The sequence below is a fragment of the Beta vulgaris genome, chromosome 9 (genome assembly GCF_026745355.1).
Source record: "Beta vulgaris subsp. vulgaris cultivar EL10 chromosome 9, EL10.2, whole genome shotgun sequence".
In the NCBI taxonomy this organism is placed as follows: domain Eukaryota; kingdom Viridiplantae; phylum Streptophyta; class Magnoliopsida; order Caryophyllales; family Amaranthaceae; genus Beta; species Beta vulgaris.
The window spans coordinates 53185817-53291556 of NC_079210.1; the positions used below are offsets into that span (position 1 = coordinate 53185817).

Below are 105740 nucleotides of genomic sequence, written 5' to 3' on the forward strand. Positions count from 1 at the left end.
TGAGATATATCTTTTAGGAAACAAATATTTGATTGATGTATTGCCTTCTAATTAGAATCCTTAGTTTCCTAAACTCATTATACTACATATTGATCATCAAGGAATGGAAAACACGACATACAAATTTAACCTAGCAACTCTTGATAATATTTGGACTCGAAAATTTGAGTCTTAGAGCCTGTTCTTCCCAACTTATTTTCAGTTCAGTTCAGTTCAATTCAGTTCAGTTCAGATCAGTTCAGTTCAGTTCGGCTCTTGACAATACTTTTACTCTCTCATATCAGATATCACTATTCATTTCAGTTCAATTCAGTTCAGTTCAATTCAATTCAATTCAGCTGTTTTATGCCGAAGAGATCGAACATGCCCTTAGTCCAAACCAAACAATTTTCAGTATAGTTCAGTCTAATAAATTTGGACTGAATTGAATTGGACTCTAAACTTTTAGCAGTCCACTTACACCCCTAGTTAGATTATATACAATGTCATGAATTCATGATATGCAATAGTCTTTTTCATTTATTTTGTTCATATCATTATGTTCTCGACTTCTAGAAGTGTGTGTTCTCTTATATATGATGAAATATATGTTCTTTTGCAAGTGAAAATGAGAAATATTCATTTATATAATATTTATACTTCCTCCGTTCTGTACTGAATGAAACATTGGGTGAAATGATACTATTCATTGATCAATTTTGGCTCCAATTTATCGTCATTATATATATAAAAAAAAAAAAACATAGTCAAGTTGGATCTTGTTATATTCGTCTCAATGCATACTATCAAATTACAACTTTTTTTAATATTATTTTACGTTAGATTGCGTGAAAAAACAAACGTTTCATCTATATTATTATCTAAAGCAAAATCATAAATCCTAAGTGGCAAGCTCATATTCACAAAGCAAATGTAGAGCGCACAACCAAATCAAAGTTATCACATAGGGTGTCCACGTGTACAATTCTGCACGGGTCATATATGGAAACCAATCAATTACTTCACTCAAGCATTTAACATTGAAAGAATCAAATTAATTTAAAAAAATCGGTTATGTTAATAATATAGAAATCAATCAATTACTTCAATCAAACATTTAGCATGACAAATCGTCGTTTATGTTAGTAAAATAGATATCAATCAATTACATCAATCAAACATTTAACATTTAAATGATCCAATTCAATTACCAAGATCGGTTACTCCCAAAAAATCATTGCCTAATTTAAATCAATGTAACAATTTTTTATGTCCCATGATTTCTTACCAATTGACAACAAATTTTGTAACAATTTTGCCGTGTTCCTTAATAAAAATCAAATGTTGCCGTATTTGTATAGATGATTTGTTGTAATCGACCTAACGAAAAAATTCCTTAAGTATCTTTTGCATGTCCATGATTTCCGCTAAATATGTATTGAAGCTCACTGCGTACGTTTTGGCATGGAATTGTTATAAATAGGGTCAATTGAAATCCATTAATCATAGTAAAACCTGATTTTCCTAGCATTGCTGCACCACCACCAGGCACAACAAAATTCAAATGCTCGACCATGGTGGCATACAGAGAAGCAACAATAGCAACAATCCAACTGCAGCAACTATACATTGGAAGTGAACCACAATGGAAGAGGATAGAGGAAATTCAGAAGTAGCAGTAGCAATGCAACTGTAGATAGCCCAAGAGGAAGAGAAAAGAGAAAATCCACGAGAACCACATCAGTGGCATCATAGACTGAGCGATGATAGAAAGAGGAAGTAAAGACATTAGTTCAATCTAATAAATTTGGACTGGATTGGATTGGACTCTGAACTTTTATTAGTCCACTTACATCCTTAGTTAGATTATATATAATGTCATGAATTCATGATATGCAATAGTCTTTTTCACTTATTTTGTTTTTTTTTTGAAAGAGAAATTTCATTAATTGAAGGCCAAACGATATCTACAATAGGTATTAAAGTAAAACAAGATACAATTAAACAAGACTAAATCAAATTCGTCTTCGAATAAACTACAATGAACCAGATTGAACAATACAGCACAACCCTCTTGTATTTGCTGAATCAAGCAGCTATTGATGAGGAAGTCTATCATTCTGATATAATTGGGGAAGAACATTCTTGATCGAGTCAGGTTGACCACATTCGAGATTCCAATACCTTCATGTTGAGTCTCGAACTTCAACCAATGAGAATAATTTCTCATACCTAAAAACAAAAAAACCATACTCACAACTCCCATAGGGGAGAAGGAGATTTCCAAAACAGAAACTAAAAACCCCATAACAAGGTTTGAGAAACTCTCATAAAGAGAGACTAATTTATTGAACAAAACAAGAAAATGAATTAAAAACAGGAAATAAAGGGGAAAAGGGGCTTACCATGGATGAAAACATCCATGGCAGCCCCTAATTGATGAAGAAAGGGTAGGGGAGGCTAGGGTTTGAGAGAGAGAGAAAAAGAGGGGAGGCTAGGGTTTTTAAAATTCACTTATTTTGTTCATATCATTATGTTTTCAACTTCTAGAAGTGTGTGTTCTCTTATATATATATGATGAAATATATGTTCTTTTGTAAGTGAAAATGAGAAATATTTATTTATATAATATTTATATTTCTTTCGTTTTGTTTTAAATGAAACATTGGGTGAAATGACACTATTCATTGATCAAATTTGACTCCAATTTATCGCTATTATTATATTAAGAAATACATAGTCAAGTGAGATCTTGTTAGATTCGTCTTAATGCATACTATCAAATTATAACTTCTTATATATTTTTTACGTGTGCATAACTAAAGATATTAATGATTAAAGAAGCACGTTAGATTACGTGAAAAAGCAAACATTTCATTTAAAATAGAACGGAGAAAGTATAATTTTTTCCTTGAACTTGACATGCTTTTGGAGAATTGTTTTATAGTTTTTGATTCATCACCCTGTGTCACGCATCACACATTAAAATGATGATATAACACTTTAAGTGAATTAAATTAATAGGGTATAAATGGTAGGTTATCTAATATGAGGTCATTAATGTGAGGAAAGGGGCTAGGCTATGTATGTGTAGAAAACTAGTGATTTGACCCGGGCGTTGCTCCGGTGTTACTTTTTTTTATTCTTCACAATTGATATGTATTTTTAACATTTTTGTAAAAATTAATTTTAAAAAGAATCTAACATTTAATTTACTTTATGTTTGCAATGAATAAATAACATTATGTGGATTTATGAAGCACTAAAAAAAGTTGGTTGAGATGGTAAGGACAATCTTCTCTTTGCAAGAGGTCACATGTTCAAATCTAGTAAAAGCAATATTTATTTTGTAACGTTATGTAACCATCTACATGGCACATAAGATGACGTGGCGAAGCTATGTGGCGCATATATAGTGAATAGTGCCACATGTCACCGTTCCTTTGATAGGTACGCCTTTTAATATATAGTATAGATATCATTATGTCTTGAATTTTTGAGGGATGAAGATATATCTTGAATGTGGCCAAGAAGTTGTGCATGATACAAGCCATTTTGAAACTAAACCTTTTTCTGATATAAGAGAAATTTCGTGTAAGAATGTCATCAATGTCCTGGGGAGTTTTTTTGCTCATGATTAATTTCTACATCAGAGAATACTGACTTTTTTCTCCATGGTTGTTGGGCTCTTTTACTATGGTAATGAATCTTGAAAGCGAATCATATATAATATTAAAGCAAGAAAAAATTATCCAACGTGGCAAGACCTCAACCTTCCTCTGTTCTCCTTCACTCTCAACTTTTCAACCTAATGCTTGCTTATGCCACGTGGCATTGCTCTTCTACTAATCACCCTTCACAGTGTGCATTTATATTCTTGCTTATTCGAGAAATTATGTCCTTTCAGTTTTTACCTTTTTTGGTAAACAATCAACTATGAAAAATGTTGGTGATCCAAATTTTAAAAATAGCCAATTAATTCCTCCGATTGTGTAAGAATCAAGGAAATAATATCAATTACAATAGCTAAAGGAATCAATCAACCATCTATCAATTAAGGAAACAAATCAAGTATTATCTTAGCGGTCATTGTTATTATTTTCACAAAAACCAGTTATGTAATTATTTTCAAGCTAAATACCAATTTAGAGGAGAGAGAAAATACAATGAAAAAGATGAATGAGGAAGACATGAACAGAGAAAGCCACGGGCATAAGCATGGCAGCGAAAGCGGTGGTGGTAGTGGCCGCAAGTAGATTTCCAAATTTCGTGGCAGAGTAAAAAAAAAAAGCACCATATCTCAACCGGCATTTCATAACCTCAAGGATGAAAATTCACTTACAACACAATACAAATAGAAGAGGAAGACCGGAGAGCTAAAAATCGCCGGCAATACTGCACCAGCTCACGGCGGCGCAACGCACGCAATACATGCAGATATACAGCCGTGGCAGAACAAAATCACGAGCAGCACCAGCATTAGGAAGCGCATCACCACAAAAAGAATTATGATCTGAGGGGGTGAAAGAAAAAGTGGTGGGTTTGCAGTTGCAGATGAAGAACAGAGATGATGGTGGAAGAACGAAAGGATGCACACAAGATGTTTGATGGAATGTGGAGGAGAGTTAAAGGAGGAAATAGAAGAAGGTGAAATGCCTCTTGACTACTAGAATAAAAATACTGAATGTTGTTTGCTGGAATCGTGGAAGGAGAAAGAATGAAGATTCGGTTTGCATCATTTTTATTCTAATTCAATTTGAGTTTATAATTTGGTCTATACAATTAGAGTTAACTTCATTAAACTCCAATTTAAATTGTGTGTTGTGGATTAAAATTGATATTTTCATATATATATTGGATTTGGGTATTTATTATGTGTTCGTCAATGTGAAATTTATTTGGATATTAATCTGAACTTCCTTGGTCGATTTTCCTTTTTTGTTATTCTTTTTAACATACTAGATTTCTAACGTAATAACATGCTTTGTAGGAAACCAATTTAGTTTATCATAATTTTTATGCTATTTGTTTTACGCAAAATAATGATAAAAACAATCCTTAGAGTTTCATCTATATGAACTTCTATAGTGAGTAACCAAAATTACAACTAATATGAACTTCTTATAGTCATATTCCTTAACTCTATAGGTACTAAGTAATAGCATTACCATATACAACAATTCAACAAATATGTACACAAAATCCTACCATTTCTTTGCGAAAGCAGAGTGAAAATTCAGCTTACATTCTGATATTAAAAAAACAAAAACTAGAGAGTTAAGGACCTTATAAAATTTCTGCATCAAAAGTTCCAAAACAAAACCTCATAAGGTCTGACAAACTTAATAATGTCTAATAATTTAAATAAGTTCATTTGAGTTTGAATACAGTTTAATAAGGACTATTAAGGTTAAATAAGTTCAGATAACTTAAGATAAATTCAGATAAGCAAATATAAGGTAGAAAAGAATAGAGCTCCTCTTTTTATTAGCGGAGGAAAACTAAGTTATTAATTACCCTTAAAATAATATTCTTAAATCACAATCAGGAGAGGAAGATGATTTTACCAATACAAGATACTCAAAAGTCAAAACATGAAATTTTCAAATATAAAACAAAAGATTAGCTAATTTCAAGCCAATGGGTACATTGGTACAACAACTTTAAGTTTTTCATCACTCCTGTCAAACTTATATAATATTATCAATTTAAAAATTACCTAATTTCAAGTCAATGGATATATTGGTCTAATAAGTTTTTTAATATTATTCACTTTTGAAAATGAGTACAAGACCATGAACATGAGATGCTAGCCCTTTCATGAAAAGTTGAAAATGTAATAATAATTGTAATGCAAGTTTATTTTATCACCAAACAAGAAATAAAAAGATGACTTTGTTGAAAAAAAAATATAACACACCATGATCATGATTAGAGATTACATATAACAAAAATAATAACAACTCAAATACTCAATCTTTAGTCCCAAAGTGGTATAGGTAGGCTAATATGATTAGAGATTACATATAACAAAAGCAATAACAACTCAATTACTCAATCTTTAGTCCCAAAGTGGTATAGGTAGGCTAATATGAATTATCATAAAAAAAAAATCATATCCATGATCAATATATAATACTAAAAGTTTTCTTGAAAAAAAATAAAGTTAATGTGAGAGAAGTAAGATAAGAGTTCATCTATGTGTTCAAGAAATTGAATTAGGTTAAAAAAAAAAGTGAAAACCAACCTATAAACGTCAGTTTACTTCAACTTATTTTGAAATAACTATGATAATATAAGTTTGGAAAAATTTAGATAAGATTAAATAAATTTAGATAAAATAATTAAGTTTTTTCACACAACTTAAGGCAGAATTAAGAAAATATCAGACAAGATAAGTTGTTTAAAGATAAAAATGGATATTCTTCTCACTACTATAAAAAGTTAAGGTCATCCTTCACGCTATGCGGGGATTGATTAAGTGAGCAAGGGGTTGCTAACCCTCTGATTTTATTGAAATTTTATTGGTCAAGAATACATTAAAATATTGATTTTATGACAATTTTCTCTCCAATTTATTGGATATATATTAATATTTTATTCTATTATTGTGACTAAGAGAGTTGGCAACTTTAGGCTTAGGGACTAGGGTCACTCAAATATTTTCCCACACTCTTACATTCAAATGTAACAAAAGATATAAGTACATATATTTATGAACTTATGCTTGACACTAATATCATTTTTAAAGAAAATTCACACTTTTGAATTTGGCCCATTCTATAAAAGTGGTAAAATAAAAGAGTGGGAGAGAGAGTGTGAAAACATGGCCATGTGCTTAAATTATAAAACAAAGTTTTCTTTAATTTTTATAATAGTTTGCGAATAAGAGAAATTTTGCAAGTATTATGAAATATCCCAAAAAGAAATATGTTGCGTGTATTAAGAAACTAAGAATAATTCTTTTTCTTCAATAGAATCCAATATTAATATAATTGTTTATAAATTTTACATCCTAAACGCAAATCATATACGAAGTGAGTGAATCATGAAGTAGTTGATATTACAGGAAATCAGTAATTATTTCTTATATGCATGATGAAATATAGTGTTCCTTGCTAAAATAGATGTTACTCACTTATTCTTTAAAGTTAAGCAGCGCCACGATTTACTTATGTAATTAATATTGTATAATACTCATTTCATTAGATGAAATGGGGAATAATGTAAGATAAAATATATCACCAAAATTGTGGTCATTTTAGGAAACAATAGGAAATACGGTATTTAGTCTAAAAGTAAAATATAAATGAGTAACCTATTTTATCTTATAATTTTATATAAAAGTAATGTTACAATTTTTAAACCATAAATCGTGTGGACGATATTAGACTCGAAAGAGAGATATCTAATATGCACCGCGACAGTAATTGAGAAGGTGAATCAATAGAATGAGTTGATTGTCAAGCTTATATGTAAAAAAAAAGGTTATAATGATGGCTTGACCCCCACTGGTTACTGAGATGATTGACCCCCCACTGGTTACTGGAATGAAAACTAAGTTCGTGCAAATTTTCTTCCTGTTGAGGCGGTTGAGATCCTTAATCTTTACCATCTCAACCCTTAGATGATGGCTTTGTGTAAGGCTACACCAAAATTAGTATATTCTATTAAATCAAGCCATCACTTTATTAATTTTTTTTAAGAACTCCCATATAGAAGTTGTTGGCGGTTCTATTGTATCGGAAGTGTGGAAGAAAATTTGGAATTCCAATGTTCCTCCTAAAGTGTTGTTGGCTTTACTTATGATGATGTAATTGCTTCTGACTATGTTAGACTTCCTCTGTTCTTTTTCTACTGCATCAATGGGTTTTTCACGCTTGCCAGTGCATATTTTTTACTATTAATAATATCTTTATTTACTATTTAGTAAAATTATACAAATTTGATATTTTAAAAGTATATATCAAGACGAATCTAACAATACCCCACATGACTATATTTATCTTTACGTAAAAGTAACAATATATAATGAAAGGGTATGATAGTGAATGAATAGTGTAAAAATCTCATTATTATATTAGACTACGAATGGATGAAGTAGCTTCTTAATACATTTTATTTTGCTTTAAAAAGAAGTCTTCCAAAACATGTGAATATCATGTATCTGTTAAACAACTTTATAATTAATATAAATGTGTGTTTCTCTTAAACATAAAGTTTTTGATCAAGTAGACGTATAGAATCGTTTATACGTTTTCAATGTAACTGATATATAAACATTTGTATTGTAATAAAATTCCCGTGCATTATGCACGGGTCCAAAACCTAATGTCCAAAAAAATCTGAATCTTAGCTTGAACTTTGATCCAAAAGAGACAAATAGTTTATTTTACCATGCACGCCCTAAATTACTTTGCCTTAATTATATATAAACAAAAGCTAACGTGTGAAATCTTTGTTATGCACATGTACTGATATACATATGAATTGTCCAACATTATAGAAGAGGAGAGAAAATAACCACAGTATAAGTTTAAATTGTTTATTGCCTTATTGTCAATTGGTTTTGGGATGACTTTCTTTGCGCTTATAAGCGGTCCTCTCTGATTCTAGAGATATGGGTTTGCCACGTCTTGTCCCTCGGTAAGCATTGAACCTTGCTGAGCTAGTGTAGCTCAGTATCTTCCCTGGACTACGAGAAAGATTGCAAAGAAGACAAGACGGCAATGGTTGTCGAGGTATAAAATGAAAAAAAGAAAGTCCGATCCTAAGGCCGAACTCATGAGAGCTTATCAGCTTGGGGTAGGCGGAACCACTTGTGTGATGCAGGCCGAGACCTACTCGTTTTCGGATTTTTATACTAAGGCGTGAAAAGACTCAAGACGGAGGAGTGGTGACCTCCTATAAGCTTGAGACCCCTTCACATGCTCCTATACTTGACGTGGCTCCATACTGCATCAAAATTCCACCAAGAATAGATATTGTTTAATTTTATTTGTTTTTCCTTCCTTTGGAGCTTTTCTCCTCTCTTAAATAAAAAAATTTAGTGATCCCCTCTTATTTATAGGTAGTTCAGGTCCATTTTCATATTACCTAATTTTTTCTTATATGTAATTTATTATTATATCTTAATCCATTCAAAAAAAAAAACAAATATTGCGTTTTAAAATAGAGAAAGTATTTTCTAAAGTTTAGCACAGATACTCTAGTAAAATTCATTTCATATCATAGTTATTAAGATTTGTACATCACAAATTAAACCTAGCTAATGGAGTTGGCTACTGGCTTCCTTGTTTGTCCATGCATCAATCATCATCCCATTAAAGCCCACATAGTATAATGACAATCGAATTGATTATCTTGCACTTCTAGATACATTGCTTAGGTTATTGTTTACCTTATTTTTGTAACAAAACTATATACTCCTATATGATGAATGTTCACAAGAGTATATTCCTACATATATGAAGACAAAGATATCAATAGTTCAGAGTCTCACAGAATCTAGCTATCAAATCCATGCTGATATTCCTACATATATATAGTCATATAGATATGAATCTAAAAGTTGTATCACTTGTATGAGACCTAGAGGTCATTCTTGATTCATATATAAGCGTAATGTGTGGTCTATTTTCTTTGACTGAGTGGGTGGGGACTGAGGTGTTGTCTCTAAATAAGTGGGTTTACGTGGACTCCAAAACAAAGGTACACACTTTTTTTTAATGATACAAGCCACAAGGAGAGGCTTTTGTGTTTATTTACGTTACTATTATGATATCTTTCTTTTGAGTTTACTTTTTACACTTTTACTTTCAAAGTTATCATGGTTATATTCTCAAATTACAAAATCTCACACTTTCATAATCATATGGAAGTTTAATGGTTGGAGTTCCCACCTTCCAACTTTATGATCGGGAGTTCAATTCTCATCAATTCCATATTTGGAGTGATTGTGTGGATTTATGCTTCTGAGTATAAATCCCCACTTTCCAGTCTCTGGAAGTTTTCTTATGGGTTGGGGATTCCCTTCTTACCTCCTAACTCATGAGGGATGAGCTTGCTTGAGCCAGTAAATTACAGAATAAAAAAACAAACAAAATCTCACACTTTAAATACGAATGATCCTTTAATATCAATGTCTAAAGCAAAATGCTTCTATTTTTTTTTCTTGGCAACAAACATAGCAAAAGAAGTGCAATTCATAGTACTAGCAATAAAATCATATATATACTTACATGAGAAATGAATATGAATTTTACATGCATGCTATAACTCTTATGAATAAGTCATGTAACTCTAATGAAAAAGTTATGTAACTCCAAAAAAAAAAAGAATATTAGAAACAAAAAATTCAAAAAAAAAAAAAAATTTTTTTGGGCTCAAAATTTTTTAGGAGGGTATAACTCTAATGAACATGTGTTGTACTCTAATCCAATCGTGTGGTTGAGATTCATTCTCATTTCTCATGTAAGGAGCATTTTCATGTGATCCTGCCCATATATATATATATATATATATATATATATATACATATATATATATACATATATATATATACACACATATATATATATACACACACATATATATATATATATACACACACACACACATATATATATATATACACACACATATATATATATATACATACATATATATATATATACATATATATATATATATATATATTTGGAAATTTTTAATAAATAAAAGTTAGCAATATTATTGATAAGATCCAATATTGTGAAGCGATCAAATCACCAGGTTTGCCATTAAAAAAGAAAAGACAAAACCTCAAGGGGCTCGACGACCACCTGAGCCGCCTTGGCATGGTGGTCGTCGAGCCCCCCTCCATCTTTTTTCCCTTTCTCTTGCTCATTTGCTTCCGTCATAGTGTGTTAGTTTTTTTTTCTGGTTGTAACAGAAGCTTCACGTGGGACATAGAGGCGGAGAGGATCTTTCACCACCGTCGCTTTGCCGCCGTCAGATTGCACTGCGAGCGCAACCGCTGGCAGGTCTGTTCGCTTCTTTCCGTTTCGTTTTTCTTCCCCCTCCCCTGGTTTGTGTCGGCTCTCTCCCATATCCCCTGGTTTGTCGGGTCTGCCTTTTCATTCAAAAATGTTTTCTTTTACTTTAGCTTTCCCTCGTAAGGTGGTCTCGGGGTGTTAGCATTTGACCCTTGAGGTTTCTCCCTCCTCCCCCTAGGGTTGTAGTACTCCCTCCATCCCAAATTAGTTGCTACATTTGCTTTTTCACAGTTTACGAAATGCAACTTCAAACACCAATATCTTGAGTTACATATATGAAACAATTATAAAAATTATATATTTGAAAAATACAAATTGGGACGAATCAAACAAGATCCAATATGACATGTTTTTTCTTATGTATATGGAGTAAAATATAGTCAAAGTTATGCCGTGAATAGTGCATACAGTCAAAATATAGCAACTAATTTGGGACGGAGGGAGTAATTGTTTTAGGTGTTTACCCCCTTACTTTGTCAGTCTAGTTGCATCCCCCTTTGTTCTTGCTGTGAATCGAGTCGTCCCCTCCCCTCCCCTCCCCCCTATGGTGTTTCTTAGCTTTAGGTTTTTCCCTTTCCCTTCCCCTTACCCTTCCCCGGCTACGTGTGTTTAACCTAGTTCCCATTCCCCTTCCCGGTTTAATACGTGTTCAATGTCCTGCCTTAGTGCATCTCCCCCATCCCCATACCCCTCCCCTGTTTAGTGTCTAAGTGTGTATCCCCTTCCCCTTCCCCCACTCGTGTCAACCTTGGTTGGCCATTTCTGTAAGTTGGGTTGTTAAGTGCTCAGTTGTGTTAGTACGAGTTACTTCATCTGCTTGATAAATTTGTTATTTGATGGAGGTAATCCTTGTCTTCAAGATGTTGGGCCTAACCTGTGTGGTTGATTAGGGTTTTTGTTTTATGGAATTGAATGTGGATATGGATGTGTGTAGCAAACGGTTCATGACTGGAGTTTGGTTTCTCCGATTTTGGTAATCAGAAGATTGTTCGAGATCTAACAATGGTTAGATCTCAATCTAGCTTGGTAACGATCTTATCCATCATTACCTTGAAAAAACGATATATGAAGGCGGCTCCCTAATTTGTCAATTGAGTTTATAGTACGTCAACTAAGTTGAGCTTCTCCTTTGAAAAGTAGGGGCCTGAAATACCCACTTAAGAGGGTATTGAGTCACTAAGAGAGGTGACTCTTCCAAGAATCCCGATCCAAGAATCCTATGTGATAGAAGGTCACGGGGATTGGTTATGTTGCGAGTTCTAACTCTCGCTTGTTCTTTGTTCCTCCGATTGTGAAACCAATCCACTCCTCCCCCAACTTCCATCTTTATTAAGGCGTTTGTCATCTACCAACAGCAGCACTACAACACAGTTGTCTAACAACACAACTCTCAAATATATCGAGCAGTTTTATTCTTGTTTATGTTTTAGTTATTTATTGTACAAGTGTGGAGAATAGTTGTGTTAACCTAAGTAGGTTAACCTGGCATTCAATATATATAGTGTTTTATATATACAAGCCTATGACTCGTTACAGACTATTCTATCCTTTTACATATAATGTTATCTAATATTTATGTTATTGTACTGTTTATGTAAGAGCGAGTAAAGCTCAGTTTAGCTTTTGTCTTTCGTATGTATTAGCATTAGGCTGTATTTCCATTTTTTAATTAATGGAAAACTTCCTTGTTGTCAAAAAAAGAAAAAGAAAAGACTAGACACATAAGGTACAACTGATAATTAAGAAACATATAAATTGATCATAAATTCATAATCTCTCATATTTGGTAAAATGTCTTTAAAATCTTTATCATTATACTCTATATTGACACTTGCTTTGAGTTATAACCAGTTAACCACCACCCTCTAATGGTTAGAATGGCAATCAGTCAAATGAAAAGCAACAAAAGTGTTTAAATATACTTAGAGCTAGGTAGAAAGTTAAATAACTGTACAAAATCTTTAACAATAAAATAGTTACATAAAATGCTGAAAAAGTAAATAGTCTAACGTACAAAAAATGTCTGGCAACCCATCTAAAAGCAAACGAGCTCCTTACATTATATTGTTGTTGGACGAAAACTGTGAGTGTTGCCTCTAAAATTACGCATAAAACAAAGGCATAAAGCGCTAGAAAGGAAATGAGTGAAAAACAAATTGGACAGTTTGGCGTATGCATGATCTTTCCCATGCATGGTTCGTATTCTCTTCTTCACGGAGAATTTATATATGTAATGTTTAATTTGTTAATCATCAAATTAGCATATTCCATAACACAATTAATAAGCAATAGGATGAGTAACCTCTAAGATCTATTAAAGTACTTTGATTATCTTTCTCCTCTTCATAATGTGTGAATCGTTACCTATAAACTTGATCTATGTGATCTAATACTCTTTTTATTCCTGTCATATGTGAGTTGTCATTTCGACCTAAACAAAACAATATACTCGTCAAACGAGTCTAAACTACACTCATTAGTTTGAAAAGAATATGAATAAGTTATAAGTCCAAAATAGGTTATTTTCTACAGCTAATCTGTTAAACTATGCCTTAAATTATTTATCTGGCGTTAAGATTAACCTAGCACGAGTACCATATAAATCCTATTATTAACCGTTGCGTCCTAATAATCACTTTGTAATATGTATCCTCTCCTAAACCTAATAAAAGCGTTTCTCCTCTGCCTGTAAACGTAGCTAACACATTGTTGGTGAACCACGTTAATTCTTGTGTCGATTGTTCATTGTTATCTATTTCGTTAATTGCATCTGTCACAACATAATCGACAATAGAAATAAGTACTTTCCAAAATCGTTTGTTTATTTCCTGTCCCGTCCTCTCCAATCCAAAATAACTTAAATATGAATATTTTTCATAGGGTCTCACTAATTGCAAATAAACTCTTCATTTTGTTAAAAAATATAAAAGACACAAGTGAGTAGTGAATATAGGAAATTTTTTGATTATTGAGCAGAGGTGATGAGCTTTGCACAAAGGGGACCAAGTACCTTAAAGTTTTAGATCGGTCCCCCATTATTTGATGTCCTTTAATAATTCTCCACGTTTGTCTCACCTCTTTATAACTTTCATACTTTCACAATAATCTGCCCAAATGATTTCTGCTGATGCTACTGCTACTGCTGAAATGCTTTAATCCTAGGCCGGTATACGATTTAGATCCGATGAGTGCCATGCTAGCCAGCCAGACACACAAGTGACACAACCAAGGTGATTGTGATTGTGCGATTCCCTACTAGATTGTGTAGTGATTTGGCTCAGCCTAGCACAATGCCATCTTTAATACTATTTCACCCGTTTCTGAACAAGTGTTACGTTGAGTAAATCGGTAGCATTAATCAACTAATTTTAACTCTATTTTATGCTATTATATAAAGAATAACATATTCAAATAAGATATCAATCTCTACATTCAAAATATATATATTTTTTACTTGTGCGCAGTTAAGTATGTCGATGATCAAAGAAGAGTTGCGTTACATGAAAAATAAACGTAACACTTATATAAGAACAAATACAATATAATGTAATTGGTTGGGCCTTCTGTCCCTTTATTTATACTTGTTTATCTTGAACGCAATGTCTCGATTAGTGAGTCATTTGACCATAAATTCTTGTTTTGATATATATAAGAAAAGCAATTATCATGTGTGACGCCAATGTGTACTAATGTACATTTCCAAATTATAGTTAAACATATACTAATATAATATTAAAAATTGCTGTTTAAAATTTGCATTAAAAGCTTTGAAGAAACATTAGAACTGATAAAAAGGCAAGGATTACACTCTAACATGATCACCAATAAGCTGATCAGTATTCAGTACGCTCCCAAGAGCAAGATATGATTTGGTCTAGGTTTGAGGACAACTTGTTCAAGCAAACCATTTTTTAATTACGTAACTTCTCTAAGTAAAGGAAAACCTAATTAAGCGTTTTAGGGGAAAAGAAAAAACAACGGATGTATTACACTATATAATTACAAAAATTATTAAGAGACAATTTAATTTTAATATAAAAGTAGACCTAGTTACTAAATGAATTAAACTATATAGTGACCGAAAGAAATTAACCTAGTCACTATTAGGTTAATTTTGTTTTAAATATTGAACTTATCATTGCCTAATTTTAATTTACGACGATCTCCTACAAGACAAACTCATATAATTAACATATAAATATAAATATGTAATACTATAATGTTTGGGATCGAATTACGAAGAAAATAATGCTTGCATTTACCATATTTAAAGCTACAACATAAGTCCTTTGCTTCATCCGATTGTGATAAAATCACGGAACTCTTTTTGGACAATTCTACAACTCATCAAATAGACAAATTGAAGGTTTGAAGAGCTTTTATAAAATAATGCATTAAAGCCTACTTTATCCTGATTTCGTTCTTTAATTTACGTTATCGTAAGATCTATATAATAATACACCTTATCAAGTGGTTCAATAATGTAAAATTTTCCAGCAATTGTCATAATAGATTTAGCAATATATAAAGAGATCAAGCTGAAAAGAATCCTTGAGCTTTCTGGACTTTCTATCCAATCAGAGAAGGCAATTATATTAATGTCCCTCACTTACTAAAAAATTGATTGATGCTTAAAAGAGATGTCCATTAAAGGATAGCCACGTGACCTGTTGCTAAATATGATGAACAGGTAAATACTAATTGGATTTGCTTTAATAAGAGTAATAGTTATCTTTATGTGACACTGAGCGTATCAAATCCCAGGACTCAACCCTGAACAGGCGGTGGAAACTATCAAGTTGGAGTACGGTAGGAGTAGAGGAAATTTCCGGTGGAGCGGTGAAATGCGTAGAGGTCGTAAAGAACACCAACGGTAAAAGCAATCTGATGAGCCGATATTGACATTGAGATTTTAAGTTTCATGGAAGATGACAAGTTATGGCTTTTGGTTTAAATTTTTTCTATATTAGACAATTAATTTTGATTTTACTTTATGTTGGGCCTCTGGGTGAGTGGCCCCGTGCAAGGACAGTACAGAGGAAATTCATCTTACCACATATTTCCAAAAGGGGGCCATATAATCACTTTTCCTAATACATTCATAGACCCATTCTTATTGAGAGCTTGTCTTGGCAACCAACCGTTTGAGTCTCTTAGGGGACTCAAACGGGGGTAATTTGGTCATTTTAAGCCTTGGAAATTTCACGCGCGTGTTGTTTGGTACCAATGCTAGGTTAGATTGGTACCATTGTCCGAAAATTTTGATACCAAAGTAAGGTTGCTTGGTACCAATCCTGATAACAATGTGATACCAATACCAGGCTATAATGGTACCATTGTGTAACTTTTTGAGTGTTTGAGTCTTTTTTGGACTCAAACAGTTGGTTACCAAGCCTTTCTCTTCTTATTGATTCCAAATGAAGCCGTGAAAAGTGTAGAATTGGAAGGGGAAATACAAAATAGGCGTTGATTCTAATACTTTCTGATATCATGTCTCTCATCAAATAGTAAAGACATCTAATAAAGGACAGGAATTATATCAGTAAAAATTTACGATTATAAAGTATATAGTGCATATGTTTAAAAACGGTGAAAGTATCAATTACGTATCCTTAAAAAAGAAAAGTAACACAGAAACTTGGATTGCGACTAGCTATAAGGACTACTCACATTACTTTATTAGTGCTATGAGGCTAAAAAGTCTTAGTAATCAAAACTTTAGTTTGTTGCTTTCTTTTCAATGTTATCAGCATCACTATGTGACATTGATAACTAATAATAAGCCTCTAATTAGGATGATGATGCACCATGCATGTGGCATCTTATTTAATTACAATAAAAAAGATTTGAAACAATACCATACACAAAGATTAATTATGACCTAGATTAACGTAGAATTTTGTGAAAATGGCCTTTTTTGGAACTTGTGATGATGAATGATGATAATGATGCGGGTAATAAAGACGACAAATATTGCGAAAAATAAGGTAAAAGGGCGAAAGGACTTTGCATTAATTTTATTGAAATTGTTACATGATGTTATTCATGAGAAGTTAACTATGCTTTCTGTGAAGTTGGCATAGCCAAAGATACTCCACTTGGTAAATCCTTCCATTGCTGGGTCACTGTTTTCAACTGGCTGTAAAACTGGACGCCAGCTTTTCCTGATAAAATATGACAGTTTCACAAGTTATTACTATAACTGATTAACTTCTATAAATAATAGTAGTGCGCATTTGATTGAGGATCACTTATAACAAATTGGGTTTGAATACCATAACTATCTGTCTATGCCTCATTGCTTTCATGTTTTGTTTTCTAAATATCAAAGAGTCTTTCTTTGGTTAAGTTAATGGTATTGTTAAGGGAAATATGGAAAGAACACTGTACTAGATTTAGACATTGGCCTATAAAATTAGAACAACTTGGAAAACAGAAACGTGGCCGGTTGTTCAGGGACGGCGGGAGAACTAACCAGACACTCATATGAATGAAATATATGCCTATAACAGGGTCCAGGGATTTCATTTTTTGTGGGGGAGGGGGGAAGATCGAGAAGACAGGTAAATTAGAAAAGATGAAAAGTAAGTAACAACAAGAGTAAGATGTTGAAATTTACCATAGAAATTGAGATCACCAGCAAAAGATGCCTTGCTACCGGTAAATGAGAAGAACGGAAGAGGTACAGGAATTGGAACATTAATGCCGACCTGATTTACAGAAAATTCAGAAAATTCACTGATCAAATTTGTATTGTTATAAATGGTTCCTAAACCTACTGATTTCGATAATGAGATGGATTTGTGCAAGAGGTTTAGTTTAATTACCTGTCCAGCCTCAATTTCAGTTTGGAACTTCCTTGCAGCAGCTCCCGATGAGGTAAAAATGGATGCTCCATTCCCGTATCTGTGGTAGAGAGATTATCATGGTCGTTAGACCAAAAAAAGACTACATATCAAACAGAGTTTTTTGAGGATATAAGAAGCACGCACTTATTTTTATTAACGATGCTTATGGCTTCTTCTAAACTGTCAGCCTGATCAGAAATAACAATGAAAGAAAGAGTTAGCAATAGCTACAAGGTATAACAGCCACGGCTTCAACAGAAATGCTAGAGAAGTAGTTACTTAACCTGCATACAAAGTAATACTGGTCCAAAAATTTCCTCCTGTTCATATAAAGTAGAAAGGTTATGCCAATACATAGAATCTATTATGCTGCTCTAAAAGAGAAGAACAAAACCTAATCTACAGTAGATGAGATCCTAAGTACTGATAAATAATACCTTGTAACACTCCATGTCAGGTGTGACATCAGAGAGGATAGTAGGACCTATGAAGTTCCCATTTTCATATCCCGGAACCTGTTCGCATGGAACCAGGCAGGAGAAAATAAATAAATTAACAGCACAAAGACGTTGCGAAATATAGCCAATGAGCTACTATGGTCTATGGCAAATAAAATTACACTAACAGAACTTTTTTCATCCTATATTCCTATCCAGTATTAACGACTCAACATCTCCACAATGGTCCACATTATCACTTGGAACTCTAGGTCGAGAACATGAAAAAGAAAAATACGGGTAGGAATATGGTGCATCACTAAGTTTACGAAGAATTTTGATAAAGTACGATACCCATTTTTCATGCATGAAACAGCATAAATCCCCTCTTAATTTCTTAATTTTGTGTTCTTAATTTCTTATTGCCCAGAACCTCCTTTATATCGTTTTTCATTTAACCACTCCTCAATTATATTTCTTCTAGATATCTACCATCTTAGCCCACTTTTCCAATAGATAGCATGTTATAATGGCGATGTGTCCCTTCTCACAAAAAAATTACACAAAGACTAACAAAAGGCATTTTCTTCGTCATTTTAATTAAATAGAATAAGTCAAAATATGGTGGTAGATTCATTTGAACAGATGGATGTAATTTAAGGGGTGGATGTAAACCTGCAAATAAAAGGTAGTTAATGAAAAAAAAGCCATACACAAAGAGACAATTAGGGGGAAAGAAGTTGGAAAAGCCTTTCTTCTGCACTGTATTGGGGGCAAGAAGAGGAAGAGGGTAGAGACTGATCATGACTTACAACTACTTAATTGTGAAGCTTGATAGTGAATATATATATTGATAGCAGCCTATTAGACTAAAGAAACAGAAGATATACCACAATGTTTCTTCCATCAAGTACTAGTCTCGCTCCAGATTCAACCCCACTTTGAATCAAGTTGCATATTCGTTCCTTTGCCTGCCAATATCAAGATAACCCCAAATTAAGAATATTCTTAAATTATGCAAACAAAATGCAGATGCAACAAATGATTTCTTGTGGGGGATCGAAATCGTTAGCTGCTACAATATTATCATGAAAGGTCCTTGAAACAGAATCTGCTGAACGAATAAGAACTGAAAAATCACACCACAAAACCAGATAACCTACATTTGCGGCTAAGCTCACAACATGATGCAGCTAAAGACAGTAGGATCAGTACCTGCTTGCTTATGACTGGACCAAGGTCAGCATCAGGTGCTGTTCCAGCATTCACTTTCAGTGCTTTAGCAAGCTCAACCAACTTGTTTTCCCTTACAAATATCAAATAAGATTTGGTTATATGACCGCTCTCATTATTAAATGAAAAAAAAATCTGTTTTGACAAAATATTTCTACCGACTTCATGATATTTCTGTTACAAGCATGCGGCAGTTCTTGAAAGTCAACTCCTGAGGACTGCTCAGAAGATTACATTGCTAGGAGGTGTTCTAACTTCTAATAACAACCTATGCACTTCCAAATTAGATTTGGTAAACAGATATAAAATCATGGTACTAAAAACACCATAATGCAGTAAACGAGTCCTAGTCTATGGTAGAAGTTTGTGGTCTACCCCCCCCCCCCATGCAGAGGTATGCCATTGCACGGGACCTTCAAACCTAAGAAATTCAGGCAAAAGTCCCAGCAGATCCAGACCTAAAACACATGCAAAGAAACAAGGCAAGGAGCAGGAAGGATTCACAGCTTGCAAATACCAAATGGGACAAGATATACAAATTAAGCAACTGAGTTAGTGCAAAAGGAATCAATTCACGTGCTCTTTAATCCAGACATAGCCTCAGTACCAAATCTTTACTATGAATAAGATGACTGCGAAAAAACATTGCATATTTCAAAGAAAACATTAAATACCATGTCTTCAAGTCTCCAACAAAAACCACAGTGCTTAGTGCCATGCACCTCTGACCCGCAGCACCAAAACCAGCAGCAATAAGTGCATTTGCAGCAGCATCAATATTTGCATCAGGCAAGACAATGGCATGGTTCTTGGCACCCATGTTAGACTGGTCAAAAGAGAAGCAGAAGCCAGTCAGCTAATAATAACACAATTAGACAGATAATTCGATTCCCAAATGGACCATGCCACTTGCAATACCTGAACACGCTTTCCTTTAGCTGATGCTCTTCCATATATGTGCATGCCAGCCTTCAGTTCAATAGGATAAGAAAGACCCATCAAAATAAGCACTCAATTAGATTTACAAAATAACAATTGAATTTAAAAATAACCAGTATTTGAGGAAAAAAATAGATAGATATTTTCTGCTGGATATCTTGAAAAAAGAATTAACATGCAAGTAGATTGAAGAATCAAGAACTACCAACAGACCCTCATCCCCTTACTCCCCCACCCCAAATAAAAAGAAAAAGAAAAAAAGGGAACAAAAACACAAACAAACACTAGGGCTTATTTTCTTGTATTTTGGTTATATTTCTGTTTCTAATTCCTTTTTCAGACCTTTTTGCTGATTTCTGGTTGTTAGTCCTAGTACAATGAACAACAAGGCTCACAAGGATTTCAAGGTAACAAGTTACAGATTCACAATTAACTATCAAGAACATATGAATTACGATACCATGATAACTAGGTTTTTCCATCTCGTGATTCTACCTCATTAGTTCAAAAAACTCATAACACCAAGAACAAACAATTATGTGCTATGAACTGATATTTTAGGATAAGGGTAATTTAGGTATTATCTTAATGAGTAGCTTAGGGAATAAGCTAGGTAGTTATTCTAAGGAAATTACTCTATATATAGGGTTAATTAGAGAGAAGAAGGTATGTTGAAAAGAGATGAGAATTTGGGTGAGCTTTTAAGAGTTCAATTGGGAGAGAATCAAGCCTCTCGAAAGCTTGAATATCTTTACATTTTGTTATATTCAGTTATTAATCAATTCAAGTTCATTTTCTTCCCTTAATTTCTTCATTTTAGCACTATAATCTGTCCAAGCTAAGTTGATTCTTAGCATTATGACTGGTATGTCTTAATATAAATTAATTGATGATGCAAAAATCCAAAATAAACTTACATTATTAGAACCAACAAAAGATACAGCACGGATATCGTCATCATCACATATACCGTTGACAGTATCCTGTATCATTAGCACATACAGTTGTATTAAACATGATGCGATGTGAGGCAAATTAATTAGCAAAGAAAAATCGGTTCCTATCCCCTCCCCAATAAATATGCAACTCAAACCACATGAAAACAGCAAATCCTGCAAGATTTTAACCTTTGCATATTATGGGGAGAGACAGAAAACAAATTGGCAAAAGTCCCAACAGAAAAAGACATACATTAGTCCCATGAACAATGTTTAAGACACCATCAGGTAAACCTGCTTCCATAGCCAACTCAGCAAGCATAACAGAAGCACCTATCCAGGGAAAAGGAAAAAAAAAGACCAGAATCAAGCTTCAATATTTTTGCATACTCAAGCTACAGGAATCCTAAAACATTTGAAGTATAAACATCAATACAAGAAGCATAAATTGAGGGTAAAACATATGGGAAGAAAACAACGTGCACCTATGGCTACAAAATCTCACATTCTGAGTAAGCACTAGTCATTTCAACACCCGACATCACAAAATGACATGTAAGTAGTATCAGATTCCTAGACCGTATAATCGTATATAGATACTTGGCTGTGAACCTGTTCTAAAAGAAAATAACAAAAAGAAAAGAAGCTTAATGTATAAATGTCAAATACTACTAAATGCCTAATAGTCAGAATACCATAAGGGAACACTATACTAAAACACAAGCTAATGCGGCTATATATATAAAGCCTACTTCTTTACGTCCAGTCAATGAGATTTTTTTTCAAAGTATCTTGATACACTCAATTATGTGAATCAAAAAAAATTCACAAGCCATCTCAGAGCCACAAATGAATACATGATATTCAAGCGAGATACATAAATAGCCCAAGGAACAAAATATCACCTGGATCTTTCTCTGATGGCTTTAAAATAAAGGTATTGCCGCAGGTGACTGCAACTGGAAACATCTGAGATCATATGCATCATATCGTCAGCATCTGGAATAACAATCCCCCCCCCCACCCCCCTTCCCAAAATGCATTTAAGCAGTCGATATATATTTCTTCAATATAATACAGGCAAGCCAACTTATGCAAACAAGGAACTTCAAAAATAAATCGAAATTGCAAACTAAGACAACACAAGTAACGTTGGGAGTGCCAAATCAAACATATATTTGGCATTTGTTCTTATGCTACTGAATCTTGTAATATTGCTCAAATGATTATACAAGGATATCCACAGCACTCTACTCATGAGATGCTTAAAGCTGGATTATCCACCAACCCAAAAGGTCAGAGCCAACACTAATCTTGTACCCATTTTATCACAATTTATAGTCTCATTCAAATTTTTACCCTCTTCGAGATGAATCTTTCCATTCATTTCTATCATTACATGTCACTGGAAATAATACTAAAATGTGCTTTTATATAATAAATCTAGTTCTAGTGCTTTTGACTCCTATATCAATACATATTACTCAATATTGATGGTCAAGTTTGATCTTCACTACCAAACTGAAACTATAACAACCAAGTCTGTTAAACATACTGGCAAAAGTCATATGTCAAGGCTCATGCAAAGAAAATAAGCTTTGCAACATATCAAATAGGTGAATGAGATGGTGGATACATGCAACTCTGTAAAATACAGAGTATTAGAGCATATTTATTTAACCAAATGATGATTATTCATTACAAGGGTTATCCACTACAAGGTACACAACCACTACATAAAAAGGTTGGTGCTTCATGGACAAATTCATTAAACAATACATGGCATGTTTTATTATATTAATGAATAATACAATATAATTCTCCAGATTGTAGAGATATCCTTCAATAACAATTAAATGAGAATGGATCTTGTAAGGCTACATGTGAAAAGAAATATTATCTTTCATTTAAGAGCTCTACTTCCCAGTTCCCACTGAGAACAACAACTATCATCAAATAGTACATCAAATGACAAATAATGCTGGGTACTAGAATTCTATTCCTTACCCACAAAGGAATCATCGCAGGAAAGTTAAAGGGGCAGATGCCAGCACAAACACCAAGAGGCTCTCTAATGCTGTAAGTATCGATACCATTTGATACATTGGAGACAAATTCTCCCATTTGGAGAGTCCCCATGCCACACACATGTTCCACTACCTCTAAAGAAAATTTTCAAGAATCAAACATTAGATTACCAATAACAGCTTATATCAATGCTGTAATACAGTGGTTATTAAGTCACAAACCTAATCCACGAAAAACATCACCCTGTGCATCTTTGAGTGTCTTTCCTTGTTCGGTGGTTATATTCAGGGCGAGCTTATCCTGAAATGTAGAGTACGTCAACAATGACAATAAATCCATGAAAAAAGAGAAGGGATGTAAATCACTTGTCTTCACCATGTCTCTCCTAATAAGTTCTTGAAGCTTAAACATTATACGCTGACGAGTTGTAACAGGTGTGTTTCTCCATGATGGAAAAGCTTGTTTTGCTGCAGATACTGCAGCTTTGAACTCCTCTTTCGTTGTTAATGGAACTTGAGAAACAACTTCTTGTGTGGCCTGACCAAAAGATGAACCATGAAAGAGTATGAGACATAGTAGTCACAAAATTAGCTGTATATTTGAGCAACAATCAATTTCTAAACAAGTACTGCTTAGAAAAATGAAAAACATGAAAAAGCAGAGCTACTCTCAAATTAAGAAAAAGAAGCTAAAGCGATTACCGGATTCAGAACATCAATTGATTCAGCTGCTTGTGATTCAATGAATTTGCCTCCTATCAGCAGAGGAACCCTCTGACACAATTATCAGGATACAATGATTCAGCAGCGCAAAAGTTCTGATATAAAAAATCATAACTCAGAGCAGAAAACAAACAGTAGTCCCTCGCCCCCGCTTAATGTCTGATACAGTATTGTGTAATTATTTCAGAACTACTACACAAACAGTCATCTTTCATCAATCCTCTCCATCAATTCCTCATCCTCTCCTTTCTTTTAGCTTCCCATTATGCCAAATAATGCAGCTCACGGAAACATGGAGCAAAAAATAGCAGTTGAAAATTTTCCTTGCAAATACTAAAGTTTTTTTTCTGTGTCCGGAAAGGGGGGGGGGGGGGGGAGAGAAGATTCCAGTAACAAGAACATTGACAAATGACAAGTACAAAAGGTCAAATTGATATCCTTATCCCCTGGAAGTTGTTTCCTTAATGAAACGTCTTTAATAGGCCTTACAAGCCTCCATAGACGGATACTCCTTACACATATAACTATATAAGCCTAGGTTGATTCCATTACACGAGCAATTGACAATGCTAAACAGTCTAAAAGGCTTATGAGGTGGTGGTGCGCCCTAAAATAACAGCAGAAAATCCTATCACGGTTTGGAACGGGAAAATATTAGCAAAAATGTCTCAACAGGTACAATTTGACCAAGAGTAAAATCTCACCCAAGAATTTCTCCTTGTAGGGAAATTACTTTATCCTTTCTATAGAATACTGGCCTATATTCATCCACGAAACTTGTGATAGAGATTAACTATCTCCTTATTAATAACTATCCCGTTCTCTTTGATAGAGCGCCTAAGTATCTTCCAAGCTATAGAAATATTCTCAAACTCTTCTTTGCTACCTCTAAACTCTAGTTAAAAGATAAAATCTCAGATAAAAACCAAATTATCAACTTCAATACGTCAAAATGGTCCATTAACATACTTATTACTTTAATTCTTGATGTGGAACAACATAACCTTTCGCTTTTCTTAACGAATTACCAAGTCTTTGGCTTCAATCAACCAAAACATTCCACATATACTACTACAGTATCAACTATCAAGAACAATCATTCAATTTCCCAGCAATTGAAGAAAACAACAACAACAAAATTCTGATCGGAATTTTAGTTCCACTTTCACAGATTATATCCATTAACGAAACAGTAACTCAACTAAATCTCTCCAAAAATTTCAATTAAATCAACAAAAACGCATATAACAAAACTTAAAAACAGTATCATAGAAATTACCGAAGATTTGCGATGCTGACTAGATGGCTCAGTTGCAGTTGAATATTTGAGAGCATATAATTGAGGTCGCAACAATTTCAAATTTCTCGCTAACAATTAACAACAATGAACAAAATCAACATCAAATTGATTCACAAAACATCAAAACATTCGATCAAATGTCAAATTCAATCAAACCAAAAGCTCAAATATCCAGAAAATTGATAATCAGTTGATAAGATTATTACCTCGTTGAAGCGAGAATTGAAGCATCTTGACTGTAAGAAGAGAGAGAGAGAGTAGAAAGGGGAAGATTGAAGAGAGACTACTTGATTAGAATAGAAACCGAAAGTTTTTCATCAAATTTGTATGATTTTATCGAAGTACTAGTTTTTTGTTTTAAGCTTACTACTATTATAAAAACCAAATTTGGAAGAAGATCGTGCGGTGAAGAAGCGTCGAAATGTAATCAGATGGTACAGATTCAAACATTTGAGATTGGAGATCAGCAATTATTTTCTTCTTAAAAATTGAAGAGATTCCTATCTGATCGGGATGATGACGGTACATCCACCTCGGATTGGAACACCGATAAATTATACACGATGATTTTCTTTTTATATTATTACCTCGTGCTAATGAGAGCATCCCGAACTAGATACTTACCTCGTGCTAATGAGAGCATCCCGAACGAGATACTTCTCGTTTTATTTGCTCACTTTTTTTTATAAATTATGCTACCTAAGATGGAAATAAATTGTAAATTTATGGATAAATTATGCATCAATTGCTATAATAAATGATCAATTAATATATATTTTTTTCATTTTTATTTTTTAACTTCTTATATGTCGCCCTTAAGATTGCATATAGCTTTTTCCTTTTTGTTATTTACAAAATTTACACATTTTGCTCATTTAAACAAAAAAATGTAACAATTATGACAAATGTGTAAAAATTGCGAGCACATAATTCTAAGTAGATTTTTTATATCAAATTTTACGTATAACCCTCTATAATTTGTTAATTCTCAACAATTGGATACTTAATCTTTCTTCATTTGATAATTTACAGATTTTTAGAATGTGAAAAGTGATCAAATGCAAAACATTCAACCACCAAATGTATATGGCATGGCCTTTTGATCATGTAAGTAAGCTGAAGAGTACTAAATATTGTTTTTTATGATAAGTTTGAACATATACTTATATTGAAAAGTGTTGTTTGGTTGACATTTTTTTTTTTTTGGGAAAACGTGGTTGACATTCTATTTAATGATAGTCTAACTTCCTAACAAGTTAGAATTAAAAAAGTTGTTTGGTTGACATAAATATAGTGGAACTTTATGGAAGTTCTCTACTTACCACAAATTAAGGAAAGTTAATAAGTACTCAACCAATGAACCAAATAATACTATTTGATTACATATATGTAGAAAGTGCATAAACAAGGGAATTGTAGCTTCCTAAGAGCACCAAATAACACCAAGTAATACTCTCGTATAACCGTTGCATCACGTGACAATACAACTCTCTCATATTTCTAGCAAAAAATGAGAATTTTGGAAATTAATAAATAAATAAATATATATATATATATATATATATATATATATATATATATATATATATATATATATATATATATATATATAAAGTTATTAGAATATTTTAATGGATTGAAAAGGATTGTAGTACATAAAGTTTTCCATGTTTGTAAAGGATATTTTATTACTTCACAACATCCTTCTTTTCCTTTTCCTTATTCTTTAATCTTTACTGTTGCAGTGCTGCTAACTTAGAGCTGGTAACAGTAAAAAAATCATTTCCTCCACGATCATCACTTTCTCACTCTAGCCAACTCCTTTTGTTGAAGGTGATTGAAGCTCACTTCGTAGAGGTGAAGAACACGAAAACTAAGGCTTCGTTTATCAAGGACGTAAAACATTTTCATCTATTTTCAATTTTACATTGTTTGATTTGCAAATGTGTGTAAAACCATTTTTATAGGAGTAAACTTGTTCTCTCAATGATAAAAACCATTTTCTCTATAAAATGAAGGAAAATTGTTTCCTTTTCCTTAGGTCTTTTGTACATTTCTCTCACTACTTACTCACTTTCCCCTTTTATTTTCCTTTCTTTTCATCATTTTTCTCACATAGAACCGAACAACGGAAAACTAATTTTGGAATTGTGTTTTCTATTGTAACTTGTTTTCCATGAAAATCATTTTACACCGAAAATGTTTTACACCCCGCTAAACGGAGCTTAAAGGTTAATTAAATTCAGAAAAGTTACCTTTCCACTTCTCTTGCATCGGCAATTTGGTATAAGTATAAGAACTGGCAGCATGGAAAATTGGAAATTAAGGTGCAACGAGGTTGTACATATGATGCAGCAAAAGTTAGGAAAGGGGCGTATCTGATAAACAAGCCACACTTGTTGTTTATTAGCATATACTGGTATGCAGAGCCTTATGAAGAGATACATATCGATGTAAACACTGACGCGCAGAATAATTCAGAAGCCTTGCTGCAAGGTCTCCAAGGTCAAGACAAGTATTCTTTCCGTCGCTTGAACATCTTAAGCTGACTGAAATGCCAAAGTTGAAGGGATGGTGGAAATTGTCATCACATTCAGATTTAGAGACGCATAATGCATATTCATTCCCTCAACTTTCTTTTCTAGAGATTTCGGATGTCCTGAGCTGACAACCTTTCCCCAATGTGTGAAAGTGAAACTGAAAATACTGACGTTGCGCAGTTTCAATGAAGCATTGGGACCAATAATAAATGATTCATCTTCCTCCACATCGACGTCAACAGATAGAAGAGGAAGGTTGAGGGAAGTGAGGATAGACAATGTTGGACATTTTAATTCTATGCCTATGTCAATGTGTATGGACTCCTTCCACCACCTTTCTAAGGTGACAATAATAACTGATGGGGAAAATAGAGTGGTTAACAACAGCGGCGGTGTTCCGAAGTGGTTGTTTGTGCTTGATTAGTCTCGTGAGAGGCATAATTTTCGGGTGTTTACCAAAAAAATTTACAAGAACTTGAAGAAGCGTTTAGAGGCAATCTAATGGCTCACTTTTCTCAAGTACATTAAATTAGGATTTTGTTATACAACTGTAAAGTTGTAAACCCAATATCTCATCACTAGAGGAATTGAGAAGCCTTATTCCAAATTCCCAAATATGTAATGTATGTTCGGCTGTGCAACACACAATAATAACTAAATAATTGTTTCGAACAACCTAAAAAATAATTGTTTGGAAATATTAAATAGGAAAAATATACCTGATCCTCAAAAATACGCAAATTTGAAGGTCGTCCATGCTTTGTCATACGAGTCCACTAAGGTTCTTCAGAATCAGTTTAGCATACTGTAATAACTAGATCACAGTTCACAGCATCATCCTCGACTAATAGACATTTTTTTTGATAATTCCTCGACTAGTAGACATTGTAAGAGGATTCCCATCACAAGCCAAAACTTAAGTTGAAAAAGAGGAGGGCACTCATTGAAGATTTCAGAATAGTACTTAATTTATACTAATGTTTCAGGGAGAAAATAGAAGTGTTGTACATTCAAAGATGTTAGGGTTCAGCCTCAATGACGCAACAAAATTTATCAATTGGCACGAAGCATTAATCAAAGCTTGCTGCTTGCATTATGAATAACTTGACAACATTCAAATACCCTCTATTCTTAAGTCAGACATTAGACCCTCTTCACTTGAAAACATTTGCTCTAGAGTTGGAGAAGCTAGCATAGGTACATTTGCTTCGTCACCTATTGGGAATTCGTTCCACTGTTGTCTTACTGTTTTAATTTTAGTATAGAAATCAGCTCCAGTTTGTCCTGCAAATATATATTACAAAAATGAGACCAAATCTGGCTTATACAATTACAAACTAACATATACTATATACTAACATGTAGAGGGGGTAAAGCAGTCCTGAACTAGGATGCGCAAAAGCACACTAGTAACCAGTGAATACAGCGTTAGTACATATTCAAAAAAATTGCCTTTTTAGAATATGCTACTGAGAAAACACAAACATTACTGACCATACGACTACGATCTGACTTCATTTAATCCAGTTAGAATATGCTATTGAGCAAACACAAACAATACTGAAGATAAGAGCTGATAATTCAGATTGATGGGTCAAGTTTGTTTTCTAGTCAATTAATAATTATGTAAAACTTGATATAAAATCAAATTATGCTAAATGGATCATATCCGGTTGTTTGGGTTTGGTTTAGCTCGATTCGGGTTCAGAGGTTGCAAGTTCTTCTGCCAATAGAGGAAAAGGAACGGTTTTGTAGAGATAACTTATTACCTGCAAAAGGACCTCCTAGGTCACAAGATGAGATGAAGGGCATAGGAACTGAAACAGGAACGTTGATGCCAACCTGAGAAAAAAAAAAAAGTATAAGTAAAACATAATATAGGGTGTATTACGTCCGGACATGCTAAAAAAAAGTGCCATATTAATTGGGAGTAGAATGAGTTCTTATAATTTACATAGAAAGTTCTGCAATACCTGTCCAGCTTCAATTAGTGTTTGGAACTTCTTAGCAGAAACCCCAGATGTGGTATATATAGATGCTCCATTACAGTGTCTGCTTACGGATATGAAATAAGCCAAACTTCATAGCAAAAAATGCAGTAGCACAGTAGCAGCTTATTACCTGCATTCATTGATAATGGTAATAGCCTCTTCTAGACTCTTAGCCTGTTAGAAGGGAAATAAAAGAAATATTGAAGCCAGCAAGTCTCACAGAAGAGGCAGCAGTCTAATAGGATCAAAAAAATGTAACCGAGTGACAGGGCTACACCTGCATGCACAGAAGAACTGGCCCATAGATCTTCTCCTGCACAGTATCAAAAACAATTCGAACTGTTTTAACCTTTAGCTGTCCAAACCTCAGTTATACATCATTAAAACACCAGGGCACCAGAAAGTACCCTGAAGCATTCCATGTCAACTGTGACATCGCATACAATAGTTGGCCCGATAAAATTACCCTGTTGATTTTCAGACACCTAAAAAAACCATCTAGTCAAGAAATTCATCCAACAAAAAAGGGCTAGCGCAATAGATAAATAAAATGAGATGACCCATCAAGATGTAAAAGGATAATTTCATAAGTACGAAAACAACTAGGCATCAAGCATAATGTAGCCAGATAAACCCTGACAATTACCCCGTCATACACAAAGAAATTCAGGTCGAAGTGAGCTCGGCTAAAAGTTTTATGCATTTGGATCTTTGTCGCATTGCAATTAGTGGAAAATCAGTCAGGCAGAAACACAGAGGATGGGGCACATAGACAGGTGATATTTCTAGCCAGATCAAATCATTACAGATGACATGAGCAAGGAAGTAAAAAACAAAGCTTGTATCAGTAGCATCTGGATTCTGTGTTGCACAGTATTTCCAACACAAGTCATACCCTCCTGGAGTCATGGTAAACTATAAGAAAATTCTGCTCCAAGCTTTGAAACACAAATGTGAGCTCACAAATCCAGCAAATAGAACGACAAACTGACGTATGGAAACTCCAATGTCAGTAAACACATGAGGAAGTACAGGTGGCTATATTGTGCACGCACAGGTTGTTCCAATGTATCAACATCCTTTCTCTTCCTCGTCAATCTTAATGACTGGTACATATTCATCACTTAATTATTATGGCTTTTATAAATTTAATTGTAAGTTCTAACCAACTATAGCAATAAACTAATAATATTCACAAAACATAAGGCTTAAAAGTAAAAACAATGTAGTGTTTACGAGAAAAAAACAAGGATACTAAACAGAAGATTTTGAACAATAAGATAAGCAATATCAAATATGAAAGTGATAAACTGATAATACATATGCTGGTATAATATGGAGGTTGAATAGTTACAAGTTTTTGAAGAGTGATATCGCTTTCAACTTTATACTTTTACTCTTCCTGCCCACAAAATCTAATCATTTTGTTGAATTTTCTGAGTCAATAATAATACAATTACATAGTAAATACCAGGATATTTCTGCCATCAAGAATGAGTCGGGCACCCCTTTCAATCGCACTTTGTACCAATTTGCATATGTTGTCCTTTTCCTGAAACATGGAAAATAGTTTTGACATCATTTAACTTTGCACCAAAAGAGGCGAAAACTGCTTACTGAAAACAAGAAAATTTTCCTATGTCTGCAAGGATTACAGCATGCCAGGTTTTTATAGAGCCCAGTATTTACAATGAGAATTATCTGTTTACTGATCGTATATTCACATGTCCTTTTCACTCATGAGACAGTTCCTTCACAAAAAAGCTGCAACAAAAAGATAGCTAAGCTTGCCTGCAAGGAAGGAGTAACAGGGTCATGGTTAACCTAGTGTCCTTTCAATAAATGAAATCTTCCAAAGATAATCATCAAAAACTCCTCAGACAAACACTAAACAACCAAACAAGTCAACTAATCATGAACCCTGCAATTTGTCAACTTATCCATCTCAACTATTACTCTTTTCTTTCATCTATTACTCTCCCAGTTCCTCTTTTCTTTCATCCCCCCCCCCCCCCAAAAAAAAAAAAAAAAAAAAAAAAAAAAAAAAAAAACTTGGTGTGCAAAGAATAGAAATAGAACTCTCAACTATACCAGTGAACTAATAAACGTACAGGGATGGTTGGTTATGACTATTAATGCTGATAGAGAATAGATTTAGGATAATATATAAGGCTCTCACAATCTAGCAGATACAATCCCAGTGTAATATATAAGGCTCTCATCTAACACTACTAAACTAAAGACATCTTTGCTTGAATTGCCAAGCAATTTAGACTGCATGAGGGGGATTCAAGTTTTTGTGGTAATAAAAGAACATAAAGAGGAAGGGGAGATCTCTTTTGAATGCGATGAATAAGAATGATCAAGAGGTGTAAACGCCAAAAGGACACAAATGATAACTAACTGGAACCCAATTGCAATTATACAGCGCATTAGTTCCAACAACCCCATTCTTATGCGTCTTGATTTCCATGACATGGACAATCAGCTATCTATGTGCTCTGAAAAATTACAGATATCTTTAAAAAGAAACGACTCAACGTTTAGAAGCAATTCTTTTGACACAGATTAACATGACAGGAGTCAAGACTGTTAAATAATATAGTAACTAGTAAGTAAACCATAAATTATTAAATATGAAATTTGCGAAAAAAACACCTCATATATACTCTTTGTGAGGCACAAAACTACCTTATAATTCTTTTTAGGCAAAAGGGTACCAGTGGTAGGATTTTGGTGGATAGACTATGTTTTCCAAAGTTGACCCACATGTATCTTGCACGTGATCATTACTTTTTGTTCTTTTCCCATCTCCTATGTTCCTTTTTCCTCCTCCTGCAATCTCAATGTGTAGTCGCCATGAGATATCGACATATCGTACTCTGTTAGGAATCTTAACTGTCATTTCTTTTTACACTCGTTCTCTTTCTTTCAAAGCTGTATATATCAATCTCAAGGCTGCTTTATTTCTTTATTTTGAAACTCCTTCAAAATTCAAATTCCAGCATACCCTTTTTCCAACAATTACATACCAGTCACAATCCTTCAACATCAACATTTAACTCTAGTTCATCCACTTTTCCTGCAAATGCAGATCAATTTTTCTTTCAATCTTTCCCATTTACTTTTTTCTTTTCTATATATATTTCAGTCTTGCTGCATTGGTGTTTGTTTTGGTAAATGAGATGTTGGAACTTTTGTTTAAGAATTAAGAATCAAATGTAAGGTACTCTTGCTATATATTTGCTGACCCAGATTACATGATTTATCGATTTTGTGTTGGTCTTTCTGAGTAGCAATTGTTTTGTTAATTGCAAACTTGTCCCTCTCAAAAAAGATCATTCCATGAAAGTAGTACTGTATCCTTTCCCACCACTACCAATAGAAGCTCCCCTATAGCAATTGTAGCAGCTCTGGTACCTCTATTAATTTTGCACCACGGAAAAAATTGTGGAGAAGGTTGATTTTTTTATTAGAAATTGGGTTCTGTTTTTCAATTTAGCTAGAAGATTAATTTAGCGATTCATTTAGGTAGTACAATTGAGTTCAATTATATGAATAAAGAACTTTATCCAGCTAAAGTTTTCTTTCTCAGAAGCAAAACAGAGTGGAGGAATCAAAATTCACCAATAAATTTGTTCTTCATCTTATCCATATGATTTCAGGGCGAATAGAGGAGGGATATGGAGCAACAAGGGGTCAAGCAAAGATCAGGTGGTCAACATTGGAGAATATAGTTTTGTGCCTCATTTATTTATTAAGTAGTTTCTCACGAAAAGTGTATTTTATAAGGTAGTTTCTCGCAAATTTTCCTTATTTAATATAGTATGGTGACTATGGTCTGTACAATTATGCCAAAACAGGTAAAAAATTTCCAAGGATGGTTTATCATCCGGTATATACTTGCTTTAAAATTGTTAAAACGGAACAGATGGAATTCACTAGGCCATAAACAACCAGAAGTAATACCAACTCAAAAGGTTAACAGTACAGGATAACCAAGTAACCAACTCCACATTGAGAAAGTAATAATGGTTAGAGAGACATAAAGCAAAGTATCCCCAATTAATCTAGAACTATTCCCTATCTTGCTCATAGAAAAGGTATCTTTACGAGTCATTACCTGTTTAGTCATCACTGGACCGATATCTGTATCTGGTTCAGTTCCAGCATTTACATTAAGCACCTTTGCCCGTTCTACCAATTTGCTTTCCCTAAAATTTTAAAGAGAGAATTTTAATTACAAAATTCTATGAAGAAATACTTAAGAAGAACAACTAGACCAATCCTGTCCTTCTCAATTTTCACATTCTTAATGTTTAATTAGAAACGACAAAGCTGGACCCCATAAATTTGAAGCAAGTCATCTTATAAGCTGAAGCTTCACATGAACATCAGTAATTAATGGTCAATATTTAAGCTGTCAACTAACATGCTTGAGCAATAAGCTGATAAGCCTATAGCAGATTATGCACCATGCTTTACAGAAACTAGCATGCAAACAAGGACCAGGAAAAGTATGGGGGGAAACCCAAGCACAAAAAAATAATCGAATATTGTACTATACCATGGCTTTGATTCTCCAACAAATATAACTGTATTAAGTGCAAAGCACCTTTCTCCTTCAGATCTAAAAGCCACATAAACAAGGGAGTTTATGGTAGCATCTATATTTGCATCAGGCATGACAATCATATGACTTCTCCCTTCTGTATAGGACTAAAAAAAAAAAACGAGAAATCAGTCTTATATTTGTACAATTCCTAAGCAAGTTACATTTTCACATTGCTCATTAGTTCACTAACCTGAACACGCTTCCCTTTAACCGATGCTCTCGAGTGTACATGCATGCCATACTTTAACAAAATTAATGTTTAGCCAAAAGAAGAAAAGAACTGTTACAATATGAAAGCAGAAACCACATGCACATATGTACAAACAACAATCAGAATACCCGAAAAGTAATAGATGCTATTTCAAACTTTACCTTCTGCTTCACTTCATTATTATAGATTTTCCTTCCTTTTTACTTCTATATTCTACGCCCCTTGTTTTCTCCTTCCACATAGCACATAAAAAATTGATTCTTCTCTCCCATCTTCTCCGAATATAGGGAGTCTGTATATGCATGGATAAAACTTTCTTTCTTTTCCCTAGAGATCCAGATTTTTTAAAAGAGGGGAGTCACCAAGACACCAACTCACCACTCACCCGATTCCCTACCCCAGGCAGATATCTAACAGCCATTGGTGAAATGGACCAATAAACTCTAAAAGCCAAATCATATTAATATTAAATCACACATCTCTACTAGCAAACATTTCACTGCAGTGTTAAATACCATAGAAATTATAACCAGAGCCATCAAACTGAATGTAAGAGAAAAGAGAGCGGAATTTGAAGTTAGCAGTTAGCTTCCAAAGTTACACTCTAATAAGAGTTATATGTAACAAGACCAAGAAAAATAAACTTACTGCTTTGGAAGCAGCAACTGTTACAGCTCTAACATCATCATCATCACAAATAGCACTCACAATTTCCTGGCACAAATTGCAGTACAGATTAATAAAACAAGGACATCGTGGCATAGTTTGCAACTGAAAACAGACGCTAGACGCCATGAACTAAAATCTGAAGTGCTGAACATAATATCACAGAAGTTCCACAACTGAATATTCGAAGTTATCATCCACTTATAACCTGTATTCCAGAAATAAGTTCCCGGAAAAAGTGATGGAAGTTTTAAATGACTAAAATAAGAGCAAATAAATAACAGCAAGAAAGATAACAAAATGATTAGAGGGATCCAGAAATTACATCAGTGCCATGGACTATATTCAGGACACCATTAGGCAAACCAGCTTCTGAAGCTAACTCCGCAAGGATCATAGACACGCCTGAATGAACATTAGCATCAAGTTCAAGCATAGATCCATTTTAAAAGACACATAGCAGTGCAGGTTAAGGAGATTACAAACAAAACTAAAAAAACATTATCAATTATTAGCCTACTGCAAAGAAAACAACAGCTACCTGGATCCTTCATTGAAGATTTCAAAATGAAAGTGTTACCACACATAACTGCCACGGGAAACATCTGTACAAATAATACAACGCGATAAAAATGTGCTCAGGAGCCTTCCACCTTCCAGGAAAAGGAAAAGATCATAATTCTGTAAACAAACCTTTTTACTAGTGAAGACATTTAAAAGCCTAATAAAGGACTAGGCAAAAGGTAATAAAACATTTTGAAGCATAAACTCTATTCTATAAGGTAAGAGGAAGAGGACACCAAACCCAACCCCCATAAAATCTCTATTCTACAATCTAAGAGGAGAAGGACACCAAGCCCCCATAATATAATAATAATATCTCAACTTTACTAAAAAAATAATTTAAAAAAAAAACACAAAACTACAAACAAACTAACTACTTTACATGAATATATAACTTTCAAAATCAACATTATCAACTTTATTATTATTTTTTAAAATCCCTAATTTAATGGCACAACTTCTTTTCCATGATCAACTGTTACACAACTTTACAGTTTTTAATTTAAAATAACTACAATACACCTTAAATCAATTATTGGTTCTTCCTCTTCTCCCCTCCATAATCTTCTCTCTCTTCTCCTCCAATAATCATTACCTATTGTATCTTTATGCAGAATTTTATATCTTTCGCACGCATTGCGTGCATATAAGGCTAGTAACATACAATGTAAACTTTTGAGGATAAATTGGGAGCTCCCCCCTCCCAACTACAAAGTTGAGGGTTGGATCCTTATCACCCCCTACGCCAACTTTAGGGGGAAATTGTTGCCGTTACTACTCCTGGGTACAATCTCCATTTTCTAGGCTAAATGGCTTGGATAGAGAGTTCTCGCGAATTAGGATTCGCATCTCTCTTTTTACCTTACCAAGGTTGTGCCTTCTCTAGGCAGTAAATTTATTATGCCAAAATATGTAAGTATATATATGCATACATATAGTGTATTTTCAACAAGAGCACATGAAAGGTGATTCATGCCACCTCAAAAGTTACATCAGGTCATCCAAAGTGGTATACAAGACACTGTACTTTTATATAAGTAAATAATGTGATGATCAAAACATCAACAATTCACAGGATATGCTCAAAATCCGGGTTTAAAAATAACACGGAGGAATGAATATTTAAAGATACAAGAAAGAATGATGATGAAACCAGTCATCCATACCCATAAAGCAATTATGGCAGGAAAGTTGGCAAGGCAAATTCCAGCACAAACACCAAGAGGCTCTCTAATGCTATAAACATCTAGCCCATTGCATTCATTTGAAACAAATTTACCCATTTGTGGAGTTGCCATTCCACAAGCATACTCCAAAGCCTCTGCAGTAGAGAACAATAGAATTTTGAGAGCATGATCATGACATATGTGAGGGTCTAACAATCTTTTCAAGACATTAAAATGTCAAATTTAATAAATAAATATAAAAAAAAAAAAAACTTGAAAAGGACACCTACCAAGGCCATAATACACATCACTATAGGCAGCCTTGAGTGTCTTGCCCCCTTCAGATGTGATAGCAGCAGCAAGTTTATCCTGGGAAAACATACATATAAAGAATATCATACCTTGTATACTGACAAGAAAATATGCTTTGCTAAACAATCTTACCATGTCCCTCTGTATAAGTTCTCGAAGTTTCAACATTATATGTTTTCGTGAGGTGACTGGTGTATTTCTCCACGAAGGAAATGCCCATTTCGCAGCAGATACTGCAGCTTTAAGTTCTTCAATGGTTGTTAAAGAAAGTACAGATACAACTCTCTGGATAGCCTACTTAGCAATTATTACATCAGAAAAAGATGATGTCATAAAAAGAGCAACAGATCAGATTAACAAGTAGATGAAAGTATGAAAAATTATGGATTGCTTTGCAGCTCTCACTGGATTCAAAATATCGACTGTTGCAGTTGACTGTGACTCTACAAATTGGCCTCCAATGAAATTAGGGATCCTCTGATAGAGCCAAAATAGCAAGCCTTAGAAACTGGAATAATATCATGAACGCAAGGATTAAAGCTACAGAGAATAACAAGACATTGCATATGATATGGTGCAGATATGGCATTGCGCCTCCTGACAGTTGAAGAACGGTTTTAAAATTCTAATGCGCTAACGTAGCAAAAACCTTACAGTGAATCTCTGTCTCCAAGATGGCTCGGTAGCGCTTACGTCGCCAGGAAGCTGAGAACTTCCAACTGACGCTTTTTGAGGCCTGAAAGACTTGTAATTTCTAACTGTAAAACAAGACGGTCCTTAAGCCTATAGAAGGTAGAGAATATTTATTTGAATGTCAATTACCACCAAACATGATCACTAATAACTTCCCACAGTACACTCCATAACTGCATATGGGTCATAAATTTAATTATGCATCATGTCACTCAAGAGGAAAGATATCTACTAAAAGGAGGAATTGCTGCGAGAATCTTTCAAATAATTATTACAAAAAATGAATTGGAAAAAAAATAAAGAGCAAAGATAAGAAAACCAACAATAAGAAAATTTAAGAGGGGGTGGGGGTCTGAGGGACTTGGGGAAGAAAACAGATTAGAGAGAAAAGAACAACCTACTCTACTTTACTAAAAACAAACGTCAGCTACATACCACATAGCACACAACTTATGAGGAATAAAATTGATAAGAAAGAATATACATAAATATCATATGCTGAAGTTGGTAATAGTAAGGTGACTTAAAGGCTAGCTTCAAATGATCAAGAAAAACCAAAAGGATATTAATTTCTTATGATAATAATTGATTTGCTTTTAGTTATCCAGATGACAAGACCTGTAGCATGAACACTTAAACATACCTGTAAGATTCCCTTGTCTTAGCTTAGTTTTGACATTGTAAAGATGCTTTGGTGTAGATAAAAGTTCTGGATTGCTCTGTCTCAGTCTTTTTAGAATCTGACGTGGCTTAAGACCAGCTTCTGTCATCTCTTTGATCTGTAAGACCTCATTCTCAGTGAATCGACGAGCAGCTGGGTGCTCTTTAATGTCCTTCAAAGGTTCATGATTATGAGCTCCATCTTTTACAGTTAGATACCACACTCCATCATCATTTTTACCTGAGAGTTCAAAAGGACAGTTGATATGTCGGGAAGCAGTTTTTCGCTTCCGATTAAATTCTACAGAATCTGTCTCAGAAGTTTTAGGCCTAGTTCTATTAACACCACCCCTATCACAAGCAAGTACCACTTGTTTATCTTTTTTGGTTTTCTTAATGATAACGACATATCCTTGTGAGATTGCAAAATTCCCAACATGCTCAATTAGTTGGTCACGACTTGCAAATTCTCCAGGTGGTGGAGGCAGCATTTGCAGAGGTTCGACTGGTAGTGAAATTTGAGAATCCATCATGAAAGTTGTGCAGCAAAGACCTAATTAGATCATGAGTGCAAAATTTTCAGTCAACGCAAAAATAAAAAAGTTTGTCTCAATCAAAGCTTGACATACCAAAGTAAACAAAAAAATTCTAAACATATACTCCAAAGCATGTTAGATTTCAGAAAGGCTTCTTTTTATCCTCCTACTCAAAGAGAAACCAAACAAATATCGACGAGCTTAAAGTGAAAGGCATTAAGTCAGCATAATTAATAAACCAAAAAACTGATGAGAGGTGCTCCTACATGGGGAATCAATAGCATCTTCGTGATGCCCCCTTTTTTTAGCGGTGATATCATTGTACCACTCAACTGGATTTCAACAGGATGGGGTTGACTACATCACTCAAGCAACACGGCAGCAACATCAACGTCAAGACTACCAAAGCCTTAATTCCAACAGGATGGGGTTGACTACATGAAGGCCATCCATTTGACTACATGAAGGCCATCCACATGGATTCCCTACCTCCATTCTTTTTGGTCGTGATATGTGCTTCAGCAAACGTAATTTCTATACATCATTTTTAACACGTCTCAATCCAAGTCATCTTTAACCTCTCTCAACCTCTTCCAAAAATTTTCCATAATCTCAGGTTCTAAACTCTCCGCTAATATTACTTATAATCATCCAGTCAACGTCTCATATGCCTAAACCACATAATTACTTCTTACAACTCCATCCTTCTCCTAAATATTTAGTTCTTGATCCTATCGCTTGAGGTGATCTCATACATTCATCTCACAATATGCATCTCTGTCCCAACGTGATTGTTCGTATACAATTATATGTCCAGCACTCGGACCAATATAATAATGCTCGTCTAATAGTCATCCTATATCCTATGAGTCACATCTTGGTCAACGTTTCCATTCCTATGTAGAATCGATAAGTACTCAAAACATTCACTCATCCTTACTATCCAATGTAACTACATCCTCGATTGACTCCCTCTCATCACTAAACTTGCACTCATGGCAACTCCCTACCATCCAATGTTACTACATCACTGACTTCTATTTTATGATCTAAATTCTTTAAGCATCATAACATGATGAGCCGAGTAACACTAACGAAATTCTTCGGACAAAAACACACATTGAACACACTAAATAGCAAACTAAAATCAGTAATCAACTTCATAGACTGCATTACTGCAAAAACCTAGTAATACATATACTACATCAAATCCCTTCGCCGTCAATTGTAATTCAGCAAAAAGATAACCTAAAAAGTACAATCATACATTCATATCACATAAATGCAAAAAAAAAAAAAAAAAAAAAAAAAAAAAAAAAGCTCACTATTCTCCAATAGAAAAGAAATTCAATTATCGCAAAAATTACAAAACTTATCGTACAATTTAATCATCATTACAAAATTTATCAAAACAAACAACATAGAATACTGATTTCAATCAACATTATCGAAAATCAAGCATGAACACCAATAAGTTTTTAAAAAAGATGAAATTTTGCCCTAATTGGAAGTAGAATTAAGAAAATAGCCAACCTATAAAATTGTATAACTGAAGTTGAAACTGAGATTTGTCACACCATTAGAAAAACGCTCCCATGATTACCATAATTATATCATACATGCAAAAGAAATTCCACCATTGTTGCGCTAAATTCTTCGTTAATTTAAGCAGACGAAGTTTTCCTAATATTGTGGAGTGTTCTTTCTGCGTAAAAATCAAACTTTTCTTTGTTTCGTGTGTTGTGTTTTCGTTTATGTAATGGAAACTCCGAAATGAAATTACGGGTTCACATCCCACGTTTATGGATTTTCGGTGGACTTGTAAATTTGGGTTCAAGTCTTACTGTTACGGTGTTACCGACCTAATTTTTTGTATGTTAACCTGAACCCAAATTTGTTTATTTAAAGGGAAAATGTAATACAGGTATTTGTTTGATCTAAATCGAAGATTAATATACCGGGTATACAGTTGGTCTTGTAAGAGACCGTCTACTTTTAATTTAAAAGTAGGCGCGGCCCAAGCCCAATATTAAGAAGAGAATAGATCATATTTCTTAATATAGTGACTACTTTAATCTATTTAGTGACCATTTTAATCTATTTAGTGACCAGTTTAATCTATTAATTAATAGCATTCTTTAATTCATTTAGTGACTGATTTAATCCATTTAGTGACTAGCTTAATCCATTTTGTAAGACTGACGGACTATATTTAAAAATTGTTTGTTCTGATTCGAAATTTAGAAGGGAAATAAAAGAAGGAGAAAAGAATGGACGACTAGGATGGTGCAAGATACCTAAAAATAGTGTTAGGTTGGAGAGAAATTGAATGGGCTTCTTAGAGAATGTAGGTTTGCATTGTCTAATTTTATATTAAAATTAGACCGTCTATTATAATAATTTGTGCCGGTTTTATTATTAAATCTAATAACCTCAAATAATAATTAAAAAAATGATTCACAACCCCTCAAAAAAAAAAAATTGGTTAATGTTTAAATCATTTTTAAAATTAAATAATTTAATTTAATTATATTCAATATTCGGCCTTTTTATGTTGACACCAAACTTCTCAATAGTTGATTTATAGAGTAGATATTTGGACTCTCAATCAATGGTAATTTATCATAATCACTTTAGACTGAATAATGTGACAACTTATTTAGTTATACAATATTGCATGGTATACTTAAATAGTTAGATGTAGGTTGTGAAAGATTCAAATATCTTATTTTTTTTTCAAATGAAACATGTTAAATCATAAAATTGCACAATAGGATGAACTCGCGCTTTTTGGAGAAATGTTCTCCACCAAACATGTGGTAAATTGAGTTCATAAAAGCTCCAGACCACTTCCTCCTCTTTTCTAGGTGGAGAAAAAAATTCTCTATTGAGCTTTTTTTTCTTGGGTGTCTATTGAAGTTTTTTTTTAATTGGTTAGAAGAATTCCTCTGGGTTGCTCTCGCACAGGCCCCCGCCCAAAGGCCCATGACAAGCCAGACACCCCAACCCCCCTCCTCCCTAAATCTCAAGCAAATGCTTGGGTGGGGTAGGAATTGAACCCTAGACCTTGCTAGGAAAGATGGAAAAGCTCACCACTAGAGCCAACCCCAATTTCAGAATTCCTTGAGCATCTATTGAAGATGCAGCTTCATTATGAGGACTAATTCAAAGTATTCGACTTTAAAGGATGGAAGTACATGAATGTGAAAAACAAAAGGTGGCAAAGGAAAGTGTACAAAGTCCAGACAGTGTCGATACTGGACTGTGGAGTGTGGACACAGGTAGGCTGTTATATAGCCCTTGTACTTTGCAGAAATATGGTGCCAAAGCCAAAAGAGGTTTCCATGAGAACTGAAGTTTCAAAAGTAATATCAGGTTAGCACAGATGATGTTGCTAATGAATGACACAGAAGAACAACGTCACCGATAACTCGATGGTCATTCCATTTCCTAGATAGTGTGTAGCAATTGTTTGGTTGATCATGCAAATATTTTCCAAAAAAAATGTAAACTTACCTAGGGTGTACTAGGAAAGCAAAATCCTCCATTTTGTGGAAAATAGAACTTCGTAATATGTTTACGCCAACCAAACAAGCAACCAGTGTCAGAACTCAGAAGTCACTGCATTAGCTATTTTACACGAGTAATCTATACACGGCACTGGAGCCAGGGTAGGTTTCCTCGAAGTATCAACTACATGATAGTCAAGTTTGTCTCACATCATATTCTCACTGAGAGTCTGAGCTTTACAACTAGGGGGAAAAAAGAAATAGCAGAATGGCTACCAAAAGGAATCAACAAAGAAATGTACTTCATCATAATAATAAGATGAAGCTAGATTTTCCTCCCATCTTTGCTCAGAGCTTGAGACATCTGAATGACAATATGAGACTGAAAAAGGAGGAAACATGTAATATAGTAATATACACATGGATGCTAGATGCAAACACTTACAACACCAAAATAGCCTCAGTTTTCTAAACTGCAGAAGATACTTTAGGATGGCCTCTTCATGTGATTATTCTGTGCAGATTATGTAAAGATGCAGGATAGATTATCGTATAGACCATAGTACAGCTGGTCATGGACAAGACGATCTATTAAACTCCGCCCATCTGGTCCACTAAAGGTGGACTTAGAAAACAAAGAAAAATTATTGATGAGACGGCTACACCGCCTGACCCCTACTAATAATGGGCAGGTAGAAGTTAGAACCTTCTTTTCTGCAGCTACTGCTTGCATTAGACAGCTTATTCACCACAATATTTCAGTTTCCTTTTTCTGGACATAGAACTGCTAGCCCATTGATTTGTGATGACAAACAGAAGATTGAGTTTCCAATAATCTTCATATGGTTTTCTATGTACACTTCACAGAAGAAGCTTGCTTCCTTTCAGCTATAAAGGGCAGAAACAACAATTTGATGAAGACAGAATTATACAATGCAACACCTCCTGATATACGGGGTCCTCACTTTCATATCGTTTCGTCACATCAACGCTACATTATTTTTCAATGATAGGAAAATGCACAGTTAAAATTGCAAAAGTACAATGTTGCAAATTTAAGCAATGACGTTCATCAGTCGGCTCTTTTACTCAGAGAGGTAAACATGCAGGTGAATCAAGAATCTATCATAGTTAAAGCTACAAAGAAGGGAGTCAAAGAGATATTTGTATAGCATATTTTACTTGAATAACAAAAGAGGAGCCATAGGCATCATCCAAGAAAAAAGGATTATGTACAATCTTATGCTACACCAGAGAAGTCACCAAAAACCCTGCTAGAAGCAGAGCAGCCTCGTCAGAAGAACTAGAGCAAATTATAGGCCATTCAGCTTGTCATAACGAAATACCCTTCTACCTCTCTAGCGATCACTGGTCAATGAAAATTTGCAAATTGACAATCAGATAAGTAATTGGACTCAATTACATCATCATAAATGTTTGAAATCCATTTTATGCAAGGAGACATCGGAAACCATTAATAAATAAAGCATCATAACATGATGAGCCGGGTAACACTAACGAAATTCTTCGGACAAAGACACACATTGAACACACTAAATAGCAAATTAAAATCAGCAATCAACTTCATAGACTGCAAAAACCTAGTAATACATATACTTCGCCGTCAATTGTAATTCAGCAAAAGGAGAACCTACAAAATGCAACAATATATTCATAACACATAAATGCAAAAAAAATACAACCTCACTATTACTCCAATAGAAAAGAAATTCAATTATCGCAAAAAATTACAACACTTATCGTACTATATAATCATCATTACAAAATTAATCAAAACAAACAACATAGAATAGTGATTTCAATCAATATTATCGAAAATCACAGCATGAATACGAATAAGGTTATAGAAGATGAAATTTTGCCCTAATTGGAAGAAGAAGTAAGAAAATAGCCAACCTAACGAAACCATTAATTAACAAAGCAACTTAGTTACTTTCTTTCATGGATAGATACTCAAAAGCTGTCATATGATAATAAATCATAATCCATCCAACAAAATTATGAACTTTGAGTTTCCAAATTATAAGAAAGCTACAAACCTGTGTTACTTAACTTGGTCGAACAAGGGTATACGTCCAAATGTCTTACTCGGCTACTTTGGAAAAAAATTCCATTATTTTGAGCCACAATATAGTGTTGAAGTGGCCATTAGGCTATGTTAGCATGTTGAGGATCGACACGGGTATTTGAGGTATAAGATTCAAGTGTTTGAGTAACATAACAAACAACATTTAAGCATGGGAAATGCAAGTTTAAGACAGATTCTAATCCCAAGCTGTGAATACCACTGACCAAAATTCCATTAAACCAAAAAAGTGTAGCTTTATTGCAATTGCTTTTATATGAGAAAAGAACATGATATAACTGTGTAATCAACTAATCATACTTACAGAGGCATTTCCTATTACAATTAGCCTCAGAAATCACAACATTAGAACTTACATTGGCGACGATTCGAAATCTAGCGAACCAATAGGGAAATCATCAACCCTACTCCCAAATGAAGAATAAGAAGCACTTGGAGTAGGACAAACACTATCAAATTGATCCCATTCTTCACCTTTCATAAACACCTTCAATTTCTCCCTACACATCCTCAATTGATCCTCCAATATACTCCTTTCGGATTCGTGTTTCATTATGATCCATTGAAGTGATTGAATAACCTCTTGATCATGTAATTGCTTATCCTCAGAAACTCTCTGCAATTGATTAACTTGCATTTGAAGAACACTTTTTTCATTCTGAAGCCTCAATATCATAGCCATTGCTTCATCAACAGACGACGCCGCCGCCATTCTTTCCTTCTCAAGCTCACTAAGAGTAGCATTAACCTTTTGTCTTTGAACCTTAACCATTTTTCTCAGAGTAATTACATCAAACACTTGGTCTTCATAACAACATTCCTCAACTTCTTCTCCATTACTACTAATACTATCATGAAACCCACAATTTGAACTCATAACTTCATCGATTTCCTCGAACTTTTGGTCCCCACTTCCTTTTTTCCCTAAAACCCTAGACGTTTTAGTGGTCCCATTCTCAAAAGACACCTTCATTAACCCATCAATTTCATGATTACTAGAACATATTACTGAAAAATTTTCTCTCTCCTCACTTGATTTCCCTTTCAATTTGCAATTCCCATTATATTGCAACAACATAAACCCTAAAAAGAACACAAACAAAACCACAAACACATCGAGAATCTTGGAAAAACACCCGAAAATCAAAAACCCACATCCGAAATCATTGTATTTAGTCAGTAAAAGCTTCAAATGTGATGCACAATCCATCAAGAAAAAACTCGAAATTGCTTGAAAAACCAACCTCTTATAAAACTCGATAATTGAACATAGAGTAATCAGAAAACAGAGACGACCCATTATTTTGCATTGAGTTTTGTGAGAGATTTTGTATAAAATGGAGAGAAAAATTGCGCCTTTTGATGTGAGATAAAGAAGATAAAAGGCCGCCATTGATGAACACAATTGATGAATTGAAGTGACACGAAGCTACTGAAGATTTGCCCACATGGGACGGAAGAGTGATGGCGTGGAGTTCGGTGAGGATATGGACTCAACTGAAGGAGTATATATTATGTGGGTCCAATTAGACATAACGGTAAAGTTCTTCTAATTTGGGATTTTATTAGTGCATTTCTTTCTGTAATAATACCCATGATTTGTTTTATTGTTTGTTTATCAATATATTCCTTTACCGTTAAAAAAAATTGTAGTGTCATACTACCTCCGTTTCTTTTTAATTGTTACACTTTGACATTTTATACTATTCACAAATTGCACTTTGACCCTTGTTTGTGATTTATACATGAATAAAAACATAGTCATGTGGGATCTTGTTAGATTCGTATTAGTGTGTATTTTATTAATATGTAGTTTTTATATTTTTTACAAATACAAAATTAGAGATATAAAGGTTCAAAGTAGTGCATCGGCATGCGTGAAAAGTGTAAGTGTAACAATTAAAAAGAAACGGAGGTAGTATGATGATGAGTAATGAGATTATGAGACTAGAGGATTTTTGTGGGGATTGGGGAATAATAACTTAGAGATTTTTTTTAATTATTGTATTCGTGTTTTATATGGATTATATAAAAATATTAGAGATTTTTGATCGTTAACGACATAAATTAGTCGTGTAATAAATGGAGATAATGATTCAATGTTTTTATGACAATAAGATAAGAATGTTTAGTGTGTGTGATTAGAGGGCCTTGACTTTTAACTTTTGAGTTGTGAGAATGTTGATATCTTCTTATTAAATCGTGATATGACTTAAGATATGCATATTTAATGATCAGAATATTTTGAATAGTGAGAAGTTTCTTGGATGTTATTGTGTCGTGATAAGGAAATTATTAAATAATTAGCTCGTTTTCTATAAAATATTCCTTGAACTATATACTTCGTTCTCTCTTGTTTTTTATTTTGATGGGTCGTTATCTCTTGAATTTATGTACAATCATGGAATAATATCCGCTCGTGTACCAATTGTAGTTTGTTGTTATTCTTCTCATTTTTCATTTGTTGAAATTCTATTCTATCTATATAAATAGCACTCCTTCCATCTCATAATATAGTTCCTAAATTCCCTTATTGGATGTCCCGATATGTTTTTCTAGATTATATCTATAATTCCATATTTATTTTTAATTTGCAAACTAATATTGTACCACAATCATTTAGTTACATCTTCAAATATGACTAGGTTTTTTTTTTTGTTTATTCCACCCAACATCGAGTTGTTTATACAATTGATGTTCTTTAGCCAATACTCTTCATTTTGAGTTCAAAAATTAGTTATTTCCCCATAACATTAATTTTTTTTATCATTTTCTATTCTCCTTACCTTAATATTTGTGCAAATTAAGAAATCAGAACTATGTATACATTTACACTACTACGACGGATGGAATAATTGGTAAGTGGTTTAACGTCCATCTATATCTCGTACAATCTATAGCAATGATATTAAGATCGAAATCCTACGAATCGTAAGGGGTGGTAGGATCGGATCGTAGGATCGTAAGATCCTACAATTTGGTAAGATATAGATAATTATGTTATATGGTGAAAATCTCATGTTCAAAGTTTACACATATTCATAATGACTTATTTTATTGGCAAATGGTGATATGTTTTCAATATTATAAGATTGAAGTAACACGCAAACAAAATCTAATAGGAGAAAATAATATGTGAAGTTACTTTTTGATTTTTTTATGATATAATCGTATCGTAGAATTGTAGGATCGTATAATCATATTAACATCCTACCATGTGATTTTTTGTAGTTGGGTAGGATCGAAAGATCACCCTACGTAGGATCGGGATCGGTGAAATCCTTCTGGATCGTAAAATCACAGGATCGTAAGATCCGAATTGGGATTTTAACAACAGTGATCTTTAGCATACACTTTGGTGTAACATGAGGATGCATGGCACACCCAAAACAACTTTTTTTTTTTGCTCATGTGGGAATTTGAGCTATCGGTATACTCATTTTAAAGTCCCAAATGAGCAAAAAAAATAGCCTCAGATGTAATATGGTACACCCATGACCCATGTAAGGCTGGCAAAAGTTGACTCAACTTGATAACCCGACCCGACCGGCCCGGACCCAAACCTGAAAATTATGGGTTTGGGTTTGAGATTTTCAACTTGAAATAAAAAAATGGGTCGACCTAACTCAACCTGAAAAAAATAATGGGTTAGGTTCAAGTTAACTTTTTGAACCTGAAAACAACCCATACAACCTGGTTTATTAGTTGGGTTAGATTCTGGTCGAGTTAACCTAAAAGTAACTCGACTTTTATAATTTTTAAAGCCTGTTTTTTGTTTTTTAACGTGTATTGGGCCAAGCCTATTTCTTTAATTTTTAAACATATAAAAAAATTCTAAATTTGATTAAATTGACATTGGACTCAGAACTCACACAATGTGTCGAGTTATTACAATGATTAAAATTAATTTCAGGTCATTTTAGCTTGATTTTGAGTCAACTGAAACAGGCTATGTCGTGTTTAGGTTATTATTCTCGACGTGAAATTAGAATCATGTGAGGGTAAGTGATCCGAAATAGAATTCAAGACAACCTGAAATTGACCCAACCCAACCTGATTCCCATCGCTACATTCGTGTGTACGATAAATGCACTATCTTTCCCGCACGAACTCCCCAATCTATGCCCATTTGCCAAACTCCCGCAGCAATTTTTGTAACCGAGATATTGGGCTTAAGTTATAGCGAGTGAACAGTAATGCGCCAGCAGTACATAGCTACTAGTACTACGTAGGCGTAATGGGCCTCTTGCTGGATCAAGCTTAGTCAAAGTACGAGAATTCAATTCGGTAATTGATAAGACCCAAAATGCAAAATTGGTGAAAAACTTAAAACATATGATGGTGTTTAGGCCTAAATCTTCATGGGGGTGCGAATAATTCACTAGAGATTTGTTCCCGAGGCAGGTTCTCTATGGAACTTTGAATTTCTTAATCATTTCTTTTTTAATAATGAGGTTGGGTTTATTTAAACATGATCTTACTATTTTATTTCATTAGTGGAAAAATCAGCTCAAAGAAAAAAAAAAAACTTATATGGCTTGAGAGAACAGATTAGGACATAAGGACAAAGAAGTAGAAAAATAACTAGGTTGAAATATTAAGCTTTTGAAGAGTGCATTTTTATTGTCCGATAACAATTACTCTTTTTTAGGAATCAACCAATAAAAAAGAGCTAACACATAATAATATAGGAATTATAGTATAGTGAATTTGAAGCAGATGAAGTTCATATAGGCAACGAATAAACAGAAACCGTTCACCTTCCCTCAACCAAACTTAAGACCCTTGCTTTCCCTGCGGCGGCGGCGCCGTCCGCGCTACTCTTTCCGGCGTGCGTCGCCGCAGGGTCATCCTCTGTTTCATCCTCCTTCCACAGTTAACTAATGTCCCCTTCACTTCCTTCCCCACTTCCCTAGTTTTCTCTCTGCTTTAATTTCCAAAACCCTCTCTCAATCAAATTTCTCCAATTTCTTCTATCCCAGTTTCTACCATTTTATTTCAGGGTGTTTTGTTTTGTTTTGCTGCTGCGTGACTGCACAAGAGTCAAGGGAGGTGCTCGATCAAAGCTCGAATATGGAAATTCAAATCAAAGGTAAAACTTTTCATTTAGAATTGAGTAATGGTTTTTTAAAAATTGGTGAGTTATACAACAATCGGAAAAGGTGGATTAAATTTCCAGTTAAATTGATTGATTGGGTTTCTGTTACACTTCAAGATTGTTCAGAATTGATTGAATTTGAGCATTGTAGACGATTTGGTTGTCTTTGGTGGAAAATTCAATCTGGTTGTAATCTTGGGGGTGGTTTTTGAAGTTAAGTGTGAAGATTAAAGGTTTATGGTATTCAGTTTTTGTCCCTGCTTTAGGTAGTGATAATCCTTGGAAAATTTTTGTTCATGCCTTTTTTCATGTTGCTCAAGAGGAATTGAAGGTTGTTGGTTTTGATGGTGACTGCCATAATGCCTGTTTGGATTCCTTTTCTATTCTTCAGCACGATATTTCCCCTCCTCATGATAGTGAGCTTAAATTAGAAGTGGATGCTCTGCTCATCTTAGAAAATATGCAGATTGGTTCAAGTCATCCTAATTTAGAAAGTGAAATTCTTCATGTTAAGGAACCTATTATATTGGATTGTGTCCCTTTAGAGACGGTTGGTGTTATAAAGGAGAAGATGTTGGCAAATCCGGAGAGGTTGCCAGGGAGTGTTGGTGTGAGTGGCATTGCTAGTGCTCTTTCATTTGCAAATGAGATGTGCATCAATGGAGGAAGTTCATTTTGTATTGATGGAGATGAGGGTTCTTCTAGTGCTAAAGGAAATGGCACAATATTAGATTCAGTTGAGGTTGTCAGTGAGGTTTCAATTTTATCACCGAATCCAATTATGAGCAACGTTGTGCCGAAGTCTTCTGTTCGGAGGCTAGCAAAGAAAAATCAATGTCCATTGCTTAATCATCTTGGTTTCAATCGTAGCATGGAGAAGAAAAATGGAATTCAAGTATCAAAGAGGCGGTGTAGTGTTAGTTATCCCAATGGTTAATTTGGTGTCGTTGATTCGAAATCGTTTATGGAGTTCATGAGTTCTTTGATGTTGTCTTAGTTTGTTGTTTTTCAGTCAGTAGGCTTGTGTGTTTATCGATTCTTCAATGTGGTTGGGGTGTTGTTTCTTGCTTGTTGTGGTGGTGATATTGTTGTGGGGTTTGTTGTGTTTGGAGCGTTTTTGGTTGGCATTTTCATGTATTTGTCTTTCAAGATGTTGTAATCTTGACTCTTCATTGTATGCCTTTTAACTCTATTTTGAGTTTTAATGAAATAAACTAAATTATCAAAAAAAAAACTAGGTTGAAATATTAAGGTTTGTAGGTGAGGCACATACTTAGATTAACATCTACTCTTGACTCTTAAACATCTTTATCTGTTAAGTTATACCATTGTATTGTTGTCCGTAACTTTAAGGGTTGCTAAATTTCGTACCTATATGATCAACCGGCCTAGGAGTATTTCATCTCTTATATGACTTTTTTTGGCAAAGGAGGATATGATTATATCTGTCTCTATATATAATATGAGAATCTCTCTTAATGTGAAAGTCCACCTCTCTAGACCGTTAGATCTATTTTTTAACTACTGGGTCAATTGAAGTTAAGAATAAGATAAAACAATATGGATGATTCATCATGATTCCTCTTAAAAAAATAGGAGATGAAAGGAAGAAGTTTTGAATTTTAATTAGAGGAAAAAATGTGTGTATGCTAACTTAAATGCTCAATTAAAAAGATGAACATATTTAAGAAAATACCATTACTTATCCGCAAAAAATGGCCATTAGATTTGAGTAAACTAAAGGCTATAAAACAATTTCTAACCATAAATGATAAGAATAGTTCTCTAGATGGTTTTATGTAAACCTTACTGACTCACTCTATCTATCCATTTATCTATCTATTTATATTATCCATTTATCTATCTATAAGTTGGGATGAACCGAAATTTCATATGCAAAGCATTTAATTAAATACACTATAATCTCAAGAAATTTAACAATAATAAACTCTATATTTTATTATCACTAAATTATCTTTGCAGTTAATGACATCGAATTTCACTTTAATTTTCTCATATAATGACATAACTTTTTATTTGATTTTCTTGGTTGCTGAAAGTTTCAGCTAATAACAACAAAAAAAAAAAAAAAAGGAAAAGACAGTTGATCAAGAATGAAGCATATTTGGTAAACGTAAAAGTCAAAATATACATATAAAAGTAAATAGATTGAGGTAAAAAAAAAACATTAATTAATTTATCAACGAGAGCATCTTCATAATTTTGGTCAGTAATTGATGGATTTTCCATATGTTTGCTTATTATTGTAGCATTCAGTACATCAATGTCTTTGCTTTAGTCACTAATTTAACCATTCAAACTTAAGAGAGTCGTGTTTGAATTGAACTCTTAGCTTGAACCATAAGATTACCAAAAATATAATTTGAAATTTAGTATGATGTTGGGACATCATGCTCAAATATTTTATTTTGTAAACCAGAAAAGTACAAAGTTAAAGTTAAGTAGTAGAACGAAAACTATGGGAGTTTCTAATACATAAATTTTCTTTTCCCCTTTCTCTTTCCTTAGTTTTTAATAATCTTTTTCTGTGGTCATAACTAAACTAGCATGTGCTATCTAGCGAAAATGCGAAAGAACATGCATAGAATTTGTACTACTACCACTAATTTTAATCATAAAGAGACATATATATAATGGGCTAGCTCACTAATCCATGTAATTATATACTCATAAGTTGGAATTTACCAACTTAGAGGTTAAGGAGGAATTCTTAAGAATATGCTTAATATTGCACCATGTGTAGTAATTTTAGAAATAATATTGTGGGGGATTGAAGCTTGTTGGGCCTTTGGGTGAGCGACACTGTACGAGGACAGTCCATAGTAAATTCATCTTATCACGATGTTTCCAAAAGGTGGCCAAAAAAAAAGAAGAATAGGAGATAGCTAGTGTTTGATGAGCAAAATCCAATTTAGATTATATTATTATTTTATTCCAATAATTGTTGATATAATCCTCCACTATTTGACTTGTACATGTGTTGAGAGTGTACTCCACATGTATCCCACATTGAAAGAATTGAAAGTATGTGAGTAATATATAAGCTAATGGGTTACTCCACCTATCACCATATGGTTTTAGGATGGAACCCCATTGGACTTGTGTGTGGTCATACTCTTCTCTTGTGTGGGCTTGTGCCGAGCCCACCAAGATTTATCAACATGATTCGCAACTTTGCGTAGATATGATTTAATATTGCTAAAATATCCTTTATACTACTAATTAGTGAGGGTATACTCTGAAAAATCAACCATAAGTTACCGATATTATTTCAATAAACATAAAAATTACAATTTTTTCATTAAATACTTCTAACAAATTTGTTTATTTATCAGATACCTTAACTTCTTTCAAAATTTACCAGATACTCATGACTTTTTAAAAAAATGACACAAAATATCCTTAATTACTAACGACGGTTAACCGCGTTAATAATTGGCGTTAGTTAATCCTAAAAACCCTAATCTATATATATCTAAAACTCAAGACAAACAAATGTCATGCTGCCACATGTTCTATCCCCTCCCCCACATAATCAAATGAGACATCTATACAAATATATTAAAAGGCATGCATAAACAAGAAATTGTGCCACGTGGCGCTCTTCCTAGGGAGTTTTAGTTCATGTAATCCATGTACAATAATTTGTTTTAGAAATTGCGTATTATAGGGGTTTGATTCCGGGACCTCAAGTACATATACTAAAGTCTAAACTACTAGACTAAGTTGTATTTAGTGTTATTATCATAAAGTATTATATTAATGAATGAAATTTTTTCTTACTTATGCTATAGCCCGGGCCTAATAACTAGTTAAGCAATAAAAATGTGTGTTTCAAGACTCGAACCCATGACCTCTCATTTGATATGCTAATGCACTAACCAACTACGCTATAATACTCATGTTGGTCTTTGTGAGGGAAAAAAAATATATTTAAACACAAGATACTATTTCTATTTTTGAAGATTTCAAATGTACGTTGGTAAATAATCAGGGGCGTATATCTCGGGACAAGAACTAGTTAGCTCTAAAAATTCTAAGTTAACCCTAATAACTCTAAAAACCCTAAGTAACCCTAAAAATCCTTAATAACCCCACACCCAACCCCACACTCAACCCCAACATCCCTCATTCCCCCTCTCCCGCAACAGCCACACACGCCCCTTCCACCTCCCCCGTAGAACCCACGCCAGTCGAAGAAATCCGAGCCGAAGAAACCCCATGCAAGTCGAGGAAATTCGATCAAAGAAACCCCACCCAGGCCGAAGAAATTCGAGCGGAGGAGGGTCGAAGGCGGGGGGGGAGGGATGAGGGCTGGGGTTGGTGGGGCTGGGGTTGTTGGGGGTGGTGGGGGTTGGTGGGTTGGGGGTGGGTTATGGGAGAGTTTAGGCTTACTTAGGTTTTAGGATTTTTAGGGTTATTTAGGATTAACTAGATATTTGTAGAGTTAATTAGGGTTTTAAGAGTTAATTATCGCTAATGACTAACTGAGTTAACCGTCGTTAGTCATTAAGGACATCTTGTGTCATTTTTTTAAAAGTCATGGGTATCTGGTGAATTTTGAAAAAAAATTAGAGTATCTGATAAATATAAATTTGTTAGGAGTATTGGGGAAAAAACCGAATTTATTTTTGCAAGTGCTGACTGTATCATGTATGGATTTGAGTGGTGTCCTACCAATGGCTACCATTGAAGGCTACAACTTTTTTAAAAAGCACCAAAGATACTTATCATAAAGGAACAACGTGTGTGATATAAGCTCTTTTAACCATATTTTAAAAAGTCTTTAGCTAATCCTTCACACAACATATTATTCATTCTCAACATCGTTCTAGAAAAGCAAATATAGCAACTAGTCTTACCTTATTGCATGGTATAATAACTCTTGTTCCTTTTTATAAATTCAATTGAAATGTTAACTTGCTTTCAAGTTCATTTTACTTATTAATTATGTAAAAAAGTGATTTACTATTTTAGATTGGTCTTTTCTTAGGAATTAGCTTAGGATCTCACCTTCGAATTAATGATAAATAATCGATCACAAATTCTTGAATGTAATTGTTGTATCATAATTTATAATGTAATAATCTATTAACAGCCATCATAAAAACACTCAATTGACAAAATAACATGAGATTATGTCATATTTATACAATATATATCATTCTTGTTGAATTCTATGCTGTTATGCATGTTACATGATAAATTATGGTATAACTTGTTATGTATAAAGATACACTCTTGATCGATGTAAAACCTTACTTGAGTAAAGAATAAAGTTAATGATGAATGATGTAAAAGACAAAACAAACAATTTCAAGCTAATCGTAGAACAAAACTCGAAAATGGCTTAATTTTTTTTTAATCCTAGTGTGAACACATAATTAATTAACATTATTTAGGAAAATCTATTCAGAAAATGACAGATCCCTTTGGGCAGTAAACAAAGTGTACAGTTTCAGGTTGCTCTAGTACTGACAGTCCTGGGAATCCTCATATACGCTGCTGCATCCACTAGTTGACCAGGACATAGTGATAATATCTACCTTAATTAGAGTCGTATATTTTTACTAATATAAGTACATCAGTACTTTATTAAGTACTTTATTATTAGTGTTAGTATTAATTTATTTTTCATTTCTTTTTTGAAAAGGAAAGGATACCAGGTTGTTAATATTAATATATTGTTAGTCTAGTAGTATCATTTTTATGAAAAAAGATATAAGAATAGTGATATTTGTTTGGATAGTAACATCAACATGTCTTTTAATAATAACTCTATCAATAATCAGCCATATATTTAATTCTAGCTTTCTTTTAGGAGATATTTAATTCTAACTTTTTATTTTCGAAATTCCAAGGTGTATCTAGTCTTTTTGAACTCTCCACAGTCCACACTGTACAAAACTCTAAACGTTACACAAAATATCCTTATTAATAGAAAATCCCACTCCAAACCTTTTTTAGTTTTTCAATCTATCAGATCATATCCCAAACCTTAGTCAACTAACAAGGCTAAAAAATCATACTCTAATCTCACACGGTAAGAAAGTCCTAAAATCTATTGTTTGATATCGTGTATAAGGTATTGTGTGTGTAACGTTAAGAAATCTTAAAGATACACGTAAAAATTTTAAAAACGTCAGGTATATCATAAAATTTCGTAAAACCAGGGGTAGTATGTATAAAAACCTTTTAATTAATAATGTTTTGTGATGATTAGCTACTTTGTATTGTTATCCGATTTATCCTATAGTATGTATTTATTTATGAGATTTATTTGATCCATTATCTGATCATAGCATGTGGCCTGATTCCATATTTAATGTTATATCGTTGTAATTTGGTTGTTTACACTTTAGACTTTACTCATCCAATATTTATTGTCATTTTTAGTCATGGGCTTTATATGGATTTATTAATTATTTAGTTTGATTTTTGAGATGTTACATGACTTATATCTGTATGGGCCAACTGGCCAAGTACTACCGTCTACCTGTCTACCCGCCCCCACCCTAAGATAAGTCTCACTACTTATCAATGGTAAAGGTTTAAAATACACCCCAAAAATACTTTAGAACTAGACAACATGTAAATATTTGTTTAGGAAAAATAAATATGGCATTAATTTACTTATTTGTGCCCGACATATGGATAGGAATTTCTATTTCATCTCTAAAATTGTTTTCAACCATGTTGCACTTATGCTTTTATGTTATAATATGTGTTGATCTTGGGGTTTGTTGAATCCCATGAATTCCCACATGTACGTGTTCTACATCGAAAAAAGAGGAGAGACTAAACCACTTTATAAGATTTAGAGTTACTCCTCCGATCCTATCACCAATTGGTTTTAGGATGAAACCTCCTTGGGTTTGTAAGTGGGTTAAAACTCTTTGCCTTCTTATTGGGTTACCCAGACCCATTTTATATAATCTGAAAATTAACATGGTATCAGAGCCTGAGTTGTGGGTCTCTTCTAAATTAGGCCTTTAATCAAACAACTGGATAAGGGTTTACCTTTATAGGATGGCCAACTCCTAAAAGGATTATTTCTGATTACCTTTCCAGTTAGCTCTAAATTTTTATGGCACTCACATGTGAGGAGGAGTACGTTGAATTCCATTGATATCCACATGTGAGTGCAGCCACATTGGAGAAAGAGAATAGACTAAAAAACTTTATAAGCAGTGGAGTTACTCCTCCTATCACCAATTGGTTTTAGGATGGAACCTCCTTGGGCTTGTAAGTGGGCTAAAACTCTCCTACTCATTCGAAAAAAAAGGATCATTTCATATAATCTGAAAATTAAGAGATTTCAATATGAAATCATAGTGAACTTAATTTATAGACTTATGCTTGACTCAAAAAACTCGTGAAGAAACTCTATCATATGAGTTAAAACAAGTTAATGCATTACATTTACTATAAGTACGTACTTTCATATAGGTTTAAAAACATGTTTATAGAAAAACTGAAATATTAGAATATACTCCCTCCGTTTCATATTAATCTACACACTTGACATTTTACACTATATATTCACAAATTGTACTTTGACCCTCGTTTGTGATTTATACGTGAATAAAAACATAGTCATGTGGGATCTTGTTAGATTCGTATTAGTATGTATTTTATTAATATGTACTTTTTATAATTTTTACAAATACAAAACTAAAGATATATGTCCTCAAAGTTTTACATTGGCATGCGTGAAAAGTGTAAGTGTGTAGATTAAAATGAAACGAAGGGAGTACAACTCATATTTACGCATACAAACTTGAAAGAGCATTTGTTTGGTGGAAACTTTTAATTTGGTGTCAGAATTTTACTTCTAACCCTTGAAACTATACCATTTTTATGCGTTTTTAACACCCGTGAATTGGCACACCCTTACTAGATAAGTCGATATTACTTGATTTTGTTGGTAGAAAAACCTTTCTACCTCTATTAGTTGTGGTTCGTAAATCGTAAGGTTGGAGTTGTTTATGATAGAGTATAGATTTATTCCTGGGATTTCAACCATTAGCTTAAGCTTTTGGTTGAGTTGGTCCCTTGACATGGTATCAGAGCTTAAGCTAATGATTAAGGTCCCAGAGATAGATCTATATATACTCTATCAGTTTACACTCCTATCTACCCTTTATTTCCCCAAGCCTAGTTTGTAAAGTTTGATTGACTTTATTAGCGAGCTGGTAATAGCGATCTTTTTACAAATGTTTTTATATAACAACCCACAATTTTGACAGTAAATGATAAGTTATGCTAATGACTTTTCCCAATGCTATTCAAATATTAAAAAGAAAAACAATGAGTTAATTTGATTAAACAAATTTGTGCAGAAATGATACAATAAGCATAACTCAAAATTTTTAAATTTGAAACTGGTTTGCAGTAAACATTAAAATTCCATTAATCTAGTCCTTGCCCTACATCACAATAACACAATGCAAATTCATCTACACTGGACAATTCATAAAATCAAAGCTATTGCTGCTTCCTTCCAATGGTATGGAGTTCTCACTAAGTCAGTCGACAAAGTGTTTCTATTGTCCATGATCGGTTTTCCTAGGTCTTCTAGGATTATGTTTGCTACTCTATTATAAATATGTTTGAGGCCGTGATTGTTTATCGGAGGCTATATGTGAGAAGAGAGAATTATTCTTCAATCTAGAGAGACTAGATAACTTAGAGAGAGGTTAGAGAGTCTCGAGAGATTAAAGATTTCTCCTTGTATCATCATCTCATATTAAAAGTCCGAGTGCAGTGTTCGTGATTTTCTCCCTATTCAAAGGGTTTTCAGGTTAAATCTTTATACGTTCTTTATTGTTTTGTTTCTTAATTCCTCCGTATATTATACTTTATTATTCGATTTGTTAGCGCTTACTATACATATTCCTAACACTAATTTTAGTTCTTAATTGCTTATTTTCCGTCAATGTGAAAAAATAAGACACCCATTGTTTTCTCTTTCATTGTAGTCTCATTTGAACCTATGTTTACCATATTCTAAAAACATTTAAACAATTTCGATCAATTTTAAAAAATGACTACTAAGGTACTGTACTTAATTTTACAATAGTTATGCATGGAATATTTTTCAAATTTATGTAAGTCAAGTAGTATTGTACTTCAACGACTTTCGGGAGACAAGCCAACAAAGAATCACTGGAAACCTAGCATTACATGATTTATAGGCACACAAAACAAGCCAAAATGGAGTAATAATATCACAGTGCCATTAAAGAAACGTTATTCTTTAAACAGTTAGGCTATGTTCAGTTCACCTTATTTTTGCTTATTTCAGATCTAATCAGATCAGATCAGATCAGATCAGATCAGATCAGAAAAAATAAGTTCAGATCAGATCAGATCAGATCAGACCAGATCAGATCAGATCAGACCAGATCAGATCAGATCATATCATGCTTATATTTAAAAACTTATTATTATTAAATATCTTTCACTACATATTAATAAAAATTATAATAATTGAATATTAATAAAGTACTCATTGAGACGAATCAAACAAGACCCCACATGACTATTTTTTCTTATATATTAAGAAAAATCTAAAAGATTATCTCAAATTGTGAATAGTGTCAAGATTCTAAGTGACAAAGATAAAAAAATACAAAGGGGGTATTATTATTTACTAGTACATTTGTTCAAAAGAATTATTATTGTTGTTGTTGTTGTTCTTATTAATTATTAATATTGGTAATTATTATTAATCTTGTTGTTACCATTATAAATGTCATTGCTATTATTATATTAAGTTATTTTGTTGTTATTAAATAATAGAAAATTAAAAGCCACATGTTAAGAACATAAGATTGACGCAAAAATAAGAAATATATAAAATATGATATCTCAAATTCATGACAACGAAACTACTAATTTCGGATTACATTTCAAAATAAGCTAAGTGTGACATACAAATTAAATTTAGATTCGGTATACCTCTTCTTACCGAATTCCAAATCTCTCTAGCTATTTGAAGTTGCACGATATTTATTTATTTTGTGCTCAAGTCATAGTTGTTTGTATATCTTGTTCTATTTTATATGGAAAAAAAAAGAGTTCAGTTTGCCGACTTCTCAAGTTTGAAACTTTTTTTTAAGGGAAAGTGTGAAACATTGTATAAGGGCTCTTATAAAAAATGACTTGAGTTATATAATTATTTTAGTAATAATAATAATTATGATTGTTGTTCTAATAATAATGATAATAATAATTATTATTAATAATAAAAGTTGTATAAAAGTTGTAATAGAAATAAAATGATAATAATAGTAACACTATAAAGAAGATCTTATAAGTATTGCATAATAATGATTTACAAAGTAATAATATAATAGTAATAATATTTTATAAAAGATAAGATCTTGTTGAAAAAATAAGTTCAGATCAGTTCAGATCAGTTCAGATCAGATCAGATCAGATCAGATCAGATCAGATCAGATCAGATCAGATCAGAAAAAATAAGTTCAGATCAGATCAGATCAGAAAAAATAAGTTCAGATCAGATCAGATCAGATCAGATAAGTTCAGATCAGAAAATTTCAGGTGAACTGAACATAGCCTTAGAAACGCTCTGCTTTTACAGCTTAAGGAACGTTCTTGATGTAAAATGAAACGTATTTAGCTATGTCTATACTAGACTCTAAAGTATGGACAATGCCACATGGGACTCGTACCCCGCAGGTTATGAAATTGCGGGTCCGATCAATTTATTATTCCTAATTAAGTAGATACCCCAATTTGAAATAGGATAATCCGATAATATAATCTAACCAGCAAGACCTTTGGCTTTAAGATAATACAAATATAAGAATTACCTAGTTTAAAAGAAACTATAGAGATATATTAGAGGTGATCATGAGCCGAATTGCATCTAAAAAAATTGCCTATTGGTCGGGTCGGGTCAAAATTCAGGTCAAAATGAACGGGCTTTTCGGGCGAGCCTAAAAATAGACAAAAAAAAGTTAGTTTTGGCTTGCCTAAAGCTCGACCCAAAGTAAAAAAAAATGGGCCGGGCCCGACCACGGTCCAAATATTTTCCCAAACCCGCCCAAAAATCGGGTCGGTCTAGGGTTGATCAGCTCTAAGACATATGTAAAGTAGAAGAATGACAACCTACGAATTCAAATGTAATAGAGGTGATCGAAATGCAGGATTGGACTCCACCATAAAAACTTGACTTATATGCAATAGGTTGGGCCAAATTTCTGGCCGATTTTTGTTGCCCAAGGCTTGTTTTTTTTTACTAGAATAACACATTTTTCGAACCAATATCAAGTCATGTCAACTGTCAAAATTTAAGTTCGTTTTTGACTTGTCCAAAACCCATCCCAAACAAAAAAAACAGCCCAAACCCAAACATTCCTTAGGTCGGGATACCTTTGATCAGCTCTAAAATGCAGTTAATTGATGCATGTCACCCGACAAAATCATATTTCACTCATTTTAGATATCTAGTAATGTACTACTTAATTTTTAGGGAAATGATATGAATAATAATTCTGCTTAGTATGCTAGCCAAAGTTTAATACTTTAATTTCGATTATCGATTTATCTCACACCAGCTTCAAGTTTGAGAGCTCTCTTCCAATATTGTCATTTAGCTTAATTAATTTACTAAATCGATCGATTAATTATAACACATCAAATTCTTTTATTAGCTTCAGTTTTTTTTAAGAATGGACATTATCAGTCTTAACTGTGGTTGATTCACTTTAAAGGTCTCAACTTTTGATTATCTCACAGAATCCTAATTTTAAGTTTTTTTTCCCATAACATCCTTTAACTTAATTAACTCAGTACATCGGTTAATTACTTATAACGCATAAACTCTTTTATTAGCTTTAGTTATTGGATTAGTTCCATGTGTTTTAATTAACTGATATAACAAATAAATTAAGCTGAAACATACATCATTTTAGGAAGAGAACGACCAAATTGGACTTCTACTACCTCTGTTTTTTTTAGTTGCAACGATTTGACATAAAGTAGAGAAGGAAAATGTCTAACCGTTGCAACTAAAAAAAACAGAGGTAGTATAAGTAATCAAAAGTTGCGACCTTTCAAAACAAACTGGCCATTGTTGGAATTGCTAGCGTCAATTTTTTTTATAAATAAGTTGAAGAAATAGAACACATAAGCCCCCTTTTTTGGACAACATTAATGAAAATTCAATTTAGTTCAAACAAATTCCTTTTATAATTTCCGCTCACAATTAAATTCAGTTTAATTCAATCATCCAAACAAGACAACCTTAAATTGTAGGAAGACTTGCAAATATTATTAATTTTGTAACTTTTTAGGATCCTGATTAAGGAGTGGGGTTGATCTCGTTAATTCCACTAATTAGGACCCCACCTTACCATTTTACTACTAATGTTTAATTTATTGTCAGAACAAAATAAGAAATCCACTTTACATTAAACATATACTAATAAAATTGTTTTTCCCCAACTAGTGCATTTGACCAACTGTTACAACTTTCCCAGCTAAGCCAAGACCCCAAAATATGCAGTAACTAGATACATAATTTTTCCATTTACTCTTCATTTCAAATCTCTATCTCTTTGACCTTCAACACCAACCAACAACTCCATTCTCTTTCTTTGATCATTCAAATCCCAGGTAATTTTATTCTTTTTCATAACTCTATATATTTCCATATATTATCATTCTTTTCACATTTTATATTATTGTTTAATAAACTTTATTCACTTTAATGTAACTTAAAACTATATATATATATATATATATATATATATATATATATAATATATATATATATATATATATATATATATATATATTATATATATATATATATATATATATATATATATATATATATCTTAGATCCCTATTTTTATATAATTTTTCCTGCTTAATATCATTGTAGTTCTTGGTCTCATTTTTGTTGTTTGATCATTTTGCACATAATAGGTTTATTCTGAGATCTATTATAAGCTAGCTAAGCTTAAAGGGTGAAATTAAAAAAACCCTAGCTAAGCTAATTATATTGATCATATATATAATTAATTATTGGAAAATAATTATATAAAGAAAAAAAAAAGAATAAAAATGGGAAGGGGAAAGATCTCCATTGAAAGGATTGACAACGTGACAAGCAGACAAGTAACTTTCACAAAGAGGAGGAAAGGGTTATTCAAGAAGGCGAAGGAGCTTTCCATCCTTTGTGATGCTGAAGTTGGAATTATCATTTTCTCTAGTAGTGGCAAAGTCTATGAATTTGCAAGTCATTGGTATGTTTTTAATTTATTTTAGCAATTTTTAACCTATAGTTTTTAATTTCTTACTATTTTTATATATCATTATTTTCCATCCATGATTTTTTCAAGTCAATATATTTTTTATCCATATGAGCCACGAAGGCAGTCGTACAAAATACAAGGGGAAGGGGCTTCAAATCTGTGACCTATCCTTCACATCATCTCAATCTTAGCCATTAGGCCAAGACATCCTTGATTTTTTTTCCAAGTCAATATAGTTGGTAGAAATGTACAATAAAGATATTAATATTTTTTGGGTGATACTAATAATAATAATAATAATAGTAATAGTAATAGTAATAGTTATAGTAATAGTAATAGTAATAGTAATAACGCGTCTCTTAGTATTTACCCTCATAGTAGTGAATATTGATCTTAGAGAAATTAATGCCCTTAGTTTTTTGAACATTTTGTTCTTGTATTAATAGAGTTCATATGTTTGATTTATTAAAAATTTAAATTTTAAGCTCTTAGCAAGATGATCTATTGTAATGATGGAACATTGAAGTTTGGGAGTTTTAAAGAAACAAAATTTTTTAAAAAAGTGAGAACTAATGTCTGAAATTGGCAGTTTATTGGAGTAATATATAGACAACTAGCTAGGGAAAAATTTATTCATAAGATAAGGTAATTATAATACTACAATTTTGTAGTCTACACATGAAGGAATCTTTAGAGTAGATAACGTACACTGCATTTTTTACATACATTCACATCAAGATGGATAAGATCGGTAGTTAAGTTATGAATTGAGTCCATTTCCATATGGATAGAGGTGGACAAATTAAAGTTCGATTTGATCATTAGATGAGTCGTTTAATTAGTGCCCCTTGTTAAGTTATTAAAGTTCTGGAGAAATTATTATTCTATAGATCCTTTTAGAGAGAAGAGTTCTTGTATTTTTAGTTTTTTCAGACCATTATGTTTGAGCTAGTTGTGATAAATTAATAATAGATTTGCGCATACAGACCTCTGTCAGAGGAGAATTTAATCAAATACAAGCCTGATGAAGTTTTATTGTAAAATTATAGGCGATAAAAGACGACGTATCCTACTAATTTATATGTTAGTACATTTCCTTCTCTTTTTCAATTTGACAAGACTAGTCCCAATTCTAAGGGGAAATAGGATTTCTTTCAAATGTACATTCTTCAAATTAGGCCTTCCCTCTTTGGGATTGACGATGGTCCATAATTTTTATATGATCTAATGCCATGATTAATTCATGCACAACTTCATTGAATAAGAGTTTGACCACGTACAAAATCAATGCAATTCCATCCTAAAATAGTTGACGATAAATAAAGTAGTTCTAGCTCGCACATGAAGTTTTTTCTCTTAAGAAGTTATGAGTGACAATCAATAATATAAAGATACTTATTATCAACAAAGTTTTGAGAAGATTATTACATAAATCTTTGCAGCTATTCTAAAATAAGTTTATATAACCACCCTTATTCAACATAAAATTGTGCTTTAATTGGAAAAAATCATAGAAGGCAGCATATACAATAATTACACTTAGAAATTTTTAGGGCACTAGTTACGCTATTGTGCTTTTCAACTTATTTTTGCTTATTTGAACTTAATAGAACTTATTAAAATAGTCCATATCTCATTGAATTGAACTTATATGAATTTATTAGACCTTATTTTTTGAGTATGTCAAACTATATTCTTGCTGAACTGAACTTATCTAAACTTGTTGGACTTTATTAGTCCTAATTTTAACTTAAGTATATTTTCTTATAAAGACTAAAGATAAGTTGAACAAACAAGGTTATATCTTGTATTGTACTTCTATATCCAAGGTACTTTTGTTTTCAGGATACAAGTTGTAGACTCTTGCAGTGCATTTCTCTCCTTTTGCCTCGTAAAGAGGAGAGAAAAAAAAAATAATGATTTATCTAAATCGAGAGAGAATGCCTAGAGAGAGAGAGAGAGAAAAGCTCTGGAACGAGAAAGGAGAAGGAGAATGGACGACGGTCAAAAGGAGAAAGATTCCGAACACTAAACCATCACCGATAGCCTTTAGAACAGCCTTCATTGATTTTCTACCCCTAAACATCATCCCACAAACAATCCTTAACATCTTCGGTAGACATGGAGATGTAGAAGACTTAACTATTCCCATCCACCTTAGGAAAAACTGTAACCACAAGTATGCCTTCATTAAGTTTTTCTCCATTAGTGCCATGCAAAGAGCGATAAAGCAAGAGAATGGAAGAAGATTAGGACCTTTCAAGATCCGGGTCAATCCTGCAAAACACGACAAACACGAACCCTACCACAAAAATCCCCCACCAACTCGAAACCATCACATGAAACCACCCATACCAAGATCAATCCCTCAAAAAACCACAGCCATGAGAGATCATCGTTCGTATAAAGAAGTCTCAAACCCCCATCCTATCCAAACAGAAAATAAAAAGCCTCCACCCACCCCAATAACCAAAACCAAAGAAACCTTGACATTCTCAGATACAATCATTCCCAACCAGATTTTGGAACCTTTAAGCACGGACATTGCTAAGGAGATGTCTAAACATCGCAGAATGAGCTCAAGGGTGTTAGGGGTTGATACGGAGAAAATAAGAGATCAAGTTGAGCTGGTAGAACTCGAAGGTGATCAGATATTGGCCATAAATGGGGTGAAAAATCCTGGAATGCAAGAAATATTGGGAAGAAGTGTCATTGCTGTGGCCAACTCACCCTCCCCCTCGAAGATTATTCTCGATCACATCCTGGCGGAAGGGGTTAATTGCCTGAATATTAAACCCTTAGGCGGTCTGTTGCATCTCATTCAATTTGAATCTATTGAGATGAAGGAAGAAATGATAAAAAGTGAGTGGCTTTTGAGATGGTTCTTAGAACTTAGGGATGTAAACAACTCGAGCTCTGCCATATGGAGGGAAATGTGGATCACAATCTATGGAGTTCCACTCGTTGCATGGAGTTATGAAAACTTTCAGAAGATTGGATGCATTTACGGTAAAGTCTTGTCCGTGGAATACTCAAGAATGGATTATGCCAGGGTACAGATTATTACGGATTGCCTCTTCAAAATTAATAATCCCATTGTTTTCTATGTGGAAGAAAAACCCTTCAAGATCTTCGTCACAGAAGATTTCGGTCTAGGACCAAATTATGAGCCGCCAGTCTGCAAAGGTATGTGTAATCCAATCTGTCCTATGTCAGTTAAAAGTTGTCCTGTTGAAAATCAGAAAACTGACGGCGACGAGGAAGAGGATGATTGGGAATTTTTTGGGGAAGATGAACCACTTCCAAAAAATCCTACGATCTCACAGACCAATGCATGGGGGAGAAGCCCAATTATCTCGGAAAAAGATATTAATAATAATGCCCTCATTATTTCTCCAAACAAGACTTTTGATTTTACGTCTCCCAAGTCAAAACAAAAGTCTCCAGAAATCCCAAAACCTTCCAAAACCCATCTAAACTTTAATTCACCAGTGCGAATTTCGAACCAACCTGGCATGAAAAACCAATTTATCTCGACCCCACTCCTCCATAAACCATCCTCCCCATTAACCTCAAATCCAGGTCTACACTCCAGCCCAATTCATAGGGTGAACAACTCAAGTCCTGATATGTCCATTAGATACTTTAATCCTCCCATTATCCAAACCACCCAAACCATCATAAGCAGCCCAATAGAGAATAAGCCCACCCAAAACCCCCAACCTTACTCAAGTCTCAAAAGCCTTAACTCCTCTGATAAGCCCAGTTACCTTGATCAAACATTCCCATACCACAATCCTCAAATTCAAACAGAAAATTCTTTCAACCCATTGTCAAGGCAACCACAAGGTGAAGTGTCTAAAAATACGACATCATCCTCCCCTTCTACTTCCAGTCCATCCATACCTCCTGGCTTCGAGGATTTTCTCCCACCTCCCTTGAAAGCTCATCACGAACAAAGACGTTTACAAAAACGTTTGAAGAAAAAATACAAAAAGCACCTTTCATCCACCACCTCTAAACCTACTCCTCTCCCTCCTTCTCCCTCCCCAAACCCAAAAATCTCCCATGAAAACACAGCCTCTGAAATTATTGAGCTCGGCTTACAGCTTGGTATGAAGTTTAATGGAGAATTATCTGACCTACAAGATAGAATTGTGGGCATATTATCTCGCCAAGAACAGGATTGGCTTTCCAACGTATAAGATCCTCTTATACTCTCAAAATTCAGAATTATGATAGTGACATGGAATGTTCGAGGCCTAGGCACTAGATTAAAGAGGAATGTGCTTAGGAAAATGTTACTCTCAACTGATCCCATTCTTGCATTCATTCAAGAATCTAAGTTGGAAGATGTTCCAACCAAAATAAAAAATTCGCTTTGGTGTAGCCATGATTTGAGCATGTGCGTCAGTCCCTCACATGGATCATCAGGGGGTCTTATCTCTCTTTGGAGAGAATCGAAGTTTCATCTCAAATCAAGCCGGGTTGAGACACACTGGATTGGAATTGAAGGATCTTTATTGAAAGAGGATTTTCAATGCCTCCTCATCAACATCTATAACTCTTGTGATGCTGAGACGAGATCGAATACATGGTACGAAATAGAAGAATTCTGCAGGAATTCCTACCTCCCTCTCTTAGTAGCAGGTGATTTCAACGAGGTTCTCTCAGCATCTGATCGAGGCAGTCAGGTAATTGATGAAAAAAGCTCAGAAAGATTCAAGGATTTCATTAGTAACCTTCATCTCATAGAAATCACTCCTTCCAATGGGTTCTTCACATGGTTCAGGGGGAAATCAAAATCCAAACTCGATCGAATCCTAGTCCAGCCTGAATGGATATTAAAATTCCCAACTCTCAAATCTTGTATTCTCAAAAGGAATGTATCTGATCATTGTCCCCTTCACCTGCAATCTTATGAAAAGGATTGGGGACCAAAGCCTTTTAGATTCCAGGATATGTGGCTCACACATAAAGATTGCCTTAACCTTATTAGAAACACATGGGAAGAATTGAAGGGTTGTAATATTGAGGACAAACTCAAACGGGTTAAATTGAAGCTGAAATCCTGGAATAGAACAGAATTTGGTAACATTGAATCTAAAATATCTCAGTGGGAAGATGAAATTCTGAAATGGGATTCCATAGCAAATGAAAGAACCCTCTCAGACGAGGATTTGGGCCTTAGATCAAAAGCCCAATCTGAATTGTGGGAATGGCTTAAGCGCAAGGAGCTTTATTGGGCTCAAAGTTCGCGTATCAATTGGCTTAAGTGTGGCGATAAAAACTCGAAGTTTTTCCATACATATGCCTCCATAAGGCGAAGGAAAAATAATATCTCTTCCATGATCTGTGAAGGCAAGAAAATCAGTGAGCCTTCGAAGATTAAGAAAGAAGCAACTTCTTATTTTCGGAAATTATTTTCAGAAGACTTCCACAACAGACCTACCTTCTCTAACCTAAACTTCAGAAAACTCTCCCAAACCCAAGCAGATGATCTCATTAAACCCTTCACTCTCACGGAAATTGAAGAGGCCATTGCCTCGTGTAACCCATCCAAATCACCCGGCCCAGACGGTTTTAACTTTAACTTCATAAAGTCCTCTTGGGAATTCATCAAAGAGGATTTTTTTTCCCTAATCAGTGAATTCTGGCAGACGGGGAACTTGCCAAAAGGTAGCAATGTAGCGTTTATTGCTTTAATTGCTAAAGTTGAAATACCTTCCAGTTTTAAGGACTTCCGACCAATAAGTATGGTCGGTTGTATCTATAAAACCATTGCAAAGATATTATCAATGAGGCTTAAGTGTGTCATGGGGGATCTAGTGGGGCCAAATCAATCCTCTTTCATCGAGGGTCGGCAAATTCTGGATAGTGTGCTAATCACGGGTGAATTGCTGGAATCATGTAAAAGAACAAAGGTGGGAGCAGTGTTGTTAAAATTGGACTTTCATAAGGCCTTTGACTGTGTGTCATGGGCGTTTCTTGACTGGACCCTTGACCAAATGGGTTTCCCAGGCCATTGGAGGAAGTGGATTGGTTCTTGTATCTCCTCTGCCGCCGCGTCCGTTCTTCTTAATGGTACTCCGACGACCCCTTTCAAGCTCCAAAGGGGTCTCCGACAAGGAGACCCTCTCTCTCCTTTTCTCTTTGTGCTTGCAGCAGAAGTATTAAATCTCATGATCCGAAAAGCTACAAGATTGAATAAATGGACAGGTATTACGATATGTAAACATGGGCCTACACTAACTCATCTTCAATTTGCAGATGACACGATAATATTCACATCCCCAGATATGGAGGCGCTCAAGAACATACAAAAAACCTTGATTTTGTTTCAACTAACTTCTGGATTGCAGGTAAATTTTCACAAAAGCGAGATTCTTGGTGTGAATACGTCTCAGTCATGGCTATCGGAAGCGGCAAAGAAACTGTTTTGCAAGGTCGGGTCTTTTCCCATCAAGTATTTGGGCCTCCCGATTGGTGGTAACATCTCTAGGATGGTAGTTTGGGATCCTCTGATCGAGAGAATGAACAAGAAATTGGCTTCATGGAAAGGGAAACTACTCTCAATAGGTGGGAGACTCACATTATTAAAATCCTCACTCTCAAACTTGCCTATCTACTTCATGTCTCTTTACCCTATGCCACAAGGAGTGATTGAGAAAATAAGCAAGATTCAAAGGAAATTCTTATGGAGTGGAGATATGGATAAAAGGGCTTTAGCTCTCATAAGATGGGAACTTGTGCAACTACCAAAAGAGCTTGGAGGCCTCAATGTAAGCAATATATTTTTCAGAAACTTGAGCTTACTGTGTAAATGGGTGTGGAGATATTTTTCGGAGCCAAGGGCATTATGGAGACAACTTATCGAGACAAAATATAAGTACCCATCCTCGTTAAATATGGCAGATTTATCCCCACTTCGGATCGGGGGTCCCTGGAAATCTCTCTGTAACCATCTCTTGAAGCATAAAAGTTCGAGAGAAATTCTGAAATTTGGCTCAAGGAAAAGAATTGGAGATGGAAATAACACCTTGTTTTGGCATGATGTGTGGTTAAGTAACTCACCATTGAAAGTTATCTTCCCTCGGCTCTTTTTGATCTCCTCCTCTCCCATGGCCTCGGTAGCCGCGATGGGTTTCTGGGAAAGCAATAAATGGCAGTGGGAACTGTCATGGGTCAGGACCTTCAGAATTAGAGATTCAATAGAATGGGAACAATTGCATCCCTTGTTGCTTCAAGCTCCGATCCAGCATAATGAAAAAGACTCCCTTGTATGGACTCTCAGCTCAAATGGCGAATTCACAGTAAAATCCTTCTATGATGAACTTTACAAAGATGTGACTCCTTGTTTGGGTAGCCTCTCGCGGAAAATTTGGTTTGGACTTGTCCCTCTCAGAATAGAAGTGTTTACATGGTTAGCTGTACAAGAAAGAATAAACACTAAGAAGAAGCTCACGTCTCTTGGCATCATTCCTCCTTCAGAGTCAGGTTGCATCTTATGTGATTCAGGGCCTGAGGATATCTCTCACTTATTCTTATTCTGCCCTTTTGCTATGGAAATATGGAGTTGGTGGTGGAACTTGTGGAATATTTCATGGGTATGGCCCAAGTCTCTTGCTCAAGCCTTATCGCAATGGATCTTCCCAGGGAAAGGTATTTTCTTCAAACAAATCTGGTTCTCCTCCTTCATTGTAATCATATGGTCTGTATGGAGAGAAAGAAACGAGCGAATTTTCAACAGCAAATCGTCGTCTACCAGGGATATAAAGACTTTAGTGCTGGTCCGTTTATGGTGGTGGGTAAAATCGTGGAAACTTCCTTTCCTCTACTCAGTTGAGGAAGTAATCAGAAACCCAAAATGTCTACAATGGGGTTCTTCCAAAGCCCCGAAGCCCAAAACCTCTCACTCTCACCTCAAAAACATTGCGGAGGTTGGAAGCTGCAAATTAATTCTTCGCTGGGTAGTGGGCTTCACCCCCTTCTTGCCTTCAAATGGAGCAGATGGGGGAGGAATTTACAGTGGGCACCTTCGTAATAATCGGGGAGACACTCTTTGCTCCTTCTCCTGTCCCTTTCCTCCGATGAACCCAGAAAATGTGGCGGTACTAGCTATTCATCGTGCAATTCAAATCTCTCTCAGTTATGGAACCGCAGGAGTTCAGGAAATTTCAATAAATTCCGACTCCATTTTAGCAATCAGATGGTGTCTCAGTCGCTCAGATGGACCAAGCAATCTTTCTTTCATCCTAAATTTTATCAGATCCACTCGCCAGAAGCTTCCTTTGTTCCAGATTAATCTTCAATCGGATAGTAATGCCCAGATTAGGAAAATCTCAGAGAAGAAAAGATTTGTTTTTTCAGATGAAGTGATTTGGGAGAAATATCCTAAGTAGAGCCTGAGATAGTAGTTTTATTTTGACTGAATGTAAGATGGTGGACTTCAATTTTTCTCCTCCCAGGAGTTGGAAATAATAAAACGATCAAAAAAAAAAAAGAGGAGAGAAAAAGCTTACGCAGTAGTTGTTTATGTTTTACTTGAGTTCTTTAATTATGTTGAATCCTCTTTTATTTTTCTTTTGCTTTGGGTGGGGTTGTACGAAACGACTATGACAAATGATGAAACCACATGACATTAACAAGCTTCACTTCACATTCACCCAATCTATTCATCTCCTATTCTCCTGCTTAGCTTGTCCCAAATCTCCTCATTTCTTATACGCTTAAATAAGAAAAATTTCTTCTCATATCTTCACGGTTTTCAAGTTTAACTAGTTATTAGGCCCGGGCTATGCCCCGGGTAAGAAAATTTTCATTTATTAATATTGTACTTTGATATGATATCACTAAATAAAACTTGGTCTAGTGGTTAAAACTTTAGTACATGAATTTGAGGTCACGGGATCAAAACCTATACTATGCAATTTCTAATTTTTTTTATTGTACATGGATTACATGAACTAAAACTCCCTAGGGAGAGCGCCACGTGACACCGTTCCTGGTTTACGCACGCCTTTTAATATATTTGTATAGATATACTAAATTATATGACTGATAATTTTTATGGCCAACTTACATATAGTTTATACAACACTTATATCTAAATCTAGACAGCAATAGATGAATAGATAGAGTAACTGATAAATTTTAAGAACTGAAAATAGGTCCGGGTAACCCAATACGAAGGAAGAGAGTTCGGTCCACTTACAAGTCCAAAAGAGGTTCCATACTAAAGCCAATTAGCAATAATAGGAGTAACTCTTCTAACTTATAATGTGGTACTTTCTCTCATTTTTTTCCAATGTGAGACAAATCATATGTGCACAACATTGGGTTCAACACTCCCCCTAACACGTGAGTATCCTTAAAATTAGAGCACACTAAGGTACACAATAATAATCCTCATTGGGAATGAACGTCAAATGGACACCCCTTATCCAGTGCGTGGCTTGACAAATGCCTAATATAAACGACCTTTAACCTAGGCTCTGATACCATTATAAATTTTATTGAATTGAAAATTGGTCTAGGCAACCCAATACGGAGGAGGAGAGTTCGATCCACTTACAAGCCCAAAGGAGGTTCCATACTAAAACCAATTGACTATAGTAGGAGTAACTCCTGTAGCTTGTTGTACTTTCTCTCCTCTTTCTCCAATGTGGAACAACTCTTATATGCACAATATGGGGGTTCAACAGTAACTCGTACGTAAAGGCTATATTCTACTGATCACCTTATGTTTACTAACTTATTTGAGATAAACATGTTCAAATAATTAAGTACTTCAATGGTAACAAGTTAAGTGCTTATATATGGATTACTCAATAATACTTCTAGAAGTTGAGTCTAAGACGATCTTCTAGGTTGAACTGAAACTATGAGAGGAAATTAACTAAGTTGAATTGAGACTGCTTAAAAAAGGTAGAGCCTGAGTTCATACAATTTCACTTTGAAATAATTGAACACACTTTTTTTTAAGGTAAGATTAAGTCCCTTAGGAGGAAGGAAATTGGAGATCCCTCCTTGTAAGGAGTGAGACTCGATCCCAAAATTCTTAGAATTGGAGGTGATGCCAACACCATTAATAAGCTATCACCTATTGTTCAATAAGTGAACACATATAATAATCTAAATCTCTTTAATCACCAAAAGAGACTAGCGTATTGATCGATTCAGAAACTTAAGCCTGTTCTTTTTTTGCTTAATGAAAATTCAACAATAATATTACGTACCCGTTTAATTGGTACAATAATATTAATTTATCTGTTAACAGTGAGTTAAGTCGATCGATCTTCAATATAACAAGGGATTAGCTTAGTTTTCTTTCTGAAATATTATTTTTAGATTGAATTCGTATAATCAGCTAATTATAGTTAACGATTATCGATGCACAATTAACTAAGTTCTCACATTTATTATCATCTTTTTAAATGTAATATTTACCTTTTTAATGAATGGATTAAAATGATCAAACATTGCATCAAAAAAAACATAGATAGTACATCATCTACCCCTCATCTGAAATTTTGATGCACTATTTGCACGTTTAGGACACTGCACTATCACTGCATGAGTGCATAATTACTATTTCCATATAATGATGCATTAATTAACATTTCAATTTCTATTTACTTTTGTATATAATAGCCTCTAGAAAGGATTATATTACTATCACTCGTATACAAATGGGAGTATCAGGGATGATAATTGGACGGGGTGGGTGCGGAGGATGGTCCCTTCACGATCATACTCGAATAAAATTCACGTATCCCCATCCTCCCACCAGGCCACTACCCATTTTGGGAGAAAATTCCAGACCCATCTCCACCCCACCACCTGCGCCTGCTCCGCATGTGCGTCGTACCCACTTTATACCCACAACTTTGCTCCCAATAATCCCAAACAATCTGTCAGTATTATAGTTACAAAATGAAATTATTAATAATATAAGTATATAAATTGGATTTTAGTAATAGATATTTTAATATATAATATGTTTTTTAATAGAGAGTAGGGTATGAGATGAAAGAGAAGAGGGGCGGGCGGGGATAGGGTGGGTATAGCATAAAATCCACACCCGCTCCAATACCCATTGCGAGTGCGATTAAATCATCCCCATCCCCGCTAAACTTAAATCCATTCCCGCCCTAGTTGAATGGGAATGAAATAGGTCTCCTACTTGACCCGCTCCACTGCCACCCTAGTTAGTACTTCATTTTCTAAAAATGTGTGCATAAACTGAGTGTTTTGCGCCACGCTTTCAGCATGCAGTCATTGTTGCAGCGGTACTACAAAGCAAATGAGGAGAATCAAGTTCTCAACCCCACTTCTGAGGCCCAGGTGTGTTATATATCTGCTTTACATAAATCATATATACTTATTGGTTCTTTTTTCTTTAGAAGCCTATCTAGTATTTGGAAGCTTACATTTCTTTCCATGAGAGGTTATTCATCTTATGAATAAAAAAGATTATGAGCAAATAGTGGTTTTGTAGCCTAGCTATTTTGTATGAGCAAGGCTAAATGACTACTACTAAATGTTATTAGCAACTAAATTTTGTTATGTAAGTAGCCACTTTATTAATTGCAACTCTTTTATTTCAATGTCTTTAATTGCATGCCTCAAATAAATCAAACACTTTTAAATTGCAACAAAAAAGGCGTGAAGATAGGTTGGATTTGGGATGTAACTTAAAAATGTTTGGTTTATTTGAGTCTGCAATTGAATAGATTGAAATGAAAGGATTATAATTTACAAACAATTAACAAAGTGACCACTTTAAAAAGTTGCATTTTGCCAAAAAACCCTTATTTATAGTAACTTAGTTACGGCCCCACCAATAGCCTATCTCTAGTTTAATTAACTAAAAATATAGCTGACTAGAATTTTTCATTTTGTTTCTTTGTAATATGTCTTAATTAAGAAGTTGAACCAAATATATACTCCAATTTGGCAATTGGCAGTTATGGAAGGTTGAAGCGGAGAGCTTAAGGCAACAACTAGAGGATCTAAGAATGAACAGCAGGTATGCCAATTAATTATTTTGCACCTTTACTTTCTGCATGATCATACATTATTCATTGCTGCAAAGTTGTTTTGACAAGTATACACATATATGCAAAATGTGATGACAATGTATGACTAAATTTAATTATGAGGTAAATATATCAATAATTTACACGAGAATATCCAAGTTTTTAACTATTGTGATGACCATAACCTTGATAAATCTGAAAATTCCCTCATATCATTCCCCAATATCCCTAAGACAACTTTAGAGAAGTGATGAGAATTGTTCCCTCCTCTTACAAGACTAGCTAACAAGTTACTACAAACTATTTGAATTCAAGACCTAGTATCTATATAAACCGTCTTTCTTGTGCCACATGACACGTTTAAATGATGATGCGATATTATGATCGAGTAACCTCACATATGCATGACTAGTAACCTGTTTGTGCTTGTAACTTTAGCGATATAATACAATCTTTTTACGTAAGCCGAGAACAAAACAATAAACAAAGATCAGATCGATATCATACAGTCTATGGAGGTCTGTCCTCCAGTATATTAAATCCCAAACAAACAAACTATAATACATCAACAATAGCTCTTTACAACCTTAATACTTATTTGCATATTAGTAACTCGTATATGCATTATCAACAACCCCGTTTAAGCTAATCAATAACCCATGTTGCACCATCAACTAATAGTGTTTCATGTCACTTTGTAATAAATGTATACAATATACCATAAGTAGTACTTACCCTAATCGCTTGTTTGATAGATGGTCATAAGTTAGTATAGTATGAGAATATACATATATAATGTTTCAGATGGATATACACAAATCGCATTACCATTAGAAATGTAAGTGATCGAGTTCTATTCATCTATCCAGACAGCAACAAACTTGACAGGTTAACAATTTACCAAAATCTAGTGCATGAAAAATTAATAGATGATGTAGAATTAGTATATTACTATAGTGAATATAACCAATTACTCTCTCTATTCGAAATTCATAAAGACATGCATATACTATGCTTAACTATCCAACAAGAAGTTATGAACATCCAAAAAAAGTAATGGTTTATCATTTTTTTATACGATAAATCTATACAAATATATTAAAAGACGTTTCTAAACAAGGAACTGTGCCATTTGGTGCTATCCCTTATCGTGTTTACTTCAAGTAAACACACATGCAATGAAAAATTAGAAGATGCATGTGATAAGATTTGATCTCATGACTTTAAGCTTATATATGAAAATCTTGACCACAAAACCAAGTAATGTTTGGTGTTATAATTTCAAAGTAAAATATTAATAAATGAGAGTTATAATTACCCGGAATATAGCTTGGGCCTAAAAACTAGTTACTTAAACTAATTTGTGGAAAGATGTTAAAGAAAACACAAGATTATGCATAGAGTAGCGCATACACAAGATAAATAGGAGTTTAGGACTAGACACTACATAATTTATACATTTAGTTTTTCTTTTGTGAATTAATCTTTGCTTCAACCTAAATTTAATTGACAGACTTAAGTATTTAATGTCCATTTCAGTTTATGTTAATGTAAGATGCAATGTATAACTCATGATAGCTTTTATCATACTTTACTCCATGTTCGCTTTTGTTACTTCTACAGTTTTATACGTTGTTACGTGATCATTTGCAGTATTCCATACTAGTACTCTGTAGATAGGAAATCATTTATGGAGACAATTGAAGTATATGATTCTCCTATTAATATATTATAATAATATTAATGATAACAATAACGACAACATCAACAACAACAATATGATATAGGTAAAATTGGACTCAATACCCTGAACTATAGAGCGAGTGCACCAAACAGCTCCAACTAAAACTTATAGTTAGAACACTCCGAAGTACGAACCTGGATGCAGTCCGTATCGTCATAAATGAGGTCGGTGACCGAAATTCTCACTGCCTATAAGTCGAGTGTTAGATATTGGGCAGTTATAGAAGCGTTTTCCTTTATCGTGGTTGAACTTCCAAGTAGTTGAACTACTGTAGGCAATCATTGTCGACAGTGAATTCTACCATTACCTAAACTGATATTTGAATTATTCTTGAAACTTGAAGTTGAAGCTGAGCTCATTATTGTTATCCAAATTTCAATATTTTAGTATTTAGGGTTTATTTGGATTAAAAGAGGGATATTGGGGAAGTAAGATGGAATTTGTAGAATAAAGTCTTTGTCTTCAGTTGAGCAAGAAGAAAATGAAGGTACGTGCCTTCTTTTTGTTTAAGTAAAAAAAAATTAGAGTTCAAAAAAGAAGAAAATAAGAAAGGAGGAGAATCCGATGAGAATTTCGGGCGCGACCTCATATATGGTACAAACTGCACCCAAGTTCGTATTTGGGGTGTTCTGGCTATAAGACGTAGTTGGGGCTGGCTATAAGACGTAGTTAGGGCTATTTAGTGCGCCCGCGCTATAATTTAGAGTGTGATACCAATTTTGCCTATAATATATCATAAAATTCGGGAAACTTGAAGAACTTAAATTGGGCGTGATTTGGTAGTTTTGTTAAGTCCACTTGTCTGAAATATTAGATTGGCAATATGATACATAGTTGTAGTCAATGAAGGCTACTTTGGCACAATTTGAAATATATATTGGTACGTAATTTGTTACGAGTTTTTTTTGTTTGTTTGTTACGAGCTTATTGATCTTTCCTTAATTTAATGATGCATGTACTAGTGTGCTATGGATTTCAGCTAACGTCCCAAATTTTGAAAAAAAACCCTATTTCTTGTATAGATTAATATCAATAATTATATATTTTAAATATATTTTTCTATTGTAATGTGGCGCGATTTGAAATTTTATTACTTGTCAGAATGTCAGGTATAATATTTTATGTATAATGCAAATATTTTGTTTTGTTTTTGTACACTAGGTATACTATAAAATACTGCACCCTAATTTTCTTTTTAAAAAAACCTAGATTCGTCCATATACCATGGCTTTTAAAAATGGACACCAAGCTAATGTCATGAATTTACTAATAAAACATTAAAAAATTTAGATGATTAATTATATAAGAAATTTAAGATAATATCATTGGTTAAAACATTAAAGCTGATGAATTGGACATGATAAAAATTATGCAACATAAAACATAATTTGGAAATCGGTGGTGTATTGGGATTTAAAGCATTGCTTGGTATATAAGAAACGAGTTGTTGTGAATTGCAGCCAGCTAAACACATGTAGACTGTAGTACTACTACAACCTAAACTGGCTGAAGCTCAACAAGCAGGGATTTGATGAAGACGACAATTTGAAGAATTAAAACAACGTACACGGCCGAGATGTTATACATGACGTACACACGTATAAAGATGTCAACTAGCTTAGCTAGTTTGGTAAAGGGAAATATCTGGATTTAGAATCCATTTTCGTCACTTTTTTGGGGGAAAGAAAAAAAAATGATAAAAAGCTGAAAAGAGGGAAAGAATGCTCTTATTAATTTTAGTCTCTTTGTTTTTCAGGCAGTTGTTAGGGGAAGATCTTTCAGAATTAACCATTGAGCATTTGGAAACCCTAGAGAATCAGTTGGAGATGGGCACAAAGGCTATTCGTACAAGGAAGGTGAAATTCCAAAGAATATTATTTTAAAACTACTTTTAGGAAGTTGTTATTCGTCGTCCTTGATAGCTTATCATGTTTATGTTGTCACCCTAAAATCGTGTGTACAAAATGACATTTAGTTGTCGTTCTTTGATCACTACATTTATGATCTAAATATGCAAGGCAAATCGTTATGTGTATTTTTCAGAAGGAGATTTTCAAAGCCAAAATACAAGATCTTAACAAAACGGTATGTCACATACACATATGATATTCTTATTTTTGCATATTAGTAGTGTTTTGATTAATTAGTGTCGGTAATTAAGTAGATTAAGATTACAATACTTATCAAATGTGCTAATCCTGTATTCCACTTAGCTTCTTGAAGAGCGTAGGTACTTGTTTGGTTGTGTGAAGTTATACTTATAACATATACGAGAGAACATATATAATTGCATGGAGGACACATTAAGCAACTTGTAAAGTAGAGCTGGCAACTTTTTTTGTCAGCCAAAAAAACTGCCAAATTAATATTCCTCCTGTAGCCATTTAATACTCCATCCGTCCCATAATATAGTGCCTGTTTCATTTTTGGTAGGTCAAAATTTAAAATTTTTGATCGAATATTCTCATTTGTATATATAAATGTAGTTTCATAATATCAACTTTTTATATTTTTGAAACCCCTATACTTCTGATGAAGCATGCATGTACAATTAGATACAAATTGTTACGTGTAGACGTATAGTTATGTGTGCAATTGAACATTTACGGATGCTAATAGTATACCAAATTAATGAGCTTGTGTATCCTTGGCAGGAGATTCTCGTGCACCAAGAAAACATGGAATTGCACAAGAAGATAAATCTCATGCGTCAAGAAATGTCAGAACTGCAGAAGAAGGTTGATATTAATTCAGTGACGCCAATTTAATACAATCATAAATCACCATATAATATACTACTAAGTACTACTGACCATGATTAAACAATCATATCTACGCATGAATTTGTTGTCACGTTGAAAAAAGTAATCACCGTAAAAGTGTCGAGATATGAGGTCATAATATTATCACTGTTGATCTTATGCCACAAAATAACGATTATCCTCAATGAAATTGCGTATGGTGATGTATAATAATGGCATGCATGGAGAGAAATTGATTTTTATGATTACATATTGATTATTTTTTAATATCTTCAACTTTTAACGATAGCTTCTCAAAATATTCTGGAGTCTTATTTTTCTTGCCATCACCCATCTGCTTTGGGTCTATCGTATACAAGAAAAATAAGAGTTTAAATTATTTTGAGATCTATCTCAAAGTTGGGATGATTCTAAAGTAATCAAGAGGTGGGATGAAATTCAGCTGACCAGCTAAAGGTTGGATTATTAGAATCATTTTTTTCATGATTCAATTAGGTTATTTTATATAAAGCACGATATCATTACGTTATTATTAATCGGAATTAATTTAATTAAATGCATGGCATTTCAGGTTTCTGCAGGATCAGGAAAGGATGATCAAGAAGGTGCAGAAGGTGGAGCCTCTAGCAGCAAATCAGCATATGACTCATATGATCCAATTGAGCTTAAGCTAAGCTAACTAAAGACACCATATTATTGGTGGAAGTTAAGTTTACCAAGATTAAGGAGCATAATCTCTTCTTAAGTAGCTTAATTATCTTTTTTTTTTCATAGACATGTGATTGAGGATTTTATATGGCTGAGTTGTATCCACTTTTACGCCTGAATTAAGCCCGAAGGGCTTTTTGGGTGAGGCAGTGATGGGATGTGAAGTTGCATGCCTGAGCCTAATGCGCTTGTATTTTTCTTTCTTTTACCCTGAAAGCAGAAAATTATTTTTGTGGTTTTCACGAGAAGTTTTCAGTTATTATTACATGCTATTTATCCAGATGTTCTCGTTTTGTCAATTATTATATTTTTTTTTCAGAGATCTGGTTAACCGATGCCACGGCATTGGATAAGTATTATATATATTTCCAGAGTTGGTATAAATTTGAAAATGAATTTTAAAATCACGCGTCAATTAACATAATTAACTAGTAAGTGTCCCGGGCGATACTCCGGGTTGAATCTTTTCTTAAATTTTTGTCTTGTGAGGAAAAAATTGACCACTGTAGTCTATTATCATTACCATTAAAGTGTTAAGTATCTAACTACTTGTATAGTCTTTTAATGAGAAATAATTACAAGACCTTATTATAATTTATTTTAAAATATTAATCAATGATGTTATGTTGGATCAATAATGGTTAAGCTCTCACTTTTCCTTTCAAAGGTCACGTGTTCAATACCTTCTAACTACACAACATTATTTTTTTATTTGAGAGGTCGTTTTGCATGAAAATAGTGCATATGCATTAGAGTCTTAGAGGAGAGTGCCACATGACACATAGACATTCTTATGAACGCCTTTTAATATATTAGTATAGATGTTTAGATTAATTTAATATTTTCATTTATAGTTTAATTTATCTAACGTCCTAGAAGCGCTTGTTAACTTTTTCCTTTTTATAGTAGCAGTGGAATCATCTATTATTATGGGTAAATCAGCAAAACTGTGTACAAAGTATTTGGTTCTACAAGACTACGTACAACAATAACTTGCTTAGTTGCTTCATTTTCTCAAGAAAGTCAGTTTCCAATAATCTATGCTAGAACGAAGGTCCTCTTTGCTAGGTGTTGGAAGCGATTCAATTGCCATGGGAGGATACCATCACAAACATGTATAATTTTCTAAGTCCAATAAATTCATAGATATGCTAAGATTTAGAAGCTTCTCATCTTATGTGATAGAGAATATGTAAATATTCTCATAATATTCTGTAAAGATATATATTTGTGTAAAGATAGAATTTCTCATGGTTTCCTGGATTAGGGTTGTATCCATAAATATATTGTGATAATGAGAATAGGCTTCCCGAACTCCTCTCCCATTTCGGCCCCACAACATCCCCTGGCCTTTCATCTCCTCCCTTAGGCCCGCGTTTGGCAACTCCCTCGTCATCCCCCAACCGGGCTCCACGACCCCACAACCGGCCAACATCCGGACTCTCCTACCGCGCCCAGTCCCACTATTCAGTTTGGCACACTCCCCCAAGTCCCATTTCCTTGTCCAGCCCATGCGCATGGCAACCCGTGCCAGTCATGGCATATATAAGCCCAAACACATATTCACCCTCACAGCCCAAGCACCATATGCCAAATTTGTCTCACCTTTACCTAAAAATCCAAAATTGGCTATGGTTGACACTAATTGGATTACGGCTCTAACTGATGAGTATAATGCTCTTATTAAAAAGCATACATGAGATTTGGTGCCTCACCCTCCTGTGGGGGTCAATATTATTCGTTCCATGTGGTTGTGTCGTCACTAATACAGGAAAATAGGAGAACTTGAACGCCACAAATTCAGACATGAGGTTAATGATAAATCTCAGCAGGTGGGCATTGATTGTGATGAGACCTTCAGTCCGGTGGTTAAACCAGCTACTATTTACATTTTTCTGAGTATTTTTATGGGTAAGAATTGGCCTATTCATCATCTTGACTTGAAAAATGCTTTCCTTCATGGTGATCTCAAGGAAGCAATTTACATGCATCAACCTCGCGAGTTTGTTGATCCCTATGCTTCTCATCATGTATGTCTTATTCATAAGTATTTATATGGTCTCAAACAGACCCCCCGTGCCTGGTACCAGCATTTGCTCGGTATATATATTTAGCATATTGACTTTATCTGTTCCAAGAGTGACTCATCTTTATTTATTTATTGTCGTGGCACTGCTACTACTTATCTGCTCCTCTATGTGGATGATATTGTTCTTATAGCTTCCACATAACGTCTGAAATCAAATATTATTGGGCTCCTCAAATTCCGAATTTGCCATGACTGATCTAGGTAAATTCAACTTCTTTCTCGGTATTTCTGTCACTCGTAGCTCTCAGAGTATGTTTTTGCATGAAAAGAAATATGATGCAGAGATTATTCATCGGGCTAAAATGAATAACTGCAAACCTGTGGCTACTCCCGCCGACTCAAAATCCAAACTTAATGTTGATGATGAGAATAGGCCTCCAAGGGAGTATTACACATTAAATATAATTTTAAATTGATCCACACAATACGATCAATATATACTTCCCATGTTCATATTTGTTCTTCTGCTATCCTTTTTCGGAAACAACATTTGTATTAGTTAGCTTTTCGTGTTTTGACTCCTTCAAAGAGTACTAAATATGCGTTTGACATAGTAAAGGTTGGAGACTTGGAGTTGTGGTTAGAATCCAAGTAGTGTCTGGATAACTTTTCTGAAATGTTAGAAACAATAGCATTTCAATTCAAATAATCAACTACACACAATTACATGCATAGATATTTCACACCCATGACATACAATATGATCAATCTCTTCCCTAAACAATTACACTCATGCCATAACTATATTTCTCGGCCATATTTATATAAATATAGGAGAAATTTTATATTTCTGCCTAAAACATTATTGTAAAAATCGGACTAGCTAAATATATTCGCGGCAAAGGTTGCCCCGGGGTGCTAGATAAGAAATATATTGTTCTACTTAATTACTCATATTTATATAAAATAATATAATAATGTATAATTTCAATGCAATACATTTAAATGTTTTTCCGATCCCTTTCCTTTTGAAAAACATTAAATGATTTGCATTGGAATTATACATTATTCTATTATTTTGTATAAATATGAGTAATTAAGTACAACAATATATTGTATTTCTTATCTAGCGTCCCGGCCCCCAGATCGTCCGTTAGCAAGATCCTTGATTTGAAAGTAACTAAAAATTAACTAATACTCCACTTCCCTCAATCTTTCGATTATGGAGAGAAGTGTGAACACGAAATTAAATTATGTAGAACGTACCACATGATCCAGTAACGTTTTTGGAGTTTTTTGAACTTAATTATTCTTGTTGCAATGTGAACGCATCAATAATAATTATTTTAAACCAGGGCACTATAATACTAATACCCATTACTTAGACTGGACAATGTTCTTTATCTCTAGATAAACGCCTTTTTCTGCACGAATCTGGACTCTTTTCGAGGATTTCATTCTTGCTTTGTCACAAACTGTAACTACTTTTTTTGTTTTGCTCTACCTATCTAAACTGTACATAATTATAAACATATAGTACAAACTAGAAACTACTACAATTAAATCATGTACTTCAAGAATTATGTATTTCGTTGAGTAATTAATTCAATTTCGAAAAGTGTTAGATGTACTCCTAAAAATTAATTAGGAGTAAGAAATCATAGTAGAGATAATCTTGTATACCTAGCTGGCTAGCTCATTTATTCGCTTGTGTACTTTAACAATTCTACAATTACAATATAAACAAAAGATAAAGTTCATTGCACTTATTCGATCAGTTAAAATTGCAATTTTTTAATTTTTAAGTTATTTATATACTCAACTTGATTATATTTATCAACTACTATGAAATGGTATCGTGTACTAAAAGATATAAGGTTGCAAATATCATTAATGATTAATTATAATTTTTATTAATAAATAATAAAAAAATTGATAGCTAAAGTCGCTTTGTGGCAAACACTTGAACAAATCAAATTATTTTAGTTTTAGAGAAATCGACAAAATATTAAGTAGGTCAATTAAGAAAAATATATTTCTTGTTTACTTTAATAACGATATCATGTAGAAAAGTCCTACAATAGAAAGAAACAAATATAAACTTAATCACTTCTTATTAATTATGAAAAGGCTCTTCATTGAAACAGATCATATCAGGATGTCATAATATGAGGATATGAATCAATAATCATATGATACTTCAGGATTCTAATTGGAGTATTAGATAAAAAGCGAGGTCCAATATAATTTGGTTTCCTGATTTTTCTTCACGTGCATTATCCTTCTTTCCTTAGCTAGACCATAATACGCATATCATGATCACATGACATGTTCCATTTTGATTCTTTTATATACGTGAATCCTTCGAATTACCGACTGAATATTACCGGCGGCACAAACATTGGTTGGTGAAAATAAAACTAACGGCTAAAAGAACTTGCATGCATGCTACATAGGTTAAGAGAAATGGAGGTGGTGAATGGTGATGGCTAAGGGAGGAAAGGAGAGACCAAAAAGGCAAAAAGTACAATAATAATCACTAAAATAAAAGATTTGAAAAAAGGTGACTCCGGCTCGAAAATAGGCGGGTTTTGGACACGATTTTTTGTCCGGCGTCGGATCCGACCCGATTTTTCTGACCATGTGCAACATAGATTTGAAAAAATAGGCTAAATTTCGACCCTGCCCGAAATGACTCGAAAAGCCAGTTAGGCCCGACTCGAAATAACGAGCTTTGACGCGGTTTTTTTTGGCCCGGACCGGCCTACGGCTTTGTCCCAAAATGGGCTACTTTTTTTTTTTTGCCAGACTGGCCCGACTTGGCCTACATACGATCACCTCTAAACTTAAGTTATGTATCATGTTCTATTCGTAATAAAATAACTGAACTGATTTCAAATAAACTGAACTTAATTGAAATGAAGTGATTGCAACTGAACTAAACTGAGGTGAAATGGATTAAATTTTAACTAATGGTAATGATAATAAATAAATTATGAACTGAATTGAACTGAACTGATTGAAATTGAACTGAAGTGATTGGAATTGAACTAAACTAATTGCAACTGAATTGAACTGAACTGAAAATAAGATGAGGAGAACAGACCCTTATCACACTTGATTGACTTGTCTTAAGATTACTTTATTTTTTAATCTCAATATATCTGAAACTTATCTTAAGGTGAATACGATACATCTTTGAAAGTCATTCACCACAATATGCTTTGTGAATTGATATCCCTAAATTTGAAATCTGTGTTATTCCCAATTAATCAATAGTTGATACTCTTTAAATTAGAGGTTGAATATTGAGAATTGGGAGTATCAATGTAGTTCTTTTTTTTATAATAAAAAAAGACACAAAAGTTAACAAAGTTACACAAACATCTCAAATTACATTTTGTTTCAATGTAAACTTTTGGCAAAAAGACCTATTTCTTGTGTATTATCGTAGAAGTACTATAATTTCCTAGGTTTTATCCAATCAAAAAACTTTTTAAGGTGATATATATAATCAAATATGTTTTGATAAAATTAAAATAATTTTGGAATAGTTCTAATAACTTCAAATTTTCACCTCCCAATGACCTATAATAAGTTAGTGATAAGTACAAACCATAACAAATAGTTTAAGATAAATTTAGATAACTTAAATTCTCGCAAAGTGATTTGCCATATAATCTTAGTCTTAATAGTCCCCCCTCTCCCTTCTTTGGTGAACTAAGTTACTAAGACATATGTACATAGAAGATTAGTTGAGACAATCTCTATCACAAATGAAGAATCAAAATTGACCTAATTAGTTAGAGGTCCTCCTTTTATCCTGTGACAAAGGTTCGATTCTTATCCAATACAATGTGGGATTCCCCAAATTCCCCCTACTAACAGGATATTCATACTCCCTCCGTTACTAAGACATATGTACATAGAAGACTAGTTGAGACATTCTCTATCATAAATGAAGAATCATAATTGACCTAGTTGGTTAGAGGTCCTCCTTCTACCCTGTGACAAAGGTTCGATTCTTATCCAATACAATGTGGGATCCCTCAAATTCCCCCTACTCTCCGTTACTAAGACATATGTACATAGAAGACTAGTTGAGACAATGTCTATTATAAATGAAAAATCAAAATTAACCTAGTTGGTTGGAGTTTCTCCTTCTATCCGTTCGATTCTTATCCAATACAATGTGGGATCCCCCAAATCTTCCCTACTTACAAGGGATATATTTTCATATTACCTTATTAAAAAAAAAAATCTCTATTATAAATAAAAATAAGATAAAATAAAATAATTTCACTAGACTTTATTATTTCAAACTTATAAATAAATAAATGATCCATTTGAATAAATCATCTTCTTGAATAAGTCCCTAAGAGCATCTACAATGGGTGGGTGGGTTTTTGTTGGTCTTTGTAGTTTTTCCATTCTCTCTCCTTTCCTCCTTCTTACACCTCACATCCCACTAACTTCCCACCAACTCATCTTTTTTTTCTCACAATGGCTAGACTAGTTCTACTTGGCTTTTCTAATTCTCTCTCTTACTTTTGGTATACTCCATCATATACTCTCTTTCCTATCGAAAATGTTCTTATTCTTATATAGAGTAGATATTTTTTATTCATGTTTTAATTGGTAATATATTAATTAATTTATATATATTTTGAATAAAGTAGGAGAAGTTATTAGAAAGAAAAGTAGGTTGTGAAAAAATATGATAAAATATATCAAATTTAGGCTCAATTTATAGATAATTTTTTATAGTTGTAATGTAATTTTTTTAAAAAAATTATAAGCTGATTTTATTTACTTTAAAACAAAAAAACAATCTTGTAAAAAAAAACAGCAACAATAAAGCAATATTGATACATATGGCAACACCCCATTTGTTGTTATGCACACCATCCAAGGCATGGTTGGTCTAGAATTCCAGACCAACCAACTCCAAGGGCCAATTGCTCCAATGGTAAAGCTAAGTAAAGCTAGCTTTACTTTTTGCTAGACCAAACAAAACCAACCCCATTGCTCATGCTCTAAGACCCTAACCCAATCAAGTGGCCAACAAAATTAAAGTTCAAAAACTTTATTCCTATCATGCGTGGTTAAAATACGCGGTTCTCACACCACAAGAACACGGTTCTTCCAAATAAGGTAATTGCATTAATGTCCTTTAAACTGATGAATCAATCAAAAACTTTGGTTGACTCCAAATATATAGTAAGTATCATGTAGTATATATTACTATTTAGTAGTTGCTTAACATGTCATATACATATACTATTATCTAACCACCTCAAAAACAAATATTAAGATCTTCCCTTCAAAAGAAACAAATATTAAGGTTTTAATAACAGATTAAGAAACCCTAGCTAGCTTTACTACTTTTTAGCAAAAGTTAAGGTAATTAAGGAATAATAATTAACTTAAGCATGGGAAGAGGGAAGATTGAAATTCAAAGGATTGATAATCTGTCTAGCAGGCAAGTTACCTTTACCAAAAGACGAAAGGGTTTGATCAAGAAAGCTCAAGAGTTATCAATCTTGTGCGATGTTCATGTTGGACTTATTGTCATCTCAAGCACTGGCAGGATCTATGAGCTTTCCACTCAAGAGTAAGTTTATTTTATCCTAGCTTAATTAATTTCATTTTTTTCCCAGTTTTTTTGATGATGAAATTCTTATTATTTTCTCCTAATATTGTGTACTGAAGTTCAATATATACTCAGCAAGTAGAGAATTAGTTACATCCAAACTATATATATTGTATTCCCCCTTTTCCCCTAGTTACTATATGAACATCTATGTTTCGGATTTGAGCCTTGTTCGGGTTGCAAAACGGTGGCGGACCTAAGAGAAGTCCGTCAGTAATTGAGGGTTTCACTAGGTTGTATTTGACTCTTTATTTATTATTTATCGTTCCATTTTCAACAAATTAAAAAAAAAAAATATATTGTATTTTGCTAGATAATTTCTTGTATGAACATCTATGTTTTGGATTTGAGCCTATTTCACTAGGTAGTATTTGTAGTTCCATTTTCACCAAGAAAAAAATATTGTATTTTGCTAGATAGTTTATTTTTATATTTAGGATTGGGGGATAGGTTGTAATCTGGGACAGAATATTACAAAAGAAAATGAGGCTAGAACTTGAATAAATACATTAATTAGCTAGATTATAACTTTGCTTGTTGAATTTATAAAAAAATTATATTTGTTACTGTGTTGGAGCTCCAAAGATGAGCTAAAACTTTGGGTTCCGCTTTAAGATTGGTTTTATATTCTATCAATGTTTTTCTTTTTGTTGTATAAGAACTCATAAGGGTAATGATTTTAGTTTCTAACTTATATGGTAGTATTAATTAAGCAATTCTTTTAGGTTTGTATTATCAATGATTGAAAAATGGAAAGAAAAAGAAAAGGATTCAAATTTCGTTTCTTAATTGAAATGAGCATGCTAGAATCCACAATTGAGATTAGATAAGATCGGAGTATCGGACCAAATGGTTAATATTTTGCTCATATATATATATGTGATCTCTATCTCTTTCAATTATGCTTGTAATTAGATAGAATTTTTTTTTGCTTATTTTGATGATAGTCTACTACAAAATTTCAACCTCGGAGGAGTCTTTAGCTGATCATGTGTTTTGGTTAGTGTTATATATATATACTTTATCCATTCCATAATTAATGAAACACTTTTCTAAAAAAAACTCTCACATAAAAGAGAGAAGTGTTTCACTGATTATGGAACGGAGGAAGTATCAAGCAATAATCTATTGCAAATACATAGATATATCAACAACTTGAGCAAACCCATCAAATCTATTGAAGATCATATATTATTCTGTCTAGCTAGTCACAATCTTATAGTGTTCACCTAATTTTTTTTGGCCCCTTTTGTAAACCCATGGTAAGAAGAATTTACTCGAGGTTACCCTCGCACAAGGTCACTCACCCAGAGGCCAACCCCTCCCCCCCCCCCCCTATTGTAATTTGCTTCCACCGAGATTTGAATTTTGATCCCTCGTGTGGGAGATACGAAGCCATACCATTAGACCCAAGGGTCCTTGTGAACCCTAATTCGTTGATACCTTGTGAACTACGATCTCAAATGTGTGAGTTGATAAGTAGACAGTAGTAGTAAGCTTCTGGATTAGTTTGGATTTTGGAAAACTAGGTAACAATTATATATATATATATATTGGGCATTGTACTTGTTCTGTCTACCTAATTAAGTGTATTGTAAATTAGACAACACTAGTTCAGCATGTATTGATCAGACATCAATTTGGAAACATTTCTTACAATATCTTCTTCTCCCTAGTAACATGAAGTCTATGTTGGAGCAATACAATGCTGCAAAGGAGGAATCTCAGTTGATGAATGCTACTTCAGAAGCCATGGTAATTACTATGCCATTTGCGATTTTCTTACTGTTTGATGCCAAATTTGTTTGATTCTCCACTTCCCATGATTTGCATATGAATTTAGCACTCAAAATCTTTGAATTGCTACACCTTGAAGTTGGGTACTAACACCCAATGCAATAGATCTTTTCATGAATATGTGTTGAGTACTAGCCCTTCTTTATCAGCATTTTACTTGGAGTTTTTGTGATTATTACTTTTGTTTATATATTACATTTGGCATTATTTTTACTAGTAATGAAAAGAATTATATGTGATTATCAATTTTAATTTATGTATCACAAAATAGTATAAAGTAAGACAACATGTACATATTCTGTTTATTTATAACTAAGTCTTTGCAGATTTATTAATTGATACTCAATTGCATCCACTCACTGTATACTGTATAGGATCATGTAGTTTAGAATATCTGAGGAATATGTGAATTTTACTAGGTTTAGTATCATCTAATTGTAATTCAATAGTGCTAATTCTGTCCAAAATCGATGAATTATCACATTGATTAGGGGCGTCGTTGTCTGGTGTATAGAGACATGCAAAGGGTAGTGATGAAAATGCATAGATACAATCCCAAATCTTAGGTATCACACCATAATTTACCAAAGCAACTAGTTAATATTGACGTATTTCATTAGTAATTTATGGGGTCTCAACCATCAGCTTAAACTTTTGATTGAGTTGGTCCTTTGAAATGGTATCAGAGCTAGAGTGACATAAAGGTGACGGTTTAAATCTCATCCACCCCTCCTTTCTAAGTTGAATATATAGCGACAGTTATGAAGGAGACCTGTGTTGCATCCACACTTCAAGCCCAAAGGGCTCTTGCGTCAAGGGGCGTGATAAGAGTATAAAACTATCTAAAGGTCTCAACCATCAGCTTAACCTTTCCGTTGAATTGGTCCTTTGGTATTAAGCATTCGATTTATCACGCATTAAGCTACGTACCTAGCTTTATCTATATGATTCACATATGCATACGAGGAAATTGCAAATCAAAAAGCTTTAGTTTTGATGTGGGCGAATAAGATGATTAATGCTTTTGATTTATATTTCTAAATGTCTACAAAGCTGGTTGTTCAACATTTAACGCTTAATTAATAATACAATCTAAGGTTTGCATTCTGAACAATAGCATGAATATTATCCCATTGCCTTAATATATACTCCCTCCGTCCCATAATATAGTGTCTATTTCATTTTTGGTGGGTCAAACTTTAAAATTTTTGACCGAATATTCTCATTTGTATATATAAAAAAACTATTCATGTGGGTCTTGTTAGATTCGTCTCAATGTGTAGTTTCATAATATCAACTTTTTATATTTTATTAATACGAAATTGAAGATATTAAAGGTCAAAGTTACGTCTTGAAGACCGTGTAAAAAAGAAACAAGCACTATATTATGGGACGGAGGGAGTACTTCTAAAGAAACTCCCAGTCACTCGGACTAGGTTTTGATCAACCTATGCAACCTTACCCTGAGAGGTTGTTTCTAGTTGAACCGTGATAGATACAATAATCTGTACAACTACCATTAGAATGCATTCAATTTTCATCATTTCCTACATTGGCCAAAATCTCAGCAATATAATTAATATTGTACACATTTCAACTTCAATATAAACAAGAGGTGAATGTATTTACTATGCATAATGCATGCAAGCATCTACATATATATTGTTGTATATGTTACGAATCGAACCATATATCTCTCTCCATATTATTGTAGTACCATATTATTGAATCGAATCAAAAAATCCTGGAAATGTACTACATGTTCATGAATATTGAATCTTATTAGAACTATTTGTATCTCGTTCATCTTTCATATTCATATTGCATCGTAGAGGGAATCAATCACCCATGCATGGGAGTATCAAATGGGAAGGGGGAAGTGGGAACCGCTTTCAAGTTAATTATGTGAAGTATGTACTCCCCTGTTTCAAAATATAAGGCATATACAATGTTCGAGGTTGAATTTTAATCGTTAATTACTCTCAATTGTTGATAAAAATTTTTAAAAAATAATGTTATTATAGTATTTTTGAAGACGAATCCATGGCCCATGGGTATAATTTTTATAATTTTTGTTTATCACATTATGAGAAATATTTGTGATCAAAGTAAATTTTTCGTAAAACGTGAATGTCTAGCTTATATTTTGAAACGGAGGGAGTACATATATAAACTATGATATATGACCTAATTATATGATCTACTGTTTTTTTTTTTTTTTTTTTGATTCATAGATGTGGAAGTTGGAAGTACAAAACTTACGTGGCCAACTAGAGGATCTGAAATACAGAAAGAAGTAAGACAAAACTAGTTTTAGTAAGGTATATTATAGTATTCTTACTCAAATTAAAGTGTACATGTAAATTATATATCCAGGCAATTGCTTGGAGAAGAGCTCTCAGATTTAAGCATTGAACATTTGGAAAATCTGGAGAATCAAGTGCAAACTGGCATTAAATCCCTTCGTGCAAGAAAGGTATTACTCCGAGATCCACTTATGACAATTTATGCAGATTTTCATTTATATGAAATCAATATATTGTGATCCACTTTTTTTTTTTTCTTTTTGAAAGAATATACTGTGATCCACTTGATGATATATCAATACATTTTTGATGTATTTATTACAAGAGTATTAGTTGAAATTGCACTACAAACATGCATGATAATTAGTTTGGATGACGGAATCATAAGCTTTATTTGGCTGAATTTTAATAGGCAAACAAGAGAATCAGACTGCTGCGAGATCATAAAAAGTAATATTAGGAAAGGCCATCACTTGACCCATGAGGCCATGAGATAATCAAACTGTAACTTATGGTAGCTAGATTATTATGATAGAAACTCAATTCATTCACTGCAAAATTAAATCAATCTAGCAATAGTTAAAAATTGTTGCTACTTATAAGAAATTTGTTGGCAATTCGAGTTGGCAATAATTTGAATCAAAAAATAATTGTTGCTAATAGCAACAATTATTTTTTGATTCAAATTATTGCCAACTCGACTTGCTAAAAGGCATGTCGCCATATGATTTTAACTACTAAATTCAAAATAATTTTGTTGACATATTGCATCCATTCAAATTTCGTTGCAATGGTGGTTGCTATGTTTGGCGCTGTCCTTGCGAACTCTAGCAACGAGTTATGAATGATTGTCGATCACTACATATGACAATGAATTATTAATATTTTGTTGCTAAAAACTAGGAACAAATTATTTACTATTTAATTGTTATATGAGAAATGCGCTTGAACAAAGTAATAAAGAGGAGAAGAATCAGCTCACTTACATATCTGAATGATGTTCCATACTAATATCAACTGATAATAGTATGAAAACTTCTTTAACTTATATGGTGGTACTTTGGTTCATCTTTCTTCTATATGGAACACAATTCAAGAAAAAATTTGGTGATATTTGAGCAACAAATAATAAGATATCTATCACCATCAACAAGTTAAATCAAATATCACTTTCCATATTTATTTCTAAATGGTAACAAATTGAAAATATGATGTAATCTATTAACACATAGTAAAATTAAACGTTTCTTAACAAATGAAATTTTGTTCGTCGTACTTTGTTGCTATGGTAACAAATCAGAAATATGATGACATCTAGTAACACATAGTAAGATTAGTTATTTCTAATGTCAACAAATCAAATATTGGTTGTCGTAGTTTGTTGCTAAATGAAAACATATCGTAAATATTATGCCATTTAGCAACCGATAGTAAAATCAAATATTTGTTGCTGTAGTTTCTTGTTAAATGACAACAAATTGAAAATATGATGTTATCTAGTAATAAATAGTGAAACAACTAATAGCAACAAATCAAATATATGTTGCTTTCCTATTCCAAAAAAAATATGTTGCTTTCATTTGTCAGAAATGTAGAGCAAAAAATGTCAGTTTATAATAAGCAACGAAAGATTAATGTATGTTGCTATTTATTCACAATTGAAAAACTCGTTGTCAAAATTTGTTTCTATAATGCTATGATTTTTGTAGTGATTAGACAATCTTAATAAAGGTAATTAGGAAATTCCACTCACAGACCATTTGTATGTACTAGAAAAGGTGAAAATGTAATGTCTTTAAAAATATCTTATATATACTACTCCCTTCATCCCGTAATATAGTGCTTAAATCTTTTTTATACGGTCTTCAAAATGGACATTTGACGTTCGATATTTTCCATTCCTTGTTAATAAAAAATATAAAAAAGTTGAGATCAAAAAACATTCTATATATTAATGATAATATGTGGTCAGATATTTTAAAGTTTGACTCACCAAAAATGAAACAAGCATTATAGTATGGGACGGAGGGAGTATTTATCCCGGCAAAAAGTACCATTTTAAGATGTCTAGATCTATAGAAGATGTCACTTTTTTTTTTCGATTTCTTTTCATCTCCTAAAATTGAATGATGAAACTACGATAGAAAATATAAATGAGATGATGGTGATTATGATCACAGAATAAAATTAATTGTTCATGGAAGCATTTTTTGTGAAAAACAAATTCCTGAGGTTATTTTTGAGAAAAGTTACAAGAGTTCTTATTCATTTTACATCACGTACAGGAGCAGCTCTGGAATGAGAAGATAACTGAGCTTAACCATAAGGTTAGAATTTAGATGAAACAGGTTCTTCTGTAGTAGTAAATTGGAAAAAAAAAAAATCTTGGTTCTCATAATTTTGTTAAATTAGTGTATAAAGAAAATGCTGAAGTTTTAGTGCTTCATTTAATTCAGGAGATTATGGTACATCAAGAGAACATGACATTGCATAGGGAGCTCGTTTGTCTGCGCCAACAAGTTATAGAATTACGAAGCAAGGTTTGTATCAAATCACAAATTGGATTTTACATCTATGAGTATTATGACGTACATTATTGCAAAAGTATGAACCCTACAAAATACAACAATATAGAATTTCAAAAATAATAATAGTACATATTCATATTCATGCTGGATAGAACATTCAATTTATAATAAAAGAATAATATAATAGTATGATCTATGTAGCATGGGTACTTCTTCTAGGTCACGAACTCGTACCTGATGGCTGATACAATACATATCTTATATGGTACGCGTATCCTTTCTTAAAATTTCAAAATCTTGCCGTTTTATGACCCCATACCTGCATCTGCACTCGTACCCGTATCCGTCTATGTGCAACTTAGAGTATGATTAAAGAAAAAAACAGGTACTAACAAAAAGAACATAATCGTGTTTCACCCATAAAAATAGAATAATTTACAACATTATTGCATATCATGGTCTTGGTGTATAATCTAACAATTGATATTGAACTACATCCATACATGAAGCAAACTACATCAAAATGGAATTCTAAGTTTAAAAATTATATTAGGTTTTTTAGAAGAAAAACCATCTTTGTTATTTAGGTTTTATACATTATAGAGCGTCACAAATGATAGTTGGCATCCATGAGAAACCAATAAACCATCATTATTGTTGCTTAAACATATTTTTAAAGTAGTTTCTCACAAGCCAAATAATATTAAGATCATGTTATCTTCAATTTTTACAAATAATTAAGTTCAATAAACCCGCCTGTCGTTTCTTATTCTCAAAAATAAGTTATGAAAAATCTAGTAATTCCATATTACTAAAGACACTATAGAGAATCAACAAAACACAATTTTATAAGCAATTTTGATTATAGAAATCTAGTTATATTTTATCATTTCAATCTATATTAATATATTGAGAAGCATTCTTAAGTAAGTCTATGCGCCACGTGGCACTCTCCCCACAGTTATTTTATTCCATGTCATCGTTATGCACAATAAGATTTGACACCTGATCTCAAGTTAATATATTAACATTATAACCAATAAGCTTGCGATATTAGATGGTATTTTTTAACATGAAAATATTAATAACTCCGAACATCGTCTGAGACTAAAAACTAGTTAAATTATTAAATCAAGTAAATAAAACATGGTCTTCGCATCTTTTTTAGTACTAAACTTATTTTTCAATCCCTCTTCTTGAAGGTTTATGGAGGGAGGAAGGAGGAAGCAAAATCAAAGTATGATATCTCCAACAGTCCAGTCTCAATGGAGCTTGAGCTCAGCCTCTCCCGGCAAGAAGTAACCTGATATACAGCCATACAGGGAAGAATTTATACAAATGAAAAAGAAGTGCTGAGCTAATAGTTGAAGACCTTATAAACATATACTCCTGTAGAAAAAAGAAATTAACCCTTTTTCCTTTCTTGTATCTCAATGATTAAGAGAAGATTTTCTAAGCAAATACTTCCTCCGTTTCTAAATAAGTGCAACATTTACATAGTGTTTACTATTCACAATTTAAACTTTAATTAGCTTTGGTGATTTACATTTTAGGGAAAACATAGTCATGTGGGATCTTGTTAGATTCGTCTGAATCTAATTTTTTTTAATATCAACTTTTTATAATTTTTACTTATTGATAATTGAAGATATTAATAATTAAAATAATGCATTGGCAAACGTGAAAACAAGAAGTGTTGCACTTATTTAGAAACGGAGGAAGTATATAGGTTACAACTCACAATATGTTATGTGAGCTAGGAAATAGTTATCCACATTAAAAAGTAGATTGGTGGGTTATCAACAATTGGTTTTAGATATAATCCTGTCAATCTTGTATGTGGCCGTCAAACGCTCTCCCAGTGTGAAATTGTGTTAGGCCCAGTAAAATTTATCACAATAAAATAATGATATTGGTTTATATATTTGGGAGGCGAATTGATATTTACTTCATTCTTTAAACTATTAAGCTTAATGTAACTAAATGAAGTATATATTTAAAGATAAAGATAAAATAAAAATAAAGCTTACTGTTGATTTTCAAATATACATGTATGATATAACAAATATTTTATATGAAATTATTAATGTTGTATAAACAAAGGATAAATTTTGTATTTTTTTTTTTGGTGAACAACGATAACATTAGATTAAACATTTAAGGCAAAGAGCCTCTTACAATCCATATATAATAAATCCAGACAATAATTAGGGGGATAGGGAAGGTTCCTAATTACATTAAGGGAGTCCACCCCACTTCTACACTTGTGTGATATAGCGTCCGCAACTTGATTGTTCTTCCTCCTAACGAAAGTGATGCTCATCTCTTGGAAGTAATGCCGCAGCTCCCTACAATCAATCATAATGTCACTGTAAAATCATCATATATCTCCGTCGGACTGTTGATCATGTTGACTGCTTCTTGGCAGTCGGAATGTATAGCAACAAATGTGTAATTGGCTTCACTTGCCATATGAAGCCCCTGTCTAATCGCCAATAGCTCTGCATGTAATGGGTTAGAAGCATAGGATAAACAATAAAAACCATGACACCATGTACCTTTATAATCTCTAATGACACCTGTAAGACTTGTTTTGGTTTCAATGTCCACAAAGGAAGCATCTACATTCACATGGACCCATGGAAAGGAAACATTTATCCAACATTTTGAGACATTGAGAGGGGGGTTCAAGGGGGCATCTTGGTGATCAAGGAAATCTTTGGCTAGAGGTAACACTTTTTTTAAAGTATATTGAGGGGAAGGGTGATTTTTATTCTCGAAAACAGCAGCATTCCGCCCTTTCCATATTTCAAAACAAAGATAGGGGGTCAAGGTTTCCCAACTCACCCCTTCGAAAGACTTTGCACTAGACGTGCACTCCCTTAACCAGTCTTTCGAATCCATATCCCAGAAAGTTGCCGATGGCATCAAATTACACATAATGCATAAAAAATGACTTGACTTTTTTATGGTATATGGTATTAGATGGTATTTTTTAACATGAAAATATTAGATGGTATGGTGTAGACACCAAAAGATACCAAAAGGAACAAAAGAAAAAAAAAAAAAACTAAGGGATAACCAACTGCTTTCTTTGAAAAAAAAAAGACAAAAAAGTACCACATTTAAACTAAGCAATAGCTTCTTTTTTTTTTTTGAAAGAGAAATTTCATTAATTGAAGGCCAAACGGCATCTACAATAGATGTTAAAGAAAAACAAGATACAATCAAACAAGGTTAAATCAAATTCGCCTTCGAAAAACTACAATGAACCAAATCGAGCAATACACGCAGCCTCTTTGGATTTGCTTAATCAAACAGCTATTGATGAGGAAGTCTATCATTATGACATAGTTTGGGAAGAACAATCTTGATCGAGCCATGTTTACCACATCCGAGATTTCAATACCTTCATGTTGAGTCTCGAACTTCAACCGATGAGAACAATTTCTCATACCTAAAAACAAAAAAAAACATACTCACAACTCCCATAAGGGAGAAGGAGATCTCCACAGCAGACATAAAAAGATACTAATTTATTCAACAAAAATAAAAATTGAAAACAAAAGAGGGAGAGGGGCTTACCATGGATGAAAACATCCATGACAACCCCCAAACTGATGAAGAAAGGGTAAGAGAGGCTAGGGTTTAGGGAGAAAAAGAGAGAGGGGGAAACTAAGCAATAGCTTTATGTAAAAACAATTATTCCTATATTTTTTTTTAAAAAAAAAAGGTAAGAAGAATTCCTCTGGATTGTCCTCGCACAGGACTCCCACCTAAAGGCCCATACAAGCTAGACACCCCCAATCGTCCTCCCCTCCTTAAATCTCAATCAAATACTTGGAGATAGGAATTAGACTCTAAACCTTGCTAAGAAAGATGGAAAAACTCACTATTTAAGTCATCCTCAATTCCTAACCGTTATTCCTATATGCTTTGGCACCATTACATGCATACAGTGAAAATAAATACGTTGCTCCTCTTGGGGTAATTAGGCAAAACTCAAAAGGAGAAATTCTCAGCAGACAGAAATTATATGCGGCTCAACCCTTTTATAAGAAAGGTGTACTTATGATGGGCTTTTTTATTCCAAGTCAAAGGTGTGACTAGCCCACTTTGTTGAATTTCCTTGTATGTTCAACTTAGGCTGGACTGACCCAAAATAGAAATATTTACGGGCTTTGTACTATAGTACTTGCTGTTGTCTACCCTTTAATCTCTATTGAGGTTGAGAATAGATACACTAGAGAAATCAACTTTTGTTTAGGGGAGGATATTCTAACATGGTCATTAGTTCTATAAACGAAAATGACTTTAAACCATTTTGATTATTTTAAGACTTAGCAGTTCATCTTTATTTTAATTTTTAGGTGTAAACAATTGATTTTTCAGTACAACACAACACACCATTGGAGATGAAACTAGTTATTGGTTACATTTAGGACGGGCAAAAGGTGACGTAATATGACGATTCGACCCAAACCTAACTCAAAATAAATGGGTTAGGGTTTGGATTTTTGACCCATACGAGTAATCCATTTAATTAAACGGGTTAGGTTTAAGCTGACATTTTCCGACTCGAAAATGACCTGCTTTGACCTTATGAACTAAAACATATAGACAATTCTCGAAAAAATATATTGACAAATCTATAATTTGATTGAAAGATAGAAAATATTGATAAAGTAAATCATAATTATTTTTAGAAACTCTAAACATACATACTTTCAGTAGTGAACTTGATCATTTAGCTTTTTGAGAATATATATTTTTTTCCAATATTATGGTAAGTATGGTCAAATGCGTTAAAAGGGTTGTACATGTAACCCATTTATTAATTGGGTTGGGTTAGGGTTTAGTTTTTCAACCTGTTTATTAAACGGGTTAGGTTTGGATTGAGTGATTATTGACCCATTTATTATCGACCCAAACATGAATCAGACCCAACTCGACCTAATAGTCGATCAGCTCTAGTCACATTCAATACTTAATGTCTTTGTTGTCTGTTGCTTTCTAAATTAAAATTAGCGTAGACGATAATTTAATAAAATTAATAAAGAGGAATGACAAAGTGATTTAAATTAAGATTCTTAAATATTCATAACTTGTATGATCATAGGAGAAAAATAAATAAATAGATTCCTAGAAAATTAAAACCCCATAAACAACATAGATTCCTAATTATTAGCTAATTATATTAGCTAATAGCTGATTGTATTAGTTGGTTTGATTGACTGATTGTTTAAAAGTGTTTGGTAAGTAGTTGATGGTTAATTGTTACTTGGTTGTGTAAAATGACCAATAATAAGTCATATTATACTTTTTATTGTTTATCAATGTAATTTTCAAGAATTAAGACATAAATAATGTAATTTATCCCAGTCATTCCCAAACCTTAGATGTCAAAAGGTTGCTCTCCATAATTGTTTGAAAAAGAACTTATTGGACCCAATCATCTATTTCAAACCTCCATTACTACCAAACACTCAAATTACAAAATTGACTAATTAAATTCTCTAAAATAAGCTCAAACCACTAATTTACTTCAAACCTCTCATTTATATCAAACAGGGCCAAAGTATTTATCATCTCATTTATGTATGTTTATGGGGGTGTTTAATGCTCCCTCCGTCCCAATTTATTTGCTACAAACACTTTTTCATAAAGACCAAGGAGGGAGTGGGGACCATTGACATAAATGGAATTAACAAAAAAACAAATAGGTAAATTGTGGGACCTATGTATTATATATGGAAACATTTACAAAATCAAGAAGGGAGTGATGGCAAATTTGTAAATAAAGTGTGGGACATATGTACTATATATGGAAATATTTGCAAATGTAGCAAATAAATTGAGACACCGCTAAATGGCAAAATGTAGCAAATAAATTGGGACGGAGGGAGTATATCTTATTTTGTGACATTGGAGTTCACACCCATATGTACTTGAAGTGCAATGCAAATCGAGACATAAAATTAAAGAAGGAAATCGTACTTATTTCTAATCGTATAAACACCCTGAAGACCTGAAATCATGGTCTATTTCAAATTGTACGTCAATGAAATCGCACAAATTAATTAATGAAATGAAGTAACCATATATTTTTGTCATATTTATGTAAGAATCTACTGTATTACTTCACGCATAAACAAGGAAAAAAACATATTCTAAATTTCTTTTGCCAACCAATTATTTTGTACTCCAATCATGAGAAAAAAAGATTGAGAGTACACACATTCTATATAAATATTAGCTTTCCCTTTGGAGCTAAGGCATGCAATATCAAATTGCAATATAAACAGCAAAATGACTTGGACGGACGGCATAAGATTCCAAACTACTTCAACTCTATTTCAATAATTTTTAGGGTATAGATCTATTAGGTCAGCTTTGCTTCTTTTTGTATTTTTTTTGTTGAATAAAATGTGTAAAATTTGCTTCTTTTTGTTGCAATTTGGTGAATAAAATGTGTAAAATTTGCTTCTTTTTGTTGCAATTTGGTGAATAAAATGTGTAAAATTTTTAGGGTATAAATTTTTTTGGTGAATATATATATATTCTAGAATTTAAAGGTAATTTTTGTTACATATATATTTTCTGCAATGTTGGACATGAAGCATTGGGTGATTAAGAAAAACAAGTTTCCGATAACGATCTCGCTAACGGACGTCCCGAGACACTAGATAAGAAATATATTGTTCTACTTAATTACTCATATTTATATAAACGATAGTAATGAAAAAAGAAGCGAAAACCTGAAATTAACTCAAATTGAAAGTCAAACGAGATCAACAATAAATGATCTCAATATTCTAACAAGTACATGTGAAATTGAATTAAATAAGTTAAAGTTTGTCTCGATCATTGTTGATAAAAGTGCCAGGTGTTCCTCTAAAATTATAAAAAATGTTTTTCCATATAGATCATAACAAATAAGATCCAACTCCTTTAAGAAGTAATTTAAAGTATTATTGTTCATTTTCCAAAAGTTGCAATCACTTTACCTTTCTTAAATGACACTCCATAATTACATTCTATAATTGATGGCAGATTGTTGCATTTTTAATAGTAAGTTGATACTCGTACAGATCAGCAGTCCTCGTACCAATTGACTTGCACCCTTAACTAAACGACATAATCTGAGCGCTAAGCAAGCTTAACAGCATAAATTGATATCTCAAATACATTAAATTAATATCAACATAGTTACTGAAATTGGCAAATAGTTTGTTCTTTAGGCTGAGAATTATAATTTAATACTTTATGGAGATATGATAGTACAACAAAATCTTCATTGATAGCTATGAACTAGAAAGAATCTCTTAAATCTATAATATATGGAGTATGTAGCCAAATACATGTCATTATGTACTTTTGCCTCTTAAAAATTTGTAAAGACTACAATATTTTACTGAAATTGTCAATGTCTAGATTAATTGATTGATGAAACTAATGGAATTACATTTAATAAGTTTACATCTAGATCAATTGCTTTTGCAATTCTCCATACTTCAAATGATATTTCCATTAATCTCAAAGACATTACTATAATTAAGTCTAGACATCGATGGATGATAAGTTTAATTTTTTGAATGACTTTTCCCTCAAAGTCACTCCATGATATTAATTTATAGATAACTAGTTGCATATGCACGCGATGCGTGCGTCGACTATCTTATGTAGTTATATATAAATAGACATGCTTTTTTTATCTAAAATTATTTTGATAGTGATGTGAATTATTGAGTTTCTTTTGTAGATATTATCTAAAGGTGAATAATTTTTAATTGATCAATACCGTCACTGTAAAATTTGGTCGATGATTTAATAATTTTCTTTTCAAACGACTTTAGTATATTTCTTTAACAATTATAGATGTTAATAAATCATATTGTTTGTACTCTGTAAATATGAAATATTATGTTATCACGATATGTTGCTAACTTTTTTTGGTTGAAGATTCTAATTGATTTCGTGAATTGATTGTGTCAATCTAGTTTGTGAAATTAGTAATGGTATTCAATATTCCATTTTTGACCTACTCATATCATATGGCAAATTTCATTGATTGTCATTTTTCAAGTTTTATAAAAAGAAAAATATTATTTTAAATTATTAGAGGGTATTTTAGTCACTTTAAAAAAGGACAACACACCTCCTCCCTTGGCTTATATAATAGAGATTTATGCCCGGTTTAGAAGTTGAATTTTGACTTTTATTTCTTTTGAAAGATAGGTATATATTAATTCTTAAAGAACTAACTAGTTCTATAACCCTACAATGAAATTAAATCGTACTTTTAAAAAATCCAATAAATTTGTTACGTACAAACAAACAACAACATCTTGAAAAAAAAAACACATATGATGATATAAGAATTTGAAATCCAATATATTATTGTTCTTTCGATCAGTTTCAGGTTAGGAGCCTAGTTCGTCTACATCTATTTTGGTGACTTTGAGGAGCGAGGATTTCCATGTCAAATATTATACTTCCTCCATTCTAAAATAAACGAAACGTTTATCATTTTAGGCAGTCACAAAAATAAATGAAACATTACTATATTTGGTACTTCTCTTTATGTCTCTCTTCATCACACGGGTTCCTCTTTGTGTCTATCTCTCTCTTCTCCTAAATCCCCATGCTAAGACCTTACGTTTTCATTAAAACAGAACGAAAGAAGTATGTCAAACTGCCATTGTTCTCGATTCTTATTTATGTTTTTAAATTCAAGATGAATGGTCATTAACAATTCATTGACAAGTACCCCTTTGTATTTTTTTTTTATCTTTCTCACTTAAAATCATGACACTATTCGCAGTCAGAGAGAATTTTTTAAATTTTTCTCCATGTATAAGAAAAAAATACAGTCATGTAAAATCTTGTTTGATCCGTCTCAATGAATATTTTATTAGTATTCAATCATTATAATTTTTACTAATATTAATTAAAGATACATAAGATACAAAATGTACATCGACAAACGCGCACAATAAAAGTAACAAATATAAATAAATACCGAGGGAGTATATATAAGTTGACACTAAATAAGGTCGTAAATTTGTAATTGTAACCTTACCTAGTCTCTTCTAAAGAAACAATAAATCCAATCTCAAATTATATTATTCAAGTTCAATTGTACTTATTTTATACTCCTATTAACTTCTTTTTTTACATTAACTTAGCTTCTTATACTTACATTTCTTAGGGATCTCAAAAGTTACATCTAGTATCCCAAGATATCGGATATCCCATAAATCATGATTCCCATCTAGTACGGCATACGCACGAGATACCCCATGTTCCCATCTAATATTGGTAGAGAAACTCAAACTTTTACACGGTCAAAATAGGAAATGTTAGCCTCTTACCTTTTCTATACATACCAACTTTGCTGCCATAGATCCATGAGTCTGGTTCAGTCGGTGTCTCCTCGAGTCCTAGGCTCCTAGCCTATGTTAAGGCTATGTTTAGTTCACCTGAAATTTTCTGATCTGAACTTATCTGATCTGATCTGAACTTATTTTTTCTGATCTGATCTGATCTGAACTGATCTGATAACAAGATCTTATCTTTTAGATTTTTCTCAATATATAAGAACAAAGATAGTCATGTGGGGTCTCGTTTGATTCGTCTCAAGGAGTACTTTATTAATATTCAATTATTATAATTTTTACTAATATGTAATGAAAGATATAGTGATTTTCAAATATAAGCATGATCTGAACTGATTTGATCTGAACTTATTTTTTCTGATCTGATCTAATCTGATTAGATCTGCAATAAGCAAAAATAAGATGAACTGAACATAGCCTAAATCTTACCATACAAACTCCACTAATAACAAGAACAAGAGGTCAAGAGTACTCTTATTAAGTAAAGACATGACATACTCTAGTCCATCGTGTACATATTTCCTCCGTTTCAAAAATAGTTACACTGTTTGTCTTTTCACGTTTGTCAAGACGTTTTTTTAAACATTAATATCTCTAATTGTGTATAAGTAAAAATTATAAGAAGTTGATATTTGAAATCATCGTATTAAGACAAATTTAACAAGATATCACTTGACTATATTTTTCTTATATAATGGTGAAAGCTTGTTAAAGTTGATTGATAAATAGTGACCATATGTCAAATGGTGCAACTATTTTGAAACGGAGGAAGTATTTGATAGTACCTATAGTACAGTCGCAAGCTAAGTTGAATTTCCCTGTAAATGAAGCAAGTTATTCCGTTGGTTATCAATTACTTAATTCGCTAATCTCCTACGAATCGCGAATTGAGACAAACGAATTATGGTCGATTTTGATTTATTTTTGGCCCATTTTAAACAAATCGCAAATCTAAAAGATGAATTAGATAGCGAATTAGGCAACACTATTATCTACCACTTAAGTTTTACAGACGGAAGTTCAAAGACTTATATTTGGAGACTCCCACAGTAAAGTGGGAATGATAAAAAAAGACAGAGAGGGAGTAAGTTTAAGAAAAGCTGTCAGAGTTTATGTGAGTACATAGCACATAATTTTTTTATAAGATAAATTAATATTAGTTACAAGTGGGATGGAAATACAGTGATCACTCTTGCAAAGAATGAAACTCATTTCCAAAGCCTCTAAAATCGAAGGTAAAACCAATACTATTAAACTATCACTTATAGCGCACAAACTGGAGTAGTAGAGCTAATAATAAACCGACGAGGTTGTGTACTTGTGTATTATTATC

At 33.3% G+C, this 105740-nt stretch overlaps 5 protein-coding genes across 7 annotated transcripts; 2 read left to right on the plus strand and 3 right to left on the minus strand.

The window, feature by feature from the left end:
• Positions 1 to 16998: 16998 nt before the first annotated feature.
• Positions 16999 to 25949, minus strand: LOC104904769 (methylmalonate-semialdehyde dehydrogenase [acylating], mitochondrial). 2 transcript variants are annotated; one of them, XM_010693143.4, is made up of 19 exons: positions 25667 to 25942; positions 25440 to 25528; positions 24140 to 24211; positions 23814 to 23975; positions 23660 to 23738; positions 23418 to 23572; positions 22316 to 22379; positions 21664 to 21743; positions 21390 to 21455; positions 20452 to 20502; positions 20208 to 20359; positions 19516 to 19606; positions 19191 to 19271; positions 18301 to 18378; positions 18148 to 18183; positions 18008 to 18051; positions 17843 to 17921; positions 17635 to 17725; positions 16999 to 17179 (listed from the first exon to the last, which is right to left on the minus strand). In XM_010693143.4, the coding sequence occupies exons 1-19, from the start codon at positions 25689 to 25691 to the stop codon at positions 17073 to 17075; spliced, it is 1602 nt and encodes a 533-aa protein (XP_010691445.1). In that variant the 5' UTR covers positions 25692 to 25942; the 3' UTR covers positions 16999 to 17072. The 2 variants fall into 2 exon arrangements, with proteins under 2 accessions (XP_010691445.1, XP_048492112.1); XM_048636155.2 differs by lacking the exon at positions 21390 to 21455 and having other exon boundaries at positions 25667 to 25949.
• Positions 25950 to 28950: 3001 nt separating this feature from the next.
• Positions 28951 to 41279, minus strand: LOC104904770 (methylmalonate-semialdehyde dehydrogenase [acylating], mitochondrial). Its single transcript, XM_010693144.4, has 20 exons — positions 40948 to 41279; positions 38862 to 39431; positions 38180 to 38283; positions 37931 to 38002; positions 37658 to 37819; positions 37504 to 37582; positions 37214 to 37368; positions 36025 to 36088; positions 35809 to 35888; positions 35466 to 35531; positions 34797 to 34847; positions 34559 to 34710; positions 34115 to 34205; positions 31463 to 31543; positions 30399 to 30476; positions 30269 to 30304; positions 30122 to 30165; positions 29974 to 30052; positions 29770 to 29842; positions 28951 to 29284 (listed from the first exon to the last, which is right to left on the minus strand). The coding sequence occupies exons 2-20, from the start codon at positions 39409 to 39411 to the stop codon at positions 29115 to 29117; spliced, it is 2187 nt and encodes a 728-aa protein (XP_010691446.1). The 5' UTR covers positions 39412 to 39431; positions 40948 to 41279; the 3' UTR covers positions 28951 to 29114.
• A 2740-nt stretch (positions 41280 to 44019) lies between these two features.
• LOC104904771 (protein FLOURY 1-like) lies at positions 44020 to 46569 on the minus strand. Of its 2 annotated transcripts, none has more exons than XM_019252095.3 (2): positions 45387 to 46568; positions 44020 to 44291 (listed from the first exon to the last, which is right to left on the minus strand). In XM_019252095.3, exons 1-2 carry the CDS (start codon positions 46421 to 46423, stop codon positions 44282 to 44284), a joined length of 1047 nt encoding a protein of 348 aa, XP_019107640.1. In that variant the 5' UTR covers positions 46424 to 46568; the 3' UTR covers positions 44020 to 44281. The 2 variants fall into 2 exon arrangements, with proteins under 2 accessions (XP_019107640.1, XP_010691447.1); XM_010693145.4 differs by lacking the exon at positions 44020 to 44291 and adding an exon at positions 44377 to 44574 and having other exon boundaries at positions 45387 to 46569.
• Positions 46570 to 62629: 16060 nt separating this feature from the next.
• Positions 62630 to 80938, plus strand: LOC104904772 (MADS-box transcription factor 23). The gene is made up of 8 exons (XM_010693146.3): positions 62630 to 62797; positions 63113 to 63432; positions 74712 to 74787; positions 75411 to 75472; positions 78983 to 79082; positions 79270 to 79311; positions 79881 to 79964; positions 80560 to 80938. Exons 2-8 carry the CDS (start codon positions 63251 to 63253, stop codon positions 80665 to 80667), a joined length of 654 nt encoding a protein of 217 aa, XP_010691448.1. The 5' UTR covers positions 62630 to 62797; positions 63113 to 63250; the 3' UTR covers positions 80668 to 80938.
• A 7003-nt stretch (positions 80939 to 87941) lies between these two features.
• Positions 87942 to 96577, plus strand: LOC104904773 (MADS-box transcription factor 23). Its single transcript, XM_010693147.4, has 7 exons — positions 87942 to 88339; positions 90055 to 90133; positions 92410 to 92471; positions 92552 to 92651; positions 94767 to 94808; positions 94938 to 95021; positions 96212 to 96577. The coding sequence occupies exons 1-7, from the start codon at positions 88158 to 88160 to the stop codon at positions 96314 to 96316; spliced, it is 654 nt and encodes a 217-aa protein (XP_010691449.1). The 5' UTR covers positions 87942 to 88157; the 3' UTR covers positions 96317 to 96577.
• Positions 96578 to 105740: the final 9163 nt, after the last annotated feature.

Excerpts from the sequence above, each read along its gene's own strand:
- LOC104904769 (XM_010693143.4), bottom strand. The coding sequence starts at position 25,691 with ATGCTTCAATTCTCGCTTCAACGAG. Across the intron at positions 22,380-23,417 it reads CTGCGATGATTCCTTTGTGG|ATGTTTCCAGTTGCAGTCAC; the intron begins GTAAGGAATAGA and ends ATATGATCTCAG. Across the intron at positions 19,272-19,515 it reads GTCCAGTCATAAGCAAGCAG|GCAAAGGAACGAATATGCAA; the intron begins GTACTGATCCTA and ends TGATATTGGCAG.
- LOC104904770 (XM_010693144.4), bottom strand. The coding sequence starts at position 39,411 with ATGATGGATTCTCAAATTTCACTACCAGTCGAACCTCTGCAAATGCTG. Across the intron at positions 38,003-38,179 it reads CTTGGAGACAGAGATTCACT|AGGATCCCTAATTTCATTGG; the intron begins GTAAGGTTTTTG and ends TGGCTCTATCAG. Across the intron at positions 34,848-35,465 it reads CAGTTGCTGCTTCCAAAGCA|TATGGCATGCATGTACACTC; the intron begins GTAAGTTTATTT and ends ATTTTGTTAAAG.
- LOC104904771 (XM_010693145.4), bottom strand. The coding sequence starts at position 46,423 with ATGGCGGCCTTTTATCTTCTTTATCTCACATCAAAAGGCGCAATTTTT.
- LOC104904772 (XM_010693146.3), top strand. The coding sequence starts at position 63,251 with ATGGGAAGGGGAAAGATCTCCATTGAAAGGATTGACAACGTGACAAGC. Across the intron at positions 63,433-74,711 it reads TATGAATTTGCAAGTCATTG|CATGCAGTCATTGTTGCAGC; the intron begins GTATGTTTTTAA and ends CCACGCTTTCAG. Across the intron at positions 79,083-79,269 it reads AGGCTATTCGTACAAGGAAG|AAGGAGATTTTCAAAGCCAA; the intron begins GTGAAATTCCAA and ends TGTATTTTTCAG.
- LOC104904773 (XM_010693147.4), top strand. The coding sequence starts at position 88,158 with ATGGGAAGAGGGAAGATTGAAATTCAAAGGATTGATAATCTGTCTAGC. Across the intron at positions 88,340-90,054 it reads TATGAGCTTTCCACTCAAGA|TAACATGAAGTCTATGTTGG; the intron begins GTAAGTTTATTT and ends TCTTCTCCCTAG. Across the intron at positions 95,022-96,211 it reads TTATAGAATTACGAAGCAAG|GTTTATGGAGGGAGGAAGGA; the intron begins GTTTGTATCAAA and ends CTCTTCTTGAAG.